The sequence below is a fragment of the Thermobia domestica genome, chromosome 15, assembly GCF_964235325.1.
Source record: "Thermobia domestica chromosome 15, izTheDome1.hap1.1, whole genome shotgun sequence".
In the NCBI taxonomy this organism is placed as follows: Eukaryota; Metazoa; Arthropoda; class Insecta; order Zygentoma; family Lepismatidae; genus Thermobia; species Thermobia domestica.
Genome location: NC_137468.1, coordinates 77,705,997 through 77,836,092, shown reverse-complemented (window position 1 = coordinate 77,836,092; position 130,096 = coordinate 77,705,997). Strand labels below are relative to the sequence as shown.

General features: G+C 35.8%; 1 protein-coding gene across 4 annotated transcripts; it reads right to left on the bottom strand.

The window, feature by feature from the left end:
* Window positions 1-39,218: 39,218 nt before the first annotated feature.
* On the bottom strand, window positions 39,219-113,163 carry LOC145671103 (uncharacterized). 4 transcript variants are annotated; one of them, XM_081739871.1, is made up of 4 exons: window positions 112,415-113,163; window positions 106,087-106,210; window positions 74,918-75,698; window positions 39,219-49,159 (listed from the first exon to the last, which is right to left on the bottom strand). In XM_081739871.1, exons 3-4 carry the CDS (start codon window positions 75,652-75,654, stop codon window positions 47,992-47,994), a joined length of 1,905 nt encoding a protein of 634 aa, XP_081595997.1. In that variant the 5' UTR covers window positions 75,655-75,698; window positions 106,087-106,210; window positions 112,415-113,163; the 3' UTR covers window positions 39,219-47,991. The 4 variants fall into 4 exon arrangements, with proteins under 4 accessions (XP_081595997.1, XP_081595998.1, XP_081595999.1 ...); XM_081739872.1 differs by having other exon boundaries at window positions 112,834-113,163; XM_081739873.1 differs by lacking the exon at window positions 106,087-106,210 and having other exon boundaries at window positions 112,834-113,163.
* Between the last annotated feature and the right edge of the window lie 16,933 nt (window positions 113,164-130,096).

Genomic DNA, 130,096 nt, shown 5'->3' with positions numbered 1-130,096 from the left:
TTAAAAAGATTCATTCTCGTTTTATCTAAAGCGCTCCTGGACTTTGTAGAAAATATTTTAAATGATCTTATTTTTAGGTAGAACGGGAATTTCTGTTTTGCCTGATCTCTGGAGTCAGGGAATTATGTGCGAGGAGGATTTCTTTTTGAGATATGCAGCACAGAAAAGCTTGACTTCTAGCGTGTTTGTATGCTGATCGGAACTCATATTATATAAAATGACCGTAGCAGCGAGAGCGGGAACTAAATCCAAGCGGTCAAAATGCAAAGAAAATTCTGAGAAAATTCCACGGGACAAAATCACAGTATATTTTGGATGTACCAGGACACATCTTATATGATTATTTTTCCCCTTCAATTGCCATATATTCTGAAATGTTGTCTGTATTTTTTCAACTGAAATAAAGTTTTCTTTCTTTTAAAATGCTGAAATCTCAATAAAACGTAAATTTTTTGTAATAAAAGGACAAATTAACTTTAATTACTTCCACACATACCCATATGAAAAGTTCTGGGTATTGCTATTTATTATACTTTTAATACATTTGAAATACGTTTTGCATATTACAGTAAGACCATTCATTTAATTGCGAAAGCTGAATGGTGATGTTATTTGATTTTAAAAATGTCATTCTTGTGTGGTAGCATATAACAGTCTTTTATTTTGAGTAATGTATAAATATTTAACTCTGAAATATTGACCAATTTTTTTTCCTTTTTTTTTTTAGCAAAGATAAAAATGTGAAATATATACTTACTATAACAGTCTAACATCTTTTACTGGATTTTCAGACTTTTTTTTTTTAAATGTTATTTCCGTAAAGTGAAGAATTTCAGATAGGGGCGGATCCAGGACGGACTTCTGAGGGGGGGCGGTGGGTTGTAATACTACTACTTAGAGCTACTTTTAAGACCTCCAAACTCTGGGATGAGTTTTATTTATATATAAAATAAGAAAGTTTCCTCTTCTAGAGGGAGATCGCCCCGCGTAACAGTTGAAGAAAAAAATAATCATTCTTTTATTAATCTGCGCCTATTATTCTGTCGCCTGAATTTAGTCCGTTTTGTCTTAATTTTCCTTGGGGTTTGTGCTCTTGAATTTTGTCTTGAATTTGTAATAATCAGTTTGGTAATTCTAAAAGAGGCTGTAAGAAGAGTAACTATTTCTTCAAGTTTCATAATAAATTTTAGATTTTATTATTCTTGTTCTTTTCGGAAAAATCACGAGGATACAGTTCTTTATCAGCAGCGTTATTCACATCTATTTTGGTAAAGATGAATTTTTGAAAAAAATACCTGCAGGCAAATAGAAAATTTATTTATCCAGTTCCAAGAAAGCCGTTTGGCATTGTAACTGAGACGAACATAAAATAAACTTAATTCGGTATAATGTCAAATTATTTCACATTAAGATTTTATTCACTTTTTCAGTGGTTCATCTCTAACATGCTAAGAGTCGCAGTACGTAAAAAGTGCCACAGTTCACAATCTTAAGAAATATTTGGCCATATATTAAGTAAGTACAAGAGGATGCATAAGGCGACTCTTAAGAGAGAATGTTAGTGTTCTGCATCACAACTCCTTTTCCGGCATCACCTTATCAGCTGATTTGTCTTATGACATAATTCTATACTATATGCAATAGTATCATATAGGGTCCATATTTCAAATTTCATGTTTATATTTTCAATGTAAATAGCAGCAATAAAAAATATCAATATCAATATTCAAATACTTGTATTTTTTTGTAGTTTCAATTAAATCAAAAGGTCAGATAATCGGGGATAAGGGCCGTCTTACGCATCCTCTTGCATTGTTTGCATACGAGGTGTGATTGGAAAGTTTTAAGACTGAGCTTGTAATTTAAAAATGGCAGTTCTTACAGGCTATTGTGATGGATCTCCTTCAAAGTAGTTCCCTGCTGAATGAACACACCGATTCCAACGGCGTTTTCACTTCTGAAAGCATTCCTGAAAATTATTTTCCGTGATGGTGTGAAGCACTCTCTCTGTGTTTGCTTGAATGTCCTCAATTGAGTCAAATCTCTTCCCTTTCAATGACAATTTTAATTTAGGAAAGAGACTGAAGTCGGCCGGGGCCAAATCTGGGGAATACGGGAGTTGCGGAAGCACAGGAATGTTGAATTTGGCCAAAAATTCCTAGATCGAGAACGCACAATGCGCTGGTACATTGTCGTGGTAGAGAATCCAATTATTTTCTTTCCAGAGGGCAGGCCTTTTCCACCGTACATTTTCGCGCAGACGCTGAAGGACACTTTTGTAGTATTCCTGGTTGACCGTCTGTCCTCTAGAGGCAAATTCATGATGCACAATACCCTTAAAATCGAAAAAAAAAACACCAACATTGTTTTCAAATTCGACCGATTTTATCGCGCTTTCATTGGTCTTGGTGAATCTGGGCTTTTCCACTGAGAAGACTGGGCCTTTGCTTCTGAGTCATACCCATAAACCCATGATTCATCACCTGTTATTACCCTATTCAAGAAATCCATTCCTCTTCTTGAGTCCATTTCGGCTCGATTAAACTGTTCTTGGGACACTTCAAGTCTGTGTTGTTTCTGCTCGTGTGACAACACTTTCAGAATGAATTTTGCGGACACTCGACGCTTGTTCAAATCATCAGTTAAAATTGACATGAACCGCATAGAAACTTAAATTCAGGTCTTCAGCTATCTCCCTAATTGTAAGTCTACAGTTCGAGAGCACTAAATCGCCAAATTTCGCAATGTTTTCGTTAGTTTTTGATGTTGAAGGCTGGCAAGACTGGGGGTCATCCTCTACTGACTCGCGGTCATCTTTGAATCTGTGAAATCAGATAAACACGTTTGACCGGCTTAGGCATTTGTCTCCAAGAGCTGTTTTTAAGAGTTCGTAAGTCTCCGAAGCAGATTTCCCAGTTTTAAAACAAAATTTCACACAAACGCGTTGTTCCAAATTTCATCCATTTTGCACACTTAAAAATCCGCCAAGAGACACAAATACACGCACAAACTAAACTGATTGCAACGCCGTACTGTATAAAGTTATCTCGGTGCATGTTTCAACATGTCTCAAGGACACACCAAGCCACAGCTTCCATTCTAACAGGCGATTATATCTACTCCTTCTGAGCAGTGTTGCCAACTATCTTAAAACTTTCCAATCACGCCACGTATATGGCCAAATATGTCTTGAGGATGTGAACTGTGGAACCTTTTACGTACTGCAAGCAATGGCGGTTTTAGCGGGTAGGCCGCGTAGTCACGAGCTTACCCAAAATTTTGAAAAATATATAAATACAGGGTGCGGCACGTAAAACCGGCCCGTCGTAATATTCTGGTATATTGTGTTTTTGGCAACACTTAAATAATCTACCTTCCTACCAAGAGATGGCGTATCGAGGTCGGGTCGACTTACGTAACCTGCAGCAGTCACGTGCAGCCGCAGCCAGTGAAACTTGTCGAAACCAGTTGAGAAAAAGGCCTCGTTGTGTTAAGCCGGGTGAGTGTCAGTGTGTGATAATGCCGTATTCGATACCCGAGCGTGTTGCCATTGTTGAAGGGTTCATTCTCACTGAATCTTTTGTGAAAACAAAGAATTTGTTTCGGGAGAAATTTCCAGGACGTTCTGTACCAGCAAAAAGCAAAATTCAGGAATTGATTGAAAAATGACGGCGTACAGGATCGGTTCAAAATGCTCCCAGGAACAGACGACCATCTGTCTGCACACCTGAATTAAAGATGCAGGTGGAGGAGATAATGACAAGAAGTCCTCGAAAGTCAACCAGGAGATTGAGTCAACAGGTTCATGCGAGTGAGAGAAGTTGCAGACGTGTTTTAAGGGGACTGAAGTTAAAACCGTACCGGATAAGTGTTGTGCAAGAACTGAAGGAGTCTGACCTGCAGAAGAGGGTGCATTTCTGTTCATGGCTGTTGAGCAATGTTGCCAGTGGTTTCTTGGATCCACTAATGCTCATCATGAGTGACGAGGCGTGGTTCCACCTGTCTGGGTACGTAAATTCCCAAAACAACCGGTATTGGTCGACAGAAAATCCACACGCAATCCACCAGGTACCCTTGCATGATGAGAAGATTGGTGTTTGGTGTGCCATTTCCGCCACACGCGTTATTGGGCCCATATTCTTTGAGACGACAGTGAACAGTGACGTGTATATGGGAATCCTGGAGGAGTTTTATACACACTTGACCGAAGAGGAGCGTCAGTTATGTTACTCAGCAGGACGGTGCAACATCCCACACATCAGCTGCATCATTGTCCCTTGTGCATGAGATGTTTACACCAGAGAGGACAATCAGCAAAGGCTTGTGGCCTCCTCGGTCACCAGACTTGTCCACGTGTGACTTTTACTTATGGGGACTGTTAAAGAGAAGAGTATACGAAACAAATCCACACACAATTGAAGAACTCAAGACAAGGATCCAGGATGTCACCAATAGCATTACGACACAAGAACTGACAAGGGTATATATGAATCTCCTCAATCGTGCTCACATGTGTGTTGAAGTGGGCGGAGGACACTTTCAGCACCTGCTGTGAAGGCTCTGTGAAGGTGAGTAGTCATAGTCAATACATTAAATTTCATTTATGTGTTGTCGTTAATCACATTCAATACATTACATTTCATTTTATGTGTTCACTTTACGGGCCGGTTTTACGTGCCGCACCCTGTACTAAAAGATATAATAAACAGTAAATACATTTTCCACTTTTTATATTAATGATAAATAATTATTCAATAAACAGCATCAACCACTACTGTAAAAGTAATTTCCAATTGTCATTAATCAATCAAATGTGAATATGTATCCATACGCGAGGGAGCAGGTCTACCCAAAAATTAAATCCGAAAGCCTACCCTGACTGCAAGCCTAGCATGTTGCAGATGAACTACTGGAAAACTGAATAAAAAAAATTGTTGTGAAATGACTTGATACTAAACCGAAGTAAGTTTAGTAGGAGTGTACAGCAAACGTCAGGATTTTAATCCGCCCTCATGTATGCTAGGGGATTAAGCCGGGAGTAATATGATGCATGCTTTTATTTTGCCAAGGAGCTACGGGATTAACATGGGATTAAGCCGAAACTTTAGTTTAAAGAGGCGACATTTCATCATATAGTATGATGTACATATGCTAATTACATTTTTAATTGAACTAATGAGATTGCAATTACAGTGGATCGATAATCCTTTTAGTATATGACGCGTGTAAGATGTTTCCGCTGGCGCCATTACTGTCTGGCCTCATTGCGACTTTCTTCTTTATATACTTCCGCCTCCACATTGTACGGCCGCCCGCTAGGACCGCTGCGCCGAGTGCTAATGCAATTTGCCGGTTCTTTTATACTTTAGCTCAGGTAGGAAGAGAAAGTTAATACATACATTTTTACTTACCTTTGATGACACGCCCGCTACTTTGGTGCTACCTATTTTCCTGGTTGTTAGTTGTCGCCGCTGCTTCATTGATGTTGGCAATCTTCTTTATGACGTAAAACTCGTTGCGTGAACTGAAAGTGAAGAAGAAATATTGCGATACCGCATTTGTAATTTCCGGTTGTAGGGTATACTTATAACGTCGGTTGAGTATTTTGATTAAGATTATTACTGAATTTAATAAATAATAATTAATTGCGTGAATATATGAATTTGATATTGTAATTTTATGAAAAGTATAAATATTGTGCACTTATGTATTGAATTTTTTTTAAAAAATGAGAAACTATACATTATTGCAATATGGATATTTGGCAGTGATTGCAAGCAGAGCATTTGATTGTAGGATATTTGCTGCGCTTTGCAAGTTAGAACTATGTTTTTACACATTTTGGATTGATAATACAGTTTGAGTTGAAATTTTGCCTATTACTATTTATTATTATTATTATTATTATTATTATTATTATTATTATTATTATTATTATTATTATTATTATTATTATTATTATTATTATTATTATTTGAATTATGAAAATAAGTTATTTTACGTATATAGGATTGGAATTTAGTCTCTCTGAATTATTAGTCCGTCATGACATTTATTATCTGTCATGATATATATGACTGGGAGAGAGTTAGTGTTGTATGTTGCAGGAAATGATTATAACTAAATAGTGACTGCGTTTTTAATATATAAAACTGGATATAGAAATAACAGTACATAACATGTAGATGCAATCGTTTTTATTACATGCCCCTATTATTTAAAAGTGAAATTACACGTTACAACTAATTGATATGGATAATACAGTTAATAACTTTTATTACTAATTGCGGAGAGCATATGATTTAAGTTTACTTTGGGATTATGTTATTTAGATTTTTAATCTTTAGTGTGTGTATCCTAACAGTTATATAATCGGTAATAACGAGCAAACAATTTGAAAATGTGTAGAAGACTTGCTTACCAACATAATGCCTTGCTGTTTAGATTTCATGTTGCATATGTATAAGAATAGACATTTCAGACATAGAATGCATATATTTGAAACAAATTGTATTTTAGGTATTTTGGAAAACGGATTTTTAAAGATATACACTTTTTTTATTTTGTTAAATATTTATTTTTATTTAGTATACAAAGAATGCTACATTTTTAATTTACCACATTAATGCATATACATTTAAGGTATAAGAACAGAATTTAATAATTTTATGACTAATTTAATACAAGTTGTATTCAAAATAATGGCTACATTACGGATTATGTCAATTTAAGCGTCAATTTTACTAATTAAATTATATTTACTATGCACAGTACTGATTTTACTAGAACTTACACTAGTTTCAAGCTGTTTTTACTTGCATGAAATTAACATTAGCAGTATGATTTACTTTGGACTTATTTGGATTATGCTCTGAAATTAGAATTCTTTTTTATAGTGGAAACTTTATATTTGTGATTACTTGGAAATCTTGTTACTGCGTCTGAACGGAATAAACATTTATTTCATGATAATTATTGTTTTTTGTAGATAATATAGAAATCTGTACACTGAATAAAAATATGATTACAGAAATATTAGTTTTGCCGATAGTTTTTATTAGGAATTGCACTAAGAATCCCATACACTAGAGGTTAGAACCGAACAGTTAATAAGTTTAAGTGTAACGTCCTACGATTATGCATGCTAGGGTAACTTATACAAGAACATTTTGTGGTAACGTTTGTTTTAAAATGAATGAAATGGTAGAATTAGAATGTCGGGGTAAACGGGAGAACTCTGAGAAAAGTCCTTATGCAGGATGTTTGTCCATTACAATCATATATGGTCCAGAATTGAACCATAATTATTGGCAGTACCAATTAGGCACTGTGTTTCCTATAAGTAAGAATAGAGGATATTCTTTGTTTGAAAAGTTATTCATTTTATGTGATAGTGTTGAGGAATATACTGAGAGAAGTAGAAGTTAGAATGATTTTGGTATTAAGATTAATGGTATTGGCGCAGATTATAGTTGACGCCTTTTATAGAGAGGATTTAGTTTAAGCTTATTGATGAATGAATTATTACACTTTTAAATTAATACAGTGAGAATACTTAAACCCTCAAACGGACTTGAATTGCAAGTTTTGGTTGATACTTGGACGTGTTATATGATTTTTTATTTCCTATGCTGCAGAACAATATTTTATTACATATGCTTTTATTTGACTCGATTTATATACATTTAAATCACTGACAGAATTTTACTAGGTAAAAATTGTTTTTGGTTTCGAAATTTTGTTACGTGTTTTCGTTGTTTACCGTTAAAATATTTTTTCATGGAGTATATGTGAATTTGATTATATTTAAGGCTAGAATATATCGTTAATAATAGAGTATTTGACATAAGTTGGGAATCAGAGATCCGCACATTGACATGTGATGTATATATATAGCACACTGGTATTTGGTATAGTGTAGATATATTTAAATTACAATGCACGATAATATAAGAATTTGACATAACTTGTATTATATACATGTGGTAGAAGATTATCCTACAGAATCACTATATGAAGATTTGATAGAATAATGCTTGTATTTGCTGAAGTAGGTTGCTTAGAATATTATTTTGTATAGAGATACAGATTAACTACACGATTTTACTGTATGATGGTGAAAATGATTGATACTTTATTGTTCGGATAATAGATATATAAGATTATTAAATTCAGTAATAATCTTAATCAAAATACTCAACCGACGTTATAAGTATACCCTACAACCGGAAATTACAAATGCGGTATCGCAATATTTCTTCTTCACTTTCAGTTCACGCAACAAGTTCTACGTCATAAAGAAGATTGCCAACATCAATGAAGTAGCGGCGACAACTAACAACCACGAAAATAGGTAGCACCAAAGTAGCGGGCGTGTCATCAAAGGTAAGTAAAAATGTACAATCCGCGGCAAAAAACCTGCAACATGAGCATATAAGTTTATTGTGAAATGACGAAGTCTTTTGCTCCAAAATAAGTGTGCACTGGAGGAGGCCGAGGTTTATCCTGGCGTGATTCGTTCCACTTAGACGTTATGTTCATTCCCTGTGCTGTTAGGCGTAGTTTCGCAATAAACTTACATTCTCATGTTGCAGGTTTTTTGCCGCGGATTGTATGTATTAACTTTCTCTTCCTACCTGAGCTAAAGTATAAAAGAACCGGCAAATTGCATTAGCGCTCGGCGTAGCGGTCCTGGCGGGCGGCCGTACAATGTGGAGGCGGAAATCTATAAAGGAGAAAGTTGCAATGAGGCCAGACAGTAATGGCGCCAGCGGAAACATCTTACACGCGTCATATACTAAAAGGATTATCGATCCATTGTAATTGCAATCTCATTAGTTCAATTAAAAATGTAATTAGCATATGTACATCATACTATATGATGAAATGTCGCCTCTTTAAACTAAAGTTTCGGCTTAATCCCATGTTAATCCCGTAGCTCTCTGGCAAAATAAAAGCATACATCACATTAATCCCGGCTTAATCCCCTAGCATACGTGGGGGCGGATTAAAACCCTGACGTTTGCTGTACATTCCTACTAAGTTTGTTTTATCTTCGTTTCAGCTACATGTCAAACGGCTTTCTTGCAACTGAGTCAATCAATTTTCCATTTCTAGCCGGTAGCTTTTTTTAAATCACATTCATTTCTAGTGAAATAAATGTGTATAACACTGTTAATAACAGAACTGTATCTAGTCATTTTTCCGAAAAGAACAAATAAAACATCTAAAATTTATGATAAAATTAAAGAAATAGTTATTCTTATTACAGAATCTGTTACAATTACTAAAGAAAAATTCTCTTGAAGAAATCAAACCCTGGACAGAAATCCTTGTCTCAAAAGATCATTTAAAATACGAGGGTAAGTCAACTGAAAACCATAAAAGTAGAAATAAAAATCCGCATATGGCGCCAGTGAGCTGTAAGTTGGCATGCCTGTTTACGATAGTATGCCGGATGTCTCCTAGGTGGCAGCCGCCGGCAGATGCACAAACACCGGCGCAACAACAGTTCCAAAATGGCAGCCCCACTAGCCACATGCACCAGCGAGGAGCAGCGTTCTGTGATTCGGTTTTTGCGAAGTGAAGGTGTGAAACCGATTGACATTTTTAGGCGAATGAAGGTTCAGTATGGAGATGCGTGTTTGTCACTGCCACAAATCTATGAATGGTGCCGGAAATTTGCAAATGGTGTTACGTCTGTGGCCGATGCTCCACGCCCCGGCCAGGCTCGGCGCGTAGTGACTCCAGAGACCATTGCAACCGTTGAAGCCATCGTTTTGGAAAACCGCCGTGTGACAATAGACGAAATTGCAGCGGCAGGAAGTTCCACTCCGATGAAGAGGTACGCAACGCGGTGCACGAGTGGTTGCGCCGTCGCCCAAAAGACTTTTTTTCTGCAGGTATTCAGGCTCTTCCGAAGCGCTGGCGGACTTGCATTGAACAAGGAGGGGACTATGTTGAAAAGTGATTTACTTCTGTATCCTGTATTACCAATAAATAATATTTTAAAAAAATAATTATGGTTTTCATTTTACTCCCCCTCGTATTTTCTACAAAGTGATGGAGGGCCTTTAGGCAGAACGAGAAGACACTATTAAAAATCTTGCTATTTTGGTTTTTAAAAGATTTTGAATTCTTTTTTTTTTTTAAGTGCCAATAGAATAAAACAAGCTACAATCTACTTTGGACAATACAAATTTTCTAGCAAAGCACGCAAAGTAAGATTGAATGGAAATCAACCTTTACACGGCTGTTACCGTCAAAACAATGTTTGATCAATCGATTGCCAACGATTTAATCTCGACGTCACACCAAGCATGAGAAAGTCGACGCTAATTGCCTCTGGCTGAGGAAGGAAATCCAATGCAATCGTTTGTTGCATCATCGAATTTTTGTTTCGTAAAAAAAAAAAAAAAAAAAAAAAAAGCTAATTTAATACAGGGATGCGCACGAGACAAGGTTTATGGCTGTCTCGACTCGAAAATGTGCTGTAAGAGTGATGTCTCTACTCGAAAAATATATATATTTTTCTATTGGAAGAGCCGTGTCTCGACTCGAATTTTGTCAGGAAAATCCTGTTTCGACTCGTCTCGTGTGCATCCCTAATTAGAAAGACGATAATAGTATACGACCTTAATGCAAGATTGCACTCCCCCAGATTTTTTGAACACCCCCCTAAGTTCAAAATTCTGGATAAATCACTGTCTCCGTCAACTTCGAACTGTTCATTGGGGAAGATATTTTTCTGTGTTAGGACGCGTTAAGAATCATTTACAATCCAGAATGTACAAGAAAAGCTTTCAGCTCTTAGTAAAATGTGTATTAAAAAATGAACTATGAAAATGAATGAAAGATGGATTTTCAACCAGCTGTTAGTTTACTTGCAGACGCTAAAGGCAGGAATAAGTGTTTTATTCTGTAACAAATATCGTACTATTTCTAGCAACTGTTGGTGTTTAAAGGTTAAAAGTAGACATGGCCAATTCTGGAATTTTTACTTTTCGGAATCCGGAAAGTAAAATCGGAAAATTCCGGAATTCGGAAAAATCCGGAATTTAGAAAAATCAGATTTCGGAAAAATCAAAACTCGGAAAATTCCGGAATTTTCTAAATTCTGGTTTCTTTCTGAATTCCGGAATTTCTACGAAATGTGGAAAGTGAAATTTCCGATTCCGTAAAATTTTGTCTAGTAAAAATCAGTGTTACTATCCATATTATGAGATGTAAAGATGTAACCTATAGCCACTGTAAGATTCAAAGCGTCATAAATTCTTGTTTTATGTAATGTGATGAACGGAGTTTTTCTACACTGGTATGTAGGACTATATATTTCAAACATGAGTTATGCAGGTGTCTTATGAAAAGTGCGTAGGTGTATGTTGGGGAGGAGCACCTTTAGTGTTGCCACGAGACGAGACATTCCTCGTGGAGACGGGACAGAACCCTTTTAGACGAGACACGAGACGAGACAGACTACTTGTCCCGTCTCGAAAACGAGACGAGACACGAGACGAGACGGGACGTCTCGTGAAATGTCTCGTCTCGTCTCGTGTCTCGAAAATGAAAACGCCGGCAGGAATGGCCAAGATTGAAATTGCCAATGGTCATATAGATTGCCAAAGGAAAATCCCCTTTGTGAGAAATGATGTTGGGAAGCCTTAATAGAAAAGTGTCCTCTGTCTATAGAATGAAACAATCGTGATACATGAGCTTCCAGTAATATCATCCTTAATATCTTGTCCCCAATTCCCCTTGCTGTAAACTGAGGAATTCTCATTTTTTATTTCTGGCTGGAATGATGACAAACAAAATCGGAAGATTTTTACAAGGTCAAGAAACCGAACTACCACCACCATCTATTCAATTTGAAAACTGGGTAAGGTCTACACTCATTACAGGCTGTAGTTGAAAGTTCTGGCTGAGATGGCGGAAGAGAACAGAACAGACTACAACTGTCTTTATTCTCTGGTGGCGGCATTCTTTTTGCTATATGAACCGAAAACGGCAATTGAAGTATGTCATCTTGCAACTAAAATTTTGTCTTCAATCTCTCTCTCTCTCTCTCTCTCTCTCTCTCTCACACACACACACACACATATACACACACACATACACACACATATACACATAAAAACATACTTTTACCATTTTACCAATCGCTCGCTTATTATACAGCAGTCATGTTGTAAAATTCACCTCTTCGTTTGGAAGGCTGGGGAAGGACAAAGAAAGCAAAGATATTATCGACGAACCCTTCAAATTGTTTGCTTTCAGCAAATTTATGATACTAACAATAGCACTTTAGGTAAAGAGGTTTTACAGGGGAACCTTCGTTTTGTTACGCAGAAATGTTTGATCTGACCAGAGTGCGAAATTGCCCTCTACTTCCATGTTGAGAGGAGGGCAATACTTCCCTTTCCTAGTGAATAATATTCAATAGGCAGGGGTGCCCACAAGTGGGGGCTATGACGCAAAGTGCGTCATTGAAATATTTGGGGGGGTTAAAAATCTATAAATAAATACGTTTGAGGGGGTGTAAAATTAATCGAAAAGAGTTTTTTTCATCTAAGAACACCTACGGATAGACAGTTGAAGGGGGGGTGCGTCATGGACATGAGGGGGGGCACCACTGCAATAGGACCTGAATTATCTTCAGAAATTGTTTCTTATAGGCATATAAAACCTTTCGAACTTGATAAGTTTAAAGAACATTTGGTATAATATTCATGGAACTCCGTTGAAAGCAGAAAATATCATGAGAATGATCAAAATTCGAACATTGGAGAACATAATTAACAGAAAAGAAATAGCATACCCAAACCATATTTTTAAACCTGCTATAAAATGTATATCCTATATTTTTACTAATTCCTTACTTCCATGAAAGTATCCTGGGGAGGATATTCTCTCCAAATTTTTCAGACTGAAATCCTTTTATCCTGTACGATTTCGCCCCCTGACACAATACGAAAAAAACAAATGCTGTTAAAATCCACACACATGACCCTTCCAGGACTCAACCCGGGGCCTTCCAGCCATGGTCTATCGCCGCAGACCGCTCGGCTTGGTATGAAGATGTACGTTGTATGATTGCGAATAGTTCACGACAATATAAGAAACTTTAATCCAAAATGGCCAACCAAAAATCAACTTTTTTTTAGCCACTAGCTAATCTGGGTGTACTCTTATGAAACGAAAAATGAAATCTTTGAGTTTTACGTCCCATGGTTATGCCGGTTAGGCTAAAGGAGACGGTGATGATGAGAGATGAGTGAAATGGTGGAATGAAGAAAGTGGGAGGAAACGGGAGAACCCCGAGAAAACCCACGAGCACGGTGTTTGTCCACCACAAAGTTCACTTGGCGGAGGATGGGATCGAACCCGAGACCCCAAGCACCAGAGGTGAACGCTCTACCACTGAGCCATCACCCTGTACTGTTATGAGTTTGTTACACAAACAGGGCAACCACCACATAGTAGCACACACCGCGCGGTTATGTGAACAGATTTGAACCATAGAGGCTCCAAGCATTCTTTCGTCCGATGTGTCGTTCAGCTCCCATTACTATGGCACTTTAAGTAGAGCTTACTGTGCAGTAACATATAAAATTTCAATCAAATACTTTCAATTACTCAATAAAATTATTTGGTTCCGAGCTTTTTTTAAAAAAAATAATAATTGCAACAAATCTAAACATGCTAAAATGGAAAGTAGTTTTTGGATTGTTATGGGTTAACACTGTGAAACCTAAAGGCTGGAATATATGAAATCAAAGTGTACACACGTATCTATCTCTCTATTTATCTATATATACAGACACTATAAAGCAAGTGGGTTGATAGACACCTTTACATCGAACTTTGCTTATCATGTAAACATTATTTGACATTAGTGTCTTCATCTTCGACGTACCTATGAGCAATTTGCTGTATATTCGTGTTGTTTCAGAATGTAAAAAAAAAAAAAAAAAAAAAAAAAAAAGGAGAAGAAGAAGCCAGGGTCGAGAAGCCTCAGACAACTAACAGCAGAGATATATTATCTTGTAAACTATTTGTCCTTGCCTTGTGAGCTTATTTGAATTTATTTTTAAGACCTTTAGGTAACTTTGGCCGAATGGATGATGATGGGAAAATTAGTGGAATGAAGAAAGTGGTAGGATACTAGACAACTTTGAGAAAACACACACATTCGAAAAATGAAATGAAATGAAATGAAATCTTTGAGTTTTACGTCCCATGGTTATGCCGGTTAGGCTAAAGGAGACAGTGATGATGAGTAATGAATGAAATGGTGGAATGAAGAAGGTGGGAGGAAACGGGAGAACACCGAGAAAACCCACGCACACGGTGTTTGTCCACCACAAAGTTCACTTGGCGGGGCTGGGATCGAACCCGAGACCCCAAGCACCAGAGGTGAACGCTCTATCACTGAGCCACCGCGGTCCTCACACACATTCAATGTTTGTCCATCACAAAGCTCACATGGCACTAACCGAGATCGAACCGACTACCACATACACTAGAGGTGAAGGCTTCACGGTGTAGCTACCGTGACATTTCTTGTCTTGTGTGTTCTGGGTAATACTTGTAACTTAGTTGTATCTTGATTAGCATGTTGCAGCCTGCTACATTTTACTTTCGTTCCCATGGTATGCTGCTATATTTATTACGAGACAAGACGAGACAAACGAGACGAGACGGGACAGAACCTCTCGAGACGAGACACGAGACGGGACGAGCACATTTTTTCGAGACGTGACACGAGACGAGACATGCTTTGCACGAGACGAGACGAGACAGTCTGAAGTCTCGTCTCGTCTCGTGGCAACACTAAGCACCTTATGTCAGGGTGCCTAGGGGCGCCAGAAACCTTAATCCGCCATTGAGCCCGGGCCCGGCCAGGCCCGAGCCGAGTCCGTAATATGTTTTGCATTTAGGCCCTAGCACAGCCCGAGCTCATGTGATAACCAAATGAGCCCGAATTACGGAAACTTAATAATTAACGCAAATTGGATTTTTATTTACAGCAATTAAAGATTTAATTTTGAAGTTGTACTTTAAAAGTTCTCCAGAAAGAACAGCGCAATGTATATCGTTATATAGTATTATTACAAAGTTTGGCCTGAAGAGGCCCGAGAAATATGGTTGTATATTTACAAATTTACGGCCCGGGCCCGAAGTAATATATGACTTTTAGGTCCGAGCCCGGCCCGTGGGCCGGGTCAATCTTAGGCCAGCTAGCTCGGTCCAAGCCTGTGCAGACCTCTAATTACAGGGGGAAGAGAAATGAAGAGACTTTGGTCCCCTGCCAACAACTTTCTGAAAAAATAGAAAAACATCCGCTGATGTATCATAGAGAATTATACACGAAAATACTCAAAAACCGAGATTTTATATTAACTATTTACTCCAGGAAAACTCCCAGACCCCCACTCGACTGAGGGGTATTCCTAACTTCCGGAAGATCCGCCACACAAAGCAGACAATCCCTAAATCTGCCCATGCTCAAAACACGACATTTATACGATACATTAAGGCAAGAAGACATACACATACGAATAATAATCGAATCTATAAATAATTTGTATTTAACATTTTTATTTTCCATAATGTAATTTGTTTCATTTTTATGTGATGTGTTTTTAATTTTACATAATGTAGTTTTGCTTTTGTATAAATTATTTTTGTTCCTTCATAATGTAATTTTACTTTTACTTAATGTAGTTTTGTTTTTGTATGATTTTATTTTTGTACAACAGTTTTGCTTATGCATAATATGATTTCAAATTCTTGCATTTGCAATTTTGTTTTTGTATAATGTAATTCTGTTTTTGAATGATGTAATTTTGCATTTTGCTTCTAGATAATGTAATTTCATTTTTGCATAATGTAATTTTGTTTTTGAATGATGTACTTTTGTTTTGCATAATGTAATTTTATTTTTGTATAATGTAATTTTGTTTTTGCATATTGTAATTTTATTTTGCATATGAGTCAATCCATTCTAAGTGATCGAGCATGTGCCGCTCGACCATCTCCAAAAAATCTAATTTTTTCACGAATGTTTATTCTATATCAGAGTACTTCGAAACCACGATCATTGGATTTTTAAAACATCTTGTGGCTACGCAGCTGTTGCTGCAATTTTGCGTTTTCTCCATTCGAGGCATTTACGGATTATTCAATATCTCCACATGACTTAGTCCTACCGAAATGAAAATTGCTGGGTATCTCCAACTTGTGCAGAGCTAAAACTTTGTCTTCTTAATAGTTTTGCCTAAAACCGCTTTAAAAGGTGTGAAATCAGGGCCTACACTAGGAACATTTTTTGACATTAAAGACATATTTGGGAAGAGGAAGCAACTGACGTAGAGGACTGAATTTATGTACACATGTAGTCCGGGGTCATAAGTTTATACTAAAAAATTTGCAAAGCTGTAGCTGCTTCGAAAGGCCTGAAAAATTCGTAAAGTTGGGGAATTATGCCAATTTCACATATTTCACTGTCCAATATCTCTAATGGGCCTGGATAAAAAAAAAATCTAAAAGTTTGGGAATAGTTACTCCTTTAGTATACCATAACACACTACAAAGCGCGTTTTGTGTTTTTGAGCATAAGGGGTTCAAAGTATTAAGTAATGACTTCATATTCTAGGAGATGTTTTGTTCACAAATTCAACTGGAAATTCGTTGTGAAGTAAAATAAAATGGGGTGAATGATTAGTCCAGTCAAGGTTCTCAAGCTCGTTTCTTTCCTCTAGTTGAGACTCACTGTCTTATTACACCCAAAGCAACACTGGTGAAGAATGCCGCTATCAGCAGAAGGCGAGAAAGGTCAAAATATACACTTGACAAAAAGTCCGTAAGTAGGGGAGAAGGGGGACAATTGTAACGCTGGTCAATTGTAACATTGGCCATTACTTTTAGAAGTGAGTTTCGAAATATCGTTTTTACATGTCATTGGGGTCACTCATGCAAGGTGTATGTGTGAATAAAAAAAAAGAGCGTCGTTAGTATAGTGTGGAAGACCGGACAAGAAGAAATGTGATTTTGGCAGTAGGGATGCGCACTAGTCAAATCGAGTCAGTCTGCCTGAGCCTGTCTCGACTCGAAAATGTGTTTCTGTCTCGACTCGACTCGAATTCGAGACGAGACAAAATATACGAGTTAAAATATAAGCACACATCAGCCAGAACATTATGACTACCTACCTAATTGTCAGTATGTAAACTTTTGGCACGGATAACAACGGCGACGCGGACGCAATGATCCTTGGTAGTTCACTGGAGAAAGTTGGCACCTACTGTGCATACAGAGGTCAGCTAATTCCCGTAAATTACGGGGAGGGGGCGGTGCGCTCTGTCGTCACGTTCAATCACATCCCAGATGTGTTCGATTGGGTTCACATCCGGCGAGTTGGGGGGCCAGGGAATCACTTGGAACTCGCACCTGTGTTCCTCGAATTACTCCATCACACTCCTGGCCTTGTGACATGGTGCATTATCTTGTCGAAAAATGTCACTACCGTAAGGAAACATGGTCGTCATGAAGGGGTGTACGTAGTCTGCAAGCAGTGTGCGATATGCCTCGACCGTCATGGTGCCTTCTTCAAGCTCCACTAGACACATGGGTACTCACATGAATGTTCCCTAGAGCATAATTAAGCCGCCGCCAGCTTGTCTCCGTCCCGCAGTACATGTGTCAAGGAGATGTTCCCTTGAAACACGACGGACTCGCATCCTACAATCGTCATGATGAAGAAGGTATCGGGATTCATCAGACAATGCAACGCTCTGCCACTGTGCCAAGGTCCAGTGACGATGGTCACGTATTTATTTCAGTCGTAGTTGCCGATGTCGTGGTGTTAACATTCGCACATGGATAGGTTGTCGGCTGCGGAGGACCCTTCGTTAGGAGTGTTCGGTGCACTGTGTGCTCAGACACACTTGTACTTTGCCCAGCATTCAAGTCTGATGTTAGTTCCGCCACAGTTCGCATGCCTGTCCTATTTCATCAGTCTGCCCTCTCGACGTTTGGACGTCATTTCCCCTTGGTTTCGCCACTTGTTGAAGACACTTGCCACAGCATTCCTCGAACACCCGAAAAGTCCTGCAGGTTCCGAAATTCTCGTACTGAACTCCGGGCCAAGCTCGTATCCACAGGGGATCTAGGGGGCAGGCCCCCTAAATTTTTGCTGCCCTCTAAAAGTTTCACGGTAGCCTTGGAAATGAACTATAATATGGTGATGAACTGTTATATGATTGGGTCGGGTCCCCCTAACTTCTAAGGCCCCCCTACATTTTGGGGCTGGCTACCGGCCTGCTCCGGGCCATTACAACCTGCCTTCGGTTAAACTCAGATAGCTCACGCGCCTTCCCCATTCTACACACGGGCAGCACTCTCACTGATACTACATGCACCGTACGTGTGTCTGACTAGCAGATATTCCTCGGCAGGTGGTGCTGCTCTCGTCTGGACGGGTTTATATCGACAGTATGTAGGTCTGGGAGCGAATAATCCAGAATTTATGTAGCCCTATTGCTTTCATGGGAACGAAAACACAATAATTATAACCAGTGTTTTTTAAATAATAGGTGCCGGTGCACTGGACCTCACGTTCACAATGGTTAAAAAGTTGGTTGCATACCTTTCAGGGTAATAATAATAATAATAATAATAATAATAATAATAATAATAATAATAATAATAATAATAATAATAATGAGCACAACATATAGCACAATTAGCTCCTATTGTTCAGACATGAAATCCTACTTTTGTGTAAAACAGTATTTTCATAAGATAATTGAAATATAATCATCTACGCAGGAATTTATTCCGGAAGGATGAAAAACATCTGGGGAGTTCAAATTCAATTTGAGGATAAATTATATTAAAATTTGTAAACTTGACCCTATAATTAGACTAAATTTGCAGAAAAATCGGGATTTCGGGATGGATCCGAACTCCCAAATCCCACCTCCTGCGTACGTCCCTGTTGAAATATCTGTTTTATAGCCTACTCCAGACAGCAATGTAAATTACGAAAAGACAGCATTAAAATTTAAAACATGATTCATAGGATAAGAAATGTACCCACATGGTCATTGGCAATTTTAAAAAGGCGACTAAATTTTGTCATTTCTGGAGATAACTACTCGACGTTCCTTTACACACTACACACTTATAAGTTTAAGATTCAATTAAAATGTTAATAATTCGGAAATATTTACAGCTTTCTTGTCTGCCACATCACACAACAAATCACACGACCAACTGAATTAAAGATTACTTAATTGCTGAAAATCCATCCCACGACGTTTTAGTGTCCCCGAAACCGAAGCCTCTTGCAAAATGTCCAGATTCACGCGATCTCTTGAGTCGCCGTGGTCGGAACTTCAATCTTTTCCACCTGTAAGTAAGCACAAACTCGAGAGTGCGACGAGTTAAGTTGCTTCTCAGTCCAAAAAGAAAGAAACTAAGGTTGCAGACACAAAGCTTGGTTTACTAAATTGCTTTTCTCGATGTGTCCATAAGTAGCAAAAATAAGCAGGCGTCAATGTCTAAATAAGTTTCTGCCAAAGTTTAATTACTTTTTCCTTTAGCACATAAAGAAACAATAGCACAATAATTTCGATAAGGTCTGTGTTGTCTTTCGGCAAACTACACTTCCCGAAAAATCTCAATCCTAAATTGTAAAATTGGTAGGAGGAAAAGGTAGTTCGGACTGCACCCGTGGCCAAAACAAAAGACTCGTAGCCGGCTTGTATAGATAATTGAATGGAAATTTTCAAGTATTTCTGCATCTTGAATGCACATTTCCATTTACAGTTACCCATGTCCTAAATGCATATGTGTGTGTGTGTGTGTGAGAGAGAGAGAGAGAGAGAGACTGCTCATCGTCCACTTTTGCCTTATTGCTTTATTTATCTCAGGAATTCAACCCTCAACTTTCCACCTCTAATGGCCATTGGACTTTAGCGACAGACAAATTTGCTGGGGTTATTTTGTTGTGAGGCGTCAGTCTTCAGAAAAAATCTGGTCGGTTCAGAGCACTTATGGTTTATATTACCATGCGAAAAAGGGAATGAACAACGGGAAGCGCGAGGATGTACCAGCAAGCGAAAGACAGAAGGACTCATATATTTCTAGTCCCTTCTAACTGGCTTCAAGAAGGAACAAAGATTCACAGCTCTTTCTGTAGAAAGAAAAAAAGGAAAACAAAAACAATAAAAACTCTGAGTTTCTATAAACCTATATATTTACTTTTTGGTATTTTTGAAGTTTCTTGTCAACTCATTTTAAAACCAGAAAAGGAAATATTCCGTTCTCATTAAAAAGGTGCCGGTCGCAATATCATTGCGTACTCTCAGAAAAAAAATCACTGATTATAACTGCTAAATTACTATAGACTGCCAATTGCTCATTCATAGAATTTATAAAGTTCACTTTATCGCAATTATTTTATACAAACTAGATATAAGCTACGGATAATAGTTTTATACAAACCAGACAATTACATATTAATGAAAATAAAATAAAAGAATAAGAAAAATAACTGGTACAGAAATTAACAAGTAAATTTTCTACTTATAAGTGCTATTGCTTCTCTAAAGGAAATCGGACTTCCTAGATTTCCTTTATTAGTAGAGTTTAACGTACCCGGTATTCAGAGATGACAGGACTTCGGACTTCCAGAAGTCATGTCCATCTCCCAGTGTCGGGTAACTTAATTCAATGCACTTATTTCTATATTGCGATTTTTTTGTATTTTTTATGCAAAGAATAAACAAGATAGAAAATGGCTCACATAAGCAAATGCTTGTGTGTGAGCCTGATTCTCGTGTTTTATTTTTTATCGTAACATATGAGGTTTATTCTTACTTTTAGCTAACAATAGTTTTTAAAACACTTTTTAATTCTTTTAACCACTGTAAAATTAACGTTTTATATGTTTTGAAATTACTTTCATCTTAGATTCGGAGTGGGAGTTCATTATAGATCTTCGGAGCTCTGTAATATGTTTGGTATTGAGTTATAGATTTACTCGTTGCTCTAATTTCTAAATTTTTGTTTGTCACATTTCTGGTTATATACGTATGTTTTATTACTTCCAATTTGTTTCTGTTCTTTTTAACATATACTAATACCTTCTGCAAATATAATTTTGAAAGTGGTAGTACTGAGAATTGGTCATAGAGTCTATCTAGTCTACTTTCAAGTCCCTTTTTTAAACATATTCTTACAATATTATTTTGCTGAACAATCAGAGGTTTTAAATGAGTAGGGTAAGCAGCACTCCAAATTAATATACCATATGTAAGTATACTATTTACCAGAGCATAATATACAGTTCGTAATATTTTTATGCTTACAGTGTTTCGTAATTGAACAAATTTATATAATAATTTTCTTAGTATTGTGGCGATATGTGTAATGTGAGAAGACCATTTTAGATGCTTATCAATAAATATACCAAAGTATTTTACTTTATTTTCACTAATAAGAGGACTACAGTTACATTTTTCAGTATTTTGACAATAATGCAATTTTAGTGGCATGTTCTCTGGCTGTCCTGTTATAGTTGGTGAAAACGTTATATACCTGTTTTTTCAGTATTTAATACTAACTGATGATTATCAAGCCATTGTTTTACTTTCTTCATTTCTGCTTCAGTTTTTTTGAATACGTCTGTCCATGTTTTACCAGTAAATATAAGTGAGGTGTCATCAGCAAATGATTGTATATGCCCGTCCATTTTTAAATTACACAAATCATTTATATAAATTAAAAATAATATTGGACCTAATACAGTTCCTTGAGGGACTCCTTGTTTTACATATAAATAATTGCTTTGAAAATTATCTATTTGGACGGCCTGTTTTCTGTCTTTCAAGTAACTGTTAAACCAAGATAGCGATAAACCCCTTATTCCAGATCTTTCTAGTTTATTTAAGAGAATTTTGTGTGATATTGTGTCGAATGCTTTAGCTAGGTCTAGGAAAACTGCAATTACTTTTTCAGCTTTATCAACATTTTTACAAACAATCTCTGTTAAATTGTATACCGCATCTGATGTACTTTTACCTTTTTGAAATCCATATTGATTTGAAGAAAAGAATTTATTTTGTTCAAGAAAATTAACTAATCTTCTCTTCATACATTTTCTAACAGTTTAGCACAGTTACTGAGAATTGATATAGGTCTATAGTTATTAGGGTCAGCCTTTGAGCCTTTTTTATATATAGCTTTTATTACAGCAGTCTTAAAATCATCGGGAAATACACCTGTTTCTAAGCTATTATTATTATATTTGAAGTACAATCAAATATCACATTAATTATTAGTTTTAATTAACTGAATTGAGCTGAAAATTAAATCTTGATCTCGAAAGATTAAGTTTATGCGTTTTGTACCTTTCTAAAGTAATATATGCTGGAATTGGTTTCAAGGCTCTTTCTGAGTGAATAATTTCTTCAAAATAATGTTAAAAAATATAGAAAGATTTTCGAGAAATCCGAGTCGAGTCGAGATTTTTACAAGCAGTCTCGACTCGACTCGAAAATTTGAGTCGAGAAATACGTTTGTCTCGACTCGTCTCGCCTCGCGAATTTTACAAAGTGTCTCGATCCGAATCTCGACTCGAGTCGAGATTCAAGACATGTCTCGACTCGTGCGCATCCCTATTTGGCAGAGGTAAGTAAATTTTTAACTGGCTTGTTTTTTCTTTTCTCTTGATAGATATGAGATTACTGTAAACAATACTCTATGCATGTGTAATCTATGTTCTTTCCTTGACACCGTGGATTTTGTGTTTGAAGCTTTGACTCAATGTAATTATGAAAAATCGTTGTATTTATCACTGACCGTTGAACGGGTACAAATGTAACATGGCGATCGGGGACGATTGTAACACGTTACAATCGTCCCAGACAAAGTTGTACTGAACCATTGTGAAAATAAACTAGATATGACCGAAGATAATACAGTTGATGTAATTAATAAAACAATGTACGTATTAAGTATACTTTTAGTACAAGTACGTAGGTGGGAACCCGACTCCCAAAACGATCCTTGGCGGCCTTAGTGTATAATATATCATTATGGTTACTATAGGGAAACAAAAGACTTTCACCCCATATTTCATTATGGGACCTCCTTATATATATATATATATATATATATATATATATATATATATATATATATATATATATATCTTGCACTTTTCATTAAAAACATCATGTTACAATTGACCCGGACACGGGGACGTTTGTAACATCACAGATGCTAACATAAAATGCTTTGTAACTTTCTATATTAGAAGTTGTCATGTATGAAAAAAAAATGAATGAAGCAACAAAGCTTCACTTAAGATATTGTATAATTTTCAGACTTATTGAAGCATAAATACGTGAGAAAAAATAAAATGTAAAATTTGTTACAATTGTCCCTGGTCTCCCCTACTCATTGCTCTTGCTGCATGCTATATCAATGATGTTCAATCATGTTTATTCTTGTTTTAAATGTCAATTCATGCAGGATACTGTTGTTCTTTCCTTTGATCTATATTCTCCAGTCAGTGTTCACAACGAGTGGGTGTTCACTGACTGGAGAATGTAGATCAAACGAAAGAACAAGAGCCTCCTGCATGAATTGACATTTAAAACAAGAATAAACATGATTGAATATCATTGATATAGAAAGCAGCAAGAGCAGTGAGTACTTACGGACTTTTTGTCAAGTGTACATTTTGACCTTTCTCGCCTTCTGCTGATAGCGACATTCTTCACCAGTGTTGCTGTGGGTGTGATAAGACAGTAAGTCACAACTAGAGGAAAGAAACGAGCTTGAGAACCTTGACTGGACTAATCATTCATCCTACTTTATTTTACTTCACAACAACGAATTTCCAGTTGAATTTGTGAACAAAACATCTCCTAGAATATGAAGTCATTACTTAATACTTTGAACCCCTTATGCCCAAAAATACAAAACGCGCTTTGTTGTGTGTTATGGTATACTAAAGGAGTAACTATTTCCAAAATTTTACATTTTTAATCCAGGCCCATTATAGATATTGGACAGTGAAATATGTGAAATTGTCATAATTCCCCAACTTTACATTTTTCAGGCTTTTGGGAGCAGCTACAGATCTGTAATTTTTTTAGTATAAATTTATGACCCCGGACTACACGTACACACAAATTCAGACCTCTACGTCAGTTGCTTTCTCTTCCCAAACATGTCTTTAATGTCCAAAAATGTTCCTAGTGTAGGCCTGATTTTACCCCTTTCGAGTGGTTTTAAACAAAAATGTTAAGAGATCAACATTTTAGCTCTGCACAAGTTGGAGACGTCAAGCAATTTTCAATTTGGTAGGACAAATACATGGTGATATTTAAAATAACGTAAACGCCTGAAATCGAGAAAAAACAAAGTGGCGGCAGCCGCTGCGTCCCATGTGATGTAAAAGAAAATTAATTGTGATTTTGAAGTACCTTTATATCGACTCAATATTTCTGAACAAATTAGATTTTTTTGAAAATGTCGAGCGGCAATTTTCCTTTATTCTCGATCACTTAGCATGGATTGACCCATATTGTAATTTTATTTCTGCAAAATGTAATCGTTTTTGCATAAGGTAATTTTGGTTTTGTATCATTGTTGTAGGGCGGGTATTGTCGTAAAGGAAGGCCACTTGCTGTCAATCTTTCTTACCCCTGGATTAGATATTTGCGTTCACTTCTATTGCCACAAATTCTGAGCAATAAGCTGTAGTGATTGTCCGGGCATCGATAAGAAAATCTGCATAGATCACCCTTGTCAATCTGAAAAAAGATGTTGCCGAACAAATTCTCCTCACTTTCTTTAGTCCTGGAGAATCAGTATATTACCATTCACGTGATAATTGCTGGGACTAGAAATTGAAGTAGTGGACCCATATTTCATCGACAGCCACTATGGATTTCAAATATGCATCCACTTCATCTTCAGACAGCTGTAAGAAATGGCGTCTTGCATGCGCATTGCTTTGTTCTCGTCTGTCTATGTGGGTGGAATCCACTTCGCATACGCCTTGCAACAGTGCAAATGTTTCTTCACGATGGTTTCTACCAAGGATGTTATAAAATAGAGGATCTGCCCATATGTATCTTCATCCTATTAAATCAATGAAGTCAAAAAACAACTGAGCATCAGCACGAATGATTGGCATTCTCGTTTCCGCCATCGTCTGATTAGCTACTTACATTTCCGCCATGATTGTAGACTCAAAACATTGCGATCTTATTGGGCGGAGTGGGCAGAGTAGGGGTGGCGAAACTGTGACGTATGACTTCAAGATTTTATTGTAAGGGCAGATCCTCTATTTTATAACATCCTTGGTTTCTACACTACTAACACTGAAAGATTTGACGCAAGTTATTTGATAGTGATGCGCCTATTCATAAAGAATAACTGCATTCACATGATCAATATTTTTCAGAATGACGGATGTTCGCGGCCGACGATTATGCTGTTCATTTTTGGTCTTTCTGAAGCATTTGCACCACTTAAACACACGGGTCCTACAGAGACACTCTTCTTCACACTGTTTGGAATTTGTCAGATTTCAGACTATTGGGCGTTTTCTCGAACGAGAAATTTGATCGTAATGCGTTATTCTACGCTCCGAGGCACCTGTTGTTCGATCATCATTCTCGCGATTGCCAGACACGACAGGGCATTTTTAAAGCTACCTTTTTGTATGCAAATGGATACCTAGGCCCAGCACTTGGATACCCAGGCCCAGCAGTTTGGATATCCAGTGCACTTCATAAATCTTTAAATTGTTCAAAGAGTACTTGAACAATAAATTACTTGGATTACTGTAAATTTAAAATTACTTCAATATACTTTTGTTTTGTGACTATATGTATTAGCTTGTATTCTGTGAATAGGTATAAAATTGCAGAGCTTTATTCCTGAAATTTCAGCGTATACCTCTTTCCTTCGTTTCGCGTACTCATTTGTCTACCCCGAGATGCTAGCAGAGAAAAATGTTAGACTAAAATGTTAGACGACTAAAGAGGTAGAAAGGCTGAAGCCGAATTCTCACATGTAATGGTCTAAATGACGATTGGCTTATATACCTTTTGAATATTCTCTGAGAAAAGATAACAGAAAAAACCACTTGCTGTTTGGTTATTTAACTTTTATGAAATGCAATTTTTACTTATCTTTAGCTTACAACACGTTTTTCGTTGTATTATATGTAATTTCGAAATTTTCATTTGGTAAATAAAATATTTGAATTTATGTGCGAAAAATTGTTTTAATCATTACTTCTTTTTCAGCATTTGTTTTGGCCCATCGTGGTTACTTTTGGTACTTTATATCGTCGGTCATCTTTAGACTAAAATTTGATAGAGTTAGTTTAAACTTCGTTAAGGGGATCCCGGTTAGATAGCATATCGTTGACGATGCTTAAATCCACAATATTTTCCATGTCTTCTGATACATATTTTATAAAATATATTACAGAAAATGTGATGCTAAGTGTGGCATTCACTGGTTACATGTTCCTTCTAGGCGATGCGACTTGAATGTTTGACACAAAATGTTAGCGTGTAACGGGCCTTACGAAGAGCTTTAATTTAATATCTCACATCATGATGCAAAAGTTCCAATATCGCCTAGTGAAAATGTCTTAAAATATGCACTGACGTATACACATAAAATGTTTAGTCAAGTTCACGTATTGTTATTTCTTGTTCAGTAGTTAGTGTTCTGCATTGTTTTGTATCCTCTCCATCTGTACCAGTCGCGTTTTTTTATGTCCTTGACCTGTCTATGTCCAATTTTAAAATATGGACATAAAAATAAATAAATGAATGAAGAAAAATATCCAATTATTATAACACAGTATGGTTTTATCTTTAAGTACCGACCTGAAGGCGGATCTAAGTCAGAATGTAAAAAAGGAAATGTCCGCTCCTGTATTGATGGCGATGTGTTGAATCGGAAATGAAACAGTTAGCAGAAGTCTCACAAAAACGTCATTGTTTCAAAAGTGTACATTATACAAAAATCTCTGCGTTTGAATTTTGCTGTGTTTTTCAAGGGCCCTTTTGTGCCTGGATACCCAGTAGCGATTTCTTAAAAAATGTACTAAGACACGATTGAACAATTTTAATCTGCACAGGAGGTAAGGTGAGGTGTTTCAAACTATGAAATACGAGGCCTATCCAAAACGTATCCGACCTTTTGTTTTGGGGAAAACTACACTGCTCAAATTGGGCAAGTTTTGCCTCACTGAAGAGAGGTTCATGATGTCTTTAGTCTACAGATGGCGTTACTTTCATTTACATCTTCTGTTGTAGAGGAGTGGATATTTTGGGTGCTCTTCTGCGATCTCGGTGCGGATAAAATCCAACATGAGTGTGCGGATAGGATGCAAGAACAAAGTCACAATAAACTCCGTGAATATATCCAACCTTGGCAAGGCCTGATAAACCTCGTAAAAGCCCAGAGAATATAGTCACGTGCGTAGCAAAATCAAACCAATGTTGATAGTGTTCTTCGACTGCCACATGAGTACGTACAAGGATGTACATATGCAAAGGACTACATACAGATGTAAAGCTAACAATATAGGTATTGGACAATCACATGATTATATTTTCTGACAATTCTGTAATAATTATATAAGACTGGCTGCGTATAGTTTGCTTTTTCTCTTCTTCATAAGGAGTAGCCTTCATCATAGAGATAAATATATCAATTATATCCACAGATGCCATTGTTAATTCACCTGCATTAACTAACGAACAAACTTTTGTTTTACCTTCTTGACTGTTACTAACAATAAATTTGAACTTCGAGTTGTTATCAGAAATGCATTTGCAGATCCAGGCCTATAAGCCGGATGAAAACGATCAGAAAAGATAGGACCACTCTATTTTTTATTTATTTTAGCTGAATCTTCATCAATTAAAAGACTCCGAAATAATGTCATAAACCTTCTTAATAGTTTCCCGTAACGGATCTATCCACTATTAACTTCTTAATTTGTCCAACAGTTTATTCCTATGCTCAGTTTTATGCAACAGAGTGAATTTATTGTCTTTATCCGCGTTAGTACACCAGCAATTGTTACTATGCAACCATCTTCGAAACTTCACAACGAAGCTAATTTATACTAGTACGGCTTTTTGTTGTAGTTATAGTTGCCCTATATATACCTCTTATCTCTATCTGTATAATTAGCTTACATCTAAAATCTTGTAATCTGATTTAAGAGCAAGAAGAAATGTTTGCTTGAACGAATCACTTCCTTTAGTTCTTGTTTGGAATGCAGCTATTCACGGCGCGACGTTCCTGTTTGCAAACGCTGAAAGAAGGGTGTGGGGTACGGAAGAAAAAAAGCTGGTGAGTGTTGATTTCAAACACATATGTTACCTGCGAAAAGTACTCCTTTCAATCAGCGACTAGAGACAAGAAATGCAAAGACGACTATACATATGTGGTTCTCAATGCACTTGTTGATGTTCATGCATAAAACATTAAAGAGCTTACTGCTTAGTACGATTTGAGTTAATTTTGGTGCTTCAATTATATAGTTAATAAAAGAATCTAAAGAGAGAATACATAATAATATTTTAAAACATCAGTTCAATTTCATACCTTGTATAAGTATTTCATACGCTCTATTAATAATTATGTATAAATTCACTGACGTTTACAAAGCGACGTAATCAACTTTCGACAAGGGTACAAACTTCTTCATAAAGTTCATAAATTAGTAGTTTCTTTTCCTGAAATAGTTTTAAAACTTTTCAGATGGCAATCACACACATACTGGAAATTGCACCTGGCTAAGAATTCTCAAAGGAGAAATCACTGCAGTATCCATTTAATCCAATCATTTCGTCCGAACTATTGATTTGGTTGGAAAGCTCTCAAACAAAATGTTTTTTATTGCTGGCCACTGAATTTTAACTAGAGAACAGATTTCTATGAAATTTCATATTCTTTATTTTTTAACGGACGCAGCTCCTTACATGAAAAGACAGGAAAGATTCTCAAAGCTTTCTATGCAAATATGATCCACTTAACATATTTGGCGCATTTAGTTCATCGCATGGCCATAGAATTCAGATTGGAATGTCCCAATGTAGACCAGCTCATCAGCCAGACCAAGAAGATAATCTTTAAAAGCACCATCACTCATCAACAGATACAATGAGATGAACAGATAACTGACTAGCCAGAACTAGTTCTCACCAGGTGGAGAACATGGTTAAACTCAGCCTTGTTTTATGCCGAACACTTACTGATTTAACTTCATTGGTAAGTAGTTCTGTATCAAATACTTCTTTAGTAATACGTGTAGTGCAAGCTTCTGGCACTTTCAGATGATTAATTTTGAAGTAATTATTACCTAACATTTATGTTCAGCTAGAGATTTTCAGATTTTCTCATTTTTCATAGTTTTCGATACTTAAAAAAAAAATTTTAACTGTATTTAAAATTTTTGAGATTTAACTCTTTCAGATATGTAAATAGATATTATTTTAGATATATATATATATATATATATATATATATATATATATATATATATATATATATATATATATATATATCTCAAATCCTTTATTTCTTCATTACTGTCAGTAAATTGTATTCATGTGAGTTCTCTCTTCCGAATTCGTATCTTTATTTTCGTTATTAAATTGAATATCAGATTAAGATCTATGTTTCACTTGCAGATAATTGAAAGCTTTGACCTAGATTCTGCCAACTCTATGTGGCAGACACAAAACACTTTTACAAAGAAAATATTAAGAGCGAGTTTGCTTACGTCCATGCCGATTTTTAAAAAGTTCCACACCATCTGGAGAAACTGGAGGGAAGTCATATACAGCTGCACACTTCTTTATGTGGAAGAATTGAAACATTACCTCGGTACAGTTCCCGGCAATGTAGGAAGGAGGGCTTTTACTAAAATGGAAAATATTCTTCAATAGATCATATTCTATTTTACTAGAAGGAATGTACTAGAAGATAAACACACACCTATTTCAGCAGACACGGATATTAATGTAGAGAATGTAACATGTTACAAGTAGTTAACAAGTTGGGTGTTAACTGAAAATAGGAAGGAAAGCTTTCTTTTTATTTTGCCGGACTTTGCCAAACTACACAAGTGGATCAGAGGTACGGGTACACAGAGCAGTGACAGCTTACACGCTCGTGAAAACTAACCGAGAGTTGTGGGGGTTAAAAGAAGCAGTGGTTGGGGAAAGAGCCCTTTAAGGCTGTCCCGATGTATAGTTGATATTTTGTTAGGGGAAAACAGAAATACATATTTTATGTATTGTAAAACTAAAAACGGTGAAAATTTCCATCAGTCTTGTAAAGTTCTAACCTACAGAAGTGTAAGTTACGAGCAGAATTAAAAGTCACTATAACAGATAAAATAATTTCTCTGACGTGAAATAAGTGTATATACTTCAAATCACTTTTGTTCTTTTTCACCTTCCCCCATCTTTTTATCTTTTTCACACTTAAGAAAGCTGATTATGAGGACTGTCTTCCTCGAAAACGTTCTCTAATTCTTGGGATTATTGCGATATGAACCATTTTATCTTACCTGCTATAGTTCTAACGCTACATTCGGTCCGATGCCAAAGACAAAATAATATATTAAATCCTGGCGATCAGCAACAATTTACGTTCTCTCTTCAGAATGAGGGGCTTTTCAAGTCAGTGTTGATAACGCGGTTTTAAAATTCAACTCAATTTATTACCTTCATAAGACATTACAAAGTTATACAAAGGAGGAAACACAAATTTACAATATAACTTTTCTTTTCCTTATAAATAATAAAGTCAACGAAAGAATGTATAAAAATATGTACATTAAAAGGATTCATTTTTAAATACTAATATTATGTACTTCTTACTGCACTCATTGTGATATGGCTTACAAACTATCGAGAACTTATTATTGTTTACACGAAGAGCAACACTGCAGACAAACACGGCAATTCACACTTTTGATAACCATTTTCTTCATTATTATTATTTTTTTTTCCAAAAACTATCTTTATGTACAATTTGAGCGAAAAAATTTCACCAGATTTCATTAGAACAAGGAATTTGCTGGCACTTTTTTTAAGAAAAAGATAAAAACATTTAATTAAAGGAGAGAATTATAAGCAGAAATATGCAATACTTTTAATACAAAGGAATATATATATATATATTTGTACGTTTGATGTATAATACATTACTCGGATTTCTCAAATGACTAAAGTAACTGCATGAATAGTTAGATATTTTGCTACAAATACGTACAATTACAAGAAATTCACAAAAATAAATATATATATATATATGTATATATCATTTCTTATAAACTGACCTCTGTTACACATCATATACAGACAGACTTTGCTATTATCATCGACATAGTTGTAAAGTTGTTGTTACAACATTATATAGTATGTACAATAGTATGAATACAAAAATCGGTTTTGTTTTACTAATACAAATAAAGACAACAAAACAGAACAGAAAAACAAAGTCACAAAATCTCATGAATCTTCGGTCACGTCAATCCTTCAAAACTTCCATTATCAGATACAATCACTTTATACCAAGTTTTATTACATATAGGTATATAGATATATCTACATTCACTACGAAAAATATTCGACAAGGCTGCTATTCAGTTTGTTTGCTACTTTTTGTTCCTCAGTAATTACAATGTTCTGCTGTAAATATTGTTGTTTCATTATTCTTTCAGTTATTATACCATAAAAAGAAATATGAAATTCATTTAATTTGTTGAACATTTTATAAAATAACTTTCATTCCTTTCATTCGAAATTCATACAAGTATTATAACCAATATTACTAGATTTCAAGATCTTCACCAACAAGCAAATACTGTATTCTGAATTAAGCATCATATCTTAACTCTCTTAAATACCTACGCCATATATGTATTTTTTGGCTCACTTTTTAGGGTGTTAAAAAATATTGTTACAATATTTTGGGCAATAGATTTCTCACATCAAAATAAGAAAAAAGTTCATATGTATCTGTAGTCGGAAGTGGGTAGTTTCGCAGTTACAGGGTGCCGAAAACGTGAAAAAGTGAACTTTAAAGGTTCATAGTTCTACTACTATAGGACCGATCGTAGTCGGGTTAAAGCATCACTGAGGAACTAATATGTGAACTATCCCAGTATCCATCTTTCAGAACCTCCAGTACTTGCACAATCATTTTTAGAGAGGTTGTCTGGGGGTATTTGATCGCTCTCCACCTACCTCTCAAAACGTTAGTGTACAAGTACTGGAGCACTCTTAAACATGGATATATGGATAGTTCACAGTGATGTCTTGACCCAACTGCGATAGATCCCATAGTAGTTGCGCTATGAACTTTTAAATTTCACTTGTTTCACGTTTTCGGCACCCTAAAACTCCGAAACCATCCACTTTTGAGCATAGGTGCATATGATCTTTTTTTTTCTTATTTTGATTTGAGGAGTCTGTTTCCAAAATATTGTGACACATTTTTTTGTAACACCCTGTATACATGTAGAATTATTATTCCGTTTTCTTTCAAATGAACTGGAATTTTATTGATTCCTTCTTCAAATCTATCTAAATGTCTCACATTTCGTGAAATAAAATTTGTTTTATATCATTTTAATATTTAATAATCTAATTTAATTTAAGTAAGATGCAAATCGGTTCTGAAAAAGCAAGAACTGAAGAAAAAAATTACAAAAGTCACATCAATAAAAAAAAGTTTATTTCAAAGAAAACAGAAAAGTAACTCTTCCATATAAATCAGTGAGTTAACACAAAAGATGGTTTAGATATTCAAAATCATTACGTCTATTATTCTTTCTGCCCTTAATAGAGTAATGTTGTTGGTACACTCATGTCCAAAATTATTGTCGCATGTCTATAAATATGTTGTGGTAGGAATATAAGTTGATAACGAATTCGCCCGGTATTTCTTATAATGTGAATAATCGGCAAAGACATATATGTGGCAAATTTCATGTCAAAAGAGCAGTAAATAAGAACAATAGAACGAAAATAAAACTTTGGGGAGCTAAAAATTCGGGAGAAAAAAGGAAAAATATAGGAAAAATTGCTTGGAACATATGTATGGGGGCGCCGTCGTATACTCTCGCCCCGGGCGCTGATTTTCCACGCACGGTCCTGACTCATGCTAATTTTCATATTTATAATTCTTTTCCTATGAGATTTACCATAAATATACATTTCCCCATTACACACACAGTCCCAGTATTACAAGTACCCTGCAAAATCATTATCAAATTATATTCTTATAAGAAGACAATTATAGATATGCGACAATCATTTTGGACATGAGTGTACATCCATTTCTTTCCTCAAGATTTACCTGGGCCCCTAATTGAGTTCTACAAGTGTTGTAATTAAGATATTTGTTACAGCGATATTACAATTTTGACTTCACATTATTATTGCTGAGTAATTAGCAAAATATACTACTTTATCGAATATTTAATGTGACTCTTAGAATATTTATCATCTTCTAAAACTAGCTTAATTTTATGATTATGTAAAAACAATTCTGTGTACATCTTTTTAAATAACAACAATTCTTAATACATGTACCACATATAATATGAAGAGGTTCTGAAAACATCAGAAAAAAAGTGTATGATTTCCAGATATTTTTTGCAAAATTGTAGGTTATGATTTTTATTTTGCTATCAAGACGTATAATTAACATTTTTCCTTCCCACAAGTAAAGGTCCGCTGATGAATACAGATTTAAGTTACTGAATATCTGTATATGTATGCATTTAATTCGTGTTGGTTTTAACAAAAATCGTCAGAAATATACTGCGTATACGGTATCTTACCTTTCCATACTAGAATGTAATTTACGAAAGGAAATACACATAAAACAGACAATTAGAAAAAAAAATCAAAATCGTGTTAATTCTATATAAGTTACAAGTTTCAGAACCAACTTCTTTAATAGTAAGTGATATACACAGTTGATTCAGAACACATGATTCTCTTTCGAACAGTTTATTAACTGCTGACTAGATGAACTGATTTTAGTACAATCTGTAATTTCGTCACAGACAAAAAAATAGTCTTTAATTTTCTCTCTCTTTCTCTCTCTGAAAAAGATACTTTCAAAACAAATACTGAGATGTATGCATTTTTAAATCTACAAAATATTTCAGAATACTTACACAAAATTTTCAGTGTCGGAAAATAGAATAACAATAAATTTTACAACATAATAATAGATAACAGCAACTAACAATTGTGAAATCACTGGAAAATACATAATTAAAAATTTTGTTAAAGTGTGTGGTCGTGGAGGTTCGTTACTGCTTCCTCATAATAAAATTTTCTTCGTCCTCACTGTAACACTAAAATCAAATTTTGATATATTTCACTTCGAATAAAATCGAATAGAATGGTTCAATACACGAAAACTACATACATACTCATTTGAAACTACACATTATGTTCGTTAATAATACATATTTTCGATATGTCAGTGAAACCTTTTATTCTAAAAAGAATTAGAATTGAAAATAATGAGCCAGGTATAAAAACACAAATTCCATCCTTTCAGTAAATGAACTAAGTATTTTTCCTTAAAGATTTAGATTTGAAAATAATAAGATAGATACAATCTTTTCAGTAAACGAAATTAACCTTTTATTCTAAAAGATTTAAAATTTAAAATAGTACGGTAGATACGAAAACTATCACAGTAATGCTAAAATTAAGACCAAAATATCAATTCTGTATATATATATATATATATATATATATATATATATATATATATATATATATATATATAATTATTAAAACAAGAGAAGAAACTAAATAAATTATATCTAAGCCATTATTATGATTTTACTTCTGTGATAATTTAATCATATTTACATATAATAGGAGATACACATTAATGTATACTTAAAAGGTCCCATCACGGCAAAATTAAAATACTGCTAATTTTCCAGTAATTGTGTAATATCTTCAAATAGATAAAGGATAATCGAAAACTGGAACAAGAGCTCGCTAGACAATATTATTTTACATGAGATACCGTTGTCACGACTCACTTATCTGCTTTCGATTTCTAGCCATTTAGGAAATTGGCATTTATTTTTGCGTTTCTAAATGGTTGCAAACGGAAAGCTACTTGGTAACTCGTGATAACGGTACCTCGTGCAAAATAATATTGTATAGGGCGCTCTTGCTCCACATTTCAATTATCTTTCATCTATTTGAAGATATTACATAATTAACTGTATTTTAATTTCGCAGTGATTAGGCCTCTTAAGGATCGAACATTAATTTTTATATGTAGGCGTTCATAATACCAACAGCTATATCATCATCATTCAACTATCGTTTATCTAAAATACCGATAAATTATATATATATATATATATATATATATATATATATATATATATTGCTATTTCATCGAAGATAAAAGAAAAAGAGAAACGATTCAAAGTTTTAAATAATTTCATTTACCTACATTAAATGGAAACTTGTGTATGACGGAAATAAAATGTGGTACCAAACCTTATTCAAGCTAGTCAATGTTAGTTTCATAGAAGATGCACAATTTATGTAAGTCAAAATCCCATTAACGTGATTGATTGAGTAGATCTTAAACATTCCTTACGAAAGCTATTTCTTAAAGTGAGATCCGAACCAATACTCCTCGACATTATAGCCGAGGTAAGTACCGAGGAGATTATACCCGGAACCATAAACCCAAACGGCGCGCGCGTCACCCATTTGCCGACAAAAGTGTCACTCCATTCCCTTTCACGGAATATACTTCAACATTTTTATAATCCATATCCGAAAGGCAAATCACCAAATGGTCACGTTATAGATACTGTCAATTAACATGAATTATGTATTTATTTCCTTCCTTACTGTAATCTATTTCACAGCTTCAGTTTAATTTTTTTTAAGTCCAAATAAAATGATATCAAAAGTCATAAGCTTCCAGAGAACAGTTCTCACAATGCAATAAATGTGACGACCAACTAAATTCTTAAGATTTCCTCTTCTGTTACCTAGTGAAACAAAACTAATAGCTCCCATTCATATATATCTTTTGGAAATGAACTAAGAAGAAAATCTACTGAGTAATAGTTACTGATTTAATTAATGTTAGTACACTCACATGGATGTTGTCCAAATTGAAACAAGAAACCCCATGGCGAGCATAGAAAACAAATTACTCACATTGAACACTGTCACACAACACTAAAATTAACAGTAAACCCTTTCGCTAAATGCTTTATCAGATAAGGAAGAGAATAACTAGGGAAAAAAAGGTAAAACAAAAAGAACTAAAAAGTACTTTGAATGTTTATGTGGCCGCCGTCTTGGAATGGAACTACATAATAGTTACAAAATTGAAAACAGAAAACATTTAATTGCAGGACGATAAACTACTCTTACCGACAACTGTCCAATTAGTTTCTCTCCCCTCCCCCTTCACCTGAAACTTTTTTTTTTTTTTTTTACTTCCAACCTTGCAATGTTACCATCTGAATGCATTATAAGGAGACGAAACCTGGACGCTTCGCCCTGCTGTTTTCTGTTTTTTATACAGCAAAAATGGCGTTTCTTTAAATTCTAAACTTGATTCTCAATGCTTTTATTCATCTGGAAAAGATAAATCGTCATTGTTTCCACTGACTTATTCTCCGCATTTTTTATTTCCTTTTACAGTGAACTATCGATTTAATGGACCACGAATCAACGGACTTTGGATTTAACGGAAAGAATCTGACTAATATAGTTCAGATTCGAAACAGTTGGCTCATTATGAACTTTCCATGAAGTATTAATCTCTGGTTGTAAAGAAACAAATGTTAAACGGGAAATCAAATGAAGCTTTTTTTTTTTTCCACCCTTCTAATATGCAGTTGTGAGAAGACTTGTATTACTAATATATGTACAGTCTTGTTGAGAAAAATCCTGCCAAACACCTCTCATTGAAAAGCCCTCTGCTCTAACCCACATTTGGAATTAAAGCAAATAAATGTTGATTTTTCTTAGGCTAACTGAGATCCTTATTTAGAGCCAACGCATTTGAATTTCATACGTACGGTTGGCAGAATATGGCGTTTTGAAGCAAAGCTAAGATTTTTTTTTTTTTTTTTTTTTTTTTTTTTTTTTTTTTTTGAACAAGACTGCTCAGGGTTTATCCGTAAAGTAATGAGGCTAACAGCAACGAGGCGCTCCAGTCGCCAGCAGTGCGCTCTCCGGCGAAGGGATTCGTGGTGGAGCGTGACACAAAAGCTGTTTTTGAGTTTTAGTCATTCCGGTTCGGACCGTCATGCCGTTCTCAAAAAAGCCTGCACAGAGCCCTCAAACGAAATATGACCGGCGATTGTCGATCGCTGGAAGCTCCACTACGACAATACTCCAGCCCACACCGCCTTCGTTGTGACGCCTACTTGGCGCGGATAGAGGTTGGAACTTTATCGCAGCCACCATACAGCCCCAATGTGAGCTCACCAGACTTTTTTTTTTTTTTCTGTTCCCAAAGTTCAAGAGAAGCCTCAAAGATCACCGTTCTGACGATGTTCCCGCCAACCAAAGGGCTGTTACACAGACTCTGAAAGAGGTTGCGGCAACTAACTTCCAGGGAGCCTTTGCAGCGTGGGAATCGCGTTGGCAGCGGTGTATCGATGCCCACGGAGACTATTTTGAAGAACTTTAACAATATGTACCGATAAGATCAATAAATTCTGTTTACCAGACATAGTCGCATTACTTTAGGACAAACCCTGTTCATTAAGTGTTTCTCATTTATATTATACAGCACAAATGTGTAATATCCTATTTTCGATATTGTTAATAACATAATTCGTGATTTAACATACTTTTCGAATTCACGGACACCCTTTCACCTTAATTATTCAGTTACATGGAGAATTTACTGGTACCTGGTTTTCAAGAAAACTATTAATCAGTAAAAGATATAACTTTCTTTTCTAACACCATGAATAGAGTACAACTATAGAAACAAATCAAAATATTTTCAAATGTACAACGTTTACAATACGAATATAAAGAAAAACCGAATCGCACGAATATCACTTCATTTTTATAGTATCCCATAGTTCTGCTTGCCTTAATATAAATATAAATTTGAAAATAAATATGTGTAAAATAAAACGGATAGTAACAAAAATAGCTTATTTTCTTTCTTTCGTTCCCGAGCAAAAAGTAATAAACCCATTAAATGTATTACCAGCTCCATTTGATTCTTAATCACCGTGCACATGTTTCGATTCGACTTTGTCGGTGTTATACTACGCTTAACTGCGGTCGTTGTCTTTGTTTACTACCTGTCAGACAGTGAATATTTGACAATAATATATTTGAGTTGAGTTGATTTTAAGTTTACCGTCTCGTTCATCAGCGAGGTTATATGAGCCTACTGATTAATAATATGTTTATGGTAGTAACCATGGGTTTCATGAATTTCGGTTCTACCTCCAGAAATCAAGAGACATTTGATGAAATTTACTAAAACATGCCTATGTCGAGTATCTTAGGTTCCACAAAAACTTAACAATTTATACAATACACACAGACATTCTTTCTCTCTCTCGTCTGAAAAACAGTTGTCATTAGCTGCGCTACCTCCTACCTCACTGGTCTGGTGTACAGGCAATTTAAAGACGAGTCAAAGGCTTGGTAAGAACAACTAATACACATAAATTAATTTTATATTGTCAAAGTAATTCCGATACGAAATTTGAGATTATTTCGTTTAACATTATTTTTAGAAAATTGCCGTAAAATGGGGCTACTTTGACAGGTTTTGTACTATTTTAGATATGTACAGGGGACACTGTCTGCAACCAGTCAATGATACTGTTCTCATCATAATATTAGGTATTTAGGTTATTACATCCACTACTGAACTTAAGTTTCTGCAAGTAAGTTTTGGCAGGAAAAATTAAAGAATTATGCTGCGTAAGGTCAAACTTACCCGACGTATGGGGTTACTTTAACATGGAATTAATGTAAATCCAGTGTTAACACTGTTTTGGTCATGCATAATATATGTTGTATGCTTTTTAAGCAGGAAATCTTGATTGTTTTTTTTACATCATTATACACCATAACACGTTTTTTTTTTTTTTTTTTTTTCTGAAGCTTTACTTTTAACATACCTTTATATGTAACAATGGAATGATAACCTTAATCGTCAACATCACAATCGTAACAAGCATATTGTGGATTTTTGGATCCAATATTGCAAGTCCCACACATCCATTTTTCGCACCTGACACACTGAATCCACTCTTTTCCGCCCTTGTAGTTCCGAAAGTCACATATACAGATGGCACAGGTGTTTTCATCATACCCTTTTATTTTCTACGCCTTCTTTCCCTGGCGGGATTTCTTTTGGAGCTGTCATGGTTGTCCGGTTTCCAGTTCTTCTATCAGGGGTTCCTCGGCGACCAACATTTCCGTCACCAAGTCCTCTCCGACGTCTCCCTCTTCCATCCTCATATCTGGTCCCAGTTTCCGGATCTTCTTCCCGTGGGAGCAACCGTTTTCCAGGGGAAAATAAGATCTTTTTCCCTCGCTTCCCTCCGCTGGTCCTCGCTCTGAAATCGTGAAGAAACTGCAGGAGACTTGCGTCTATGTCTTTCTTGACCTATGTGCTATCGGGCTCTTTGGGTAACTCTGAGATGGGAGCTTCAACGTTTAGGGGAACCAGATCTGTAGCGTGGAATCCTGCCTTCAGGTTCTCGCCTACGGTGGGAGCCAAGAAGTCCATGAGTCGGGCCAGTAGATCAGGAAACTGTTCCTTGGGAATCGATCCGCTTCGTCGGGTCTCCTTCCGCCATAAACTCATTGCGGCTCTCCACTTCTTTAGTTTCCCATACACACTCACGTCCAGCAACTGGAGCAGATGCGTCGAGATGCAACGACGCTCACAGAAAAGAAGAATCATTCATATGTCAAAGTAGCCCCGTTTTACGGTAAATGAAATTATTCAGTTTAACGTCCTAAGGTTATGTCCTTTAGCCTAAGGGAGACGGATGATTATGGCAAGTGAATGATAATGGAAGAATTGGTGGAATGAGAATGTGGTAGAAAACGGGAGTAACCTCGAGAAAACCCACAGCACCATGTTATCCACCACAAACTTACATGGGCGGGAATAGTACCCCAGGGATCCCATCCACCACAGATAAGCGCTCTAGAAGTGAGCCACCGTGACCCCCAACATTATTTTAGAGTGAAAAATGGAAGTTAATAGAATTCCAAATAGAATTACGTCAATTATTTTTCCATACTCATGAGTATTCTTCCAGGAAGTATGCATTATGCCAAATACAAGAATCCGTTTCCTGCTTTCTCCTGATAAAAAGTTCGCTATTGTTTCCCATAGAAATAATAACCGAGAACTAGGAAAAATGACACGACAACTTATCTAACTAAACTAAAATTACCAAGCAATGTTTTTCATTAATGTTGGAATGGAAACACTGTATTCAGAAATTTCAAATTTGAACAGTACCCTTGTTTTAAGTTTTACCAAAAAGGGGTCTTACAGAGAGCCCAGAAAGGAATAACCGTATATTTTATTACTCCATAAACTGATTAGTTGTATAAATAGGGTAGTTTATGTGGAACCAACACAGACATGTTTAACTACACTAAGAAAAATAGCTTTGTTTTTTTTTCGTGATTGCTTGCGTCTGAGAATTCAATCATTGCTTAACAGAGAAATTTCTTAAGAATTAATATTAGTTTGTAGTAGCGACCACATCGGTGGCAAAAAAAAAAAAAAAAAAAAAAAAAAAAAAAGTTATCTTCCCAAGCGAAGGAAAGGAAACTTAAATAATGCGTACACGAATGTGAACACTAGATAATTTTCTTCTCTTGGCTTGGAACGATAAAATTCTTACCATTGACTCCAAAAAACAAGTCTTAGAACACGAAAGAGAGGAAATTACGCAATACAACTGTCAATCACACTATACACCTATTTTAAAGTAACTTTAAAAAAATTGAAAAATAAAATAAAAGAATGACTGGGACAAGTGTAAAACCTTATAGAAGTAAATTTGTACTCAGTGATAGATCAACGTATTATGCGAGTAGATACTAATTTATCTGTATAACTAAAATCTCATATAGGAATACTCTTACACAATAAAAGTATTCCAAGTTATTTTTAGTTCATTATTCCTTAACAAACAAACAAACAAACAAAATACAACACTGAAGAAAGAATTGAATTTTTCCTGGTAACATTTTAGTAAATGTTCTCGGGCTGTCAGCCAGATGGATACTGACCTGGTTTGGTCGACCCTTTTCAGGAACTAAAACATGCAACATAGCCATTTCTCGTAGCGACAAGAGGCAATCAGGAGCCAGCATCCCTCAACCAATCACAGGGTCCCATTCATGGATCTGCACCTAAATAGTCTCTATGTATACATACTCACGCCTCTGGCCTCTTCATTACAATCCCTCAAGATGAATGCGATGTCTGCATTCGAAACGTCGGATGTCAATACCTTCACCTGGCTGATAGCCCGAAAAGAGTTACTAAAATAAAACATTCTTCTGGATGACACTCTAAACAGTATTGCGTTCTGAGTTTGTTTACCTTGGTTAAGTATAGAGTGACAGAACCTTAATAACTACAGCATTCGATTGTCGAGCTGCACACCATGTATAGTTCGTGTGTTTTGATGTCGTATTATTATTATTATTATTATTATTATTATTATTATTATTATTATTATTAATATTATTATTATTACTTGTTATCGAGTGTCAATCTAGATAATGGATCATACTTACTCTAGTAGTTTCACATTAGTTTGCCACATAAGACAGTGACGTATAAACTGTGATTTTACGCCTAGACGCACTGTCTAGTCTGAACTATCTAACTGACATGATATTTCTTCTATGTAAACAAATACACTTTCGATTTTTTTTTTTTTTTTCAGAAGGCTTCAGAATTTAGTGAGCAGTAAAAACGTATAACAAAGAAAGAAAGAAAGAAAGAATAAAAAACAAAATTAAATCTTTCATTTAACGTCTCACATTTAACTTTTTTTTAGGATAAAAGAGAGAAGGAATTAATAGAATGAGAATGTAGGAGGAAATGGGAGATCCCCGAGAAAACCCACGGATACCACGTTCTCTAACCATAAACCCAGTTGGATTAAAATCGAACCTGGGAACCCCACACAGCTACGATTTCAGAGGATTTCTTTCGGGGAGGACTTTGAATAAACTCGGGGGAGAAAGTAGCATTGTGAAAAGAGTGGTAACCCACGTTAAACCCGATCAGAGAGATGTCCCGGGAGAGAATTTCGTAGTTCAGGAAGGATTTTCCAGAGCCACCTTCTGAATCATCACTGCTCTCAATAGCAGAGGTGAGCGCTCTACCATTGAGCTACAGCGCACCTCACAGAGATGAAAAGTACTACGAATTATCTTCCTAGTATTTTCAGCGCGATAACTACCAACAAACTTAATGGTGGACGAGGAACAATCAATCTAATATATGATAAACGTACGATGCAACCTTTCTTTCTTCTCCCATGCCATATTCCCTACAAGAGTAAATGGGTAAAAGAATAGGTTGTATCCTCCAATTATCATTTAATACCTAATTCAATCATTATTCAAGTTCATTAATATATGCACTGGTCTGTCCAACACAACAATTCCGGTGCCACGTACGGTAAACTTTATTTTTGCGTGTTTTACTTATGGACAAAATTTGGAAGTGTGCCGCAATCTTAAAAGACTACTAACTTCTTTCTGTGTGAACATGAACTTTTGCTGTTATTTAAGCTTTCACGTGGAAGTATTTCTCATTTCCGTGTTTGTATTCTTCTGTTCAGTTTCAATGCATTGTCATCTATGTTTAAGATTCGTATATATGAGAATAGTACGATATATGTGTCAGAAATGTGAGGTGAAATCAATGCTTCTTATTCACAGTGCTGTGTTAGAGAAAAAAAAAGTTATACATTGTATTATTTTCTCCCAATAACACGCAGTGAACGAACTACTTTTATAGTGGAGACTTGTATTGTTTCTACGTATACAACATTGAGCTCCACCATCACAAGGAAGGACAAGGGTGAGAACCGCGATGTTGAGAAAAAACTATGAAATAGTGTCCTTCACTCAGGAAGCATAAGGATAGGAGGTATTTTCATTATACACGAAATAAATTTGCTCCGGACGAAGCCCTTCTTTTAGATCATAATACTAAGTGGAAGGAACGCAGCCCTGCAGCAGAAGTAATAAAAAAAAAAAAAAAAAAAAACATAGGAAATGAAAAAAAAATGCTGAAAGTCGAGAAGCAGGTGATGGAAGTCAAGATACAAAAAGACAACAAAAAGAAAATCTTATTAAGAAAAACGTGAAGGAAAAATGTTGGAAATAATAATTGTGACTGGGGCACAAGTTTTACGAGAACATAACATATGCTTTAATAAAAGAAGAGTTGTCATGTGCGAATTCTGTAAAAATACATGACGATGTTTAGTTTAATGTTACTTTGTATCCACAATTCTCACAGTAAAGTCAATTTGATTGTGATGTATTTGCTTACTTACGCTTATGTTAACTGTGGGTATTTTACTGATGTGTGGTGGAGAACCGTTATATGTTTTAGATAGCGGAATAAATATATGTGTAATTTGAAAGAACTTCTGGTATGTTCTGTTTGCTAATCATGACTCATTGGACTACGTATCTAATACACTTATATATCGATAATTAACTTAATAACAGTATCAATGACTGAAAAGCGACCTGATGATTAAGTCTATTAGTTATTGATCGACACCAATACTGGGTATAGTAAGTAGTCAGCACGCCAGTATGTAACCCAGAAACAAAGGTTTGATTCATATCCCTGTTGCTCGTTTTTTATTCTTTGAATATCTTTTGTTCAGTATTTCATGGTTAGTTGTCTGGATTTGAACGTGCGACCCAAACCTACGAGTTTTCACTAGGAATCGAACAGGATCTCCTGTTCGGAAGAAGAACATTATGCATTTACTTATAATGGTGCCTTTAACCAACATTTGCACTGTAGGGTATTTACTGTCATTCAATACCGTAATCACGGAGTAAAGTTACTTAGACTATGTGTAGATCAAATAAGGGAGACATGACGCACTGAGAAAGTATTTTACGTCTACGTTAAAATTTTTCAGATCTTTGTATACAAGTCAAATGAAAAAAAAAAAAAAAAAAAGCATTATTTATCGCCTATATTCCAATTAATATTCTGGGTCGCCTTGAAATGTATAAGTTATGAAAATGAAACTACTTAGGAGAAGACGTAGCTTTGCTTTGATACATCGATATTTTTTTTCTTACAATATTCTTGTCAAACCTTAAGTTTTTAAACTAACGTAAAATTCTTGGAAAGACATCTACATATTATCTTGTGGACTCATTTTAATTACAGAAGTTTATTTTTGCAACAAAGTACTTGCACTTCAAAATTATACCGCCACATGTGATCTAAGTTTATATTTTTAGCCAATTTGTAAATTAAGCATCTCACAAAAGAGAAAAAAAATGGACTTAACACGTGAGAGGAAACGGAAACACCCTGCAAAAGTCCCGGCACAATTTTGTATACCACAAGTCATACGACCTTTGATCAAACTTGAGACTCCTCTCGTCAGATGTGAGCGATCTTTCATTAAGCCAATTTTTTTGTATACCCTTCCGTTATATCAGATAATTTACTATTATTCCTATTTCCAACGCTGCCGAATCCCGAATCTGAATCGACTCATTACCATTACAGTATTATTATTTAATATGGCAGCAGGCGTTTCCTAATTTTCTGCACAGTGCATCTAATTTTGACGTCCGTTAAGATAAAAGTTGTCTTTGATGTGAGAGACCAAGTAAGTTTAATCGCAATTATTGCACTGTAGGTTACTACTAACACTTCATAGCAAACTCTATTTTATTAATCGTTAAAGAGACCCTCCAAATAGTTTAACATATTTCCATCCTTCTCTGTTCGAAAAAATTATTAAATCTTTTTATGCATTAGCCACATTTTCTATAAGAATATAGGAACGTTTTAAGCACTGCAGATTTGCTCCAAGTTCCAAGAATACATCGCTTTACCGCTGAAGTTACAATGTGATCCGCTGCCAATTCATAAACAATTATGATAATCCTAGCTTATTTGCATCTCTGCAATGTGTCAATATGTCGTAATTTATGAATTCAAAGTCAAAAGCGGACAACTTATAACAAATTTCTGGCTCTCTTTTTAAATAAATGTATTTCACATACCTATGAATCCATTAAATTTTGAGAATGAATGATACATATATGTAAGTCAGTCAACATTTACGTTTTCGAGCATAAACAATGTTTTCTTAGTGTGTGAGATTTTCTAATTCTTTCTATGTTGGTTCAGATAATTTATACAATCTAATATGGATTATACATTCTCAACAGCAACTAATTCTTCATATAGTTTAACAACTAATCACCTTTGCGCACTCCTCCGTTCCGACATACTTGAATCAGGACCTAAAGCCACCATTGCTTTTACAGGCTTATGGTTACATGTTTACGCAAAAATAATCTAGGAGAGATTCGATTCAAGATAGAAAAAGGACTGGCTGAGGAATAATTTGGTTTCAGAAAGAATATCGGAATGCAGAAAGTACTACACACATTAGGAGGATTGATAGAAGAAAGAATTCGAGTTGGAATAACAACATACATAGCATTTGTAGATTTGGAGAAAGCGTTTGATAATGCAGAATTGAACAAAATGTTCTACATTCTGAAGGAATCAAGAATAAATTATAAGGAGCGAAGAATAACTATAACTTTTACAAACAATAAAAATGAAAAATTGAAGCAAAAGAAAAGGAAAACGATGAAGCAACGATTCAGAAAGAAGTCAGGCAACAATACTCACTGTCATCAATTTTGTTTAATCTCTCCAACGTAGAAGCAATAAAACGAAAGAGCACCCACAGCCTATGAATAACTAATCATGGAGAGAAAATACACACAAGTATATCTGCGAACGATATTTCCTGTTGCAGACAGTGTTTTACAGTAGAAGCAGGCCCAAGTAAAATCGGCAGGAGGTGCTTGGCTGCAAATTCTACACAAAGAACAAGAGAATGAGTAAAGTTACAAGATGCGCAAGAAAAGGAACAAGAAAAAACGAAGATCTAAATGCATCGTCTGGAGGAAGAACTGCAGTAATTTTGTTACTATTATAGCTTGTTACTTATATATATTTTCGAAGAAATGACTGACAAAAGCATATATGCAATATGGCTTCTTTGTACAACGTGGAACATGGGACTCTACTAAAAGAAGAAAGAAAACTGAGAATGGAAACGTGAAGCCACAGAAGAAAGGTGAAAAGCACATGGGTGGCTATGGTATCAAACGAATAGTGGCTGAAGAAATAATGAATGGGCACTGAAGAACACATTATTCTGTACGGAAAGGACATGGCGGAATGGATGAATGAATGAAAAGAGCAAAAAGAAGACCAATATTAAAATATACAGATCTAATAATGCACGATGTAGAATGAAAGTGAATTTGGCTCAGATAATGTGGAAAGACAAGTTAAATAAATTAGGAGACTGTTCATCCAGAAGGGAGTTATGTAATATTAAAACAGAGAAAAGATATATCAGAAGAAGTGTCAAAAACTGACTTATTCTAGTAATTAATGAATGCGTGATTTTAAATTTAGAAAAGCAATATTTTGTTCTCTGAAGAACCCATTAAGATCAAGTATAAAAATGCACGAGCTTTGGCTCCACGTTTGAGGAATATTTTAAAGTTCAAAATTTTTTGAAAGATAGAAATCACTCAATGATCTGAGTTGAATCGAGTAAAAATGAGGCAACACAAGTGGAGAAGGAAAGAAAACACTAGGATCACTACATCAGTAGCTCTTCAGTGTGTAGCTAATATAAAATAAGTATTGCAGAAATCAATCAATAAGTCGTATACAAAAGATGTGTACTGATGTTATTCAAGTATACTTCCTTTTATGTTTTCAGAGTAGCTTCGAGTGGACTTGATACACCGACCCTCTTGCGGTCACATTTAGTCTTCAGCACTGCAGCATTCAGATCAAAATCCCACTGGCAAAAGCCTTGGGATAATATAATGTTCTTTCTCCTTTACTTTGGCGTCAATCTCGGAATGAAATAAAATCTTTCAGTTAACTATCATTAGACACTAACCATTAAAATGTAAAACAACTCAAAGAAGAAGAAAATGTTAGATCTCACGGGCTATAAGAATATGGTTTATTATTTCTAAGCACTGAAACATCTGTATATATCAACTGATAATTAAAAAAAAAAAAAAATACTTATGTGCTTTCGAATTCAAGGCAGTAGTGTTTGATAATTTTAAGCGGTATACTCAGCATAAAATCATAAGACAGCACGGATTTTAAGAAAAATAAAATAAAATATGAGGTCAAATGGTGACAAAAAGGAACCCCTGTCATAGATTATTATTATCTATACAACTTACATAGTCTATATAAAGGCAACCTTAAAATAATAATAATAATAATACACATTATCTTTATGCATACACATACAGCATTGGCTTAAACCGATTAAACAGATTTTAGTTCATCACCCTGATAGATATATATTTTAGGGAACGTCATGTAGAACAGGCAAATTTGGAGATAGTACCTACAACAGAAACCACAATCAGAAATATTTCCTTCTTCATTCATTAACATTTGTGCTTACCATGAATAAGAATAGAGACAGGTCTCAATATCATTTCACTTTCAAACAGAATCAAACATTTCATAATAATAATAATAATTAAAAAATTAGAGGAAGAAACTAAAACATAACTAACAATGAATTTGTGTGTGTTCTAACAACTCTGCTCTGTCGGTGAATATCTCTCCGCAGGTATGGCAATTGAACTTCTTCTCTTCGTGAGCGCGCACATGAGAATTCAGGGTGCTCTTTTGTGAGAATCGCTTACTACAAATTTGACACTCATACGGTTTCTCACCCGTATGTTTACGCATGTGCACAGTCAGCGAACCTTTCACTGTAAATCGTTTGTCACAGTATGTACATGGGTACGGCTTCTCGCCTGTGTGCAAACGAATGTGAGAATTGAGCGCGGACTTTTGTGAAAAAGATTTATCACAAATTCGACAAATATATGGCTTCTCACCTGTGTGTGTACGGGAATGCACCACAAGCGTTGCATTGTGGGTGAAAGACTTCCCACAGATATTACACGCAAATGGCTTCATCCCGTCGTGCTTTTTGCTGTGATCTTCCAGGTCTTCTTTATGCGGAAACGAAATACCACAAACGTCGCATATATGAGGTGCCTCTGTATCGTCACCTGAATGGATGCGCATATGCGCCACCACGCTTGCTCGATGGGTAAATGTTTCACTACACACGTCACATGTATAGATCTTTCTTCTCGTATGCACATTCATGTGTTCATTCAAACAACCTGCCTGTTTAAAAGTCTTACCACAAATAGTACATACATGTAGAGTCAATCCGCTGTTAACACCTGAGTGCTCTTTTATCCCCTTCTCAGATGACACCACTTTACCACAAGAATTACACGTATGAGGTTCAAAGGTAGCATGACCTTTCATATGCCTGTAAAAACAATTTCTCATCAAAAATGCGCGGCCACACACATTACATATAAAAGGACCTCTACCTGGACTGCAAAAATCACTGGACGTCCCCGGTGTTGCATCGTCGTACTCAATACATGTTTGAGTATCCTCTCCGTTATGGAACCTAACATGCTTGATAAATGCAGTTCTATTCGGCAGGCACTCTCCACAGTCATTACAGGAATATACACCATTGTCTAAAGCTGCACTGGAAGGCATTACACCGCCACAAAATCCAAAACAATTCATGAGCTTCATTTGAGCGGTGTATTGATCACTTGGACTATCTAAATCAAAATATTTTGCTTGTGGCTCAGGAACTACTTCTTCCGTATTACCTTCGGCTGCTTTCGCAATTTCTCTGCAATTATAATAAACAAGAGGTAAAGGGGCGGATATGACACAATGCATAAACAAAACATGATATAAAAGCTGACTGAAAAGCTAGATACCTTTCGAGTTTTATTATTTCATTTTTATTCATTTGTATTAGATGTTATTTAATTAAGCTTTTAATTGAAAGTCCGATGTTTTTGTCCTATAGACTACAGAAGACGAATGATTATCATAAATGTAACTGAATGATGCTCCGATTCGTAAAATTGAGAAAATGGGGGAAGAAATAAAAGACCTACCCAGAAAAATCGAACGAAATATGCCGTTCAAAAGTTATAGCTTGGAATTAAATCAGACACACTCCTACTGAATCTTTGGGGAAATGTAATCTACTGTGTTAAACTTATTAAGCTTAGTGTCCTTTTTGAAAACCAAGCTATATGAGAAACGATCTACAGTTTAAGATGGAATTCGGACGTAAATACATTCAAATTTCAAGGCTTGCACCAAAAGCGAACGTGCTAGCCACTAGACCAGCGGTAAGGGCTCGGAAGGACACTTGGACACGCGGGCAACATGCAATTTACTCATTTTATCTTACTTGGACTCTTAAGGATAAAAGCTCTAAAATTCAAAATTGTTTATAGGATCTATTTTTTTATACTGATTATTTGTTGATCTTTTTCTCAAAGTTACCCTATCCCGACGCTTGTAAATTACAGTTTGATGACCAATTACTTCAAAATTCAAGTTAAGGAAATATAACTTCGACGGATTTTTGTCACACGTACAAAAGCCTATCCTATGGTTATGCTCTTTAGGTTTAAGGAGACAAGACGATTAATGAAAGTGAATTATTATGAAAGAATTTGTGGGATGGAAACTTCGGAAAACCTCGAGAATTCACGGACAGTGAAGTAATTAGGGGGAGGGGCAAAAGGGGCTTGTGCCCCGGGCGCCGGATTGGGAGGGCGCAAAATTGGCCAAACCATTGAGAGAACGTTTTGGTTTGGTTGGTCAGGGGGGGCACTAAGGCGAGTTCTTGCCGTAGGCGACAACTAGCCTAGTTACTTCGATGCTCACGGACACGATGTTATCCACCAAGAAACGGGCTATGTATTTAGAATAAAATATCACAATGTAAATCACTTTATTTTCCTTCTTTCCACGTTTTTCTACACCAGCAGAAACAGCTTTCACTTCTTTATTAGCTTGTTTCCTACCAGACCGTCAATCTATCTTTAGTTTATCTACTACGATATCCTTTTAAAAAAAGATTACAAAAAATACTGAGATGATTTGTTGTTTTAAAAAATCAACTGTTATAATAATATTTAGGAAAAACAATTTTATACTACAATGCTGTTTCTGAAATTTCATTATTTTTACTGAAGTCGTACTTCCCTGCATTTTAGGTGGCAGCGAATGTATTAAAATCCGTGTTCTTGTACCCGAATTTCTATTAGGGTAGAAACTGGGGCAAAAATTCTGGTTGGGACAGAAGAAAAAGAACTTTAAAAAATAATTATATTTTGACTACGAGAATCTTATTTGAGTAACTTTGTCAGTCTGTTATATCATGAAGAGCAGAGACACATTTTTGCAACTGTTCTGCAACTGTGCAACCCTACTGCTATAAATGATTAGTAGTACAGCCGGTGAGATGTAGCAAGCAATGCATCATTGTAGTATCGCAACTTTTGATTGAATTGTGGACACGATATTTGATGTCGATTCAATGCTTGCTTCAATGCTTACCCATTATGAAAGATTATATTAAATAGGTGTAATGTATTATGAGATGATTAATATTTAATTATAAACATTATGAGAATGTATCGCTAAATTTACCCTTACGGGGAACACAAACTAAGATCGTGGATATGAATACCGGCTTTGATATAATAACACACACACACACTCTTATCCTTTGGTCACTTTGTTTTCCTTACATTAATGATATTGTTCCTTCTTCCATTCTGTTGCCCGCAAAATCAGTTTGCTGTTTATCACGGTAAAAGTGATTGTGACAATAACAACAGAAGCAAGTTACGGGGACGTACAGTAACCCACAGTCAAGGCAGAGATATAACACTTAAGTTCATTTAAAATAGAAATACAAAAAATTAATTAAAGTAACAAAAGAAATATCAAAAAAGCACATACACAAAAATATATTTATACATATAAAGCACACATCCTGTTTTTATAGACTGACATAAAGAGATAGAAACATTGTTTCTCTAATATTAATTGGCACTACCTTATAACTTCAATTTTTTTCTATACGAAAGTTTTCTTACTAGATCTCATCGGCTGTAGTTAAAAGTCACAACAAACTTTTTTTTTTCTTTTTCACATAAGTCACTTCTAAATTATACAAAATACTTATGTACTGTTTATAAATAATAATCTTTGAAATCATGGTGAACATGTTACCAACAATTTTATGAATTGGTAACGCCATCACCACGAGACTACGTAAAATGACGATGTCGGCAATAAGTTTAAGGACTCTCCTAAAAATAAACAATTGATTAATCGCTAAAGGAACTGAACTGACGCATGTTATAACTATTACCTAAAACTCTGAAATGGGTTTATATATTCACTAATGAAAAAGATTTCAATCGGAACGAACACTGATGTTTTAATCACATTTCATGATTTCCATTATATATCACATCTCCATCATATATATATATATATATATATATATATATATATATATATATAGATAGATAGATAGATAGATAGATATACACATATATAATGAAGAAAATGGAAGCCATGAGATGTGATTAAAACAGTAGGGTTTGCTTGTGTGCAAATAAGTGAATGATGAAGAAGATGGGGATTCCCATTGAAAATTTTAGCATTAATGAGTATATAAACGCATTCCAGAGTTTACACCAATAAATAATTCATTTTCTAGTATATTGTTACCAAATACATCCTTAAAAAAATCTGTATGAAAGCATATTCAGAAGTTAATTCAGTTTAAAGGAACCATCTATAGCGTGTAACAAAAAGATGGATCAAATAAAACTCGATATCGTGCAAATGAAATGTTCCAATTATACACTGCGAATTGTTTAGTAAGTTGTCAAGTTTTACTCATAATGTCGTAAGAGTTCTGTGTGTCCCCTACTTTTCGTACGGACAACATCGATGCGATAGCTGAATGCTTCGCTTCGAAACTCTCTGCAGAGAGCCTTTTTCCACTGAATTTCCTGCCGCTATAGTTCTGTTTCTGAGGTCACCATATCTGTTGGAAATGGGGGCATAACAACAGTCTGTCAGGTAACCTAATAAGAAGACTGGAGACCTTCAAACCAAGAGTAAAATACTAAGTTTTCGAGTCCCGTGCAATCTGTCCAGCGTTGAGGCAATGTGAAATTTAAAAATTGTCAAACCTTTCAAGCCAATGTGGTGGTACTCCATGTTGTAGGAAAATGAAGTCACTGGAGTCTTCATTAAGTTGTGAGAGAAGTCAGTTTTATAGAATTTCGCAGTAGGTGCGTTCATTAACTGTGTAATAGGGTGGGCCGAATTTCAACTTTTTTTGGAAAATCGGTTCGGCGAAGCGGCTAAATGCTGTCTTTTAGTGGGCAAAGTGTGCCAGACTTTTTTTCAGAATTTTGGTTAGTGCCTTCATGTGCCGCATCGAGGTTTTATGAAAAAAGTATGCAACACGCACTACACGGTACAATATTTCACGTTTTTGGCTGTGTAAAATACATACATTCTCGTTTTTTTTGTTTTCTTTTAAGATTCAAACTTAAGGGTAGCTTGAACTATACTAATTCACCTTCCCAAAGCCCATTTATGTGCAGTTCTTCGCTTAAATTGGCCAGATTTCAACGCTTAAGATCAGAATGTTGCGATTTTTATATATATGTACAAAAAAATTGATTTATTTTTGTTTAGCCTAAGAGTAGAGTTTATTTATTTATTTTTTGGCTGTAATACAATTCATTATCAACATTATTGACCATTTATTCTTTGGCCAAAATAATAAAGAACTCACCTCAAGGAGGTGACTGCACTTTTGAGTTTCGCTCACTTTTAGTTCCGCTCTATTTCTGTGTTTAATTTTCTGCCATGGCCTTACTTACTTGCGTCCTTATTTACTTGTTTTACTTTTCTAGATGCATAGTATTTTTTAGATCCGAATGTTGGCATTTCCTTGCTAGAAAGCAAGGCACAGCAATATGAATCCATCGCGACTTGCCGGCCCACACATGGGTTGAGGAGCTTGGGTCTCCAAACGTACCATTCGCTCTACTGCTTGGGTATGGCACGGAAACGCAGTTATTTCTTCTCCGGGCAGTTGCACTAATTGCTAGTGCAGCCCTTTAAGATGCAGGAGACATCTCAACGGAGTGCAAAGATCTTGTTATGGATAAAAATAAGACCAGAAGGGAAAGGAGAAAATTCAGCGCAGCTCTTCAAGAAAATGACGACATAGCCGGAAAATCTGTTGGAGAAGTCTTCTTCGATGGAAGAGAAGACCAGACCCTAACGCAATCAAAAAAAGGAAAACACTGGCATCGACGGCAAATAGAAGAACACCAAATAGAAGAAATAGTGGAAGAGCCAGGTTCAAGATATTTGGGCCACGTCGTGCCGAAGTCTAGTAGTGGAGAGGACGTCGCCGCGTCCGTGTACGAATTTCTGGATGAAAACAGAACTCAACTGTCAACGTTGGTAGCAGCTGGCTGTGACAGTATACCAATCAGCACGTAAAGAATTAACAAGTGTCTACATTGTTTAAAAAATAAAAAAACTAAATCGAAAAAACTTTAATGGATCGTTTGCCTTCTTCATGCAAATGGACTACTGCTTCGTTACTTAGTAAGACATCTCGAGGCGGGAACATCAGGTTCAAAAACACTTTCTGGACCCATCGGAAGAAAGCTCCACAAGTACGACTAAGTGCCCTTGGTATAATACCAAGCAATAAATCTTGACTGCTTGGATGAATTCGTAAAAGTTGAAGACCTAAGTGCGGACCAAAAACATTTACTAGCAATGTGTAGAGCAATTCAGTCAGGATACTGTTCTTCAAACTTGGCAAACAAAAATCCCGGTTCAGTGGTCCAGTCACGTTGACTCTCCACGGCATGTCGCATTTTTCGTTTGTACATTAGCACAGCTTGACCTTGCGAGGCATTGGTGTGTCTTGTACAATAAATCGTCATGGTGTACCAGCGGGTCTGGTTTGCCATCCAGCAAAGGCCATTGTGCTGTGAAGGACCGCGGCATTTATGAAATTTGAGACGACTAGCCCAATTTCTACCCTCGAAACCTAAGGAGATAGTATTCTCTGCATTTTCCGAGAGCTCACAGATCCTAAAATAAATTTTGACGCGAACGATTATTACGATATGAAGGAGCAGATGGCCTTGTCCGCAACAGACTCTCCACTCAAAAAGATGCTCACCGTCGACAAGATAAAAGAAAATGTTAGGTCAGCTGCAATGCCCGAAGAAGAAATAACTCCATTTCCGTGCCACACCCAAGCAGTAGAGCGAATGGTGCGTTTGGTAACGCAAGCTTCTCAAGTATGGGCCGGCAAATCGCGACGGATTCATACGCTGTGCCTTACTTTCTAGCAAGGAAATGCCAACATTCGGACCGAAAAAAGACTATGCCATCTAGGAAAGTAAAACAAGTAAGTGAGGACACAAGCAAGTAATGCCATGGCAGAAAACTAACCAGGATGGGAGGGCGGAACTCGAAGTGCAATCACCTTTTCGTGGTGAGTTTTGTGTTATTTTGGCCAAAGTATATATGATCGAGAATGTTGATAATGAGTTGCATTACAGCAATAAATAAATAAGTAAATAAACTCTACTCTTAGGCTAAACATTTTTTTAACATACATATAAAAATAGCAACACTCTGATCTTAAGCGTTGAAATCTGGCCAATTTAAGCGAAGAACTGCACATAAGTGGGCTTTGGGAAGATGAATTACGTATATTTCAAGCTACCCTTAAGGCTGAATCTTAAAACAAAACAAAACAAAAAAACGAGAATGTATGTATTTTACACAGCCAAAAACGTGAAATATTGTACCGTGTAGTGCGTGTTGCATACATTTTCCGAAGGCGTTGACTAAAAACTCTGAAAAAAATCTGGCACACTTTGCCCACTAAAAGACACCTTTTAACCGCTTAGCCGAACTGACTTTCGAAAAACGTTTGATTTCGGCCCACCCTACTGTGTAAGAGTTGTTGATGGTAACAATAAATGCTTTTAACTGTGGACGGACTAACCCCAAAACGCCATTTAAATACATGCTGCACCACGCTTTCGGAGTCAGTCCTGCGCGATTCATATCAGGAAAAGCTTCTTGTTGCGGAGTCCCTATTTTACACAAGAAATCTATCTCTTACTCAACAAAACCGTTTTGATTTCAATTCAATAAAATTTAACGGGAATCGTTACGCACGGTTAATCGGTATTGTTACATTTGGCGAGACTTCTAACATAAATCATTATAAACTCTATGACGTGTCTTTTCAAGTGATATGCATGTCAACCACGGTCAACTCGTGATTGCAAGGATATAGAGCTCTGATATTGGATACATCTTTTTGATATACGGTGTATTTATCTCTAGTTGAAGAAATATTATTCGAAAAGTATTAATGTAATGTAATTGCAAAACACATAATTAAAAATAGTGCACTTACCAAAGCTGTGCACAAAAAAAGAAAAAGAAAGAAAAAATATATAATTTCAAGAACTGTGCGGCTTTCAGAATCAATCAACTTTTAAAAAAATCGATTAATTCACATTACTGACATATGGTAGATATATCTGATAATGCTGTAACGTGTTGTGCTGAAAATCGTTCATAAGTGAAGCCGGTTGTATCATCGCAATGAATATTAAATATATACAACTAGTTACAAGAATTCCTAAAACAGTATGATGATGATATTGAAGTTTAGTGTCCTTTTTCAGCACTAACACTATATGAGACGTGAACCTACAATTGAAGGCGGAATCCAAAACCATATGATGTTAATCAAACAAATCACCACTGTTAATGCAAATATGCTGTAATCACATGACAGGAGTGTTGAAAGATCTGACCTCTATACGAGAGCTGCACTTGCATAATACAGATCAGAACCTCTACACGAGAGCTGACTTGTATACGGATTAGAACTAGCAACAATTTCTATGACGTAATTATCGGCATATTTGTATTACAGTGTGTGTGATTTCTCGACTAGATGTACATATTGGATGATTTTCAGTGTTATTATATACAAATACTATTCAAGGACTCTTATAACTAGTTATATGTATGAATGAAGTGTTCACTGCGATAATACCACCAGCCGGACTGTTTTGAATTATCTTCAATACAACATATTGCCGTTTAAGTCGTTGTCAGTGGAAGATATCGATACAAACTTTTGTTTTATCCACGTCGACACAGAAGGAAAGTCGTACAGCTCTTGAAATTATGTCAAAAACAAGTTTTCCAACAAGGCTTTGGTCAGTACACACACTTTTTTAAATTACAGAAAATGTGCCAAATCCATTCTAAATTACATGGCAAAAACAGTATTTAAAGCAAGAGTTAGAAAATAAGAAAAAATCATCAATTTATAAATTCTTGCACTGGTTTAATGCCATCGTTGAGACAAAACAGAAATCTAAAAAAGATCGTGTGACAGAATTTCTATAAAAACACGTCAGTAATTCTTACAACTTTGGAATGAGAATTTCATGTGAAATGAACGAATATACTATACTATACCAGATTATATTGTGAATGGTTTGAAGAACGAAGGTTAGTCAAGAAAAGCTCTAAATCTGACTTCGGACCTCTAACTTTCATTTGTGTTTAGTTATCCTCACAATATTTCGATTCTCTTCGAAATCATCTTCAAGCACACATGTGATGCTAGCTGGAATCTATTTTTTGATTACATCATTATAGATAGCACTTCAAAATCTGTATATAGAAAATCGGCACCAAGTGTTCCGCAGTGCACTTCTGTAAATTCTATTTGCCATTCCTGAGTTTTTGGGCAAACCAACTGTTCCCTTTACTTCTACAGGTTCTTAAGTTCAACCGCTGTTATTACTTAAACTTTTTACAAACTTGTAAGATAATGGAATAAAGTCACTTATCCTTTGTGCACTTAGAGCGCTGAAAATGTCAATTGTAGCTTTGCATACTTGATCACTTACTTCTTTGTACCTGTAATTAAGCCGTCTCCTAGTTCAATTTTAACATTGGCACTAATGGATTTTGCTTTAATTTTGTATTTTAGTTTAACAGTCGCATTAATTATAATTACTTTCAGAATTTTCTTCACGAAAAATCGTCTTCCCAAACTATGGCTTCCGTACTGGTTAAGAAAATCATGTTGCCTAAACAATGTTGATATTTGTTTCCGAGGATGAGTTGCTGATTTGGTTGGACAGTCATTTATTAAAGTTAACTATGTTTGTCATTAAATTCCTGTGAGAAAAGCAGCAGGACAAACTTTCATGCATTGTAAACAAATTACATGTTTCGGGGGAGGGTTGGCAATCCTTGAAACGACAAGTGGCGCTTATTTACTCCAGATAATAAACTTATGAAATGTGCATCAATTATAATTGTTTTGCATAAAGTGTTATGTGTATCAAGGTGTGTATATTTGCGATTTCGTTTATGCGTCGGTCTTCTACCCCACCCCCTTGGAAAAATCCTGCGGGTGTTTCTGTTGAAAAGCTAATATAATGCATATAGTGATAAGACTATATTTTATACCGAAATACTAGGCCGGAAGCGCCTGAGCAGCCATTTTTTTTTTTCATGTAAAAAACAATCTGAAGAAATACTGGATCGATTTTTAAAAAAATCTTTGACAGTTACAATATTATTTTAATTCATATGGTGATTAGATGTATGCTTCCTGAAGTATGGACAGGGAGCAGCAACTGGGGCATCTACGAAAGAGTCTTCGTTATGCAGACCCTTCTTCAGTATATTTTCTATATACAACTAAATAAACGTTAGCGAAAGACAACATCCCTATGAAACTCTTCCTTCAATTACACTTCCCTCTGTCATTTCTTCTCTCATTCTAACACTTACATGCTAGTTCTTATGTAAGTTTCTTTTGAGTTTTCGATCCTTCCTTTAAATCTCCAATCAACAATTCCCAGTTTACCCAGTCAAAAGCTTTAGAGTTGAAGGTAAATTCAGTTCTCTGCCACAGTTCACCAACAGCTATGATCGATTTAGTTATTTGATATTTGTTTGTTTGTTGATTCCAGTCAAGTTATTTGATCTGGGTCGGCTTATTTTCCATCCTCTTTATTTCTTGAACTAGTTATAATTAAAACCATAACCAGTTTTTAAACGGAATAATTTTTTTATAAAAATATATCCCAACTTAAAAAAAAAAAAAAAAAAAGCGCTAAGAAGCAGGAAATAATTTTAAATGCAATGGAAAAGAGAAACTAATTTTAAAAGGCTTAAAACGTAGGTAGCTATTATCAATACAAAAATTTGACGTCTATGCCAAGGCAAACAAATTAATGCCTAATATAAAATTATATTTTCAATGGTAATTTTATTGGGCATTAATCTGTCTTGGCCAGATTTCAAATTATTGTATTGATAATAATAACGTTTTAGCCCCTTTTAAAATTAGTTTCTGATTTTTATCGCTTTTTTGAAGTCGTTAATTTTTACAATAAAAAAAGTTTTTATTCTTTACCTTTTAGCATTCTCTAAAAAGTTGTTTATTCATTCTGTAAAGTGTTTTGCCTTTTGTAGCAACCGGAGGTACGAGAAAATAAGTTCACTCCATCACTTAATCGACCTTATTAAAACTTTTAAAGCAGTAAATCTTGGTAAAACAATAAAATAAATTACCTTTATTGATGCAGCTTACGCAACATGTAAGTAAAGTACAGGCACGGAAAACAGCAAAACTGTTACATGCTAACAGTTCCACACAACAGAAATACAAAAATTACTACAATGTGCAAAACTTGACGCAAAAGTGGATTACGTGGACATGTGGACCAGTAGTTATCGTTCTTAGTTTTTAATCCGTCGTTGCGTGTTCGAGTCTTCACTAAGGTTAGATTTTTTTCTTTTTCGTCGAATGAATAACCATAAAGAGTATTACTGTTTAAGATTTCTTGCTAACATAATATGATAAGTTACATTTTAATAATACAACACGGCGACCGGAGAATACAACGCTTAGTGGTTCATCCGTTACTATCTCTCTCTCTCCGGTTATAAACAATCTTAACAAAGCAATCTCTAGTATGACATTAACCGGAGTAAGTGTACTTTCAAGTTCACGTGCGATTCTGTGCCATTCCATGGTAGAACCTTAAATTTAATAAATCAAATCCATTGTTATGTCATACATAGTCAGTGTTGCCATCCACAAAAAAAATGCCAAACATTATCAACAGCAGATGCGCACTAATGGAGGATGCAACATCAAATAAGTCGCCTTAAAGATGCCCAAACTCAGTCACCTGGGAAGCCATTATCGTAGTATGCAAGTAATGAAAATAGTGACTTGTATGTGACCCTTCAAGAACTTGCAGACTTGAAATAAGTCAAAGACTTAAAATGACAAGTAGAGCAAACAAGCGAGACCTTAGTGGCTAACGACCATTGACTGGACAGCATGGAACAATTGCCTGCCATTACATAGAATTCCAGGAAAGCCAGAAAAAGACCCTAGCAATACAGCAAACGAATTCATTAAGTATAAATTGGAAGTTGATATAAACATAGAACAATTGGACAGGTCGCATCATTTCGAATGAAGCTCAGAACTAAGACTGTTGCAGGTGTAGTGGTTGAAGGACAAAGGACTCAACTGAAATTTGTGTCGTATCGATACAGGGATGAGCGTGGAAAGCCAAAAATAAATTGAAAGGCAGCAACTTTCTTATCACGAATCTCTTTACGAGATGACTGGTCTTATTCCGCCAAGTTAGACAAGCCTTTGGTGTCCGCAACACTTGAACATCAGGCGGCAAAATTGTCGTTGCTCTGGAGAACTAGAAGTATTATGTCACTTCCGAACGTCAGTGGCTTAACCTTATTAGTGAAAGGGGATAGGCAACTGGAAGTACCCCATTGCGTGAACAAGACCTGTAAATTTTAAGTAAGTGTAGAGTACAGTGAATTATTTTTCATGTGTTAATGTATGCGCTTTCCTTGTGCGTTATATGTGTTTCGTATGCTCCTATGCATTATTTGTGGTTACTCTGCTCGACAAATACGAGAATATAAAATATAGAAAGCTCCTGGGAAAATTCTATTGAAATACAATCAATTTATAGCAACCTTCTCATGTGTAACTAGTATTTGAAAATTACCATTTTTAGTCACCCAGGTTTTGCTAAGTCTGTTATATGCTTCATAACTTTTATATTCATTGTGTGTTTCTTTATTTAGTTATTAATTTTAACATGAATTTTAGTATGTTCCAAAAAGAAAGAAAACAAAAACTACCTGAGACAGCAACATAGTCTTCAATTTTCATTAAAATATGTCGTATCTACTCCTCCCCTAACGGAACTGAATATCACTTTCCAGCCTTTCTCTTCCCTTCACCGCAGACGGAACCACACCTGCAAACCAGCGGCTGGGACAACGTTGAATGTTATTCACTCAACGCACAATCTCTTCTAAGTTCTTTCGAAGAATTCCAAACTATTGTTCTCCGTCAAAATAGTATGCACCTGATTGTGGTATCCGAGGTGTGAGCAAAGCCAATTCTAAATAGTACCCTGTATGAGCTACCGGATTTTCATTTCATACGGAATGACAGGATGTAAAAAGCGCTGGAGGAGTTGGTATTTATGTGAGAGATGAATTGATACGAAAATTCTGGCTATGTCGCCATATGTATACAGCTTCTCTACTGAGTACATTATCGTAGTTTCTGTAATTTAAAAAAAAAAATCTGATCTGTTCGATGCACATACCGCCAAAAGCAAATTTTAAAATCTTTGAAGAAGATATATTACATCACTTGGCCTTTTACGAAAATTGTTTAGTTTTCGGTGATTTTACCATGCTAAAGTCGAACAATGAAACTGAAACATTTCGTGGCGTTTATCCGGATTTACCTTTTACTGTGCGCTCTAAACCCCACTTTCCATACTGCTACATCGTTACTCTACAAATGCTACTGCTGCTACTTCATTACTCGATCTCATCTTAACTAACAATTCACAAAAGAGGGTTCGCTACGGACAATTACAAATTCGAGGTATATCTTACCATCTAGTGTTAGCCTGTTACTCCACACATACACCGAAGGGATAGTCAAAACTTATCTCTTACAATATCCTAAATAAAATGAAGTTGTTCTTTTCTTTGAAGCGAAAAAAAAATATATGTATATATTCGCAGGCATCCGATTTTCTGTCTATAGACGAACAACTATATTTCTTCAATATCGCGATATTACCTCCACTAGAAAACCATGCTTCACTCATTAAACGCAAAGTATCGCGACCTTCTTCCTATGGATAACAAAAGAAATTCTAAATGTAATGGCTATACGTGATTCCTCTTATAGACAGTACAAGAAATCTCGTAAAAGTAATCCAGTACAGGCCAATGACTATATATATATATATATAATCTTACGAAATAGATATACTTAATCATGAAAGCTAAAATGGAACCTGCCTCGGACCTAGCGAACAGCACCGGTAACTCGAAAATTTTGTGGAAAAAAAATTACATACACTAGGGATCAAGAACAGTACGAAACAAAATATGGCTAATAATAAATAATTACATGTAATAAGAATGGATTTCAGTGTAGCGTCCCTTTCAGCAGAGGCTATGTGAGACATGGACCTACTGATTAACGTGGAATCCGAACCACATGAGTTTCCACGTTAATCAGTAGGTCCCCGTCTCACATAGCCTCGCTGCTGAAAGGGACGCTAAACTGAAATCCATTCTTATTACATGCTATTCCAGAATGTAAAGAAAGGTATTTTCCTTTGACTGTGTCCGTTTTCTAACAGTCATTAAGTCCATCAATAGAATAAAATCAAATGCTACTGGTGCTGATCACATTAGTATTCAATTTATTAAGAAAAATTTTGCTTTTTCTACTAAATCCCATCACTAATATGTTCAACCGTTTTCTCATGAGCGGCACTTTTCTATTTGCTTGGAAAACAGCTGAAGTCCTAGCGTTCCCCAGAACTCTTAATATCAGTTAGTTAATGATTTTTGACAAATTAGTACTTTACCTGCTGTTCCAAAGGCATTAGAATATACTGTTAGTGTAACAAAATATAATTAAGAGACCCAACCATTTTTATTTAAGCAGTTATTTAACAACCAAAAGCCAAGCAGCCTTTTGCATTTTCAAGTTAAGAGTTCATCACCTAACGTCGCCAGTTAACAGCTAATTTTAACATTTTAAAAAATGCGTTATTTATACTTATTATTTTGCTGTTTATCCCCCCCCCCCAAAAAAAAAAAAATCCTTGTCCTTCAAAAGCTTTTGTAATAAAACTGTGGTAACAGTATCCCAAACCTTTACCTCTATCTTCACCGTCCGCGTTGCTTTATCATGTCTCATACGTGTTGCCTTTTAAGTTTGTTTATAATAAAATCAAGCACTTTCTCAATAGATGTATATCTTACTGGCCCTTGCAGTCGTATGTTAGCACCAAAATGTCGTCCGCTACAATCATTTACCTACCTTTCATCGCAGAAAAAAAAAATCTAAATGAGTATTTTAACTTCCATTAATTCTTTCTAAATTCTAAAATGTAACATCCAGCAACGCTAGCAACTTGGTTCTTAAGCCAAACCGTTTTATGTTTAGTTAGCTATGAAAAGCCTATAAACTTTGACTGTATCAATTTAAAGTAATCAGGGTTCCCACGCAACTGGCAAAACAAAATTCCAGGATTTTCCAGGGGTTTTCCAGGATACTCAGGCAAATTTTCCAGGGATATCACATAAAAATTCCAAGGTATTTCTGACAAAATATACCTATTCTGAAGTTATAATATGCAGTTCAGCAGAATATCATTACTTTACTGTTAATCTTTAGACCAACACATCGCTATGGCAAGATTAACTGAGTTTCAACATCATCATCTTTTCACTTAGCTCCTTCACCACACTTTTTACTTCCTCTTCTCTTTGTTTTGCAGATCTTCTCATGCTGTTCGATTTTGCAATGAAAGTCAAACTGCCGCACTGTTCCGCTTTTTCGGCGTATTTGTCAGCAGATTTCTGTAGTTCATCTATGTCATCTTGTAACCGTTTTTTCTTTCTTTCTTTCTTTCTTCAGCTCTTGAAGAGCATCAGCAACTTCCTTCCTTTTTTGTGATGACTCTTTCTTTGCCTTCTTCTCCTGTTCTTCTATGAATAACTGGTACTTACTACAAGCACTTGATGCAGAAGCTAAGAGTTCCTTCGAAATATCTACTTTTGTTACACCACCAACATAACTGACGTAGTCACATATTCTTTGCGCTTGGAATGACTTCAGCTGAAGATTTTCGATTTCAATTTCCTTATTAACAGAAAATCCTCTTTCAACTGTGGCTTGTCCATGTGATAAGAGAAGAACTGGCTTCATCACCTGCAACCACAACTTATTGTATTTTCCTGACGAACCAACTTCTCTATACAGGAAAGCATCAACACTTTCTTTGTCTGAAATATGATCGAATTCCTTATATACACTGTTGTTTGGAGGACAACAGCATCAAGAAAATCTCTGTACTCCTTCAGCATATCATCGCCAAGAAGACATTCCACCCTCAATTCTATTTAAGTCTGTCAATGTCTTTAATAAGCTCGTCATCATTTTCTGACATCTCGGTTTATCTGTTCCCATTAATTTGGGATTCAGACATTGTATGGCACGTGCTAGTGGGTATTTGATAGGTGACTTTTCCAATATCTTTTTTGAAATGCAGACAAGAAAAGACCTGCATTGAATCTTGAATTCCAGCACACGTTTTTCACTGTTGGCCTTGCTAGTCAGTAACTGATCAAGCTCATGTTGGGCTGCAAATCCAACATCAATGTTTTTTGGATGAGTGTAATTTGCAGAATCTTGTATGTCTAATTTCAGTAGCTGTGGAATATTACCAATGCTTTCAACTTTATTATTCAGAATAAATCATCTTATTATATTTCGCACTAAATTATAAAGATCATCACAGAGAAAAGGAATCAATGGCTAGTCCACCTGGTACACTGTCAAGAAATTGCCGATGTCCTTGGGACTGATATGAAAAAATGGAGCTTTGCTGTTATTAGTGGATCCTGAAAATGGGACTTGATGATTTTAAAAGAAACTGAGTTCGGGATATTTGGCGTTTTACTGCATTCATTAATAAATAGTTTTAACTCTTCCTGCATCTGTAATACTCTCTCGGCAACGGGCAAATTTTCCACCAACGGTGCCCACAGTGTTTTAATGGGAACACATGTGAGCCAGTCATTTTCATATAATCCTCCCTTCTAGCAGGGGAATCTTGAAAAAAAACTGTGCAAACTACTGAAAAGTTCCAAAAAATGCCACCCTGTTTTGTTCATTCCTTCTTTTACAGAATTATGTACAATGTGGAGCCCACAGCTTCCCACATTTAACAAATGCACTCCTGAAGTCTGTAGCAACTGTTCCTGCAACAAACGATGAAACTTCCAATTGACATTCGGCCCATCCATGGATACCTGAAGAACTTTGTTTAGGTTCAGTCTTTCAATGCAGTTTTGGAAATCTTCCAGCATCACTTCAGCAGTAGAATGTCCCATGAATGCTGAACCATATGGCGCCAAACCAAACACACTTAAATATGAACACTTAGTTTCACCACATGAAAACTGTTTGGCCACATCACTGTCGGGGAACATAAGAGGTAAAAAGACTTGAAATGTTTTGACAAGAATTGTACGAGTAATGCGATGTCACAACTTTCATTGCCCAAAGTACTTCAGCTTGCAAACAATAGTTGCGTGTCACCTAAATGGTTGGTGATGCACTGGTGGATGGCAAATTGGCTTTACTAACTTCTTTCCGTTCATTACCTACAGTAGTTTTCGGCTGAAAAAAAATTCTGCACTATGCCGTTTCGGTTGTTTGTCAAAGCCAAATGTTTCTTTCCCGCTGCATGACTTCGAATGGCAGCCTCTCCCATGTTGCAAACATCATACACTTTTGAGCAAAGCACACATTTTGCACTGTACTTGTCCGGACCCACAGTCAGCCACTCTTTATATTCTTTTTTCTTCAGCCAAGTTTCACTGAACGTGGATTTACCTTGAGGCATTTTTTTTGTCTAATCGTTAAGTAAAATAACAAGAAAAGTATCGCTATTATTCAACCACATGAACAAAGCACAATCTATCAAACGAAGATCGCCAGTGAACTAACAGGACATTTCTCTTTCCTTCCTTCCTTCGTAATGGATATTGCTCTGAAGGCGGTAGCACGCTTTTGAGCAGTTTACACGAGCTGTTGAGGAACCGTAAACACATAGTATACACAATGTTCAGTCTAATGTACTCTCGCTTTTGTACAATGTCACTGCAGATTAAGATGTGACGTTGCTTAGTTGTTACTTCGACTACACAAAAAGGTCAAAAACATGATACGAGAAGCAAAACAGTAATGTTTTTAAATCAATACACTAATCACAGGAATCTCTAATGAACACATCTCTCCACAGAGCGGAAATGTATTACACCGAACATGGTGTATACTTTGCGTTTCCGTTTACTCAGCCGCCTTAGAATGCGGCACTAAGAGGGAAATGTCCTAGGTCTCGCAATTTTTATTTCTCAGGACTGCTTTCGTTCGCATTCTATTGCATGTAATTGCAACTAGTTAGAAAATTGAAAAACTTTCACTTTTCCAGGATTTTTCCAGGACTGCAAAGAAATTCAAGGATATTTCAGGACATTCCAGGATAATTTCAATTTCCAGGGTTTTCCAGGATTTTCCAGGGGCGTGGGAACCCTGAGTAATTGACCACCTTCTAAAGTATGACGTTAGTTCACACGTAGATATTCTTTCGTCTTTGCTTTGCGCTCATACCGTGAAAAAAACGCAATTAAGAGAGCATAATTCTGGTTATTGGATTCCGTGTTCATTTTCACATTTGGTCAATTCTCTAATATTTTGCAATAATATCAGGGAGAAACATAAAACAATATCGGCTTTAATAAAACTGTTAATTTTAGAACAGTTACTATACTGCTTATAAATTAACTTGCTTTCCTAAGCTTCACCTACATTTCCAATCGCTATACCCATAGTCTATTATTTAAATCATGCATTTTATTTAAATTACAACTCTCAAAATTATCACGCACCTTTGTTAAGCCCTACACGTTATTGCGCCTTTTGTTATAACGTTTCATTAGCGATCAAATTCGAACCCATCTAATGAACCAACCAAATTTTTCGATCCATTTCAATCATGCTTCTGAAAGTATCATAGTACTGCAATAGCTCTTACTTATATTACTGACGACATTAGACTAACAATGGACAAAAAGCAGGTAACTATTCTTGCCCTATTAGATTTCTCTAAAGCTTTTCAATCAATTACACATAAAAGTCCTCTTCCATAAATTGGGGACGAAATTTAACTTCTCTGATGGTGCTGTGAAATGGATTCAAAAAGGCTGCAATTTGTTACCGTATCCGATACTTCCTCTTCCCCTCAAGGAAGCGTCCTTGGTCCTAGCCTATTCTGTGTGTTCTCTTCTAGCCACCTTCTATCTTACAATACTCTAAGTACCATCTGTACGCAAATGATTTTCAAACCTATATCTCAAGTCAACCCGAAAATCTGGATAGTTCAATTCAACAAATGAGTGATGATTTGCACCACATTTACTTGTGGTCAAATGAAAATGGTTTAGTCACAAATCCACGAAGTGCATTTGTGTCTCCTCGAAACGACTTATACACATGCACCATTCAAATATACCAGCAGTGCCGACAAATCGTCAACAATTTGACGAAGGGTCGTACTTCAAAATCTCACTTTTTCAGATACAAAGAAAGGAATATAATTCCACAGAGGACAAAAAAGTTAAATATGCAATAATTGATCAATAATTCCAGATAATTATTATGTGGAATAGCTGACGAGTTATTACATATTGAACCATTTTTCTGTCTACGTAATTAATTTCTTTCTTTATGTCTGAAGAAGTGAGATTTTGAGACACGACCCTTCGTCAAATTGTTGACGAAATGGAACAATTATTCCGTTTTCTGAAATTGTTACAAATCTCGGGAAAGTAATAGATCAATTTCTTGCGTGAAACCTCAAATTAACACTGTATGTAAAAAAGCATTCTGGTCTTTGTATTCCCTCATTAGGCTAAATAAATTTCTACCCACTAAAACAAAGTTACTACTAGTAAAATCTCTAATATTGTGATGTAGCTCTATCAGACTTAAATGAAGACTTAATGTATTGTTTACAAAGTATCCAAAATGTCTGTTTATAATATTAAACGATCAAATCATTTAAGTCCATACTACAGAAAGCTATGGACCTGAAAGTTAGACCTTCTGAAATTTGCCGGTAGATATTATTTGCATAGATTCAGGCTTCTCTTTAAGACTTTGCGCTTTCAACAACCTTCCTACTTATTTCACTGATTGCTACCATTAAATGCTCACCACATCCATAATACAAGATCAGCTACGCCTGTCGAAACATTACTCTAATGCGTTCTTTGCATCCAGTATCCGTGCATGCAACTTCCACTCAACACACGACAATTTCAATCCATCTATTTACGAAGTCGGTTGCGCAGGTCCTCCATGAGTCATTCTAAGCTTACTAATGTCTGACAAAAATGCTGATTTCTGTTCTTCCCATTGATTGGTTCTTTTATTCTCTAAATTTCACTGAATATGTTTATTTGTAGTAATCTATCTCTGTATGTGATATGTATGTGTGTGATTGTGAGTGTAATTTATTATTATTATTATTATTATTATTATTATTATTTACTACAATGCACAAAAATTCATATTTTATTCATATTGGATTATGTACAATAATTAAGTATCTGTAGAGTTGCGTCATTCCAATTATTATTCTATAAATACTTGTAATATTATATCCAGATTATTATTATTATTATTATTATTATTATTATTATTATTATTATTATTAGGTATTCTGCCTTTCGGCAGGTCCTGGGACTATTTTTTTTTTTTTTCTGGAAATGTTTCTTCCACTTTTGTCGATCTTCAGCTTCCTCTTTTAACTTCCAATATTTTTTCCTATCTTTCAAATCGTCGATCGGCTGTGTTCTTCTTCCTATTCATCGCTTCCCTTCCATCTTTCCTTCTATGGTGGTGTGAAGAAGACAATTTCTTCTCAAGATGTGTTCAATCCAATTGGCCTTTCTACGAAGTGTCCTCTTCTCTCCTATCAGTTTTAAAACATCTTCGTTTGTTGCTCTCTCTGCCCATTTTGTCTTCTCCATCTTTCTTCAACACCACATTTCGAAGCTCTTCAAATATTCCTTCTCTAACTTCTGTAATGTCCAAGTCTCTGAACCAGTCCAATGCTCCATATATAGGACTTGACCAACTTCTTAAGTCCAATATTGAGCCTGCTAGTTAAGAGTGATCTTTTCCTGTTGAATGCTTCTTTAGTTATGGCAATTCTTGACCTGATCTCTTTGGTGCATTAAGCGTCTCTCGTCAAAATACTTCCCAGATACTTGAAATTATCGACCTCTTCAAGTTCTCTTTCTTCTACTCTGATTCGTAAAGACGTGTTTCCACGGGATATTCTCATGACTTTCGACTTTTAGATGTTAATTTCCATTCCATATAGTTTTCCAGTGTCAACTATTTTGTCAATCATCTCCTGTAGTTCTCCTTCGGATTTAGCTTTTATAACCGTATCATCTGCATACCTGATCTTGTTAATGATCTGCCCTCCAATCTTGAAGTCTCCAGTTCCCATTAATGCTTCGTTCATTAAACATTCACTGTAAATGTTGAATAATTGGGGGCGACAAACTACATTCTTGTCTGACTCCTCTTCCAATCTCCACACTATTGGTTTCTCCTTTATTTAAGCGCATCTTCACTCGTTGTCCTATGTACAGGTTTTGAATGAGTCGTCGATCTCTCCAGTTGACTCGGTCGAAAGCTTTTCGCCAGTCGATGAAGCACAAACACAACTCTTCCTTTACATCAAGATTTTTTTCTGATATAATTCTCATCAATCCAATAGCATCTCTGGTGCCTTTTCCTTTCCGGAATCCAAATTGATCTTCTTCTAACCTCTCATCTATCTTGCTTTCCAGCCGCCTGTTCAGTATGAGTGCAATGATCTTTCCAGAGTGGGGAATCAGGCTAATGGTTCTGTGAACGCTGCACTTTTTTGTTTGATTTTTCTTGGGCAATGCAATCATTGTATCAAGAAAATCCTTTGGCCATTCTCCACTCAGGTAGATCTTGTTAATAAGCGAGGTCAGCACTTTCATTGCATTGACTCCTAATTCCTTGAGCAAATCTACTGGTACGTCGTCTTCTCTAGTGGCCTTTCACCTTCGCATGTCTTTGATTGCTTGTACTACTTCACTTTTCAATATACTGGGTCCTTTTTCATTATCATCCACCTCTTCTTCGATCGCAATATCTTTGGGGCGGTTCTTCTGATCATACAGATCTTTTATGTATTCCATACTGCATGTTTAAGTGGAAACCAAGACATGGTTAGTTTTAACTTCGCCATCTAAAATAAGACTAAATAAAATAAATAAAAAATAAATCAGGAAACAAGTATAATACAACCAAAAAGAAAGCCGTTCTAGATGTTTCTTCCAGTAACAAACTATGGAAAAATGAACTTACAACTGAAACTACAAAAAATTTAGTGAGCTATCATTTGACTCGAACTGGCATTTGTGTTTCTCTCTCGGTCTATCTGTTTACCAGTCAGTCTATCTATTCAACAACGACTCCCCTGAAACTTATTCAATTGTAATGAAAGTATTACATGACTTGTCCAATCTTTCAAAATAATCATATTGTTTGAGGTTGCAGTAGAACTTCGTCCATGCTGGAGGTTTTCACATATACATAAAAAAACAATTTTGTAGTATAAACCACGTAAATTTACTCGATTTTGATGAATGAAAAAAAATTAATAAGGTCCCACAATTGCAAAAAAGCAAGGCGGATAATCAATGAAACTGAATGATTGTAATTTTTTTTTTTTTTTTGTTCTCTCACCGGTAACCGAACGCCGGACCAAGTGCACAGAAAGCACAGTGGCCAGCGTAAAAAGCTGATTTCGATAAATAATAGTGTAGCTATAGTTTCTTTACGATATTCCTATCTTTCCCATTGGTTGCGGTTGAAATCGGTCAAGGATAAGCTAGTAAAAGGGAGTAAAAATACTCCTAAATTTTGAAGTTTCCTTATTTAAATAAAGAAAATTCCTCGGCTGTCTTTTACAAAAATGATTCGATTTTGATGCAATGTGGCGTATCTTTCTATTAAGCTTCATAATGACTCCTCTCCCCCCTTTCTGTATGGGATTAAGGTCTGTAAATAATATTAAGGTAAGTTCCCAAATAAAATATATATGATTTTGTAACAATATGGCGCAGGTCACACAAAGCCCACTTGGACTATATTTTAAGCTTTTCATTTGATTTCTTTTGCAAGTTTATTATAGATTTTTGTGATTTTATTATTATTATTATTTACTTTTTTCATTATTTTCTTCTTTTTAAGGACATACGAAGATCCCTAATTTAATATTTGAACTTTAATTTTAGTATTTTAAATTGTTATGATGGCAAGAAGAAAAATGTATGAAGATTGTGGTTAATATTCTTATGTTACAGATTGATATTATTTGGATCATTTTATATGATAACGTGAAGACATGCAAATCTAACATTTATTTTTAACTTTGTAGTATTATGGTTTGCAGGTTAATTGGTTTGTATTGCATTTAACTTGGAGTGCAATGACAGAAAATTAGCTGGGAGAGGAATACGATGTATAATGTATGCCGGTTGTCTATAATGGATAATGATTTGTTAAAAGTGATGTGGTTGGAGACGATAAGGTGAAATAGGTATCATAAACTTTTATCCATATGGGAAAAAAATAAAAATGAAATCTTTAAGTTTTACGTCCCACGTTTATGCCGACTACGCTCAAGGAGACGGTGATGATGAGAAATGAAGAAAATGGAAGGAAACGGGAGAACCCCGAGAAAATCCAAGCACATGGTGTTTGTCCATCACAAAGCTCACTTGGCGCAAGCTGGGATCGAACCAAGGACACCATGCACCAGAGGTGAACGTTCTACTACTGTGTCACCGCGGCCCCTATCCACATGGAAAATGCGAAGACTTTTTAGCTGGAGGTGTAGAATTTGACATTTCAACTCTTAATTAAAAAATAAGGAAAAATGTTTCACCGATTCAAAAGAATCTGCTCCTAAGGAGAATCATTCCAACGTTCTAACTTCTATATTTTGAAAGTGCCAAATGTATGAATCTGTTTAAAATGAAGGTGTCAAAATTCAGTAAAACACTTAATCAAAAATAAGAAAATATGTACTTCAGTGTTTCTATTAATAAAAAAAAAAAGTTCCTAAAAGTGAAAATGATATAATTTCTATAATATCCAAATTTTCTTTCTTTCTTTAGAAAATGACCTAAGGAGGCCCAAGTTGCAGATGTAAAATTCGGTACATAACCTCTTAATTAAAAGTACGGAAATGCATGTTTCAGAGTTTTCAGAAATTGTTCTTCTACGGAAAAAAAAAAGGAAGCATTTCTAAAATATAAATTTAAAAAATTATTTATTCGGAAAGTGCCCAATATTAGGAACTGCTTAAGTTGGAGGTGTGCTCTTCGGAACACAATCTGTTCATTAAATGTACGTCATCCAGCCTTTTTGAAAATTCTAAATCTGAAGGGGAAATCATCATCATCATAGGTATTCAGCCATTATTGGCAGGTAACTTGTCGCAACTGAGAAGTTTCCATGCTCTACGGTCTTCCGTTAACCTCTTCGTCTTCATGTACGATTTTCTGTTTTGATACCGTCCATTAATTGTAGTCTCCTTCGCCCCTTCCCTTTCTTTCCTGCCACCATACCCTCTAGCACGTCCATCATGATACAGTTCCTTCTTAATGTCCCAACCAGTTTCTCTTCCTCTTAATAATATCTAAAATAGTTCTTTTCTTCCCTACCACTTCTAACACCCTCTCATTCGTTTTCCGCTCGACCCAGCTAGTTCTCTCCATTCTTCTCCACACCCACATTTTAAAAGCTTTCAGACGTTTCTCATCATTTTTGCGTAATGTCCATGTTTCTGACCCATACAATATAATACTCCACCCGAAGCATTTTGAGCCTTTTTGTCAACTCTTTATTCAAGGTCCCACAAAATAGTATTTTCTTCCTCCTCAAGGTTTCTTTCTTTCCTATTTTGCTTTTATTTCACGTTCACATTTCATACCATTACTAATAATACTACCCAAGTATTGAAAACTAGTCACCTGTTCTATTTTCTCCCTTTTTATTAGTGAAGGGGCAAAGGAGGAGAATTTCTAGAATATTCAAATTTCAAATATTTATTACACTTTATTTTTTTACCGTACGCACAATGGATATTTCTGTTAGTATTGATATAATTTAGCGATCATTTATTTTCTTTCACAGTGATTTATTTTGCTCGCACTAGCGTCATTTCAGGCCTGAGAGAAAGACAGCGATATACATAAAGTTCCACATTTTTCATTAGTATACAATTATACTATTGATTAAAACATACATCTCAAACTCAGGGAGAAGGGAATTGCCCGCCTGACCTGACGCCCCTGCTTGCATGAAATACTAAAGAATTAGTTTGTACGATAAACATCTTTCCATAATGCTTTATGTTCAAGATGAAACACTAAACTGTGCTGTGTTGGGGGTTTAGCGTCTCTTGCAACACCGAGGTCATGTAAGAGCTGAATATATTGTTTAACGTGGAATCCGAACCACATGAATTCTCACTGGGAATCGAACGTGGGTTTCCCATGCCAGAGTAAAGTTAGAGACAAGAGGGGAAGGAGCTGTGATTTTTGTTTAACATATGCTGTGATTTTTGTTTAATATATATGTGTGCCCTATTGTACTATAATACATAGCTCTGATATGTTTATAAATTTCTTGCATTCAAACATGAACGTTCTAGCTTATGTAGAGAGGATTCGAATTCATATTACAATAAACATTTGAACAGGAGGGAGTTCGTTACGTTATCCACCACACCAAGGGAGTTGAGTTGATTTTAGTTTAGCGTCCCGTTCAGCAGCGAGGCTATATGAGACGTGGACCTACTGATTAACGTGGAATCCGAACCACCTGAGCTGTCGCCGGGAATCGAACCCGGGTCTCCCACGCCGAAGGCGCGTACGCTAACCGCTTAGCCACGAGGGAGCTCAACCACACCAAGAGAGTACGGCTATTAGACTCTTCCGTTTGCATCTGTTACCATTCTGTTAACGGTGTACTTTCTACAGGCTTTGATCTTGCATCAAGTCATATGCCAGTTCTCTTCACTTTTATCTTCTTTTTTGTCATATTTTATGATTGTTCTTTACATGTCAATTATATATTTATTTGGAGCGAATGTCCAGATGGTCTATTTCTTTTAGAGAATGCGCATGTAAATCCAAGGGAAGTAGGGATCTAAGTTCGACTTTTTGGACTTAGACTCTGGAAGGCAGTCTAGGTTTTTTTTTAAATCATAACTGCACAAACGTAGTTTCAAACATAAAAGTTACTCACTTAACACTTTCAGCGCTCTGAATACACAAAGGGTAAATTACATTTATTCAATTACTTAGCAAGTCCGTAAACAGGTTCAAGCAACAACAGCGGGGTAAACACTTAAGAAGCTAAGGCAACAGTTTGTCTGCACAAAAAACTCAGGAGTGGTGAACGGAATTTATACAAGTGTACCGCGGAACGCTTGCTACCGATTTTTCTATTTACAAGTTTTGAAATAATAAAATAATGTAATCAAAAGAAATAGATTCCGGCTAGCATTACATCCGCACTTGAGGATGATTCCAGACACAATCGAAATATTGTGAGGATAATGACTTAAACAAGAATGGAACTTATGGGGACAAGGTGATATTTTGAATTTTAAACTATGTACCCAGATCACAGTTTAGAACTAGTCAAGAAAGTTTCACTAAATTCTAGCATTGATCTATAATATTTCATTAACAAAAATCTATATAAAAAAGAAAATATTGTTGTTTTTCTCTCTCTCTTGGCTATCCTTGAATTTAATTTCGATGCTGTACAGTGAAGGGCAATGATCAGTGCTTCCCAAGTTCAATTCCATGATGAAATTATCAAGCTTCAATTCTTTTTCTTATTAAAAAAAAAAAAAAAACTTGACACCATATCCTATTATTTTTATAATAAAAAAATTAAAATATTGCCAAGCATTTTGGATGGAAAATACTCAACCTGTAATACGAACTACAACTATGAGATGAGGCTATAAATTACAAACAACGAAATTCATTTTTCGCATTTATTTCAGTTAATGCCACTCAATAATAAAGTGGAATTATTTAAACACTTCAAAGTGAAGCATATATAAGCTAAACGTTGGCCATCTACATATTTCAGAAGCCAAACGACGTGTAATGAAACGATCTGAGAAAAGCTGCAATAATACAATCAACTTACCTCATATCACATTGTATTGCCTTCGTTTCCAAATTTGCTGACGGTATGAGGGAAGTGTAATTTCCAGTGTTCGGATCAATTTGATGAAGAGAATGGAAAATACTAGAATCTAAGTGCACGTCTTTGGACTCAGGACAAGGATCAGTGTTACATAATTGCCCCGTGAAGTCTGTAGACTTCGTTTTATCACTTTCCATTTCCCAGGCTGATTTAGAGGTGTCTTTCGTCGCTGTCTCTTTTGCCAAATTTTCAGGAAACTGCATGTTAACAGAAGTGTAGTTTACTGGGGCAGACATATCATTAATAAATCCACTATCGTACTTTGGAGGACAATCCGAAGACCATGGGTTACTAACTGTTGTGGATTCAACATTTTTCGTGGTGGAAGACACTTCATTTGAAGATACATATGGTGATGTCATGTTTGTAACTGGGGTCATGTACGGTTGTGGTCTACAGCACGGGGCAGTGCACATACAGGTCGGAGGACGGGGAACATTTCCACACTGACTGTACATCATACATTTGTGAGTGGCACAAGACATAAATGTGCTCCTCCAATAAGTGAATTGGGCGATTTCTCGATGAAGATTGCTTGAATCATGGCCCTGAGGTCGAAACATGAGATTCTCATACGGATAACGAACAGCTGGAAATGGCATTGGGTTGCCGTACACTTTGCCCAAATTCTCCAAATTGGTGCTGGTGTCACTGGTATTTGATTTTCCCGTCTGCATTGTGAATGCTGGACTTAAACACTGGGCACAATTTTAATAACACTCTGTAAGAAAATGAAATCACATCAATCTCGTCAATACGACACATAAATAAATAAATAAATAAAGTTACATAAGTGAACTAACATTCTACACAGATATTTTACGAGAAAACTGTAAATTGCATACTTCATTACACGTTTAAAAATAAAGGAACCTTAATATTTCACTCGAATTTAAGGAAAAAGTGTGAGACTGAACCGTCGCGATCTAAAATGCCAATAAGCTATCTCTCCTATCCTATCATTCTCCAACCCTATCCTTTTTTCCCTTTTTTTCTTCTTTCTCCGTAAACTTTGCAGAATTCGTACCTATTGAGGATATGGTGTAAGAGAAAATCGGGTGTTTCCTCCATCTATTAATATGTAACATTTTATTATTGGCATCCAGTCGTCTCATATTACAAAATTAATAAATAAAAATGATGTTCTAACAAGCACTATAAAATTTAATTCATTTTTCCTTTTTAAAAAAATAATTCTCCAATAAGCACATAAAATCTATCAACGTGTCATTGTTCATACTATAAGATATTACATCAGAGGAACATATATATATGAAATGAAGTGATGTTCGTAAATGAATATATACTACCACAACAATGGTGGAATCCCATTTAACGTGCATTAGGAAATCACGGATCTGGCCTGTTCGTGCATAGAAAACTGTAGGTGTTAATGATCTCAACGTGGGGGAGACGTCTCGAACATTTTATATATACAGTGCTGAAGGATATGCATTATTGATCTTAACAATAAATGAACGGTGAAACCGGCTTTTATATATATACAGAGTCACTCCATATCAATTCAACACAGTGACTTAACCTCACCATCTCAGATTTTAATGAAATTTGGTACATAAATGCCCTCTAGATAGACTTAAGAAAAATACCAAATCTCAACTTTATATATATTGACCGGTATTGAAGATAAGGGCATGTAAAGTTTGGAAAGAATGCCCAAAATGGCATGTTCAATGTATTTTGAAATTGGAATTGCAGTCTCCTATTGAGCTAGCAAGCTGATTGAAATGTCATTTTACAGCATTTTCCATGCCCTTGCCCATGGTATACAACAACGTATAGGCTAATACAAATTTTTATTTTAAAAATCAAAATCAAAATTTTACTTCAAAACTTTTCAAAAAGCACATATTCTAAAATTTTGAAATTAATTCCATGAATAGATAGTATTGTTGTAAAGCACCTGGCAAAAGATGAATTTGGGATGATAATGGGTTCATTGTTTAAAAAAATCGAAACTAATACTTATTTTTTTAAGAATACTCGTTACACAGGCTAATAACACGAGAATACTAAGTTTTACACTTCTGTGAAAATAAAAATGAACACTAATCTGAAGAAAGACTACAGATGATTTCATAGTAAAACTTTTTCAAGTAATAGGATATCAACTTTCTCAACAAGTAATAGGATATGTTTATCACTTGGAATTTGAAAAAGCCACATTTGTTCGGCATACATCACTTTCAAGGAGAACATAACTTCTTCTACCGGGAGTTACAGGATTCAGATCATCGACTACAGACATCTATAGAACATCAGCCCGGTTTATTCGCCCGGAGACCTGCAAGGTGCATTCCACTGACCCCTGTTCACAGGAGAGCCCGTAAAGCCTGGTGTCAAGAACACAGTACATGGTCAATGGAACAGTGGTCCCAGGTTATGTTCACGGACGAGTCCAGGTATAGTCTGAACAGTGATTCTCGCCGGGTTATCATCTGGCGTGAACCAGGAACCAGATACCAACCCCATAATGTCCTTGAAAGGGACCTGTATGGAGGTAGTGGTTTGATGGTGTGGGGTGGGATTATGATTGGTTCACGTACACCCCTGCATGTCTTTGAGAGAGGAACTGTAACAGGTCAGGTGTATTGGGACGTCATTTTGCATCAGTATGTTCGCCTTTTCAGGGGTGCAGTGGGTCCCACCTTCCTCCTGATGGATGATAACGCGCGGCCCCACCGAGCTGCCATCGTGGAGGAGTACCGTGAAACAGAAGATATCAGGCGAAAGGAGCGGCCTGCCTGTTCTCCAGACCTAAACCACATCGAGCATGTATGGGATGCTCTCGGTCGACATATCGCTGCACATCTTCAAACCCCTAGGACACTTCAGGAACTCCGACAGGCACTGGTACAAGAATGGGAGGCTATACCCCAGCAGCTGCTCGACCACCTGATCCAGAGTATGCCAACCCGTTGTGTGGCCTGTGTACGTGTGCATGGTGATCATATCCCATATTAATGTCGGGGTACATGCGCAGAAAACAATGGCGTTGTGTAGCACATGTGTTTCTCAACTTATCACCAATACCGTGGATATCATCAATACCGTGGTACCGATATGTTTCGTTTGTTCGTATGTTGTGTTCACTATGTGCCTATGCTATTAGCGCCAGTTTTGTGTAGTGCCACGTTGTGTAATACCACAATCTGCAATTATCCTTAATTTTTGAGCATGAGTGTAAATATTTAACATGTTCAACTTCGTTTTCCTGTTTAAAATATGAAACAAAAGGATGGATTGTGACCTGTTAGCTTGTCCAGTGGTAGTTCTGCGCTTCATCTTGTAGCGCTGTGCTGTAATTTTCAGAAAAATCACAGATGACAGCAAATTCCAATTCTTTAAGATTTTCTTTTGTATAATTAAGGAGAGCTACCTGTTGCTTGGCAATGAACTCATGCCTACCCGCTAAAGCTGCTTCGATCTGTTTGGTTTGTTTACAGGGTGACTACTGAGTTTCATTTTCAAAATTCCAGTATATTTCCATTATATTCAGTATAACTATTAGCAAAATTCCTGTATCTAATACAATGATTTTTTCTATTCTTTTTTTTTTTTTAAAAAGTTCTTTAGGAATAATCACACTCTTGATTATTTCAGGTTTGTAATGGTTTTACCACCAAAAGAATATTTTATTTTTAATAAATTTAGTTAATAAACCTTGATATTTTTTAAATACAATGATTTTTTTAACATTTTTAAAGGGGCTCCCAACTCCCCTCACAGCCCTCCATTCAATGCATTGCTTTAAATGCCTAATTATAAAATGTATACAACTCCTGCTTTGGAAAAATTTACAATCTCAATGAATATAAAATTGTTTCTAAGACTATTAAAACAATTACAAAAATGTATTGTTGACAAATTAAATTTCATGATTTTTCCAGCATGTGGATCAAGATTCCAGTATTTCCAGCATCAAAATCAAATTCCAGTATAATTTACGTATTTCCAGTATCAGTAGACACCCTGGTTTGGGTTTAACTCCTTATGTAACAGCGAGGTTATGAAGGATTGGATATATTACTTGAAGTGGCATCTGAACCAGTACTTGGTTTCCACCTGGGAGAAATTTTGTGGGCTCATCGGAACTCCTTAATAAGAAGGGGAATATTAGATTCAACTAACACAGATGATCCGACATACGTGAAAACGTCACTATGAAATTCAAGTGGCATTTGTGATCACGATTTGTGGCATTTCTGCACTGTTTTTTTACACCAATTGTATTTTATATATATATATATATATATATATATATATATATAACACACACTAGGTTTAAACCAGCCAATCCTGCTGTTGTACTAGTGCTATATGTATACTTTTTACAAACCACGTTTATTTACAGTAACATTTTTTAATTGTGAAACTTGTATTATTATTATTATTATTATTATTATTATTATTATTATTATTATTATTATTATTATTATTATTATATATCAGCACTTTAACTTGCTGTAAGTTAGTTTTTAAAGTATGAGGTAATAAGTATAGCCAGCAGATTACAAGTCGGTATGATATGTTTTAGATCCATTACTGTACTCTTCATGTTAGTGTTCAGATTTATTCCAACAAGTTAAAGAAAAAAAAAAAAACATTCGTGTATCTTTCAGCTAGGTACAATGAGAACTATAGTGTTAGTTTTACATTTTTTTAACAATGAACCCATTATCATCCCAAATTCATATTTGCCAGGTGCTTTACAACAATACTATCTATTCATGGAATTAATTTCAAAATTTTAAAATATGTACTTTTTGAAAAATTTTGAAGCAAAATTTTGATTTTGATTTTGAAAATAAAAATTTGTATTAGCCTATATGCTGTTGTATACTACAGGAAAGGGCATTAAAAATGCTGTAAAATGATACCTCAACTAGCTCGCTAGCTCAATTAGGAAAGCTGCAATTCCAATTTCAAAATACATTAAACATGCTTTTTGGGGCAATTTTTTTTTATTTTTTCAAAATTTACATAGCCCTATCTTCAATACCGGTCGATATATAAAGTTGAAATTTGGTATTTTTCTTGGCCTATATGAATAGTACCCCTGTGCAAAATTTTATGATAAGGTAAATTTTCTCAAATTGTGTTGATTTGACCTGGAATGGCTTTAATATATATATATATATATATATATATATATATATATATATATATATATATATATATATATATATATACAGAGAGAGAGAAATACAAGGCCGAAATTAGGGAGATGCACCGGTGCATATGCACCCTCTTTTGTTGTAAATATACACTATCTAAAATGAGAAATTAGCAGTGAAAACAGCAACACTTTCGAAACTTTCTGCCGTCATATTTCCGTTCTACAGCAGCAAGCTAATTATATACTGAAAATTTTAGCGATACAAAGCGTTGGCTTAACATTCGGAAAGTCGTAACTCGAATCCCGAGAACAGACACTGAGCATTCCCAGGACAATTCCTCATTCATACCACACATGCCTAAAGGCATTTAAAAATTCAAATTCAATTCAACTGCACTGGTAATTACTGGTGCACTCTCCGTCAGAAAATCTTAGATCCGGCCATATATATATATAGGGGTTGGACAAAAAAAAATCTAAAACGTTTGCAAAAGTGTGAAAATCATATCAAGTATGGTGTGGGGCCTCCTTTTGCGAACAGCTTGGATCCGACGTGGAATGGACGTATACAGCTCCTGAATCGTGGTGTGTGGAATTTTGTACATTGTTCCTCCAAAACATGCTCCAGTTCCTTAAGAGATGCTGGTGGAGGGCAATGAGACCGAACACACTTTTCTAACTCAGACTACAATGGATCAATGATGTTCAGATCTGGTGATTGTGGGACCCAGGGGATGTGTGATAGCTCCTGGTCATGCTCCTCAAACCATGATTTCACCGTTTTTGAATCCTGACAGGGTGCCAAATCATCTTGGTAGATGCCATCACCATCAGGGAACAATATTTGGGCCATGGGTAAAACCTGGTCCCCCAAAATGGCCTCATACGCCTTAACATTCTTCATTCCATGAAGGCTATGACGGGACCTGCAGAAAACCACAGGGGATATCACTGCCCATACTGTAACAGAACCACCCCCATGGTTTACAGTTGGGAGTATACAGTCTGTATCATAGGCCTGCGACAGTGTTCTCCATACGTAAACACGACCGGTTGTTGAAAACAAGGTGAAGGTCGATTCATCGGACCACATTACGTGTTTCCACTGCTCATGAGTCCACGCCTTGTGGTCCTTGCACCACTGGATATGCCTCTTTGCATTTACTGCTGTGACCAGGGGTTTGGCGATAGCGGCCCTGCCACGAATTTTCATTTTATGAAGTTCCCGTCACACTGTTTTCGATGAAACCGGGTTCTGTAGGCCGGAATTGAGTTCCGACGTAATTTTCATTGCAGTGGTCTTTTTAGCTGCTACAATCCGTTTTAATGCCCTCCGGTCCCTATCTGACAGGATTGTCTTTCGACTACTGTTGTGCTTTGCAGACGTCGTTTGCCTATGAATTGTGTATGCCCTCGTGACATTGAACACAGTGCCTTTCGATACCCTCACAATGTTCGCTACTGTTGCCACTGAAGCTCTATATAGCATATATAGAGAACTGGCAGGATCTTAAAAACCTTAGTGGGTGGTAATCGGAACTGTCCGAACAATCATATCCTCTTACTAGTGACATTGTAACTTAACTTATGTTCAACGACGTTGCCATAGCTTTGGTCCCCATTACACTGTGATTAATGGCTTACACATTGGGTTCTTTCTTTCTATATAGAGAAGGGGGAAATAAACAAACACTGACCAATTTGCCAGCATATATAGATCATTCCTTCTCAATGGAAAAAGAAATATTCTGTTGAAAGCACGTTGAAAGTGTCAAATAACAGCAACATCAAGCACTCGGAGTTTCCAGACTACTTTTTTTTTTTTTCGCCAAAACATTTGAGACATTCCATTCCATATTCATATGACTGAGAAGATCAGCTTTTGCTCACCCCCTATTTTTGCCGAGAGCTGCGGTCCAGTTCGAATTTTGTTCCTCTCCAAGGAAGAAGGAAGATTTTTCCACTCAAAGTGTCAAATAACAAAACAACACAAACCATTCGGAGTTTCCACGCTACTTTTTTTTTCTTTTTCGCCAAAACCTTTCTCAAATGACAGAGAGGAATACGCACTCACCCCTCTGGTCGAAAATTGTCAGCTAGCTTGAATTTCTTGGCAACACCGGATTTCGTAGAAAATGTTTGTTTTACTACCATGTAGTGGGAGGAGAAGGTTAATAGGTCAATTTTCCATACCTCCCCCCAAGGTTTTTAAGACGTTTCTAAAACTGTATAAAGGAAATCGATTGCTGGAAAAATCGACATTTCTTCAAACAGCGGTTCAGTTTTCACCGAAGTCGTCTTCCCCAAAAGTTTTGATTTTTATAGAAACCAGAATTATTTTCGCAGAAGCTGATACGTGTTGTAGTACTTATTTCCAAGCGAAAAGCTTTGATAGAAAACTGAATCGGTTTTAAGACGGAACTGGTTTGACAGAAAACCGAACGGTTTTAAACCCGAAACTGGTATTTAAAAGTTTTTAAAAACTGTGTCGGTCTTCTGAAGCCAGAAAACTTGTTTTTATGTCCAATACTACTTAATAATACGTGTAGCCACCCCGAACGTCCACACAAGTAGCTGTTCGGGCAGCTACAGATCCTGAATATCTGATTGGTATTCCGCGCTTTTATTGACATTGGCGCAAAGCTGGGCGATGGTTTTTGCTGGAGTACGGCTGACCGTCAAGCGCCGTCTCACCATTTCAGACGATCAACTGCAATACCTTACACTGATTATAAGAATTCCAACACTTTTTGCACATAGGCCTGACTCGCTACAACTCATAAAACCCTGAAACTTGGGATACTAACGCCATCTCATGCGCAAAAGGTTCAATACATCTTAAATTGTCGAAACTGCCTTCATTTCTAATTTACAAACTTAGCAACACCACGAAAAATAACCCTTCGAGACTCAATAACACAAACACATAACCACTATCGGTTTTTAAGGTAATACTATGAATGTTTTAAAGAAAGTCATATATGAACTAACATAGTATCCAAAAGGACCTTGAGGACATTGTGCAACAAGTTTTCCATAGCAAGCAGAGAATCTCAAATAATCTCCCAAGCAAAGATCTATCAACATAAGAAATTATGCGCAGTGTTCCTACGTTTTTAACTACATATTATTAGTCCGTTAAAGTATGACTTTTTCTAAAATTTCCCACGTTCCTTCCTGTAAAGCCAATAGTGTTTGAATTCAGTGATCTCAAATCTTTAGAGGATGATCCGTTTCCATTGAAACAACCTGCAGACAACGACATCTGTGAAACTGGGTTTCTCAGAGCAATAGAACCATAGAACCATACGTACACGTGTATCAATCTCTCAGCCGTTGTGTAACAGAGTAAGGATGTTGCAGTGATCAAAATGACGAAAAAAAAAAAAAAAAAGAAAGAAAAAGAAAGAAAGAAAGAAAGAAAGAAAAGGAGAAGGATACGTTATTGCTCATTTGCAAAGAAAATGCAAACCTCAGCATTTTCCAAACGATAAAACAGTGTCAGAACAATAGCTTTGAGGTAGGACGGGTCACTGCTACCGTTATAATTGAACGTTTAGCAGCCTCATTAACAGCCCACACTAACAAAGAAATTGCATCAAAAGAGGGTGTCAGTGAAACTCACAAGAGCCCGAAATATTACGGGCTGTGAGAATCTATTACCACAGCGTGTTATAGCCAAACGATTACATGTGGTCCAAATAAGAGTGAATCATGCAATATATCACAGATTGAGGCTGGGAAAAGCTACAGAGATTTACCAGGTATCACTGGATATTCATTTTTCCTTGCCAACTAGAAGTTTATTAAATCCATTCTTTTGGCCATTTCTTAAGACTTTCGTCACATGATCTCGATTAAGTCATCCTTCTCAAAAGACATTATCGTTTCTGGTAAATTGTCTCTAATGGAAAATGGGACTCTATTCTAAAATTCTGAACCAAAATTTTCAGGAAAGTATTGTTCAAAATTTATGATCTGACTACCTAAATGATCCTTCACATTCACCGCTAGTTCAGTTGTAAGAATACTTTCATTTTCAGTGAAGATAATATTCAACAATGGAAAGGAATTTTTGTTACCGGTGTTCATTTCTTAAATCATGAAGCCAAGTTGTTTCCTAAAAGCCACAGTTTTACCCTTACCAAGAATAAAGAAGTACACGTGCTCTGAAAACTCTTATAAGGTTGCAAAATATACCTAGTAGAAAAACCAGAGCTAATCACTGAAATAATGCAAATCTGAGGATATGTCCGAGAGATAAAACCACAATTTTGAACTAAGTTCAAGCAGGCGACTCAATGCATTTCCCTTCTACAGTTGTGAGCGTCCACGCTCACAGAAGGATCAGGATGATGTCCTTAACTCATCAACTCACTTGAGGGTAACTGGAAGGCCAGTTGGAAGTTGGCGAGCCTAGCGCGACGAAGCCTAAGAGCGAGCCACTCAGCGGAAAGAAAAAGAGAAGACACCCACGCCTCGCTCTCATTTTTTTTGGCGATTCAGGTTATTCGACTCGGATTCGTCTCTCAGAAACCAGTGAGAAGCTCCAATTCTTCATAGCATCAGTGATATATAAAGTCAATTTTAATCAGTTCAACGCAGTCTCCAGTTGAAGAGCCAATCATTCGAAGAAGAAGCTGAGGAAACTATACGGGAGAAGACAGCTTCCAAGAAGGAATCCACCACGTGGGCTAAGAAGGGGCAGACATAATTGCGGTCCTTGAGCGTCTTCCAGCAACTATAAGTTAAGTAAAACGATTTCTTGGGAACGGTGGACGAATACCTTAAATTACCTTTTTTTTCTTAAATTCATTCATAATTTTATCACCCTCCATTCTCTTTGCATTCTGTCCATTTTATTATTTCAGTAAATCAGCCGACATCAGTATTGCAGACAGAATTTAACTTCCACTTGTGTCTAACTTACCTTAGTTCAAATAAATAGTTTATAATACCTAAACAGTTCTCTTGTTTAGTTATTGAAACAGTGTGCCTTTTATGTCTAGGTAGCCGCTTCACGGCCTATGTCTCTGTGTGGTATTTCTCTCTGCCATCGCGTGTAACCTCTGATGCTATCGAGACCGACAATAAACTCGTTTATTGTTCAGGGTTTGTGTTTCCCTGGTTTTATTGATTGGATAATTTCTCAAATTATCACAATCAATCAAATCGGCGTGCACAAATACGAAGATTATGAGACTCAAGTGCAGTTTTACTATAAGGAGGCAGGTTTAGGGCCGTGCTCGATAAAAAAAAAAAAGCTTTAATTTGGCACACAGTGTGGGATTTTGCAGGGACCCATCAGATAAAGAGAACAACCATTTCACGCTTCGTTATAGAGAGAGGGAACCGATACAGTATAGTTTTAACGTCTTTTGATTCACCTTCTATATTTACTGCGAACATCTCAAAATTTCTCTACTGTTTTCTGCATTTTGTTTCCGTATTTCAGGTAATTCATTCACATTCGTCCATTTTTCCATCCATTTTAGTAGTTGTAGAGCATTATTTTCATGTTATGGTGTTTTATTCAGAAGTCAAATGTATGTATGTGTATGGAATATGTTAGAGTCGTGAGTGAAGTGCATTCTATGTCCGCTGATTTAGGCACAGAGTTAGTTTTTGTTAAGGAAAGTTTTCGACCACGTGGCTAGCATCATCGCCTTGTTTGTTTCCACAAGCATCACGTTCATAAGTTCATTTCATTCCTAATTCATTTTTCTCAAACAGTGTTATTTTCGTGGTATTACTAAGTCATTTCATAATTCTTCGAGTAGCTCTCCCAAATAGAGAAAGATCGTTCTCATTCATTAGTGTATGATATTACGTTGTGGGAAAATGGCGATGAACATCGACACTTTTAAAGAAGCAATGAAGTCCCTTATGGATGATCAGTCAAAAGAATTGACGAAAAAATTGCAATCCAATAAGGAAGAGCTCGTTGACCAGCTCAACGAAAACAAGAAAGAGCTCACGGAAGAATTCAATGAACAGCTACAAGCCACAGAACGAAAACTTTCCGGAACAATGACAGCTATTGAGAACCATATGCGCTCAGAATTTAGTGACGCGAACGAGGAAATTAAAAGCGAACTATCGACGATGTGCGACGTCGTCATTTCAATCATGCAACACACTGAGCAAGCTCTGGAAGAAACGCGGAAGAGTATCCAATCCCTTGATAACCGGTGTTCTAGCCTAGAAACTGTAGTTGCTAACAATAAAAGTGCTATTCTTAATTTGGAGCACAAAACGGGTGTCATTTTTAAAGCCACACAATCAGTACAATCTGACTGCGCGAACGCCTACAGTCATATCTCTTCCAGAGTTATTGAAGTTGACCATTCCCTTACAAATTTCGCCCAGAACTTTAACGACTGCATATCGAATCTTACAAGCGAGATGGAGAGAAACCGTGATGCTAGCACCCGCCAATCTCAATCTGTGCTAGCACAAGTCCAGGCACTACGCCAGGAAACTTTTACCGGTCAATTCGAGCTGCATCAGCGTTTACTAGCTCTAGAAAATAGACAAGAACGGCACTATCGTTCTTCGGAACACGTTCAACTGCAGGGTCAAGGGGACAACTTTTCCCAAAACCAGCATCTTCTAAATGTAAGGGAACCCGCCACTGTGCCCTTGTTCGGTGCCAGGCAACGTCGCACACCCTCTCGATCCGCCCATTTTTCACAGGCGACATCCGCATGCGAAGGTGACCTTAACCCAAAATTTCAGGATGAGGCCTATGAAAGTGAATCCTCAGGGTCAGAAAGTGAAAGTTACCGTCACCCTACACCTCGCGTCAATGTCCGTTTTTCTGATTTGGCCCACCTCACGAAGTTTTCGGGAACTGGTGCTTCTCTATTACCTGACACGTTTTTGGCCAAATTTGAGAGCGAGATGTCATTTCTTCGAGTTCCTCGTTCACAGTATCTAGAATTGTTGCAGTTCTGCCTCGAAGGTGACGCCCTTTCATGGTTTCAGTTAAACAGAACGAACATTCGAAACTACCAGGAATTCCGAACTGAGTTAAGAGCACACTATCAGAATAGCTTCATAGTCGCAAATAAACTGACTTCATTGCGAACGCAACATTTTTCGCCATCTCGTCACACCTCCGTCGAATCGTTCGTAGTGAGTCGTTTTCAAGACATTAGAGCTTTGTGTCCTTCTATTTCTGACACGGAAATCATTTCCACTCTGATTCCTTTGTTGCCTACGCGATTTCAGACCTACCTGGTGGCAACACAACACGAGAGGTTTCATGACTTTGTTTCCTGTGTTCAGAGGCTTGAAGCGTTACAGGGATCAGTGACAGACACCCGTTCCGCGGCGCCCGGTTCCAGTAGATATTCAGCGCCTCGCCTCAGCAACAACCCTCGTCCTGCATATTCGTCTCAATTTCCCCGTAATAATAACATACAGAATTTTCCAGCATCAAATAGTCACGTTCCTTCCCGCACGTTACAGAGGCAAGTTAATCACGTTGCGCTTGAGAATGACGAAACCTCTCGCAGGAACCGTGATCACTTAATTGAATCACAGCCTTCTCGTACTTCCCTCAGACGTCCAGCACGGGCTGCACGTAATAGACGCCGTAACCGTAACCATAGCTTACAACCACGTGATACACAGGAATCTTCCCGTTCCCGACAATCGCAGGTTCGATTTCAGTCTCCTGCATCGGAACCGGAAAACGATTCCCAGTACGAGAATCGCAGGCCATCCCCACGACGCCCTATAAGTGACGATGAAATGTACTACCAACAAGAGCAGCATTTAAACTGACTCGCAGCTTTCTTGGTACGGAGGTCAAGAATAGCTTAGACACCGTGAACCGTGGTAGTGAATCCTCCAGTGAAGGAACTAGTTTCCAGTGTAAAACTGAATATAAGACCTTTTACGTCAGGCAGTCATTGCCATGTGTAGACCCACGAAGTGATACTTCTCAGTTTGTTAATCTTAGTGACGATGACAACGAAAGCGAGGATGAAATACAGGCCCTTTCGAATAAGCAGTTAGACTTTCTCGAATGCACGTGCAGTTCGAAAGTCGTAGTAAATATTCTTGGTAAAGAATATACGTGCTTGTTGGACGGAGGAAGTGAATGTTCCCTCATAAGCAAAGACATGTGGTCTAAAATAAGCACTATTGTCTCGTCACCGCGACTCGAACCAGTTCCTCACGTATCACTCGTCGGATTCCACGGAGGCAAACGCGCCCATGTAAAGGGTAGAATTTCTATTCCCGTGAAGCTTGGTCAACTAGAAATTATCATACCATTTCTTGTAGTGCCTAATATTAACGAGCAAATTATTCTTGGACTAGATGCACTTTCACAACTGCGTACTATACTTGATTATGGTAATTGCACGGCTACTTTTCATCATTCCGACTTTTGCGCTATTTTAAATATTTTGCCAGTGGCCAGTGCGAAAGAAAAACACAAAAGTAGTGATAATACTCAGTTTTATAGTAACAACATATGTGTCAGTACGTCTGTTGACTCTCAGTCAAATTCTAACCACGAACATCGTTTTGACGAGAGCTACGAGTTGCATTACGATCCTGACGATGTCACTCTTGAGGGTGACGAAACTTTTTTGAATGTAAATTCCCAGAAGTTAGTAGCATTAGGTCGTACTTGCGTAGAAGAAAGTAATAACATTTTTAATGGACGGGGTATGTCTCCAGAACAGCATCCAGAATTATTTGCTACTGATGCTGAAATACTTCAAGCGGTTGAATCTTCCCATGTCCCATCCGAATACAAACAGGATCTCGTTTTCTTACGCTCACATCCAGCGAGTAGCGCCATTAATAAACAAATTTACAAATTTTTCGACGTGTATCTGGGGCCCCTCCTCTGTTACAAACGCGTGGGAAATAAGGCTTTCGAGTTGTTAGACTTAAGAGATGGTTCCTTGCATGGCACTCACTCTGTTGACAATCTGAAGCTTTGGAAGCCATCAGCGGAGATGAGAGAGAAATGGTTGCAGGGCGTGGGACCGACGAATACGGCTGACAGAGACGATTAGGACACGCATTTTGTTTGAGCGAGGTTAGATAGTAAACTCAACCCCCCCCTCCTCCTTCAATTTTCCACCTCTGTCACCTTCCCTTGTAGTATATAACATTCACATTTAATAACTAATTTGTAAGCGCATACCCCCCATTCTCCTCCACTGGTCCTTTGTATAACGTCCAAACCAACCCAACAAAAGTGTAATACAGTGCCTCGAACTGTGCTCAACAAAACATCAGTGTCATCTTTCACTAAAGTGTCGTGCAGCACAAACTGCCAATGTGCTCAGAACTCCTCAGTGCATCGTCATGTCACTCCGAACAGTGCTTCATACGCTACTCTGCTACAACCGCAAATGTGTCCAGTTCAAAGTGCGTCGAGTTTTGTCGAACTCACATTTTGTCACGGAACTGCAGCACAAACATTCCCAATAGTGCATCATGTTAGTGCGTCAGAAACGGTGCCAGCTGTCAGTGAAAAAAAAAAAAAAAAAAAAAAAAACACGATAGAAAGAGAAGGACAAACCTGCATCTACGTGCATAAATAACAAAAATTATAAGAGTAGATCTAATTAGTGTTGTTTCTATCTCCAAGTTTATCGTATATTACTATATAATCATTTCATTGAATTCCATTCATAAACTGCATACTATATTAACTACATATTTATGAATGTATGAAATAATGTGTAACTGGAGAGGAATCACATAATTTATTCTCCAAAATGCACTGCAGCATACAACATATATATATTGTAAAGTGTGTAAATCTATATGTATAAGTGTAAATAATCACCTGTTTTTATCCCCCCCCCCCCCCCCATCAGTGTACAGTGCAGCGAACTCAAAACTTCGTTTTCGTTCTGATCTTATTCACAGCTTCAACTCCATCAAGAGAACAAGATCATCCATCACACAAGACAAGACACGAGCCAGCATCGACAGATGTCCACAACCAACACCAATTAAATTAAAAATCATATAAAGTAAAATTTTTTTTTTTTGAAGGCTCTCAAGCCATTATGTAAGGGTGGTGCCCATTAACCAAAATTCAATTTGTAAGAGGGTGACCTTTGTAATTAACTTTTTCTTTACATTCAAATTCATTGTAATATTTCAATTCATTAATTTCAAACCGTACACTGTGACCAAGAAATCTTCACCCACATTTTGTCAAGTATACCAGGATCATATGATCATCTTCATCGTGAGTTCTTCCTCTCGGAGCACCAATCTGTGAGCGTCCACGCTCACAGAAGGATCAGGATGATGTCCTTAACTCATCAACTCACTTGAGGGTAACTGGAAGGCCAGTTGGAAGTTGGCGAGCCTAGCGCGACGAAGCCTAAGAGCGAGCCACTCAGCGGAAAGAAAAAGAGAAGACACCCACGCCTCGCTCTCATTTTTTTTGGCGATTCAGGTTATTCGACTCGGATTCGTCTCTCAGAAACCAGTGAGAAGCTCCAATTCTTCATAGCATCAGTGATATATAAAGTCAATTTTAATCAGTTCAACGCAGTCTCCAGTTGAAGAGCCAATCATTCGAAGAAGAAGCTGAGGAAACTATACGGGAGAAGACAGCTTCCAAGAAGGAATCCACCACGTGGGCTAAGAAGGGGCAGACATAATTGCGGTCCTTGAGCGTCTTCCAGCAACTATAAGTTAAGTAAAACGATTTCTTGGGAACGGTGGACGAATACCTTAAATTACCTTTTTTTTCTTAAATTCATTCATAATTTTATCACCCTCCATTCTCTTTGCATTCTGTCCATTTTATTATTTCAGTAAATCAGCCGACATCAGTATTGCAGACAGAATTTAACTTCCACTTGTGTCTAACTTACCTTAGTTCAAATAAATAGTTTATAATACCTAAACAGTTCTCTTGTTTAGTTATTGAAACAGTGTGCCTTTTATGTCTAGGTAGCCGCTTCACGGCCTATGTCTCTGTGTGGTATTTCTCTCTGCCATCGCGTGTAACCTCTGATGCTATCGAGACCGACAATAAACTCGTTTATTGTTCAGGGTTTGTGTTTCCCTGGTTTTATTGATTGGATAATTTCTCAAATTATCACAATCAATCAAATCGGCGTGCACACAGTGACCAGATTCTAACAAGCGAAAAGTAGGACATAAATAAAATAGTATATGATGGTTTACTGCGTCGGCAGTACACATGTCCTTATTTGATTTAACTTAATCATTCATTTCTGTTAAAAAGAAAATCACTGAACAGAAATGTTGAAGGAATTCAACACAACTCCAAATGTTTTGATAAATGACAAACAGTGGTTTATTTTTATGAACGTACAGTGAAACTTCGTGTAAGGCTAAGAAAAAAATTAAAATCGATTTTCTGAGCGTGGGATTATTTTAAGGAATGAAGGAAAATTTAGACCGGCACGAAGGAACTGCTACTTTTCTTATTAGCATCACTCTCTTAACTTACAACGAGATACTTTGTATAAATTGATAATTACTTGTATTTTTGGGCAGAAAGTGCTTCTACATAAACACTATACCAGATATAATGTTAATTTAATAATAACAAAAGAAGAATGTTTTTAATATATGTAAAAAACATACATTATAGTATAATTAGTTGCTATGTTGTTGTTGATAGATACCTAACAAACATGTACGATTGCAATACAGTCTATGTACATATTCGTTCAAAGAGAATCAACGAATAAAATTGTTTAAAACGTATCATCGTTTTGTAATTTCAATATAAAAGGTGAGAATACTAGTAAATGTAATCACGGAAGATATTTTAATGTGTAAACAAATACTACCACTCAAGATCTACTTATATTATTAGCCGAACCAGGTTGATGACTACCTTTGGTGAGTCGTTGTAAAAATTTTGGTTTACCTCACCCGGGATTCTTGTAAATTCATATCCCGAAGTAAAGTAAGGGTGAATTTACTTCTGTAATAAGGTTAATGACTACAAACTTGACAAGACTTAGAAGTGGTAGAATAATCACAAGAAAAATGAACGGTGAGGCAATGGAGAAAGGAACCAGTGATAGTGATAACGGTGAACGAAGTGTAGCACCAGGAATGACATTAGAAGACCGAATTTTATTAGTCTTACAGCGGCAAGAACAAAGCCGAAAAGACGATATGGAAGCCATGAAGCAGGAATTAAAACAGACGATGGAGCAGAAGTCCGAGGAATCCAACAGACAATATAAAGAATTAAAGCAGACGATGGAGCAGAAGTCCGAGGAATCCAACAAACAATATGAGGAATTAAGTAGACGAATGGAGCAGAAGTCAGAAGAGACGAAACAATTTATTATTCAGGCAATGAATGACATCACCTCGCAGTTTGATGAAAAGTTAAAAAGAATATCTGAGGATTGCCAGGATAATCAAAACCATCTAATCCAAGAAGTCAGTGGTGTAAAAAGGGATTTGGAAGTAATAGAATCTTCTGTACAGCAACAAAAGATTCAGGTCACGGATAACTCCAACCAGATACGTGTGAATACACAGTTGATAGCTACCTTACAAGAGAAAATCAGGACACTACAGATCAAGGACAACACAAACCACAACAACATGGATAATGATCGTGTAGAATTCCCTTGTTCACAAGAGATGACTTCGCCTTCACCCGTAACTGATGAGGACATTATTTTGGAAGAAATTCATCCGAGGAGTACAGACGGGCGGAAAAGAGATGGTGCAACTACACATCATGCCGTAGATAGGAATGGTCACTCAACAAGAACACGGAATGATAAAAGGAAGGTAAAGTTAAGCGTAAATATGAGTGAAATACGTGTTATGAGTAAATGCATTGGTAAATGTAACGAAAATGCTACTTCTTTCCTAGAAAAATTTCAGGACGAGTGCAATATAATGTGTATAGATAGATCGCAATATATGAAACTAATCCCTCATTTATTACTCCCACCGACTCATCAAGCGGGAGTAGATAAAATTAAAAACAATTCAGATTATTTTGTACCTGTTCGAAATCTAAATATCCGTAGTGTGAACGATACGGAACAAAACTTAAATCGAGTAAATTCAAGCAATCAGAACGAGCAAAATAGGCAAAGCTATGTTGGGAATCAACCTAACCTAACCAATCATGACAATAATTATGTCAGATCACTCAACCGAAGTAGACACAAAAACAATCGAAATACATGGCGAAACTCTAGAAATGCTACAAATCCTATGTATAGACATAATCGTTGTTCAAGAGATGGCACTTCGTATCAAAATCAGAATCACGACGCAATACATGTACAAAATAGTACGGAACCTAATCATGATTGTGCAGTACAATGTGACTACCTTTGGTGAGTCGTTGTAAACTTGAAGTAGAAATCTTTCCTGCCTTGCAAAACAATGGTTTGTTGATTGTTCTGCTTTCCTAATCTTTCGAGGAGTGTTATAAAACGCAGCGGTTCATCATCCAGGAAAAGAGTGCATGTTTTTCAAAATGTTGTAAATAAAGAATGAAACATTAAAATATTGCAAATGAGTCATTGTAACTCGACATTTCGCAGGACATTTTAAACAAAAAAGGACATTTCTCGATTTTCTAGACGTATTCGCAACACGCAGGACAGCTCTTTAAAAAACAGTACTGAACTGCGAAAATCAGTGCGTCTGGTCACCCTACTTCAACAGCCACCTGAATTCAAGTTATGAAATAAATCACATTGCAAATCCATTTCATTGCACAAAACGGAAAGTTATCTTGAATTCAAACCTCTGGTTTTAATGAAATTGACAATTTTAATACTTTCATTCCAAACTGTCTTCAGAAGCTAATGCATATTTCTTGTGCCTAAAGCCTCGCGATGGATACTACAACGCACATATTTTACCTTCGGAGCTACATCTTTGAATTTCGCCTTGTCGGGGCCTTGTGGTGGATCGACAGCTTTTCTCGTGTTCTTTCTGTTTCCTCCCACTTTCTTTATTCCACCATTTCGTTCACTATCTTCATCATCTCCCTTAGCCCGCAAGGCATGATTGTAGGTCATAAAACCGAAAGATTTCGTTTCATTTCTTCATCATCATGACGCAATTGAAGAAATACATGAATTAAAATGTAGCGAACTCGGATCTAGAAACTTAGATAATATGACACCTGAAAACTGATGCGCTGACTATACATCAAACAGTTGAATGTGTTACACCTGACTAGCCATAGCTCTTCATGGATTGTAGCGGCAATGAAATGAGCACTTCTTTCTATCTTTTAACTAATTTCATCAATATTTCAAACCCGTACGACTATAAAGAAAACTAGAAAGAAAGAGACTTGTTTGTTATCTTGGCTCATGTCTGTGTACTGAAATAAAACACTTAACGTAATGACGCAAGAGTATATGAGTGGCCCTGCGTAGTGTAATTGCTGACCCTGTCGCCTTTGATGCAAGAGGTCCTGGGTTCAATTCCCGGTGGGGACACTCGGTCGGAAACATGTAACAACCAGCCATCCTGGTTGAGGTTTTTCGTGGGTTTTACTCACTCACCAAGCAAATGCTGGGATAGTACCTAACATAACTGTCCCAGGCCGCTTCCTTTCTTCCTCCTCATTTTCCCGGTCAGTCCATTATACTTGACGAGCTAACAAGCCAAAGATGATGGAAATCCAGAAGTCTAACTCCTAATCCTAAGAAAGAGCACATGAAAGTCTGTCTCGCTATGCGGCAAATATTTCAGCCGGTGAAGCAGAGCCAGTCATCGGTTGCGCCTCTTGCTTGTCTGTGCTTTTTCAATATGGCAGTTCATTAGCTCCATTGTGTTTTCTGTCTCCACCACTGCTGTAGACGTATTAAATAAACTTTTTTTTAAAAAAAATACTATTTAATACTGTTTAAGTTCTATTTTCATATGGGAAAATTAAATTTGCAGCAATCTACATGCTTTAGTGTTTCATCCACGTTATGTTAAATAGTTTTACGTATCACGGGCACAACGACTCAAAGTATGTACACGACTGCTGCCATTAAATTTGATTTGGTTTACGACATCCTTTTGATTTTCTTGGAAAACTGCATCTGAAAGAAACCTCAAGTAATACCAGTATCACTGTCAACCCTGCCATGTAACTGACGTCACTTGTAATAAAGAAATACGTTTGCAACCTTGCCGCACGCATAGATAAATTAAACGACTTACATCTCAAACCGTTCTGGAGATATGGTAAAAGTTTGCATCACTGCTTACAATTATGTAATTCCAAAAAAACTTGTAATTTCATCTGTCGAAAAGTATTGTTATAATGTCATAGAAGCAGGTTGGCAAAAACCATGGTTTTTATTGAAAAAAACAAAAAAAAAAACAGTTTTTTTATTTAAACCTTTTTTTTTTGTTTTTTTGTTTAAATAATTTACTCTATGTATTTATATTAGATATGAACAGAAATGAGTTTGTTTCGCCTTGGTGTTATTATGCAACAACAAGGTTATGCTGGAAGGGGTCACATAAGATTAAAGCGGAATCCAAACCGCTTCTCGACTTACATCCAAGAGAAATTGTCCATTTGGACACGGAACCGGGACTAATTGGTCACAAATGTGATTGTCGACTCACTCACGAAGGACTCCTGATAAAAGTATGTTGTACTGACCTTTACATGGGCCTACTTGTTAATATAATTGTCAAGAGTCATTTCAGAAGGACAAAAAGATAAACAATTACACAAGTAAAAACATTATACCAGAATTATATATAAATCGGGAAACTCCCGCCTTAGCCACTGAGAAAATCCTGTTATTACTTTAAATGTATTTGTATGTAAAATTTTAAGGTCAAAGTATCATAATCACTACGCTAAAACTGAGGTATTAAATTACAAATTTGGCATGTAGATATCATTCAATAAAATTAAATTCAAGTTGATGTTGGAAGCTACGTAGGCAATTCATAAATTTTGCCAATTACTATCAATGTATTTAAACAACCTTGCTTCTTTATAAAACAACAGGCATTGATTCAATAGAAATATATAATTTGGTTTCATTTCGTATGTTTCGGCTTAACATCCTTATGAAATACCAAGGTTACCATGGAGAAGACTTTCGCTTAAAGGGACACCTCGAATCGCTACTTTGTTTACACTTGAAAGATGGGTTGTGGTTCGATCGAGAATTGAACACGGGACCCCTTGATTAAAAGGTGAAAAGTAGATAAACGTAATGCGGATGGTTTGTTATGTGGAAACGACACCATGAAGTTCACACGATTTAAAGCATTTTTCGTTTTTTTTAACTTTTTTTTTTTTTTTTTTTTTTTTTTTTTTTTTTTTTTTTTGAAAAACCAGCTGGTTTAAACCAAGGTTTAAATCAGCCAACCCTGCATAGAAGCAAAGTAAATTTTAAAAAATGTTTTAAAAAATTCTCACGAATAGGCCCTACGCCATTTTAAACAATATATAAAATTTTACTATTTTTTTCATATCTCCCGAATGGTTTGAATGCTGTATCAAATCTCTGTGAATGGCATTATGATCTATTGGAAACCAAGTACGTAATTGGATATGTTACTTATCTCAGCATTTTTTTCGATTTGGATTAGGATTGGGAATTAGGTTTGTGGGCTTTCGACATCTGTGGGCATGTTACCCCGTCACGCATGAGGGATAATGTCCCTCGGCGACCACAATGCCTGGGAAACTGAGAAGGAAGAAAGGAATTAGGACAACTATTATGTTAGGTACCATTCTGCATTTGCCTGGTGTGAATGAATAAAACCTCAGTCAGGATGGTTGGCCTGAAAAAGCTTTCGCACTTTTTCAACTAAGTGTCCCCGCCGGGAATCGAGCCTGGGACCGCTCGCACCAAAGACAGCACTTTTTCGAAATAAAGTTCTTTGAAAAATGTCAAATATTCAATTCCTTGTAATTTCCTTTCTACTTGTTCGAAATACGTCATATGATGACGGTTAATATTCGGCATAACGGTACTTTGTATGTGCATTACCCAGTCTATCTTACCTGCGTCGTAACTGTTGTTCTACAACCCTCAAAATGTTATTTTTTCGATGTTGTTATATTGTAGCATCTTTAGTTTGCAACAATGCAATGTTGTGAGTTTTCGTTTTACATGTAAATCTGAAATATGTAAAAGCATGACGTAGTGTCATTTAAAAAATGTAACTGAGTTGGAAACACTGCTAACTTTTTGGTATCACATAGTATGTCAAACAATGTCTCCCTATCGATATGTACAAAATTTCAGCGTTTTCGGTCCATTAGTTTAAAGAGTTGTGAAATATGAGAAAATGTACAAGAAGGTGAAATCTATGGAACTTCGATGGAAACATGGGAGTATTACGATAGCAGTAAAAAATGAAAATGGGAAGGTAGTCAGCGAGGGAAGTGAAGACTAAGGAAAATGGAAAACATATGTTGAGGACTTCAATGAAAGTAGTGATAGATCGTATGGCCTAAATGTTGAAGTAGAAAATGAAGTACACGAGGATGATAAAGGGTTTAGTATTCTTCGAGATGAGTTTGAAAAAGCTATATCCGTGATTAGGAATTTAAAGGCAACCTGGATAGATAATATACCAATCAAGTTTATTAAGAATATGGGAGACAATGGCAATCTGTAATGAAATATATGGACCAGGAGAGTGGCCAAAAGACTTCCTGAAGACAATCATGATACTGATGGCTAAGAAATCGATCCCAAAGAGATGTAAGGACTACAGAACTATTACTCTCATATGTCACCCAGCAGAAATTTCGCTTCTAATTCTGAACAAAAGATTCAGAACAAATGTAAAAGTTGAAGACGCTGTGAAAGCTGAAAATCAATAAGAATATGGGATTAACATAAATGTTAGAAAGACAAAAGGTGATTAGAACAAAGAGATCGGTGTCAAATATAAAAGTAGGTAAAAGTAGAAGGGGAGAAAACAGAACTAGTTACTAGTTTTCGATATCTGAGTAGTATTATTAGTGATGATATGAAGTGTGAACAACAAGTAAAAGTAAGGATACGAATGGTGAAAGAAGCCTTTACGAGGAAAAGAGTACTATCTGTGGGACCCTGAATAAAGAGTTGAGAAAAACTCATAAAATTCTTCGTGTGGGGTACTGTTCTGTATGGGGAGAAACATTAACATTACGCAAAAGTGATGAAAAATGACTGGAAGCTTTCCAGATATATGTGTGTGGAGAAGAATGGAGATAATTAGCTGAGTCGAACACAAAACGAATAAGAGGGTCTTAGAATGGTGAAAGAGAGAAGAACAATTTTAGATATCATTACGAAAGAAGAGGGAGAAAAACTGGTTGGGACATTGGCTTTGAAGGAAGAGCATCATGAGGGACGTGCTAGAAGGTATGGTGGCAGGAAAGAGAAGAAGAGGGCCAAAGAAGCTACAATTAATGGACGATATCAAAACAGAAAAATTGTACATGAAGAGGAAGAGGTTAGCGGAAGACTGTGGAGCATGGAAGCTTCTCAGTTGCGGCAAGTTACTTGCCAATAATGGCAGAATACTTATGATGATGTTTTTTTTTTTTTTCCTACAGATTATATCAACTAAACGCTGTTTTCATTCAAGAAGAAAGGAGTAAAGTACTAACATTTCCTAATGAACATTGCCATTAATTTTGAACTTCATAATAAAAGCTCGAAAATTCCCAAGGAAAAAACCACAGGAAAAAAAAAATCGTTTTGTAACCAGTTCTTTCGAGCCCTTGCGTATCTACAAGAGAGACATCTGATTTATTTATTTATTTATTTTTAAATAGTAAACTTCCATGAAAATTAAGAATAGTAAAAGTTGTAGCAAACTCCCACGAAGTTCGAGAATACCCCAGCATCCAAAAGGAAATTTAAGAGTAAAATCTATTATTTCACAAGGAAAATTTAATCTTTGAAGGACTCACTTGCAAGCGGAAAATATGTAGCTATAGTAATAAGCTAGAAATAATATAAGCGTGACTGCCATGTAACTCTCCATAAGAGAAGCACTGCATTGTTTATTAGTATCAAGTTGTCCAAGAAGTATTGACTTTGATCAAAATTGAGAATACATTTGTTATGGTTTGAAAAGAACATTTTGAAAACACATATTTACCATTTTGTTCGATAACCTGTCATTTTCCCGCCAACAGCATGTGGTTTCTGGTCGATGTAATGAAACTAGTTCAATACATTCTGAAAGTTTTGCAGAGACGAAAACAAAATATAGTCTGACGGTGCCAGATCGAGCTATATGGTAGATGCATTAAAACCTCTCAGTCAAGTTCTCTCAATTTTTGACATGTCATTACAGATGTATGCGGTCTGTTGTTAGCGTGGTCTGCGATATTTTTTTTTTTTTTTTTTAATTGCTGGGTGCACTCCCGTTAATTGTCGACAGTACAAATCTATCGTTCTACCCGGCGGCCACGACTCCTTCCAATCCCGTTAAACGCATACCATAACCTTCCTGGGCGTCAAGGAGGGCTTTGTCACTGATTATGGAGCTTCTCCTGGCTTAACCACAATATTTTTCGCAAATTGTCGTAGATTATCTACTTTTCATCACTCGAGTTTGACAAATGATCCGAGTTTGTTATACTGCAGTAGAGATACGCAGATAGAAATGCGATACACTAAATGTTTTGAGTGAGATCACGTGGAATTCAAACGTCTAGGTTTTTTTTTTTTTTTTTCCTCCTTCTTAGCGATGGATGTTTAAGTCATTTTCGTTACCATGACTTCTTACATAATGGTCTTGCTGAACTTTAGCCATAATTTCATCCATTTTTGCTGTAATGCGTCCTCCATTGCGAGAAATAACTTGAACATCGAAATTTCCAGAACGCAAGCGACTGACCTATCCACTGGATTTTGCTTTCGATAACGTATCATGCTCATACACAGCGCAAATTTCTTCAAGGACCTGCGGGGCACTTAAGCCCTTATCAAAATAAAACTGTAAACTGTAGCGAAGTTTTGCGGAAAGTGCACGCATCTTCTGGTCCCAATATCTTATGTCTAACTGCAAGAATTCGAAAACTTCTTTCACATTTACTAGCTTTATATATCAGCTGTCAAATTACGTTAGGCTAAATCGCTCCGACTCATATTCCCTAAGATTTGATACTAACGCCATCTCGTGTGCAAAGATCAATATTTTTTTAGACTACCTTGTAATGGACCCGTTTGATCCATTCCAGTATTTTATGTGATTTTGTCTGTGTGCGCCCTTATTCTTTACATTAACATATTTTAAACGTTATTAATTATTGTTAATGTTGAATTTGAGCAATTAATTATGCCAATACATGTGCCATGCAGTTTATATTAATAGTTGTTATAATGTCCATTTTATTATTACTATTACATTGGTACAGTTGTAGGATCTTCACAAGTTGTAAATTAGTACTAGGTAATTTGCACGGAAGCTTTTTAATCTCTGTGAACGCCATTTCCCTGGTCTCTAACTAACGAAATCTTGAAGAAAAAAGAAAAGTGTTATGTCGCAATGAAAGTAACTGTGACACTACCAATTATAAAATTTACTTAAGTCAAAACTCAGGTAATCTGCAATAAATCAAGGAAGTTCTAGACCTAATTTTCGTGATGTCTGTTATCAAAGAATTAAGGTTTTCATATCTGTTATTGAGTAGATGCGATAAATAGAAATGTCGTTCTAAGTAGTTCTTGTCCCTAATCCCGATATGTTGCTAAGCTTTATGTTTAAACTTTAAGTTATTAAAATTTCGACTTATTAGACTATATCAAGTAAATTTAGCTTGATATTTATATTAGTTAGATTAAATATCAAGAGCACTGAATACCAAAATTGAAGACTTGTTTGCTAGTTAGGCTTATTATAGCAGCTTCATTCACCTTACAGAATCTTATTCTAATCTGATCATTAAATATACATCAACCAAACGTCGGAATAGTACGAGTATCAACGGAATATTGTATGTCAGAGTTATATCATCAACAGAAGAAGGTAGTAATTAGTACGACGCCAAATAAATGGAAAAGATAATATATGTAATGTCGATAATGACTGCTTTATGAAGCCTACGAAAACTAAGAAAATACCCAATTAGTTAACAATTGCACTCTGTTGTGTCCTGTTGTAATGTAGTAATTCATTCCTACTATGATGCCAAACGCACATAGAAAGTATGGTGAATGCTTTTAGACGCGTTTCTGTACGTTCGCCGCTAAATCTACTGATGATATGATCATGCCAAAATTAGAAGATATACAAGATGTGTTGTAAAATTTTCCCTCCTGAAATAATTAATCTTTGTCTATTTCTGTAATCTTTGTCTATTTCTGTAACTGATAATTATTTGATATTTTAAGTTCGAAACTACCGAATTATCATAATGGTATAATCTGTTTACTTCACTTGCACTAACTGTACAAGAATCTGGATACCTGATATCTGTGAGATGCATTAGAAGAATGCTGATCCTATCTAACAGAGATGAGGGATTATTTTGAAAACATAAATTATTAAGACAATTGTTGTCGTGAAGCAACATGGGGACCCAAACAAATTTATAATAATAGTAAGAAAAATTTTCATGTAGCTGTGAAGAATAGGCGTTACAACCTGATACACAAACATTGCATTTAAGTTTGCTATTTGCATACTACTCTTTAGTTATAATTTCAATATGTTAATTACCTACAAAACACTAAATAAGGCATATTCTTTATTGCTTCATTCTTTCCGCTTATGACGATAGGCGCAGATAACATAATCGGACTAGGGAAATAGTCTGAACATCCACGTTGTCTTGCCTTTCTAAGTAATGAAACACTAAGACCGGTCTTTAATTGTAGATTTACAAACAATTACAATTACTAATAACTCTGATAATAGGTACTAACTAGCAAGGACTTGTGCTGTTATCGTTTTTCCTTGAACATTACTTCACAATGTGAACCAGTTCGACATTTATTATAAATTTCCTGCAAGTTTCCCAGACGGTAAAGTTTCGAAACACGTGAAGAAAATAGAAGATACACATCCATAGCTCAATAAATTACTCTGAACTATACTACAGAAGATGAATGAAAAGTCATCTCTTCATAAACTCGCAGAGACATTATAAACAATACCATCGTCTCCTACACTTTTTGTGGGGCCGCGGTGGCTCAGTGGTGGAGCGTTCACCTCTGGTGCTAGGGGTCTCGGGTTCAAACCCTGCTCCCGCCAAGCGAACTTTGTGGTGGACAAACACTGTGTGCGTGGGTTTTCTCGGGGTTCTCCCGTTTCCTCCCACTTTCTTCATTCCACCATTTCATTCATTACTCATTATCACCGTCTCCTTTAGCCTAACCGGCATAAGCGTGGGACGTAAAACTCAAAATTTCATTTCATTTTTTTCCTACACTTTTTGGGAAGTTACACTCAATAGACACATTTTACTCCTTTCATCGTTGGGTTTATTGCCTGCCAAAACTAAGACAGTAATTGATGTTCTACAATTCCCCCAAAACTGAAGATGATCATGTATAATGTCGGATGTTCTGGTGTTTACCAGCAGAGTGGATTGATTTAAATCAGTCTGATTTAAATCACTTGATTTTTTAAATAAAAATCGTTGATTTAAATCAAATTCCGAAATAAATTAAAGTGAAAATAAGTAAAATCCCATTTCTGTTCTGTTATTTCGATTATGGAACATAATAATCATAATACAATGAGACTCAAATGTATGTAAGCATAGTATGAAAATGAGTGTCATGCAGAGGATGATTAGGGAAAATTCCGTTTTGACCGGGTAACAGAGCAATCCTGCTTTCTTCTCTTCGTAACATAGGGTTTATAAACCGTTAACTTTTCCAACGGAGAAATCACCATGGACATTTAAGACGAAAATTCTTTTGTGTGCGCATTTTTTTTTTTTTTTTTTTTTTTTTTTTCAGATAACAGGAGCGTATTTAGAAGGGTCCGAATGTTTCACCGAAACTTAAAGATCTTTTAGATTTTTGTAACTTTAGGCGAAATTTATGTATTTTGTTCTGCAAGCTAGTTCCGATTTTTCAAAAATATGCCCCCGCCAAATATCAGTAACTTTTGCGAAAAGATGTAAGTGTCATGTTGATAAACGTTCAGTACTTTTTCCTTAATGTTTAAGAAACATTGTTTGGGATTAAAATAAGTTAACGATTTGGGATTAATTCAAAATTCAACCCCAATACTTTCACTTAAGGGGCATAATTAACATTTAATATTAATTCCTAATGTTTTTTTTTCTTTAGTTCGCGACTTGTATTAGACGAGGCGAAAGATTTGGTTTAAATAAAAAAAAATCAACAAAAATGATTTTTTTTTACACTCTGTCCAACAGACAGGTAAATTAAACGTTAATAACACAGGAGTAACATTGCTTCAAGGCGATCAAATCCCAAAATAGATAGGTGGTCAACTTATAGAGGGGACATTCCATGTGAAATCAACCAATGAAACGACAAAATCTGACCTGACCATCTTAGATTTTTGTAGAAATTGAGGCACAGCTTTATTACAGTGGAAAATTAAAATTTCCAAATATTATTCCCCTCCTTCTGAAAGTGTTCCTATACAAGATGTTCAAATTTTTTTTAAAAAGGGCATTTTTTTTTTCGTTACAACGATTATCAAAAATTGTCATAAAATGGTTAATATGTGCACTAGAGACATGGAACAAACACCATTGAAAAGCTTAAAGATTGCTCTACAAGTTGTATTATATTGAAAAAGCCTGTACAATAAAAAATAATACTTCAAAAATTCAAAGTATAATTTGAATTTTGAATTTCGCACAGAAATGTTCTGTGGGTTTGTTCAAAACTGTCCAGAATGTAGTCCCATATGTATACTAAAATACCACAAAGTTTCATTTTGGACACTCAATGGAATCCGATTCAAAATTCAATATAAACCAAACATTGCAAGATATTGACCATGTGAATATCTAGGTTCACATCAATAATCATTTGCCTGTAGCTATTTACCTCCAGCATCAAAGGAATTCATATTGGCAATTCTGATTAACTCATTTATTTCTTCAAGTATTCATTTGAATTTACACAATTATCCATCTTTCCAGTTATTTAGACAGGTATTACGTTTCCAAACAGCACTCAATACAGGTCATTATTCTTGTAAATCAGTATGGATGTTTCTAAATTTATATTGGCAACACTGATACATGCTATTTTCATTCTTTTGTTTCATGTTTGTTATTACAGACATGCAAAAGTTCATCACTGAAACAAGAAAAAGAACTTATTATCAAAGGGAGGAATATGTTTACCTTCCTTTCTCAATATTTGTATCAAATGTGTTATGAAACACTGTGGCACTGTTCACAGTCACTTCACACATTTTCAGCACAAACATTTTGTAAGTAAGTTCTCTTTCCTGTTTCAATGATGCACATCCACATGTTTGTAACAGCAATCCTGAAACAAAGGAACGAAAATAACATAAAAATAACATGTAACCCTTTTTTAAAATTTTTGAACACCCTGTATGGGAACACTTTCAGGAGGAGAGGGGTAGGTAATATTTGGAATTTTTTCACCTCCCATTACAGTAAAGCTGTGCACCAATTTTTACAAAAATCTGAGATGGTCAAGTCTGATGACTCGTTGATTTGATATGGAATGTCCGAGATCAATAACAAATGCATGTACTAACTTTGAATTCGCTTGAATACTCTTAATTATTAACTAAATTCTACCTATACATTTCAATGACTCCTAGTCATCGTCATCGGTACGTGACTGTTAAGGAACTTCTACACTGGTTCGTGGATTCATATAATGGTAAATTTTATCAGTCCTAAGGAAGAAACAACTACTATATTTCGTTAAGAACAAAAACTAGAGACATTTATTGCTCCAATAAATCACTTGAAGGGTTCTAGAATTCCTCATACGGTATGATGCGTGGGCTCCTGTTTACGCCATCTTTGGTCAAACAATTCGTAGATGAAGAACTTTTTTTTTTTTTTTTTTTAATCATGCACCAATGATTTAATTGCTTACTTAGGTTCAAATTACCGAAATAAGGACTAAAAAATATTAACATTATGTGAATCCACAAATCAATGCAAAAGTTCCTTAACAGTCACATACCAATGATGATGACAATGAGTCATTGAAACATATACGATTAAATTATGTGTTTAAGTGGACTTCACTAATAAGAATACATGTTTCACAAAACTGAGGCCAAGTTGACAGATTTTACTTTATTAGCAATTCATTTGAAAGCAATAATTAATTTACAATTACATAGACAATTCGGACTTAAGTCTACGATCTGGTAATTCTCAGAAAAAGGAGGAGGATAATAAAAATTTAAGGATGGCAAAAGTCGTTAATATGACAAAACGTTCTGGTTACAGAGGAAACTAGCTAAATCTCTTGTAATACCCCATATACACACACCCTGTAAGGGATGTATCACATACTGATTATAGTATGTGTAAAAATAACATACAATTAAGAATATTCCGAATTCTAGTCAGAGCTTACACATAACTATGCTTACTCAAAGAACACTCTAAATAGGTATTGCTCCAATTTATCTACGCATAAAACTTGTAATTTTATTACTATTAATTTAAACTCAGGAATGTGTCTAAATATTTATTGATGCTGAAATATTCAGACGCAACATGTGGAGTGGTGGATCATCGTTTAAGGAATCTTCGCAGATCGGGAAGTTTTGGGCAGAATACATCTTTATTCCGAACTACCAATGAAAGTGACAAATTATTTGTATATTTAAAGCGTCTTTAGTCATTGCAAACTGAGTTTTTTTTTTTCTATTTAGTTTTTTCTCAGCCTGTAACTTGTAAGCATAACTATACCGGTTAAAAAGATATAATTGAAGCCATAGTAAATGATAGGAACAGTCACACCACAAGTGACTAGTGTATATTTACTGACAGAACCTGTAGTGTATATATATTCAGTGGACTTACCTATATACCACGACGAATTTTCTTTTTCAATCCAGAATAATTTCCATCGACACTATGATCTCGATTACCATCTCAATCGTTGATGTAACTTTATGTTTAATAAATCATTATAGATGTTCTTGTCCTGTAAAATAAAAATTGAACACTCAGTTCTCTGAGCAAACAAGAATTACTTTTATATCACTTGTTATCTCATAACTACCTCCACTGCACAAATTCTCCTAGTTTGTTACATGTCCTCCTTTAGATTGACAAGCAGCAAAAAATTTAATTGTCCCTTGTAATATAATTTTTAAATGTTCACCTAGATTAAATTCCAATAAAACATTCAGGGTCTTAGTTTAAGCAGCAAGTAAAAGAAAAAATAAATCAATAATTGCACAGTTTCATACGCTTTTTCTAAAGGAATTTTCCAAAAATGTGTGTAATTCGTTACATAAAATTTAAATGTTTTGTCCGTACAAATTAAAAGCGAACTTCAGTGAAAATCTCAAGGTGATTTCAATTTTAGGAAATAACGTTCACTAAGATTTAATCTATTGACATTTAAAAATTACTTTACAAGGGACAGACATTTTTTTTCTTTTTTTTTTTTATCCTTTTCCTTTTCGATCCAATGGAGGACATAGAACAAACTATGGTGATCTGTGCAATGGAGTGTGTTGTGGGGACATCAAGTGATACATAAATAATTACTGTATGTTGAGAAAACTCTGCGTTCCACATTTATTTTAGAGGGCAATCTTATTAAATATCAAGTAACACCAATGATTGTAATGGTGGTCAAGATCACAGCGTAGATTGAAATTATCCTGGAGTAGAAAACGATATTTGTCGCGGTACAAAGGTAGGTCAACTGAAACATTAGTTTATTTAAAGCTATTATATTTGTTACAACAAAAAAAATCTTACCATGTACTTCTAACTTCCATTCGTGATGAAGTCATTGCTTTACAATATTTCAACCCTCTCTGGAATAATCTTCAAGTGCAGGCGTGATGCTAGCCGAAATCTATTTTTTGATTACATTATTATATCACTCCAAAACCTGTAAATAGAAAAATCGGCACCGAGTATTACGAGGTACACTTCTGCTAATTCTATTCACCACTCTTGGGTGTTTGTGCAAACAAACCTGTTGCTTGTGAACAGCATTGTTAGAAGGGTACCGTAGAATAGTCGGTGCCGATTTTTCTATTTTGATAGACTTTGGAGTGATATAATTAAAAAATAGATTTCGGCTAGCATCACATGGTGATTCCAGAGGACTGAAATATTGTGAGGGTGATAACTTAAACACGAATAGAAATTTGAGGTAAAATTTTAAGTTTTAAATTATGTATCCAGGAGTACAGTTTAGTAACTATATTTGTTACAAATTATTCATCACGGTATAGTTTATGCATTTTGTTTTCAGGATGTTACAGGTAATCTTTATCATATGTTCAATGTTTTCTCAGTATACAACGGAATTCACTATATATGATTAAACCAGCGGTATGTTTTCATGTAAACAAATAAGACGCTGACGAAAGTAGTGGTTCTCAATGAAAATTTCAGCATTAAAAGTATTTAAACGGATTCCTGAGTTTAAGTTGATAGTTACAATCATGCGTCAGTTTAGTTCCTCCAGTTGTTGTAATTTTATTGCTCAAACGTCTCATTTCAACACAAAAGAGAAATCTTTAAGAAATTATTATTTAAGATTTATCTTCATATCACCCTTTGGAGATGCACTATATGTCTGTAAGTGATAACGACTAATAACTATAGGTAGTGCAACAAAAAGTCGTATTATCTTAGGAAGTTTCAACTCTTTATGTCTCAATACTAACCTAAAAGTATTTCTGTAACGACTAAAGCTCTTTAAATGATCACTGTGACAAATTAACAGGTGTACCTTACGTTTCATTAGCAATTCAACTTCTTAACTCAGTTTATCTTCAAACCAAGTTTATGTATGCATAAAGAAAACTACTATCAACCAAATATTAATCTTATATCTAAGATAACCTGAAAGAAACTGCCTTAGGCTTAGCTAAGCATAAACTAAAATTAACCTCATAGAGGAATACCTAAAATAACCTAACCAAAATTAAATTTCTGAAAATGACTGTGAATAGCGTCCATCTCAATGACTTCGGCTCCTCAACCCTTTGTGCTATTCATCTGCCACCGCTCTTCTTGTCCTCTGCAGTCTTCCATATCTCACGAAACGTTAGGCCGAATGGGAAGGTTCTATAACACTGGTCCCCCTTTATCAAACCAATGAAATATATTTTACAAACCTTGTTTTCTGTATTCATTTCTTCTAGTTTTTGGACTCTTTATCATTGAAATATTCTATTACCGAAACTAAGAACACTGAACTTCAATCTTTGAACAGATCACTAATTACTACTATGTTTACTTAAAGCCCATATGTAGGTCTATTGTTTTATACATAAAGTAATAATAATGTTTTAATTAATTATAATTTTAGATAAATGAAGATATTTGTTATTTCTTTGATTTTACGTGCATAAATTTGATTTTAGCTTGCTTTTTATTTTGTTCGAAATTTAATTCGTTTTCAGAGTCGATGTTGAATTGTTCACTGCCGGTAGACGTTGTATGTGATTCTAAGCATTTATATATTGCGATAAATTACTTTACATTTCGTGTGTTCCGTGTACATTTCATAGTTTCTTTTAGCGTTTAATTTTTTGATGCTATTGTGTTTGTGTGGGTTTCATGGGTTTAAGAAATGTTTTTCTGTGGCATACATTGTGGTGTTCTTTGAAATTCGTTTCTTCACAATGGGTATATTGTTTTGCATTATCTGATGTTATTCATTTACCTGGTTACTTTTGTTTTTTAGGGCAAGTTGAGTGAATTACGATAAAATAAATTCTTCGAAATTACTAATCAACCAAAATTCTACTTCTTCCAGTGAAAAATGTACCTAATGTTATGCTTTTTTCTTTCTACGCAATAACGAACAAAAATTATATGTACGCTTTAATTTAATACCCACCTAACGTCAATTTGCATTTGTACAAATATAAGATCGCTTATAAAATAGAACTTATTACGATCTTTGGAAAATTAGGTGTTCACGGATGCACTATATTCATAGCTATTTCCTTTATGCGAGTCTTTACTGAACTCATATGGGGGAGGTTCTAGAACACAGGTCCCCCTATATAGATTTGTAGCTAGGTTCATTAGTTTCTGTACCAAACTTTAATAGGCCTATTTAATTCACATAGTATTGCCAAGCGAGCGTTAGCGAGTGAAGGCGGGTTAGAGCCCCGCAGGGCACGTTGTTTTCTGTCTTTATTACAGCTAAATGGAAGAATGACCTGTATCCTAGAACCTTGCCGACAGAAAACAACGTACCCCGCGGGGCTCTAACCCGCCTTAACTCGTTAACTCTCACTTGGCAATACTATGTGAATTAAATATTAAAGTTTCGTACGAAAACTAATGAACCCAGCTACAAATCTATATAGGGGGACATGTGTTCTAGAACCTTCCCTTTTCTGTCTTCATTACAGCTAAATGGAAAGGGGGACCTGTGTCCTAGAACCTTCCCCATGAGTTCAGTAAAGACTCGCATAAAGGAAATGGCTATGAATATAGTGCATCTGTGAACACCTAATGTATTGACTTATATATATATACAGTGAAACCTCTACTAACAGACACCTCTCATAACGGACATATTTTGTAATCTCCAAACACTGTAATAGGAAAAAACATATTGGTAAACCTCTCTAAAGCGGACACTCTCTAGTACGGACACTTTTTCTAGAAACAAGTTGGAAAGAGCAGTAAAAATACACTTTTAGTAATTCATACGTATGTCACCAAGGAAGAACATGTGGGTGTGACAACATTTTGCCTCCTCAACTGTCTGTTCAGCAACCCAGAGGAAGGGTCTCTGTTTCACACCACCCTTATATCCTTTGCTTGCATTCCACTCCCACCCAACCTGCTTCAGGAACAAAAGTGATTGACAGTTGCCCACCGTTTGGAATGACACATCATTCTACTGTCCCGCTGGAATCTCTAACCAAACAAAAGACAAGTCTGGTATAAATACGTGATTCATGCAAAAGTGTTTTTTTTTTTTTTGTTTGTTTGTTTTTTCTAATTACATATTACTTTGTTCATTAATTTACGTACGAAAATATTGAAACCTCTCTAAGGCGGACACCTCTCTATAGCGGACATTTTTTGATTCCCCTCGGCTGTCCACTTTAGAGAGGTTTCACTGTATATATATAGTAAGGGAGGGAAACTTATTTACATGAAAATGGAATGGACGCCGGCCTATAATTTCTTTACGTAGCAAACGTATTGTTTGGAAATGAAAATGTGAATTTTAGATTATTGCACTTCAGGTGAGAGCGAAAGTGACAAAATCACTTAGTTTATCCATTACTAACTATATAATGGAAGTTTGTAACTTAATTGCTGGTCACGGAATGTGTAAATAGTTATTTACTTTTAACATTTTTAAGGAATCGTCTTACCGGTTATCAAAAACACAAATCCTATTGTTTATGTAGGCTCTGCCTTTATTAAAACTAGTCTATAATGTCTTAAATAGACTTATTCTATTTGCAGATATCCATTTTACTAGGTATGCTTCCACGATGATATTTGCTTTGTAACTCGGTTCGAATTGCAGAGGTTCGGTCAACCTTTGACGAGCGTTCGAAGCGAGGCACGTAGCACAATGAGTTAGGAGGAGCGAATCTAATTGAAATCACGGGCGTGCAGATTGAGAATTGCCCAGTACAAATAAATATTTTACGGTAACAACCTACTATGCACGAAATAATTAAGTCCATCTACTAGCCATAACTCTTGAAGTTGTTAAGATATATTTCTCTTAATATTCGATGAAACATAGAATGATACGGAAAAAGGCATTACTGCTGAATCACCGGACCAATTATAAAAAGTACCAAAATATACTGCATTCGTGTATATTCGGTCGGATTACACTGCCTTACGTTAGATTACGTTATTAGGCGTGTAGTTTTAATATATGGATCCATAATATAAGTAGTAGTAGTTGTAGTAGTAGTAGTAGTAGGAACGGATTAGAAGCCCTGCAGGGGTTAGTTGGGTTCTGTTGTCGACATGAAATGGGCAAATTAAAAGACTTGCCCAAATTTTTCTTGCCCCTTTTACAATCTATGGGTCCGTATAGTAAAACAAGTGTGTACCTCTCCGCGAAATAGTCCATCCGCCTCTACATAGAGTGCCACTTATAACATCAAAAACAACCAAAAAATACAACCATTTTCTTAACTTTTACTATTCCCCTTACCTGATTTTCACTCATTCTTCCTTACAAACTTAAATAAATTCTCCAATTGACCCGGTAAATTTTCTAAAATTGGTCCGGCGATACAGCAGTTACCCCGGAAAAATTCCGGGCATGATGTTTGTTCACTTAAAACACTCCCTAAATAGTAGCTATATTTGGCATAGTTTTGGAATTGGGGAACGACAACTTTTTGCTTAAAATTCGTACTTTCTTGCTATATTTTCTGTATTTTTTGATGGATCAGGTGAGGTTAGGTTAGGTTTATTGGGTTTGGGGAACCAGAATTCTTTGCTCAAAATCCGTACTTTCTTTGTATATTTTCTGTTTTTGATGGTTTAGGCTAGGTTAGGTTAGATTAGATTAGGTTATGTTATGTTAGTAAGTACCCTTACGTAACCAACTCATTTCTCCTGTGAACATGATGTTCTTTACCTGGTTTTGGACCCCCATTTCCAAAATTATCCCGCTATATTTAAGTATGTTCTTGGACTTAAAAGCTATGTAATTAAAAACGTTCAAATAAACACAAGAAGTACAGATTATATTTATAATCCTAAAATAGGACAAGTTCACATAGCGTGTACAAGGGTTTATACATACGAACGGTCTAACACAATTGAAGTAATGTTTCTTCAAGTCAAATGTAAGTTACTGTTTAAAATGTCATGGCATTATAATAACGTTATAACACGGAATATATACACAATAAGGAAAATATAAACCTAATATTATGTGCGGCCTCAGAAGAATATTAAAGATTTATACCTCACATCGCAACTAAAAAACTGTTTTCATGAACTCAAAGGCAGTGAATTTGTCAATATTTCTAATATATATGTTAATCTTGATGTTCTATTAGTATTATCTACATATTTTCCTTTGAAATAAAAGAAATCGGCATACAAACATAATTTACAATTGTGACGTAAGTTATGGGAGCAGTATTTTTACCGACCCATTGTATAGCCTGTTTTTCTGCAAAATTACAAAATAAGTACTCACCTTCAATGCAGCTAATGAAGAATAAGGAATAAATAATCGATTCTGCAGCAAAAGAACCGCTAAAAGAGAGTAATATGAATTGATTTCCAATTTCATCGATGCATTTCTCCTGTGACGCTTCTGGGGAAAACAATATGGCGCTACCCACAATGATCTGTGACTGTAAATCAATCTGTTTGTAAATATGCGTCTTTACATGCAAAAAGATTGATTTGCACACCTAACATTCACTGAACAGCACTTTTTTTGGGACCTGAGTGGTATCTTCTACACGCACTCACACATGCTTGGAAAGCATTTGTATAAGCCTTCCCTTAAGCACTGAAACATGAATAATTCAAAAGTTACCACTTTAACAACGTTTTTCGATTTCTATTAGGATTACTCCAATTGTAGCCTAGTATTATGAGAGTACCTACCGAAAGTAGAAAGCAGGCAATCAAATTTACAATTTTTGTTGTCAGCTACCAGTACAACTAAAAGCATATCGAGAATATTTCACTCGTGACTCCTCGGTTACTGTCCATATTATACAATTAAAATATAAATATAAATAATGTTTAAAATCCACACACTCGTTCATAGTGAACCACACAATTTTATAAATATAAACACAATAGTAAACAAACGCACACGACCACTCAACTGTTCACTGCTGCTATATTTCTATTTCTGAATTAGTTGTAGCACAGACAATAAATATTTTATATATAATATATATTGTCTGTGCTTATAGTGTGACGTCATCATAACCAGAAGAGCGCTTTGATACGTGTAATGGCGGTATTTTAGCAGCAAAATTTTCATGTTTACGTTTTAGTTTAGTTACTTTTAGTTCGTGCGAGTAATATACAACAATATCCGATAATTTTGGACAATATTTATAAATATTATTTCGTGTCCCATGTACATCCATGGTTAAAAGTAATGGTATTCCATCAACATGTGCAGTTGTCTTCATATTGCTAAATGCAATAAAATTTATTTCAAGAATTCTAAACTTAAATTCAAAATTGGACTTTAAAGCATGTGAAGGAATCAAAAAAAAAAAAAAAAAAAATCGAAGCGATACGTTAAAAGCAGTATTGATGTTTTCGTTTGCATAAACACTTGAGTGATCATTCCGTTCTCTGAGAAGCAGAAGCAGAATTATTTCAACATTGACAATTTCCAAAGATGCATTCAGCATATTGTTACAGGTATCAATAGCCATTTTGTTACAACTGACTGTTAAGCAACAAAGAAAAAACAGTAAAATGGTGGACTTCTTTCATAACAGTTGAAAAAATAGAATGAAAACATGCAATCAGTAATACGAAAGTATTTCTTCTTCCTCTTCAGATAGTTAAGCTGCTCTACGCAAAATAAATGCAATAACTGTTAGATATAGTAATTTGCAGGACATTAATGAAACATCATTTATATACTTTTTTAAACTTCTTGTATGATTTAGAACTTGATTACTTTTACCAATAAAAATGTTGATTTATAAAAACAAAAGGAGAAAAGAAAGGAAAAAGACAAAGATATCTTGTGAAATCATATATGCACCAATGGCGTACAGTAACATACGCAAAAGGAATATCAGGATTTTCTTCCCCTCTCCTTGAGAAAGACATGCAAAAATAATCATATGCCAGTGGCGTATTCTGAAAATCTGAACGCGTTTACCCCAGCTTATAAGATGAAATGTTTACAAGGCAACAGCATTTCCCGATAGCCTTCACATTAATTTTTATACGAAACAGAACACACTGCGCAAGACTATGTGGTAGGCTATATGATATTATATATAAAATATGTAGCCTATTATATATATTATCACATAATCTTGCTCAGTGTTTAGATTGTCAATATGTAAATAAGGCCTGATAGAATAATTATTTTTCAATATTTTATAACGCGCGAATATAGGCCTACCTAAATACTGCCTTCCCAATAATCACGTTCGTGTTATAAGTTGTAAATTAAGCATTTTACCTGAAGCTATGAAGAGAGCGAACTCAGAAAATAAATTCCGAAGAAATGTATGTGATTTATTTTTTCGAAGATAAAAAAAATTGCAACTGGCTTAGATTGCAGTTTTATACACTGTAAAACCGAGCTAGTTCTTGTACGGTTTCTCTCGCAGCATCCTCTCTAGATAGGACTTGGATAGTCTAAATTATTTCCTCTCCTCTTCAACATATTAGAATTAGCATTACATTTTGAAGAGACACGCTCGGATCCGGCATTGAAACTATAATAATAATAATAATAATAATAATAATAATAATAATAATAATAATAATAATAATAATAATAATAATAATAATAATAATAATAATAATAATAATAAAAGCTTTACCAGCACAATACATAATCAACACAAGCTTATGGTAATAAATTCTACTTAGTTTTATTTACTTATTTATTTATTTATTTATTAGTTTTAGACTTTTAAACTCTGCTATACATGTGTCAGAAGTCTTAAAGAGCCGCTTTGCTCGTTCGTCTGTCTGTCACTAGATATCAGAGCCAAATCGGAAAGAGATATCGAGATGCGGTGTCTTGCAATCGATTTAGTGTCTCAAGAATAGATAAAATCTCCTCCAGTTTCTCTATATTCAAAACAGAAGTGGTTCAAATTAGTCATTTTCGGTTACAACGTTTATCACAATAGAAGGAAAACGGTACCATATAGCGAGAAGCTTTTTTGTAAGCGTCTGAAGGCAATTTATCACAATTATCCCTAACACTCTTCCAAAAGCTAGGGGGGCGCGGTGGCTCAGTGGTAGAGTGATCACCTCCGGTGCTTGGGGTCCCTGGTTCGATCCCAGCTTGTGCCGTGTGGACTTTGTGGTAAACAAACACCGTGCTCCTGGGTTTTCTCGGGGTTCTCCCGTTTCCTCCCACTTTCTTCATTTCACTCATTTCTCATTATAACTGTCTCCTTTAGCCTAACCGGCATAATCGTGGGACGTTAAACTTAAAGATTTCATTTTTTTACTCATCCAAAACCGGAAGTGGTTAAAATTTAGTTACTTCTGGCTTTAGATTTCCACAGATCAAAAGCGGTTAGAGAAATCGAAATGCGGTTTCTTGCGATGCATTCAGAGTCCCAATAATAGGTTGCATTTGCTTTATTAATCCGCCTCTACTCAACCGGAAAGTGCTTCAAATTAGTCATTCAATACTTTTTGCCATGGAGCAAAATTGATAATAGACAGCGGAAAGTGGTTTTATGGAATCGATTCAGGTCTCAAGAAGGTATATCGTCATAGCCCAAAACACTCTACAAAACCGGAAGTAGTTTACATGTACTACTACCTCCGGTTCCAATACTGTTTTTTATTGAGCAGATACGGTAAGAGATGTGATGTTTTTGCAATTGATTCAACGTCCCGAGAATAGGTTCTGTCTCCTCCTTTAATCATCTATTCAATCGGGAAGTGGTTAAAATTAACCATTTCCGGTTTTAGTATTTATCGCCATAGAACAAAAATGGTAATAGCGTCAGCCGCAGTTTCCTGGAAGGTCTCAAGAATGCATACCGTCACAATCCTAACACTCTACCGAAGCCGGAAGTGGTTGAAATTTACTACCATTTCTGGGTTCAATACTGATTTCCTTAGAGCAAAATCAGTAACAGATATCGAGATGGAGTTTCTTGTAATCGATTCAGCTTCCCAAGAATAGGTTCTATCTCCTCCCTTAACCATCTATGCGATTCAGAATTCAAATTAACAATTAACGATTTCCGGTTTCAACCTTTATCGCCATAGAACAAAATCAATAAGGCATAGCGAGTAATGGCTTTTTGATATGGATTCAGCGTTCGAGGAACAGGTTCTATCTTTAATCTTATCAATCTATTGCAATCAGTAGTTAATGTACTACCGGTACTTCAAGTTTTAGTAATGAATTCCCTTAAGTCTACCGTAGTTTCAGGCAGTAAAACGATACTTATTTGTTATAACTTTCTTCTTAGTCTAGTGGCTAGAGTGCGTGAATTGGTTCATCGGATCCCAGATCAAACACACTACAATAGTTAGATCCCATTTTAAATTTAGGCCTCTTTTTATATACCTCTTGCTGGTGTAGGACGTAAACACATCAATTCAAACCAATAATAATAATAATAGTAATAATAATAATAATAATAATAATAATAATAATAATAATTATAATTATTATTATTATTATTATTATTATTATTATTATTATTATTATTATTATTATTATTATTATTATTATTATTATTATTATTATTATTATTATTATTGTATTTTTGACGGAAATGTCAAAAAAGGGATTAAAGTAGCATAAAGCAACATTTGGAGAACATAAAATATTACAGTTTAAGTATTATATTCTTTTCTTTACATTTTGTAAACAGGTACTGAAGAAATTTTTACTACTGATGATAAATTACACTAAACCTAAATTTTTTGTTGGAAGTGGTACGTAGATTTTATGTCGTCCACTTTCAAGGGCCTAATTACGCATTAGCTTTCGCACAACTTGCGGAGCGCAACGCAACCCAAAACGTGAAAAAAACAATTATAACTACTATGCCTCTTATCGGAAACCAAAGTGTAGAGTTTGCGTTGTGTTGACGCAAATAATTACGGATTGGAGCCTCAAATATTTTCCAGGGGACCACAAAATCATCTTCCCCTCTACAGGAATGGAAGCTATCTCTCTATACGCCCGTAGATACTTAGCAGCCAACATCAACTTGTCTCCTGTTTGGGACGTGTTACCTCTTCTGCAACTAGTGCGCTGATACGAAGAGGATAGTTGCTTGTCTTGTGATAGCGATATACTTGTATGATTTGTTTATCTGCTAGAAGGTACTGGTGCCAGTGATGCCAACACATGGGAAAAATCCCATTTCGTGGGATTTTTTGACCTTTATTTTTGAGAATGGGATAAAGAGATTTTTTCATGAAGTTGGCTATATATCAAGGGCGCCGATCCTGGGGCCTTCCCCCCCCCACAAAGCCCACGTGGGGCCCCTTATCGTATTTATGAATATACAATATTTTTGGCATAATTTGAATGCATTTTGTCTTAAAATCCTCATATATATATATATATACCTTCTGCATCTGAACCCCCCCTCCCCAAATTTACAGAGAAATCAGCGCCTTTGCTATATATGGGATTTTTCTCTCACCCACAACAAATTTCTTAAGATACGGAAACATCAACGAGATTGTTCCTTGTCGTGTTCTCTTACTTTCAACAGCTTTGACTAGTTGTTGTAATCACGTGCTGCAGTGATTCGCCACCAGGAGTACACATCCACAGGTAATGAATTTGTTCAGGAGGGGAAAAAATCATAGAGGCCAGGGATGAAAAGTAAAGAGAGATAATGCTATACTCAAACGCGCCCGCGAAATAAATGTTCACTGAGTATTGTCATTAGTTCTTGTTCTTTGTTGTCAAGGAAGACCATTTGTTATGAAGTGCCAAAATAGTGTGAGAAGTGATTTAATATGTGCGATAATCAAAAATTAAGCAACAAAAAGCGTAGAATGTGCTTAGGTGAAATATCCGGAGGTGATAAGTCAAATGAAAAACAACAAACTACCAAAATATTTAAAACAAAATGGCTCGAGAGCGAAGCTTTTCGGGGCTGGTTGCGTTCAGTCGAAAGCGATAGTGCAAATACTTGTTGTAGGGCTTGCAACGTTACAGTATCCTGCGGAAAAATCGAACTTGAACGGCATGCCAGTACAGCTAAACACTTGAAGAATGTGAAAGCAATTGAAGGTAATAAAAATGTTGTGGAGTGTTTTGCTAAGCAGAGTGGAGACACATAGCATTCTGATAATATTAAGTGTGCGGAAATCAAATTGGCGGAATTTTTTGCAGAACATAACATAGCATTTCAAGTTGCAGATCACCTGATTTCCGTGATAAAAAGCGCATTTAGCGATTCAAAAATAGCAGTAGATATGTCATTAGGGCGAAGGAAATGCACGCAATTAATAAAAAAAAAAAAATGTGGTAGCAAGAGTGAAAGTAAGAAAACAGTAGCAATAATTAAAAGTGAAAAATTTTCTGTTCCCATTGATGAAAGCACTGATATAGCTGATGGAAAAGCATTGTGTGTTCTTGTTAGGTATGTTTCCCCTATTACTGGCAGCGTGAGAACAGAATTACTTGAATTGATCTCGCTAGATGCAAGGAACTGCTCGTCGGGGAATATATTTGTAGCTTTTCAGAAGTGTCTACAAGAAAAAGACGTCTTCTTACATAACACAATTGGTGTCACGTGTGATAATGCATCTGTGATGATGGGTTTTCACAACTCATTTGTTTCTAAGTTGAAGAAGACAGTACCAAATCTTATTGTGCTTGATTGTATTTGCCATTCATCGGCTCTGGTAGCAAGCAAGGCTTGTGAAAAACTTCCACGCTCATGTGAAGTGACAACATATACATGAATACGTGGAGTGACAACATATAGTCCGGCAGTGTTAAACGTTGTGCAGCATTACAAGAGTTTCAGGAATTTTTTTAATGTTGAAAAGCAAAACTATTGAAATTGTCATGCACAAGATGGCTGACACTGCACTCTTGCATAGTTAGACTGTTAGAAAACTGTGATGTGCTTCAACATTATTTTCGAGTTGCTTCCTTGGAAGACAAACTTAAAATGCAGAACTTATTTTTCATGAACTAAATAACTCTTACTCGAAGCGTATATGTTGTTCCTAAAATATGTACTTGTCTTCTTCAACAGTTTCAATGCTCTTTTTCAGTCAAGGCAGGTACTGATTCATGAACTATTTGATAACTGTAAACGATTATTGAGAAATTTTGGTCAAAACTTTTTGTTACCCGATGTCCTTGCAGAAGTCGAAAATATCAATGTTTCTCATCCTGGAAATTTTGTGCCTCTAGAATCAGTTTATCTTGGCTCAGAATATAAGAACTTCTTACAAACATTGCCGACTGAATGTGAGAGTGATGTGCATCAGGTGAAACCTAAATGTCTAGATTTCTACATCACTGCAACGGAAGAAATGAAGAAACAATTCCCGGTTAATTCTGATTTATTTAAGCAGATGACGTTCCTCAACCCTTCAGTTGCTTCAGAAATGAAAGCAAGGACTGAAGTAAAAGATCTGTCAAAGCTAGCTACACATTTTGGTTGTTTTGATTTAAATGCATTAGGAGTTGAATGAAGAAGTCTTCCAGTTTATGCGAATCTCAGAAAAATGAACTGACTGCAATGGATATGGATGTTATGTGGAACGAGATATCAAAATTAAGGATTTCGATGGTCAATTGTGTTTCCCAAATATTAGTAGACTAGTAAAATACGTTCTTTCACTCTCTCATTCCAACGCAGAAGCCGAAAGAGAATATTTTCCATTGTAACTAACGTCAAAATAAAGAAAAGAAATAGAATCGGGGCTAGCTTGAGTTCTGTGTGCCTGATAAGGTCAACTTTTCAGGCGCATGAAGTTGACTGTACATCATTTCAAGTTGGGAAAGAACACCTCAAACTTCATAACACAGCAAATGTGTACGAATGAAAGAGTAATTCAAATAAAATAACACGTATAAATAGACAAAAGTGCGTTTTTATGTATATATATATATATATATATATATATATATATATATATATATATATATATATATATATATATATATATATATATATATATATATATTATGCGTTTGTAGTGAACTCTGTGAACAAAACTGCCCAAACTCTGTGTAATCTGTTATTACTACGGAAGAATTAGAATTTCTTGGAATACTCACACGGAAGGGTCCCACAAGTTGTCGCTAAAATCGGATTGCCACATAGCACATCTGATAGAGCATCATGAGAAATGAACATGAGCAAAATTTAAGGTGCAATGGACCAGAAGGATAAGAGCTACGGGGCTTCAAAATTTGAATATCCAAAGAATTATATAATGGAATTATGAACGTTAAAAGAAAATATCTTAAAAACCGTTAAAGCAATCAAAACAAAAGTTGCACAATATAATGAGGACGAAATGCCCTATCGAAAACCATAAACATTGTTGCCACAGATGAAGCAGTGTTGCCAACTCAGCATAAAAATATTTTATTATAAATAGCATCATATACAAGTGTGCACAGATTTAAAATGCACTATTATCACTAAACATGACAATGAAGTATAGTGGTACAATGTTGCACGCTATTGGAACTACTATTCTGAAAATGTACTACCATGAGCAAAATAAATGACGCGTCTCTTTATTTTGAAGTTTTTTGAAAATATCTCCGTTTTCTTTATATGTTCGAAATTTCGGAAGGTTTCCCCAGCAGGACAGGTTAATAACAAACCCGTTTTTAATATTTGTGTTAGATATTAGCTTAAAATAAAGAAATTAGAAGCAAAAAACATTAAATCGACAGAAATCTCGAGAATTACCAACTCTGCTAAAGTGGGAAATTTTCAAGAACACGAGGGAATTCTGCATTTCAACACGAAGCAGCGACATCTATGTCATTGAGAGAAATGTGGATTAAATCTACAAACTAAACTTTTAACGAATATTTCTAGTATGTCTTATTATATGCATTATCTGCAAACTCCAAATATATGAATATATGCTAAGTATTAACATAAAGATAGAGCAAATAGTGGACATTATCTATGGAAAAGGACGAATTGGTAGGACGATCGTAATGAAATATCGTCTTTACCGGAACAGGCTCAGTTCACGTAAAAAAACAAATAGCTCAGTTAGTTAAAGCAATGTGTCTGTATGCTGAAGGTAGCGGGTTCGATCCCATGGAAGTGTCGTTGTCATTTTTATCTCTACACTACGGTTATTTTATTTATTTTTTTATGTGGGAAAGAATTAAATTGTAACGTATGTGTAAAACTCATGACGATACCAAAAAAAGAAAAAATGCCGTTGTCGCACTTGCATTAGCGTCCCTAATTTTGTTTGCAAACAGTTTCGTAATTATTTCCCCTGTGCTCACTGTTCACCATATGCTCGCTGGCGCATAAGGAATGTTTCCCAGTAAATGTTAATTCTAATTTGGAGAATTTTATAAAGTTTTACAATATTTCTCACTAGATACTCTTCTATCTACGTGTTTGGATATTTTGATAACAGATGTCCCTATTAAATGTTTAATTTTCCCTAGATGTTTAATTACGGAAAAGTTTTACAATGTATTTGTATTGAATTGAAATTGTTTTGAATTTACTACATAAGGTAAGTAGACCGAAGGAGGAGAACTCAAGTAATTGATATTCTACGTAAAAGCAACCTATTGTAGAATGATGATGCTTCTTACCTTCAGCACATAATCTTTACGTTAGAGAGTCAGACAGAGAAAAATCCTGGTTTTTCCTCCTCTATGACCACCCATCTTAAACCTCTACATATCATTGTTCGTCTCACAAAATTTCGGTGCTCCAAAAACATTCAAATAATAATAATAATAATAATAATAATAATAATAATAATAATAATAATAATAATAATAATAATAATCCTGAATATGCCATCCTTACATAATGTAGGATATCTTAGTTTCCTAGTTTAAATCTTAAATATCTTAGTTTAAAATGCTTTCTTTAGTACTTATTTGAGCAACCATGTAGGAGGGGGTACGACTTTTTATTTTGCCCCTCTCATTTCAGTACCCTTCCAACAGAAAGTAATTTTTGATAAGCAGGACAGACAAAATGAATAAGAAATATATTTACAGCATCCTCTCCCCTTTCATGATTGGAATATCACGTAATATTTTTTATTCTACGAAAGATGGCCCTGTGCGGTTAGGGGTAGGTAACTAAAAAAATACCTAATATATAGCGCCCCTTGATTGTAATATTACCGCTTCTTTATTTGTACGAGGGAGCCCCTACACAATCAAGGGTGACAAAAAGAATAGGAAGAGTGTCTATTGATTCCAGTGGTGGATCCAGCACGAACTCCTGGGGGAGGGGAGTTGAAGTGAAACATTCTTTTGATGATGTGAAGCTGTCACAAATTACCACTTAACTAAACTAAACAATAGTGGGGGGAACCGGAACCCACTCAGTTTAAATTGATGTAAAAGTTTAATTTTTGGCTTCATATTAAAAGTTGTGGTTTCAAATGAGAATTTCAGTCCAAGTGGTCAATCATCAAATCTCGTGGGGCTCTTCAGTGTAGGCTAATACGGCCCCCTTATGAGAAAAGGCAAAATTATTAACATGTTTATAACTTTCGAATTTTTCGTCTATTTTAAAGAAATATTTTGCTTCGTATTAAAGTGTTGGTTCCAAATGACAAATTCAGTCCGAGTGGACAATGATCAAATCTCCGGGGGGGGGGGCTCTTCAGTATAGGGGGCTACGGCTCCCTTATAAGAAAAGGCAAAAATATGAAAATGCTTATAACTTCCGAATTTTCCGTCTATTTTAAAGAAATTATTGGCTTCATATTAAAGCCTTGGCTTCAAATGACAATTTCAGTCCGTGTGGACAATGATCAAATCTCGGAGGGCTCTTCGGTGTAGGGGTTTCGGCTTCTTTATGGGACAAGATTCACGTAGTTGATATTGCAAAATTGTTTTGTATATATAAGTGGAAACTTGCACCATTTGGTTAATTTTACCTCTTATGTTTTGCAGATTCATATTCCAAGCAATAGTTACTTCGCAGAGCTAAAAGAAGGCACTTACTAGTTTCATTAAAATGAAATGTCTTTTATGAGAAGTTCTCATGGAGCCGACGAACGAATAGGCATCCAAACGTTGGTTAAGTCGAACGGTTGAAACCCGTTGAGCTCGCTACAATTATTATTATTATTATTATTATTATTATTATTATTATTATTATTATTATTATTATTATTATTATTATTATTATTATTATTAATAATAATAATAATAATAATAATAATAATAATAATAATAGAGCATTCACCTTTGGTGCATGGGGTCCGTGGCTCGATTCCACTTCGCGCCAAGTGAAATTTGAGGTGGACAAATACCGTGTGCATGGGTATGTGTTTTCTTGAGATTTTCCATTTTCCTCCCACTTTCTTCATTTCACCATTTCATTCATCATCATTCTCCCTTAGCGTAGGTGCACAATCGACCAACGTTAAACTAGATATTGCAATTTCAATAATAATAATAATAAAAATTAATTCAACTGAAAGGACTGTAATTTATGTGGACAGCAATTATCATAAATATGCAACCATTATAAAAATAATGCTTTGAGTAGAAAGATAATCCTTTCCAAGTGTTAACGAATGCGCACGAGATAAGACATGTCTCGAGAAAGAGACAAGACGCGCTTTGTGACATCCAAGATAATACGAGGCAAATGTTTTGGACACGAGATAGCTTGTAAAATGTCTCGTCTTGTCTGGAATGTCTCGAAAACAAAAGTCTAAGTTTTAATATTATCTTTCAAGATCTATTCTCTCAGAAGTAGTTCTCTGCCTTAAAATTAATAACGACATTTGTGATTTAAAAAAAGATAAACAATGCCTAAAGTTAATAGTTAACTTTTCGAAAAGAAGCTTCATTAAGGGTGAACCTGAAAGATGTCCACAAACTTCGGGAGGTGATTCGTGACATCAAAAGGAGACAAATGGTCCTCTTGCAGTTTTCGAATTCAGCTTCGTTGTCGAGATACAGGGTTGCCAACTGGTCGTGTTTGAGAAACTCACTGAGAATAAATTCAAGTCCAAGAATAAACTACTACTCATATATTTTTCAGGTCAATTGACTTATACCATGTTGTAAGGTCAAATATTTATTTATGAAGTGTGTACAAAATTCGCCAGGGTCTTTTCTGAGAAAATCGTCGAGAAAAAGTCACCTCCAAGAATAAACTACCCCTTGTAAATTTTTCTAAGAGAAATATCTGATACTGCAATATAGGGTTGTTAATTAAATATTGATTAATGAAAAATAAACAAAATTGTTAAAACCATTTTTGAGAAAATAGCGTTTTTCGATTTTCGGCTGTTTGTAAACCACACTTATTTTAGGTGGTAGGAAAAAATGGAAAAGCTCCTGTAAGAATACTAAGTAAACCCTAAGTTTAAAATTTGGTGTAGATAAGTTGAACGGTATGGCCTCTAGGCGAGTGCATATAAAAGTGTGCCGAACGGACGGACCGGAAGGACGGGTGTCGAAAAGTCACATTTTCGGTATGTAGACGCCATGAAACATGTAAATCCGTTGAAATCTGAATTTGATATTATTTTCACAATCACTATATTTTCTTCTCTCTTTTGTCGCTCGAAAAAGAAAAGCCTAAGTTTACCACAAAAAGCTAGGGAGTTTCTCAAAAAATATTCAATTACAGGGCCACTGCACTAAACTTTTTCAATTCAATTTCTTAACTGTGTTAGGCCGCAGTTGTTACTGAAGTGTGTATTTGGATAATACGAATAAAGTTATCGTATTATTCAAATACATCGAATGTCAGATTATCGAATAAAAAACTTCGATTGAAGAAAATCCACACTACAAAACTAACTCACACTTTGAGCACATTTTCATTAGACATATAATAGACCAATTAATGCAATCATTGTTTATGAAATATGAAAAAAATCAAATGAGTCACTTTGGGAAAGTCGTTCAAAAAGAACACGTCAAGAGTAACCTACCTCTTGTGAATTGTTTCGAACAATGAGTTAAGATATACTTTTGGTTATTAATGAAATATTTATTTGCGAAATTTGAACAAACTCGCCTGTCGTTCGAGAAAATTGTCGGGGAAATAACCTTGACCCCAAAAATAAACTATCCGTTGTAATTGTTTTTCATAGAAATGACTTATACTAAAATATAGGGTTATTAATGAAATACTTATTTATGAATTATAAATAAAATTGTCCGAGTAATTTTTGAGAAAATCGTGAGGGAAAAATAACTCCCCGAATAAACTATCTCTTGAGGATTCTTTCAGGGTAAGCGAGTTATTCCATATTACTAGGTTTTTAATGAAATATTTATTTCTGAGTACGAACAAAATTGCTTGACTCATTTTTGAGAAAACCGTGGAGGAAAAACACCCTCAAGAGTAAACTACCCCTCGCATATTTTTTCAGGACAAATGAGTTTTGCCATATTGTTCGGTTATTAACGAAATATTTATTTTTGAAATATGAACAAACTCTTTTGAGTCGTTTTTGAGAAAATCGCCCAGACAACACTCCACCAAGAATAAACTACCCCTCGCATTTTTTAGGACAAACGAGTTATGCCATATTGATAAGTTATTAATGAAATCTTTATTTATGAAATATGAACGAAAACATTTGAGTCCATTTTGAGAAAATCACTGAGAAAAAACTCACCCCCTTAGTATAAACTACCCCCTGTAGATTTTTCTCAGATAAATGCCTTATACCACAAAATAGGGTTGCTAATTAAATATTGATTTATAAAAAAAGAAAGAAAACAAGATCGTTAGAGCCAGTTATGAGAAAATATCTTTTTTCTATTTTCATCGTACAGGAAACTACCCTTGTTTTGGGAGTAGGAGGGAAATAAAAAAAACTATAGGAAATACTATGAAAATCTTAAACTAAAATTTGGTGCAGATAAGTTGAACGGTATGGCCTCTAGGCGAGTGCACAGAAAAGTGTAGCGAACGGACGGACGAACAGATAGACATGTATCGAAAAATAACTTTTTCGGTGTTAGGGGCTATAATACGTGTAAATTCGTTGAAATCTCAAATTTGATTTTTTTTTCGAACACCATACTTTCTTCTCTCATTTGTCACTTCAAAGTAAAAGGAACTCAGAACTACAGATAAAATACACCTACTTTTACACATAGACATTATTTATTGATTTAAAACTGTTTTAGTTTGTGTCATTTCACTTCCAATTGAAAGGTTTTACAATGATTAACGGCATACCAATGACGAGACGGAAGTTTTCAGGAAGTAAATGCATTCAGAAGTCTAGATTGCATTACAGCTATCAGTCTGTTTTTATTTCTGCAATTGTTAACAGCTGTAATTTCGTCGAAACGCTACATGAAATAATTCTTGGTTGACGTCATTGTGTTACTATTTTAGTATTGTTCTCTTCAGACTTGGTTGAAGTTTTGACTTAACGGTTATACATTTTTTTCTTATTTCATCGTTACACATAAGAATAAAATGTTGTGGTGACTGGATAGATTCGAACCTACGAACATTGAGTTTTTATTCTTCAAACAATTTACCAATGGACCAAGCTTTGTCCTCACGTTAACGTACGGTTACAGGGTTTATTACGATTTAAATAAAAAGGCTGGCTGTTAGAGTTTCCTGCCCAAATATTTCGATAAAAAATTTTCATTGCTTCGTACATTGTTTAGATACACATTTTAGGAGAGTGAATTTTGGTGTATATAATAATTTCATGCCAGATAAAAGCTGGATAAGTTTTAATAACATGTTTCATATGTAGTTCTCAATAATAGACTTGTTCGGGATGACGTTCCAAGGTTTAGCATTGACTAGCAGTTTTTGCTATTAATATCCCTTCTAGCAATATTGGCAGTAGACAAAAGTTAGCCCGTGTTAAAGTTTTTGCTCCTAATTTAGTTATTTTACTTTATTATTTAACGAATATATTGAAAATTGTCAGAGACACGTATGCAGTAATTTATTTCGGGAGGGGTCCGACTTCAATATTAGGATAAATTATAATAAAATTTTAAAAGATAATCCCCAAAATTAGGCTAAATTTACAGAAAAGTTGGGGTTTCAGAGGGGGTCCGGACCCCCTAGACCCACCCCTAAATGCGTTCTTGTTTGTCAGTAACATTTCCTCATTTTGAAACCCTCAAAAACTTCGGATAGACTATATAAAGGAAAACGAGTTATTTTCGATGAAATATCACTTCAAGGAGACGCGTCAGTTTTATTGCACAGTGTGGTATCCCACGTTCACAATGGCAAGAGTTTCTTTCCTCTGATTCTCTGTCATTGTGCTCTATCGAAAGGTTAGGTTTGTAACATATTACTCCTACGAACAAGCATGACTGGCAGATAGGAATACTGAACACAACTCCAGAGAAATGCATGCTGGAACTTACGTTTATAGCTACGCTTTGGTGATTTGTCCTCAAGGTCAATCGAGTGGTAATTCAGTTCCGTCTCTGTTCTTAAGCCATGTTCGTATTACTTCGAACAGTTTTGATAATGAAAAGCATGCCTCTTAATATAACAGACTTCTTTCGCGTAAGAAATCGAAACTCAGTTGGTCAGAGCAACTAGTCTGTAAGAATTAGGTTGTTAGTTAGTTAGGAGCCCAGTACGAGTAAGGGTTTTTATTACTATTGTTTTTATCTTTTTTATGTGAGGAAAAATCAAATTGTGACATCGCGATATCAAATGTATTTGATTAGGTAGCTTTGTCTTACCTAAACTTTAAATATCAGTAACCGTCGAAATTATTTCACTAACCGATCACTTACTGAACATTTCAAACACGTCAAACCAGTGGCATAACATGAAGGTTAACCTCTCCTCCGCAGTCCTTAGTTATGCGTCCGTACTTTCAAGGGCGGACTAAGGGCCGGGCGACTGCCCGGGGTGCCAGAGAAAGAGGGGCACCAAAACGAGCCTCAAAAAGTAAATTTTAGAATGTGCTTTCTACTGACGTTTTTGGTTTATATTCTTGTAAAGTAGTGGCAATTATATGATCTTTTTACATTTCACTATGGAAGAAGAGAGTTTCATAGTACTAAGGGGGCTGTATCGAAAAATTGAGAGATGGCATGTAGAATAAAGAGTGCCGGGAATTAAGTATTGTTTGTTTGTTTGCTTGAGTTTAGCGTTCCACGGTTATGCCTTAATGGGCAAGGGAGATGTGGATACTAATTATAGTGGAATCCGAACCACTTTTATCGTTCAACAGTAATCCACCGGGAATTGGACCCGGTACCACAGAGGGCAGGCGTGCTAGCCACTAGACCAGAGGGGGTGGAGTTGGTATTGTTTATAGCGGGCCATATTCTTTGTGAAGTTTTCCTAGGTAATGGATTTCTTTTTGAAAATGGGTTTAAAACAGGGGCGTCATTTAGGGAGGGCAGGGAGGGGCATTTGCCCCCCCTGAGTTTGAGATGTATATAGATTTTATCATTAGAATAGTAGTAAATCAGTGAAAAACGCGAAATTTTACTTATATCAAGAGGTCTTGCCCCCCCCCCAAAGCAAAATCTGAAATGACGCTCCTGGTTTAAACTATTAAAAACACTATGATAAAATGTAAAATATAGGCTACTACTAGGGGAAGGGCGCCAAAAAGTCACTTGGCCCGTGTGAAAATTTGGCCTGCTCCGCCCCGGCGTACTTTCTGTATATTTTTTGGCCTTGCAGCTTGTGCGGTCCCCACGCCACATTGTTGCGGGGGCGCTATTTACGCCTAGCTTTCGAACGTAATTCAATAACTGTTTAAAAAATTCTACCATCAGCGTGGAAACGGGAATATATTTTTCTAATAGTCCCATAGAACTTTCACTCAGAACGCCAGATGCAATTTTTCAGAGTGGGCTCTGGCTCATATTCAGGAATAATAATAATAATAATAATAATAATAATAATAATAATAATAATAATAATAATAATAATAATAATAATAATAATAATAATAATAATAATAATAATAAATATGAATGTCTTTGGAGAGCCGAAATTATGTGACACGAATCATTATAGATAGAGCTTTAAGATGAGTGGTCATAGGGGAGGAAAAACAGGATTTTTCTCTCTCTGACTCTCTAACGTTAAGATTATGTGCGGAAGGTAAGAAGCATCATCATTCTACAATAGGTTGCTTTTACGTAGAATATCTATTACTTGAGCTCTCCTCCTTCGGGCAACTTTGCTTATGTAGTAAATTCAAAACAATTTCAATTTAAGACAAATATTTATAGAGAAAATTAAACATTTAATAGGGAAATCTGTTATCAAAATATCCAAACTTTTTTTTTTTTGGTATCGTCATGAGTTTTACACATATGTTACATTTTGATTCTTTCCCAAATAAAAAATAAATAAAATAACCTTAGTGATAAAAATGACAACAGTACTTCCACGGGATTCGAACCGTCTACCTTCGGTATACAAACTCGTTGCTTTATCTAACTGAGCTATTTGCTTTCTTACGTCAGTTGAACCTGTTCTACAGTAAAGACGATTTTTCATTACGATTGGGCTAACAATTCGTCTTTTTCCATAGGTAATTTCCACTATTTGCACTATCTATACGTTAATACTTAGCATAGATTCATATATTTGGAGTTCGCTGATAATGCATATAATAAGACATACTAGAAATATTTCGTTAAAATTTTCGTTTGTAGATCTAATCCACGATTCTCTCAATGACATAGATGTCGCTGCTTCGTGTTGAACTGCAGAATTCCCTCGCGTTCTTGAAAATTTCCCACTTTAGCAGAGTTGGTAATTCTCGAGATTTCTGTCGATTTAATGTTTTTTGCTTCTAATTTCTTTATTTTAAGCTAATATCTAACACAAATATTAAAAACGGGTTTGTTATTAACCTGTCCTGCTGGGGAAACCTTCCGAAATTTCGAACATATAAAGAAAACGGAGATATTTTCAAAAAACTTCAAAATAAAGAGACGCGTCATTTATTTTGCTCATAGTAGTACAGTGCAGAAGTCTGATATATGGGAACAAAGGGTAATAAAAGA

Bases quoted from the DNA above. Each gene is read 5' to 3' on its own strand.
- LOC145671103 (XM_081739871.1), bottom strand. From the start codon at position 75,654: ATGCAGACGGGAAAATCAAATACCAGTGACACCAGCACCAATTTGGAG. The intron at 49,160-74,917 runs GTAAGTTGATTG...TTATAATTGCAG, and splicing joins GCAATACAATGTGATATGAG to AGAAATTGCGAAAGCAGCCG.